Here is a 128,106-nt window from a genome sequence, read left to right on the forward strand (position 1 = left end):
AAGAATATACACTGTTTGAACGAATTATTTTTTCAAATTAGAAATCAGCTTTAACTTTTAATTAATTTATTTATTTTAAATGAAGTCATTTTTTTTTGTTTATTAATTTATTTTGGTTTTTCAATTTTATTATATTATTATTAAATATTTGCTTAAATTATAATAATACGTTAATTAATTACTTAAACTAACTACATATTTATTTAAATTAAAATAATAAATTATATTTAATTACTAATAACTAAATGCATAATTTCATAATTTACTTACTTAAACTAACTAAATATTTGTTTAAATTATAATAATAAACTATCTAAATTATATTCAATTACAAATAATTAAATATACAATTCTAAAAATAAATAACATAAAAAAGTTCGACATGTACTTGCTTCTTTAGTTTAATTTGAATACCATTATTATTATTATACATTTGGTGAGATTTTATTTTTTTTATAGACAAATTATCATTATTATTTAAATAAATATTTAGTTAATTTAAATTATTAATTTAAAAAAAAAAATAAAAATTAGAATTCGTCTTTTAGAACGTGATTTCTAACTTCGAATTTTTTTTATGAACAACTTATTTATTTTTGTAAAAATGAGAAAAAATTACCAAAATTTGTAAAATTCCCTCAAAGTTGATCGAACTGAATTCTCCGAATAGAGGTCCTAAAATGACTAAGTGAATTTGGCTTTATCTGATGGATGAAATAAATTACACTGAATTATTAACGGTATATCCTTTTCTGTATTCTATTAAAATCTTACTTCATTCCATTCTATTTTTAGAATAATTTCAAAATCTAATTTTTCAGTTTAGAACAAAAAGGGTGGTCCATGATTTTTAAAGATGCAAGAAAAAATGACTGCATGTAGGTGTTTTGATATTATCATTTCTTAAAAATTTAAATAAAAATAAAGTGGATCAATTTGGTACTCTAGGTCGCTTTTCACATTTTGACCTATCAGGATGTACAGATAACCTTTTTGATACTTCTAATGACTAAGATGAGTTTTTCTATTGGGGATTTTCCAGGTTGAATTATGCTTTCTACTTCTTAGTTGAATTGTGAACAATACTAAACCCTAAACAAATACTCATAAGCAAACTATTTAATTTAATTGTATAAAATCAATTTTTAAGGTGAAGTGTTGTATCCACCCATATATTATATAATTTTCTTTTACATAACAATCAAAATTTTAATGTGAATTAAAATATTAAAATATTTTATAGTGACTTACTTGAATATTGTAATATTATAATCTATGAGATTCAAACACGTCTTTTAAATGGTGTATCCGACACTCAGAACATTTATCCGTGTTCAATTCAAAAAATATTTGTTAAATTTCTAACAATTCAGTTCTAATATAATTTTTAAAAGGAAAAATACATTAATTTTTTAAAAATTCAAATTTATTGTATAAATTTTTATTATGATTATAAAAATAAAAAATAAATCTTTTTGAATTAGTCATAAAAAAACATTTGTTTGCTTAAAAAAATAAAACATACTTGTACACATAAATATTTATTATCAATTTATATAATTTATAATTATATAATACATAGATCTGTATTTTTGTGTGTTATATTTTAAAAATTATAAATATAAAGTATTTTAAAAATTATAAATATCTTCATAGTTTTATTTAGTATTCGATAGTTTTATTTAGTGTAAGTACTGTGAGTAAATCTCAAATTTAAACCAGAGAAAAAAAATCAATACGAAACACATATTTAACTTTTGTTATCGTGTTTAATTAAGTCCTTCCCATCATTTTGTAACTTTTAATATACTTCAACTAAGAGTAGAAAAGTGTACTAGTAACACTTTCTGAAAACAAGAACAAGTATAAGCAAAACATCATTGCATTAACATGCCTGACCTTATTACATTCGGAAGTTTTCTAATAAGAAAGCACCAAATTGCTTTCTCCTACATGAAGCAAAATTACAACATTACAGGAAGCAAGAGACTTCCACACATACAAAAACCAATTTGCACATGGACTAAGCCAATGTCGTCTCAATGTGCACCTTTCTCCACCTCTGTATAACAAGCACAACACCAATATATACACACAAATCCACAATCATCCCAAGAGGCTTTCAACCACATGGTGTGTTGTGTTCATCTGCAACTTCACCTTGGTAAAGCCAAATTAATGCCTGTGGTCATCTACACATGTAAACTTAGCTTCAATAAATCAATATGGAACCTTTATTCCACTTATTTTCAGGCCTTGAAAATGATCAGGTGCAAATGGCCTCCACTGAGAGCTTTTTCATGACACTTGGACATGGATCTCCTCCAAAAATTTCAGGAGCCACTGTCACTGTGCACCAGCTTTGCCCAACACAATTCTGCTAAAAATAAAGTCATAATCAAATAATGTAGTCAGTACCATAAACTTGAAATTGAGCACTTGGCCTGCAGGATTTAACTTAATTTACACAACAATTAGACCAAAAAATGGTGGTTTGATGTCTTTATGCATTTCAGTGTTTGATTTGTTGGTTTTTCTTGACTGTTGCCAAAGGTAGGCTTCTTTGGTTGGTTTTGTGATAAGGAATAACTGGTAGTTTTTTCTGTTAAGAGTTTAGAAAAGTTTGAGGTATGAAGTATTATCTTATCTCTCTTCTTTTTTACAAGGGTTGAGTCATTCGTAAAGTGATTCATATTTATTTATTGTTTCTTGCTGATAAAAAAAACAACTTATACCAAAAATGATGTTTCTCTGATATTTTAAAGCTTAGAAAGAAACCATCCCAGAAAAGCATTGAACAAGTACAATACAATACCTTCTGGAAAGCATCATATGACTTGTGAGCATGACAACTTCCTTCTCGGTAGCTTCCACATGATCCTACTGGAGTGCCAAAGCTAGCAAACTTGATTGATGAGATTTTTTGTCCAGGACCACATGACAAATGTGCCTTTGGTCTCACAGGACTTCTGACTTTGCCAGAAGCTTGCATCTCATAACTAACAAGATTTGGCTGCCACTCATAGATATCAGCACATACACTGTCAATATCCCTTCGAACCAAAAAGATCCCGTTCGGATCCCCGCCCAGTTCCTCGAACACAACCAATAAGTTTCCGGTTGGCTTCAGCCAAGAATGAGGAACATGGTACCTGAAATTATCAGCCGGCAGCAATTAGTATGACAATGGTTTCTAACCAACATTCAACAAAAAATTCAAGAACAAGGTAGACATTTCTCACCATCGTTGAGAAGCCTCGCCACAGTTACTTGCACATTTTTTCTCATTGTAAGTCCCTGCATAGTTACAATAACCACAGGAACCAGATGCTTTGTAAGCAGGCCAGTAGCGGCCCAGACTTTGTCCATTTATCCACACTTGACCTTTTCCCATGCTGGCCATGTCTAAAGCCAACGGTGCAACTCCAACTGGGGCATCAAAGGTGGTCTGTAAAAGAATAGAAAGGACATTACTTTTACTGCCAAAATAATGGTCCCTTTTCTTGCATTTACACTAAATTATGTTAACAATTTCCCAGTAGAATCACATCAATCATTTCTGTCTTCTAGCTCATTTTTTGTTAAATAGTCAAAAAAAGGTTCATGAAGTCCTTGGCTGACCCCAGAATCAATGGACAGATGAAAATGTTTTGCAGGGTAGTATAGAGGTATCACAATACTCACTTTGTACCATGTCAATGGCTGTCTTTTAGAAACTAAATACCCCTGAAGCCACTCAACAGAGGAACTTCCACTAAGAGAATGTAGATTCAAGGCTTCACCTTTAAGACCAACCTAAAACAAGCATTGAAATGAATCTCAATCAAACTGAAGCAATAATGAGAAAGAGAAAGCAAAGAGAACGTTTGAAAAACCTTGTATGACCACTTCTGCCAAGTTAAGTCTCTTCTCCCCTCATTGAGACCACTTAATGTTATTGGACCAAGAACACCAGCATTCCATCTTTCAAAATGTGGACCAACATTCTGCATGCCAATAACAAGGTAGCAGATAAATAAATATAGCCATGTTTGGAAGTACAGAGGTGCATCTGATCTGACAATATCATTTAGTCATGTCATGCAAGTGTGTACATGCAGTGTTCACACAAGAGAAGGACAGAGAGAACAAACCGGAAGCCCAACTGCAACACTTAAAAGGGAGATTTTGTTAACACCAGCTCTGAGCCTCACACTTTCGCTAAAGGTTAGTTTGGGGGACTCTAAGCTTCCATATGCAGTTCCTGACCACAAGAAGATAAATAGTAGGTTCAGTGTACCAAAGATGAAGCAAAATAAAATAGTGACCCATGACAGAAGAATGAAAAGATATAAGACAAATTAGTTATTGGTTACCTGAGAGCTGATTGTTGATAAAAACATGCAAAGCATGGCCAGCAGATAAAACTGTAAGAAAAGGATTCTTTCCATTCCTTAAAAATTCTTCATTGGGATTGATCACAACACTGCCAAGAAAAGGAACAGGATAAGTATTCATCGTCTAGAAACTTAAATGAGCTAATATATCAATAATTTTATAGCCATAATGGTTAAGAGAAACAAAAGTAAGAACATTGCATAGTTATAGGTCACACTCACTCTGTGGAGTACCACAAGTAGTCAGACAAATCTCTGGTTGCATTTATCTGCTCCAACAGGCCACTCACAGTGAAGGAACTATCATCAGTAGTGGTTGTCTCTTCATTAAACGCTTTCCAAGATAGTCCTCCATGAATAGGAACACGACTCATCTTCATTGTTGTGCTCTGAGAACCAACCTGAAAAGAGATTTTGAATTATCATTATTTCTGAAATCTTCAGTTGAAGAGTTATTGAAAATGAAATTTGTTTCTAACAAGAGCCAGAGAAGGTAAGTAAAAGACTCCAAAAAAGACATAATTTTTCTCTTTTGTGTGCTTACTTTCACAGAGCAAAAAGTTCAGAATAACTACAACTTATATAATTGATTATTGAAAAAAATACTCAGTCCAACTAAATAGTGTATATTTGGTCATGCTTCACAGAAATAAAATCTCCATCATAAGATCGTTTATCCCATCTCTAGTAATCTGAAATTAAAGTTGGTTTAAATTGTCTCACCCTTGCAGTGTTATAAACAGTGTGCTTGCAGTTAGGAAGAATGCTTATAGACCAAGGAGGTAAATTGTAATGCTGATTTCCAAATGCAACCGTTGCATAAGATTGCGGGTTATAGTTTGCAAGGAATGCAGCACAAGCTCCAGACTTTGATCTAAAGACATGAGCCTGTACATTGGTTATGAAAGTTGAAAGTTTAGACTAGTTACAAAGAAGATTCAAAAATAATTCTCAGAGAACTAAATAAAGTTATACCTCTTCATAGTTTCCAAGCCGTTGTACAGTAGGATCTCCTGATATCAAAGCAGGTTCACAGAGTTTTATTGCTCTGTGTAAATCTTTCAGATGACCCCACTTTGGCTGTCTAGCCAGTCCTGCATAGAACACATTAAATAACTAAAAACCATTCATGAAAAACAAAATATGTATAAGAACTCTGTTTTCCTCTTTATGCATACCATATTCATCAAGAGGTGCATCATAATCATAGCTTGTAGCAATAAAGGGACCACCAGCAGTTCGTCCAAAATTTGTTCCCCCGTGATACTGAATGAACAAAATAAAGAGGCTTAATTGACTATACAAGGGGGAATTAAATTCACACAATGAAATCAATGAAGGTTCAATTTACCATATAATAGTTGACATATGATCCTCCTTTCTGTATAAACCGTGCAATTGAAAATGCCAAGTCCTCAGCAGGTCTATGAGGAACTGCACCTCCAAACTCAGTAAACCTACAAGTTTAAAAGAGTAACACAGGAAATGAGCACCTCTAAGAAGTAGCAAGGCACAAAAATACAAGCTTCAAATTTATTATACCAGCCAGTCCAAGCTTCTGTCCACATCTTTGGTTTGTAAGCCTTATTTGGAGAGAAATAGTCACAATAGAAGCCATTGCAAGTATTAACCTGCAAAAAAGTTATACAATAATTAGGATGTGGACTTTGATCCTGATTGGAAAAATTGGATTTACATGCAAATATAATATTTATTGAGACATGAGAAATAAAACAATATATTTCTCTCTCCATCACTAATAATGAAAATTGACAAGAATGTCAGATTTCAATTTCCACCATAAGTAATAAGGGTAATTTCACTATGATTATAATGGTTAATAGCCAGCCAGGCATATGATGAGAACAGTAGTGAAAGGACTGAACAAGGACTGATCCCAACGAGGAATAATAATCACTCATTTCTTCCATTAGGCAATATGGACAAAACTTACTGTCTCTAGAATCCCCACCAAAGACAACAAGCTATAAAAATTACAGAAAATGTGTGTAAAAAGTACAAATAAGCTCAGCTTACAATAGGATCAGGAGCATCATCTTGCTTGCACATGATCCATGGAACCCCAGTGCCAAGTCCTACAGCCATATGAGCTGCCCATTGAGTGTAGGCTCTACCGGGAGCACCAACTTCATACTCCAGAGGTCCATATTCATTTTCGATCTGTGAAAAAATTTTGCAAAAGTAAAAAATGGTGAATATTCTCTCTACATATATCTCCAGTTTATTTTGAGCAACAAGGCTATAACTATTTTCAAATTAAAAAAGCTACATGAAAATGTAAACAAGTGATTAGATTGAGCAGGAGGGTAGCTGCATATGTAATCTACCTGAGATATAATTATTGGACCACCCTGTGACTCGAATAACCTTTCTGCTTTCATCATATCCACAATCTTCTTGGTAAATTTTTCCATTTCAAACTTAACCACAGCGACATTAAAAAAGAAAGAAGTATATTAGTAGACAATTCAAAACACCAAACATATGGAAAAAAAAGGAGAATTTTGTAATGATACTTTAAAGATGTTATCTTACCTTAAATGGTCCATTGTCTGTCCTGAAGTTGATACCTGGAATGTACTTGAGCCAAACAGGGAAACCTCTGAAAAATTAATAAGATTGAGCTGTTAAGAAACTCCCAGTTACTATATCAGCAAGGACTTTTGCCTATGCAAATAGGAAATTCATCTCTTTCATTACCCGAAGTTCCATTCAGCACAGACATAAGGACCAATTCTGAGGTTAACATAGAGGCCTGCTTGCTGCACCAGTTTTATGAACCTCACCAGATCATAGTTTCCCCCAAAGTAATACTACAGTACCCAAAAGAAAAGAAAAAATTGTGATTATTCCCAACAGCTAAGAAAATAATAAGAAATGCATATTTTCAAACACTGCAAGCAAACATTGCTTCTAAAGTTCTTACTTTGCCGCGTGAAGGCTCATGCCCATTCCAGAAAACATAAGTTTGAATCACATCCAAACCTCCTTCCTTTGCCTTCTGAATAAGATCTGGCCACATCTGAAAAGGAAGAAACTTTAAGGCGCCCATTTGGTAGAAAGTTAAAAAGGAAGAAACCATGAAACACATTTGAGTGAAGTACCTCAGGGGTGCTTCTGGGGTAGTGAATGGAGCCAGAAAGCAGTATCCTTCTTTGTCCATTGATGGTGATAGCTTTATGGTCATAGGACACAGAAGCTGAAGCATGACCGATCAGTGACCATGCAACCACCACCACCAAGAGTAGTGGCACATTCCACACTATGAGCTTGTTGAAGCTCATGACAGCAAAAAATTAAAAATAGTAATAAAAAAAAAAACAACAACACCCTTCTTGTGTTGTTCCTCAGCTTGGTAAAAGCAGTGACCCTTGAACACTTTATTCTATGCTTCAACGTGTGGAGAGAAGAATGCTTTTTGTTCTGTGCTCAAGCCTCCTCCTTTATGCAGAATGATTGAAGAGAAAACAGTGTGAAAGGAAGACAAAAAAAATGGTAGGTTGCAGCTTGAAAGAGTGAGCAACAGTAATATATTTTTTTGTTTTGATTTGTTTTCACCCTTTTGGGATTAAGCTACTTTATGTGAAGGTTCTGTTTTGGAGGTAAAGGGTGGTGCTTTGAAGCTGCTTTTATAAACACTCAAGAGTGAAGAGTGATGTTCTTTGAGAGAAAGTGGGACCCACTTTCATGGAGCTCTGGGACCCACACCTTCTTCTTACTCCATCCACTCATATTCTCTTTTTTTTCTCTTTAATTAAACTTTCTTTAATTGTTTTCATTTTTTTATTATTCATAAAAGTTAAATTTTTTAGATCAAACTCATAAACAAAATCCTTTCTGCAAAATTAAAAATATTTACTAATTACAATTTTAACAAAAAAAAAAATTACAGTAAAATACAAGTTCTGTTCTTGCAGGCTTCACCAACAAAACATTTTAATTGGTTTTATCTGTGTCTGCTTGATATTTTTAATATAATAAATCTTGTTAAAAAAATTATTACTGAAAAATATATCATGGCTAGGCTATATGTAATTATTGAATTTGATTTTAGATTAAATTGGTAGCATATTTCAGCAAAAAAGAGATTTTTATTCAATAATTTTTGTTTAATTAATCAAAACAGAAATAAAATAAAAAATAAAAAATTTGTTGTTTGTTTGGTGGAATCAGTGTGATTCGGAATAGAATGTGAAGAGGGTATCATTCATTACAATTCAGAGTTCTGACATATTTTGAAATCAATGACTGAAGTATTTATGTGATTTCAAATTTGCAGCAAGTTTTTGGTTGGGAGTTAAGAAAATTTTAAACTATATTAATAATTCTTATTCAAATTTGAATTTTTTTTAATGAATGCATTAAGGATCATTATTACAAGACTAAAAGCAATTCAAGTTTAGTTTTTAATTCTAAAATTATTTATATTATTGCTATTATTATCATTAGTTTTCTTTATATTAAAAAATAATATTTATCTTCACCTTTCCATTTCCTCATACAATCCACATCAGAAAAAATGGTTAAACCCTAACTCCACTGTGAATGTTCAATAGTAACACATTTCATTCATGTGTATAAATTTTCTGAATTTTTAATGTAATTAAAAAATGTTTCTTTAACAAATTTTGGTAAAGATTATTTTTACAGGACTAGTCATACTTAAAAAATAGTCTCTTATATAAATTACAAGAATGATGTGATGAAAAAATTACCTTTTTCAACCAATATTTTAATTATTTTCCCATTAAATTACACAGATAATTAAACAATAAATGAACTACACAACTAATTATCCGAGTTCTTTTATCAGTCAAATAATATTTCAATATAGATGTCATAGACATATTTCTTTAAAAAAATAAAAAATAAACTTTACTCTATTTTGAATAAACTAGGTTTGTGGAACTTATATTAAAATAATAATATATTAATAAATAATTCATATAAAAACCTCTCATTCTCTTTTTAAATAATATCACTGATACACGTGATAATATTTTCTAAACCTTATAAAAGAATCATTAAATAAAAATTATTTTTTTTTAGAGAAGTGGACTTTAAGTCTAATTCAACTTCATAAAACCGACTAAATGAGTTAAGATTTGCACCCATTTATATACTATGAAAGACTCTAATCTCTATTCGATGTGGGATCTCCAACATTTTTAGAGATAAAAAATAATTAGTTATTATATTAATTAAATTAGATACTATTTTATAAAATTTATTAATATCTAAATTAATTTCTATTGTTAACAATTTAGTTAATATAATAAATAATTATTTTTTAAATTGATTTTTATTTAATAATTTTCTAATAGTAAAAATCTTGAAAAATTAAAATTTTCAAAAACTAAAAAATAAAATAATGTATATATATATATATATATATATTTGTGACTTTTAAGAAATGCAACAACAACCTAGTCCTATTGGGAAAAGCATGAAGCAACCTTTCACTTTCTAAGTGAAAAAGGGTTTGATGGGTTTACTTGGGAGAAGGGGAAAGAGAAAAGAAACAAGAAGAGAGGCTCTTTATGAAGAACATTGATTGATTATTGAGTTTTGGTTACAACTTCCATGTCCACTTCCAAACCAAACAAATCCACAACAACATTATGCATCTTCTAATCTCCCACTCACTAACACTACCATTACCATGCATCATCATTTCCAACACCAACCATTTTTCATGTTCCTCAACAACTATAGATTCTCATTCTTAATGCCATCCATGTCTTGTATCATATGCATGTCCTTGGATTTAGACACCAATGGTGTCTTTAATTTGTTTGAATTCTCACCTTCCATTCATCATGTGTTTTTTTTTTTCTTTTTGGGGAAATTCATATACAAGAAACAAATATATTATTCCCATCTAAGATATAACCAAAACAAACATAAACTATGTTGTTTGATTGAAAAATATATGCATTTTGTAGAGGTCATTTTAATTATATATATAAAAAATATTAAATGTAAACTAATTTTATATAAAATAATAATTAATTAAACTATATATTATTTTAGAGATTAAAAATATTATTGATATTTAAAGTAGTTTTTATTATTAATAAAATCTATAAATTGTTGTAACTACTAACTTTAAAATTTAAATTAATTAGTAACTAATTAGATACTGATTTATAAAAAAATTATTAATAATAGAAATTATTTTAAATATTAATATTTTTTTAATATTTAATTTAATCAATATAATAATTAATTTTTATTTTTTTCAAATATTTTTATTTAATAATTTTTTTCTGGTACACAAGTGCTTTGTAAAAAGTTATATTATTTATGCCAAATCTCTTTGGCTGAGTATTAATATGTTTACAAAAAAGTATTTATAGTAGACAATAATAATGCTCTTACCCTAAAAAGAATATTATATTTGTACACCTTACACCAAGAAAGTGCAAGGAAACTTTTCACCCAACAAAATAAAAATTAGGATCAAAATTCTGGGAATATAATGTTGGTTGTTTGCAATAAAAGAATTAGCCAAAAACATAGCAGTGGGTAAGATTTGCTTCATTTGAAGGAATACAAAAGCTCTGTGGATTAAATCCAAAAAAAAAAGTTGATTGTTGGCAATTATTGGAATAATTTAAGATGGTTGGGAAAGTTGCATTGTTTTGAAGTAGATCAAAATGAAACATCCAAATGCTTTTGAAAATATTATAAAGAGATTAATTATGTAAAAGAATGGGTTTTGTTTTATGTAGAAAAGGTGAAGAAAGCGTGTTTCAAACAACTCCTTAAAGTGATAGAGATCTTAGGTTACATATCTTACAAGGAATTGCTTCTCCTAGTGCCCCCAACCACTCATCATAGCTTTTAGATGCACCTAAGCAAACCCTTCCATATTTACTTGGAGGAACATACACTTAAACCCTAATATCTTTCAAGTTATTTATGTCAAATTGTGTGATGAAGTAGTTATGTGTTTTCATTATGGTGTATTTTGTTACTTGTGGTGTATGTGTTATTATGATTGATAAATATCTATGAGACTCGGACACGTCTTTTAAATTGTGTGTAAGTGTCAGACACACGTATCAAACACCGACAGTCATAGGTGAAGTGTCTAATTCAAAAAATATTTATTAGATTTATGACAATTTTAGTATGATTCTAACACAATTTAAAAAAATACATTAATTTTTTAAAAACTCAAATTTATTATATAAATTTATATTATTATGATTATAAAAATAAGAAACAGATCATTTTGAATCGATCATGAGAAACATATTTCTGTTAAAAAAAATTGAAACATATTTCTACTAAAAAAAATTGAAACATACTTGTACACATAATTTTTTATTTTTTATTTATTTAATTCATAATTATATAATATATAAACATGTACATTTTAAAGATTACACATATCTCTGTGTCATATCAGTATTCATGTTAGTGTCTATGTTATATATATATATATACTTTTATTGAATCTAAATAACTCATGGTTAAAGACTTAGTTAAAACTATGAATTAAAAGAAAAGGGTTTAAGTGTTGTTTTAAGTTAAACCTATGCACACTGTCTATATGCTTTTGAACCGGGTGAAGCCGGTTCGCTTTTGAACCGGATGAATCCGGTTCGACTATGAACCCTAGATGGTAATATCCGGTTCAAAAATTAAAAAGAAGGGAGGTTCCCGCTATAACATAGGGGTGCGTGAAGAATATCACTGTTTTCTTCTTATTTTTTGGTCACAAGTCAAATTCATTTTTCAGATTTTGAACTTCGCACCGAATAACTTTTCCATTTTTTAATGCATCCAACTCTTTAAATAATAAATTTCTTTTTAATGCTTAATTAATTCATCCACACGTTTCTTAAGAATACATGTGAATAAAACTATTTTTTTTTATATCCTACTATTCAAATGTTTGTTTGAATGCAAAAAAAATTAAAGACAAATAAAATAGAAAAAATTATTATTTTGTTAAAATATAAGTCTACGTGTACAAAATTATGCCATTGGGAACAGTGTTATGATATATTTTTTCAATTAAAAATATATAATTTAATTAAATGTACTTTAAATTGTAGAAAATTTGTGTAAATATAGACAATAATATCTGACTAATAAACTAGAAACAAACCCTTTTGTTGCTTTTAGTTTGAGAAACCAAAGAAGAATCAATGTCTAATATGGGAAAACCAAATCAAAAGTTTTGTTTGGTTGTGAAAATTGTTGAGTTTTTGAGTAATTTAGAAGCCACTTTTGTGGCAAAGTGTTGTCTGAATAAAATTGGCACTAAAATACCAAAGGAGTTTCGTATACGACTAAGTATTTAATACGTGTGGGGGCAAAAATGCTGAAATTTATATGTAAAATACAAAATATGCAAATTTCAAAAGATATGGGATATTGCATGTAAAATAGAAGTATATATATATCCACTAATTTTAGTTATAATAAGACAAAAAATAAAGGTAGTTTATATAAAAATATTTGGAATTGGGATAGTTGCATGGGTGATAATTGGGTATGATACCATGTGATAACCCTAAGCATTAAAAAGAAATTGAAATTGACGAAGAAGAAGCATTAATGGTTGTGACGTGGTTGATTAATTGAAAATGATGGAATATAAGAGATGGCGTAAAGGAATTGTCACGAATAAGTGCTTCTCAATAAGTGCTTCTCAATGAGGTCGTTTTCGTTTATAAACACCTACCAGTTTTCACATGAAAAAGTCTTAATAGTAGGTTAAATATGATTTTTATTGTTATAAGATAAAATTTAGGGTTTAGGATTTAAAGTTTAGTACGTCAGATAATTTTATCTGAGTTAAGTTAAAAATTTATTGTATAGTTATACTCGTAAGTATGTCTACTGAATTTAATTAAGGTTGTCATTATGTATAAAGGTTGAACCATTCATAAACTGACTTATATTTATTTATTTTTTATTATCAATAAAAAGATAAAAATTATGGTTTAATTTTTATAAATTTTAAATATTTATAATAAAAAAATATTTTTTCATTATAAATGAATTTTTAGTGTGAACTTTATTATACTATTATAATGTTATAAGTTTGAGTCATTTAATCCATATTATCTATTATATAAAAAAAAGTAAACGATAATAACTCATTTTAATATTATTTATTATAATTGTTTGGAAAATTTAAAATTTAAATAATAAATAAAAGTCATTTTTTCATGCAGAAGACTACTACAAGTTTTAAAATAATAAATATATAAATAACAAGAATGAATTTTAAGATGGTATTACATGTTGAGGACCAAAGTAATAAAAATGCACTAAATAGATAAATTTAAGAGTGAATGTTGGAATAAAGATGATAAAACCAATTATATATTATAATATTTTACTAATTCGAAATCAATTTTATAAATTCTGACATATAATTAAGAGCTAAATTTTGAATATATTACTTCCATAGGGTCCACCCTACTACTTAGACGCTCCATTCAAAATTAAACCACACATTGAAAACCACAATTATCTACTCACATACATTAATTAATTGATAATTTATAAATTTTAAAATATGTGTTGCATGATCACTCACACTACAATATCAATCACAATATCATAACCAAACTTTTCCTTTAATTTAAACCATCCAACTATGTACAAATCTTCAATTTATTGTTTTATAGATGAGAAGGAAAGAAATCTATATCAAACAAATCAAAATTTATAGTTTTATAATTGAGTAAATTTCTATATATAATATATGCCCTAAAATAAAATTATTAAATACAAATTAATTTTAGGAGAAAAAAAAATTAGTTATTATAATGACTAAATTAAAAACTATTTTAAAAATTAAAAAAATTATTAATTTCTAAATTAGTTTCTATTATTGATAAATAGTTTATAAATTTGTATCTTATTAGCTACCGATGTTTTAACTACCAATTATTTAGATTCTAAATTTGGTAGCAAAAATTTCAGTAGCTAATTAGATACTAATTTAAAAATTATTTATCAATAATAGAAACTAATTTAGAAACTAATTTTTTTTTTCTAATTTAGTAAATATAACAACTAATTATTTTTTGTTTTTAAAATTAGTTTCTATTCAATGATTTTCTTGTAGTGATATTTTTTTATTTATTTTAAATTCAATTTTTAGACATCCCTTAAATATCTCGATAAAATTAATTTGTTATTTTTTTATTAATAAATATTAAATATTATATCATATAAACAAAATCTAACTATCTTTTGAGGTCAACAAAAGATTAACATTGCAATAAAATTATTTTTTATGAGTCATACATTAACACCAAACTCTTCATGTTTTGGTTGGATTAATATATGAAATTGAGATCATGAAATATAGATTTTTCTCGTGATACTCATTTTCACATGGGATCATGAACAATGATAAGAAAAAAAAAAGTCAAAGCAAATTGAGAAAAAAAGTGTTAGATTAGATGCTCTGTCTTCCACTTATGATTATTCTTTTGTTGGTGCATCTCTTTCATGGTATCATTATCTTGAACCGTTGAATGATTTCCCCTTCATGTTTCAATTCTAATTAACAACTTATACCTAAATCTGATTGAAAGCAAAATGAGTCTAGGGTTTTTTTTGTGGTTTCCAATTATAAGTCCTAATAGTAGATGAACCCTAACCCTAGCAATCACCATCTACATAGTTGTTCATAAGCTGTGAAAAGCTTTTTGTGGACCCTAACTTACCCTTTTGCTTCCTCATTTTCTAACCATCAATAACATTTTCTTGACCACAATATAGAGCCACCTCATTTATCTTTCATCTCAATTATACACACATATAATTTTGTAAGTTATTATTTTAACCCTAATAATTCATAAAGTTATATTGCACAAAAAATCAAAATCATTAAATAATAGTCAAATTTAGAGAAAAAAAATAATTAGTCACTATATTAACTAAATTAAATACTAATTTGGAAACTAAAAATTATAAATATATAGCATCTAATGTTTTTTTTTTATTATTAATAAAATATTATAAAATAATTTTTAAATCGGTATCTAAATTAACTATCAAAATTTAACTATTAATATTTTAGATTCTAAATTAGTCTCTAAAATTTTTGTAGAAACTAATTTAAAACATAAATAATTAGTAACTAAAATCTTGGTAACTAATAGTTAGATACCAATTTAAAAATTATTTTGTAAAATTTTATTAATAATAAAAGCTATTTTAGATACCAATAATTTATTAGTTTATATCTTTAATTTAGTCAATATAGTGACTAATTATTTTGATATCTAAAATTAGTTTTTATTTAACAATTTTTTTTAGTGTTATTAAACAAAATTTTAGAGAAAATTGTCTGATGATACTTTTTCGAGTTTTGTGGGTTTAGTTGGAGATTTTTTTTAATAGGATTGAAATTCATAAAGTATTTTATATTATTTTATTTATTTATTTATTTGATAAAAAATATTAAATACATATAATTCAATACCAAAAGAAAAATATGCATGCATTTGCCAGCTTAATTAAATAAATTAACATATATTGCAGGTAACCTAATTATTTGATGCATGGCACATTAATTGATGATGATGAACCAATTTTGTTAGCAACAATTCATACAAAGTAGGTAGCAATGTGGACATTTTTTTAAAGATTTTATGTGTTTTTTTTCTTTATATTTGCATTGTTGACTTTTGCAAATGATGGATATGTTAGTCTAAATATAAACACAGTTTGTTAAAAAAATAATTTACAAACAGATGAGTTTCCCATTTGTTTTAAAAATGAAAAGCATAGCTGGACAAAGAGAAACATAAGAAGGGATCCAAGGGTCTACATAAATGTAGTAATTAAAAGATTAAATATATGAACTAATATTATTTAATTTATAAACTTGAATTTTTTAATAAAAATATTTTTTTATTAAAAATAACCAGTTATTTTTTTAATAAAAATTAGTCATCAATAAATATTTTGTACTAATGATATACTTACTTCCATAAAAATGTAAAAAAACAATGTTTTATTAAAAATAGTCACTGTATTTTTTAACAATAGATAATTATTAAAAAATAATAAATATTTTATATGTTTTTTTAAATTGAATACTAGAATCGGAAAGTTGCAGAAAGATTAAAAGAATGGATTGAAGTAAAACATTAGATTGTTATAATTTGTTTTGTGTAAGACATAATAATTTGAGAAGGAACCTAATAAAATGTTTTTTTATTTCAGACAATATCTTTATTTTTTATCTGTCTCCTAAGAAAAAAACAATTTACTCAATATTTATTCCCATACCTTTTTTTGTCAATTTCTATCAAAAGTAATATTTGATTTTATTATAAAATAAATTTAAAAAAGGATATAACTATTTATTACTTGTTCTACTACTTTATTATTATACTCACTTTCTGCATTATCAAACAATCAAACATAAATGAAAATTGTAGATTAAATAAAATGGTTAAGGGAATTTCATATCATTTTACTTTATCCATAATTAAACTTCGTTTTGGTTTGGTTATTGCCTTGTATTCCACTTCTCTTTATTTTGTATTACAAATTATATTTAAAGTCTAACTCAACCCCATAAAATCGACTATTGGGGTGAAGTTTGCACCCACTTATCTATTATGAAAGATTCTAATAACGGTTAGATAACAAGTGGTCTGATAAGCACAACAAACATTTGTTAAGATAGATTCGAAATGATTCTGATACTATATTACGAAACGGACTTTAAGTCTAACTCAATCCCATAAAATCGACACATAGAATCCATATTAAATAAAAATAAAAAAAAACATATAATATAAGTGAATGTAAATTTTATTTATAAATGAATTTTATAAGGTTAAATTAGATTTTAAAAGTATAAATTAAAGTCATTTAGAATTTATCTTTAAAGTATTAGATAATATGATATTAAACCATCCATAAATTATTTTTATAAACTCTATGGTCACCCTTTAATATTTTATTTGTTTTGGGAATCTTTTACTTAAATGCATCACGTTAAGTGATCATTGAGGTGTGAAAGTGATTGTAAATTTGGAAATGAATTTACAAATTCTTGAATCAATGAATATATTGTTTATAATTTTATTAAATTATCCTGAAATAGAAAAAAAAAAAAAACAAGTCTTTGTACCCAATTGTCTCGTACTGCCTGAGCTTTCAAACCAAGCAAAGAATATAATTTCTGAATCACATGCAATATTGAATTAATTTCTCCATGAGAAGTAAAAAGATATAAGGGGGACAGAAAAGATGAGAATGAAAGTACGTGACTGTACTTATCAAAATCAGAAGAACATATCAAAAACCAGAAGAGAGCAACATCACAGTGAAGAAAAAAAATGGAGGGACACACCAAGATGAGAATGCCACATAAACACTTGGTAAGAGGATGAGTTTGCCACATAAACTTGGAGGCATTGTATCATAATTCTTAGCACTTTCAGCTTCCTCAGTCACCATCACAGGCCTTTGAATCTAGCAGTAGGGTCTAAACTCTAATTATCCAACACAAAATAGTGATACAAAAAAAATGTGTGGGTATAAAAGTGCATTAGTGGGTCACATACCAACACCAATTCTTATCCCTCATCAACTCAATTATTGCCTTCCTAGTACAAAGTTACAAACAATGTTTTTCACTTTTTAAACAATTGTTAATTAGTTTTTAGGATTATATTCAAGATATTATCCATTTTGAAATTAGAAGTTCCATATTTTTTTCATCTTTAAAAGATTTTTTTATCAGTAATAATGAATAAATAATTATGGATCACTTTAGGGGTAATTCAATTTTTATACAACTTACCAAAAACAGTCAGCTAACAAAAACTACCCAAACTACTCATATTGTCTTTTAAAGATGTATCAGAGAGTTAAAAGAGACAAAATATAATTAAATTGTCTTTCATCTCGACTTTTAAATAATGTAAGACTATTGAGCATACCGGAATAAACCCCATAATTAAAGTATAAGATGAATGACTGAGGACTAAGAAAAGAAAAATTCTTCCAACTATAAAGTAAGTCTGAAAGATTAAATAAGCTGACTAGGTTATATTTTTTTCCTAAAAATCCACCGAAAATGCTTGACCTGATTGTTAAAATTCTCTTTTAATTCTCATAGACAATATCGTATTCTAACCTCAAGTTAATTGAGATGATATTACTAAGAATATTAACTATAAAATTTATTTGTGTAAGATTTATTATAATAACATGAGAGATTGAGTTGTACACGGCATTTAGATATAGTAAACATGATGATGTTATGAAGATGCATCAAAGACTCGTGGTGTCGTACATATAAATTTGATGCCAATTTTTATTAACCGGAAATGTTGTTTGAATGGAAAAGGGTCAACAAGGATTTTGTTCTGTTGAAAAGTGCCTATCATGGGCTTCTCTTACTCTATAAGCTTTCTTTAAAAATGTGCATGCATGCATTTTCTTAATCTTTTTTAAAATATGGTGGAGCTTTGAATTTGTCATCATTCATTTGGTCCACATTCATTTCAAAGAAAAGAACATTTCCTTTTCTCCAAAGGGTGGAGGGTAGTTATGATGATAAGTTTAGTTAAAGCCCTAAACTATTTAGGTTTTGGATGTGCCCTTAATTAGATAAATAGCATGAACTAATTAAAGAGATAAGATCAATTAGATTTGCAATTAATATTAGCTTTTAATATGAATAGAATCATCAATTTTGGTTTGGTTTATGATGAGCATCAAGGGTCCATGCCTCATAATGTGATGTCTCACCAATTACCCTCCCTTTCCCTCATTTATGTAAGCACATAGACTTCTGCATAAATGTTGACCATAAGAAAAAGACATTCACATCAATCCTTCAAAACAAACTAAAACATTTTCTATTCAAATTCCTGTGATCATGCATTTAATGGTCATGCCATTATTTTATTGCAAGGATGCATATGCATATGTGAACTTTACCTTATCCTTATGATTATGCTTTAGTTTTTAAATCATTGTACTAATCTGGGGTTGTTAATTAATTGAACTGCACCTAACTTGTTTGTCATTTGTTCTGACAGATAATATATGTAGCAGAGAATAATGATTTTCCCCTGACTATTCTGCATCATCATTGTAAGTGGTTTCTTCAAAAACCCTTCTTCTTTAGGTTATCAAACATAGGATGAACTTGGCTTTGGCTATAGAGTCTACATGTCCACTTTTGGTTAGGGTTGTTTTAGACCAAAGAATTTTGAAAGCGGTTAGAACAAGTTGGTGTGGTGCAAAAACTTTTGGTTCAACTACCAGTTCCTTGAAACAAGCTTTCCCTCTAAGATTTGAACCTCCAAAGCCAAATTATTTGCTTATAGATAACTCAAAGTGCTTGTTTGTTTATTCCAAGGGTCTCTTTTTGCCTACTTGTCTAGAATTTGAGATGGGGTGGGGTCAGTACCATGTTCCAAATTCTTAAAATTTTTCATTATTTCCTTAAATGTCATTTCACTTTTGGCTCACAAGACAATGCCACTGAAGATCATCATGTGTCCAATGAACCAAACTAACCGAACATAAAAAATAACCTTGGCCTGAACATAATTGGATTAAAGGGCATTGTTGTTTATTGCAGCAGATTTTATGCTTCTTTTGGTGGGAAAGAGGACCTGACAATGCTATGTTATCTTAAATCATTGGACCACCTTCCCAATCCCAAATGCCACTGATCACTTTTTTTCTCATTTTTCTACTAAAATGTTTAAAAATTTCACATAGACTAAAAGACACTGAAACACAGTAAATATTAAATATAAAATTGAGTTAAACTTAAAGTTATAAAATAGATCAATTAGATTGAAGGATAAGGACCAAAGAAGCTGAATCTTATGAATACTAGGACAAGTCCCTACTTCTATTAGTGTTACTACACAAAACAGAGACAAGCTTTGCTTCTATCCATTACAGTCAGCAAAGGTATATCATTAAGTATCAGAGCATGTTTATATCATTCAATGATGTATGATAGGCCCATCAACTATATACTTAAAAATAAATTCTTTTATATTTATTTTCTCACTAAATCTTTGGTTTCTAAATGTTACTCAATGATGTTGGACAAAGATAAAGAGGGTACACACAATAATTCGACTTTATAATAATTTGCCAAATATACCAGTAAATTCTTTTTTCCTCAGTTTATGTGGTTGATATGAAAGTTCACATAAACATAATCTAGACACTTCCCATCAGTAGCAATTCTGCAAGAAACTTCACAAGCTCAACTTGTTCTCTTGCTTGCAGTTCCAATTAATTTTGAGCAGCAACCTTACCTACTTGATTAACGGTATAATTATTAAACCTTTTGGTGAAAATAGACCATGAACATGTCATTCATAAAAGAAGCTGAATAGTCACCAAATATGGTCTATTTTCCAAAATTCTAATTCTAGAGTTTTTGAGATTCAATACTACTAGAATAACAACATTTCATAATATATAAGTGAGTTCAAATCTCACTTTATAAATCGATTTTATAAACTTGAGTTAGACTTAAAATTCACTCTTTAATATGATATCATAGTTATCTAGAACTTACTTCAGGAAGAAATCCTACATAGAAAAGAACATAGCCTCACCTTATAAGCCGGTTTTATAAGGTTAGGTTAGACTTAAAAAGTTTGCTTCTTAGTATGATATCAAAGTCATTTAGAACCTATCTTAATAAGAGTTTGTTGAACTTATTTCTAGTCGATGTAAGATTACCAACACATATCCTTACATCAAGATCTGCGAACTGGTGTGTGAGACTATATTTATGAGTAGTCCGATAATCAAATATACTTATCTTTCTTCTTGAAATAATAATTGACAGCAAAGTAGTGTATTATAGAATGAAAGATTTTGTGTACTGCAAATCACTTCAGTGTATGCAAAAGTGTTTGAACAGAAAGAAGTAGACACCTTATCTGCCAAAGTGATGATAATGGCACTACTTTTATTTATTTTTTGTGCCGAAAGGAATGTGAGATATTTGGTAAGTCTAAATCTACATTGGATCATATCCATATTCCAAAAGGGTTTTTGGCAAGTTGCATCAGTCTCCTCACACACCACCATACCATACCTGATCCAAATGAGTAGCCATGCAAATTGCACTGCAATAGCAACTTCAGCAGATAAAATCAGGGTCTCTTTTTGACTCATTAATTCCTTATTATCCAATTGCCTTATCCATTATGGTGCCATCAAAGTGTATTGTCACACACAGTCTCTTCAAGACTTAAGAAATCAAACTCATTACACATGTATCAACCATGTTCACACAAACCACAATCATATTAGTTCTTACATTTTTATTCACTAAATTTTATATAACTTAATTTTTATTTTAATGTGCTAATGAATCTTTTCTTTTTCTCTCGGGTGGGGAATCCTTGTGGACTGTTTCTTCCTGCACCTCCATACCTTCTTCTCTCACCTCCATATATTTTTAAATTTCCAAAAATGCCCCTCTATACTATTCTGGATTACGTAATTCGGAAGTCATTTTTCAAATTTGTAATTAGCTTCCGGATTACATAATCCGGAAGCCTTTTTTCATATGCAGGATTAATTTTTGAATTACATAATCCGGAAGTCTTTTTTCAAATGAGTTTTCGGATTACATAATCCAAAAACTACTATATGGGGGTGACATAAGAAGGATAAAAATGTATTTTCATGTTGTGTATGGAGGTGGCAGAAGAAGATATGGAGGTGCAGGAAGAAATAGTCATCCTTGTGTTCTAAAATTCAACTTGTTTTTACAGAAAATAATTACCAGCTTGATCAGAATCGAACTCATTGAAGGCACGTGCCAAAGAAGAAAGGATTTTGCTTCCTGCACTCTCATTATTACTAACTGCACACCCACTACCAATATAAAAAGACTAACATACCCTTTCTCACTGCAGTACACCACCACTGTTGTAGAAGAAGAAAAAGGGAGGAAGAATACTACAGAAAACTCATTTTGGAAATCTCATTCTAAAAAATATTATGTACATTCTATAAAACTTGTTTTGTAATGTATTTCATAAATTTCAAATATCTAGTTCCAAAAATCTTATTTCAAAAATTATGTTTTGAAAATCTTATTTTGAAAATTCTACAAATTTCGTTAGAAAACTTGTTTCAGAAAATTTTCAAAACAAATAATTTGAAAGTCACTTTAAGAAAAGATAAAATGATCATTTTAAAAATGGTGGGAATACAACAAAAAACTGTGCAGGGTGCAGGAAGAAGAAGCCGAGAAAAGACCCTAAAACAAGTCTATAGTAAGTGACCCAACCCATTCTGTAATGGGCTGGCTTGAGCCCAAATGGTCCAAGAAAGACAATTGGACTGTTTCTTCCTGCACCTCCATATCTTCTTCTGCCACCTCCATACACAACATGAAAATACATTTTTGTCCTTCTTGTGTCACCCCCATAGAATAGTTTCTGAATTATGTAATTCGAAAACTCATTTGAAAAAAGACTTCCGGATTACATAATCTGGAAGTTAAATAAAACTTCCGAATTATGTAAGCCGGAGAATAATCATGCATATGAAAAATGGCTTCGAGATTATGTAATTCGGTAGCTAATTACAAATTTGAAAAATGACTTCTGGATTACGTAATCCAGAATATTATAAAGAGGCATTTTTGGAAATTTGAAAACTTATGGAGGTGAGAGAAGAAGGTATGGAGGTGCAGGAAGAAACAGTCAGATAATTGTTATTTGCACTTCTCAATTTTATTAATATATTTATAATTTATAATTTAAATTTTCCAGTTTCCAGATTGTTGAAATTTCAAAACATTACGAGAGCTTTCTGTAACATGTTACATTCTTAATATTTCGGAAAATACTTTTTAGAATATTGAACTTTTCAACATTTTAAAAACTCATTTCTGAAATATTTTAAAAAAATAAATATTTAATATATCCAAAAATTATTTTTCCGAATGTTCTGAAATTTAAACATTTTAAAAATGCTTCGAGATAAAAACATATAAAGTGAAGGTACATCAATAAGTAAAAATTGCCCAACAAAAGCGTGACTTGGGCCAGCAAAGAAAAGCCCAAAGCAAAGAAAAGCCCAATTACTAGTTAGAGAGAAACTGAAAAACGCTCTTTGAGGAGCCACAAGAGAGGAAGAAAGTGAAGAGTGTATTATCGAAGGACATCATGAGCCGCTACGACAGCCGCTCCGGTGACCCCACTTCCTACCGTGACCGGAGGAGGTAACCGCCGCTGCCATTTAATCTGAACCCTAATTTTCTGGAAACAGACATGTTCCTTTTCCGATCAAATTCATTTTTTTTTGTTATTTTTATCTTTTTCTAGACTCCCTAGTTTTGTAGATTTTGCTCGCCAATTTAGTCAGATTGTTAGATTTTCACACTCTTAGCACTAGTTGACGTTGACGAGCTCAGTAATATCCAAATATAATGTTCCCGTTTATTTTTTAGTTTTTTTTGTTTCTGACTCAATCTTCTTTTTTAGTTTTACTATAGTGCCGAATTTTAGGGTTTTTTTTCATGGAGGAAACATTTGGTACTGCTAGTTTAGTTCCATTGGCATTTTTACAACTGTATGAGTCCGTGGTAATAAATCCAATCCATCAATCAATTGCCTTGGTAATTTCACTTTCATGCTTGTTTTTAAAGGGTTTATTATATTATATTATATCTTATTTGGTTCCAAAGAGAGACTCTTGCTATGCCTTAAAGGGAGGTTTGAAAGAGGGGATTGGGGAGTGGGGAAGGATGGAACCTGTGAGCTCACAATTGATGTCCTGCAGCCTAGCCATTTGAGTTACTTGTGGGGACAATGGTTTTATTTGTTTATTTATTTTATTTTTTCCAATGTGTGAACCGAATTGAATGGTATTATGTGATTCTCCATGGATCCAACTTCACCTAATGAAGTTATGCATTTGTTGTTGTTGTAGTCATTGCCTGCCACCACTCGTAGTAACAATTTAATGCTCTGTAAGCTTTTACTAAAGGAGGAGTATTGGACGTGTCATAATATCATATTATTATATTCTGTTAAAAGACTACTTAGCTGAGTAGCAGGGTGAAGCAACCCTAGGTTGCTATGTGGAACTCAAATGACAAAGCAGTTTTAATAGCCGTCTCTGCAGCTGGAATGACAGCCAAAATATCTGTTTTCCTGTGCTATATAGCGATGTTATCATTACATAAGCTTCAAAAGTCCATTTTTACCTAAGAAGCAAGCTTTTTTTGGGTTTAATGCTGTGTTTTCAACCCATTTTGTAATGTGTTTATCTATTTTTGCTTTAGAAAGATAATAATCGAATTTGAAATCCTTCTTCCTTGATCATTTCACCAAACATTACCTTGTTTTGACCTTTGTTTCTTTGTACTCTCCAGGACTATTTTTTTTATATGTTCTGTTATTTCTTCTTACATTAAACTTCCCAATTCACATTCTGCTATTATTAATCTAATTTTTTGTGTGTTTTCCTATTAATTTCACCACCATCTTTCATTTTTTGACTTCATTAGAATGCTCTCTTTGCTGCTAGATTGGTGATTGTGTGAGTCTAAGCCAAGACAAGTTATTTCTGTCGCGAATCTCTTTAATTTTGTGTTCTCTTTTGTTCTTGAATACAAACACATGCAGTGTAAACTTTTTAGTTTGCATGTAATATTTAAAATAGCAGTCATCCTGTTTCCTTCTATCCTATGAAGCAGATGCTTAGTTAGACATTAGAACGGTATAGTGACACAACAATTTTTCCAAATTTAGGATACATTAACAAAATATTATTATAGAATTTATATAAATGTAGAATATTGATAGATAAAGAGACATTGATCATTTATCATTAATTCAAAACTATGATCACAATTTACAAAAAGACTTTTGTGATTATAGTAATAAAATATAGTTTTTTTCCATATCATAATCAGTCATAATTAACTATATTAATAAAAACTTCTATGTAGAACTTAAAACAAGTATTGACTCCATACAACAACTTACAATTCAGAAGCTTTGTTACATTTCTATCTAATGCTAATTGAATCATTCTCCTCTCCTCTCCTCCGATACTATCATCTAGAAAATGCATAACTTCTTAATTTAGTTAATGAAAAGAGAAATCTACCATTTAAGAAGCCTAACCTAACATCATCATCATGTAGGTATATTTCCACTAATGTTTATAACCTTGTAACCTTTTTTTATACAACAATACCCTTAATCTTTTCTAGGCAAAAGTCAAAGGTTGGTTATGAATGTACATAAACCAAATATTTAGTTGCTTTTGGATCCATTTTTTGTTCTCTAAGAATGAGCGAATAAGCATATAAGGAGATTCCTATCATAATAACACCAGGAAGAATATGGCTACTCAAGAAGCTTTAAGACAAAATTTTCGGATACTATTCAAAAGTAAATGAAGCACATCTAAGAAAAAATTTAAAAAGTCAAATGAAAAAGATGGGATCGATACGTACATGGAAGCATTCCAAAGTATCAAATGAGTATGTCATAAAAAAATTGAAAAATTAAATGAAAAAAAATAATGGATACTTTTCAGATACATATCTAGAATTATCAGTATTTAAAATGGATACTTTCCCATTTTTGAAGTATTTGGGCTTCATAGCTTCTATCCTGATATATCGTTTTCAAAGCTGGCTGGTATGTACCACTATCTGAGATTTGATAAATCCTAATTCTGACATAATATGATTAGAAGTGTAGTGGACTATCAAGTATTCGTATAATTAAGGAATAGAGCATTGTAGTTTCAAAGCATTATTACTCAACATATGTTAATAAGAAATTCTATTATTCAACCATATATTAATGTTGTATTCTTTTATTAAGATTTTATCCTTACTTCTTCATCTTTACCCTGATGTCTACAGTTTCAATGCTGGTAATCTTATATTTTTTTATTACAATGTTTTGCTGAATGACAGTTTGTTTTGTTAGTGATTCTGGCCTAGGTGCATCTACAGGGTTTGGTGGTTCTGTACAACACTCTTCATCAAACAAGAGGGATCATGATGATGGTGGGTCACCAAAGAGGAACCTCAGTTTGGATGGTTTACCTCATTTCGAGAAAAACTTCTACATTGAGTCACCGGCAGTAAGGGCAATGACAGATGCTGAGGTTAATGAGTACCGGCAGCAGAGGGAAATAACTGTTGAAGGTCGAGATATCCCCAAGCCTGTCAAAACCTTTCAAGATGCTGGTTTTCCAGGTATTTCTGTTTTTTTATTTATTTCTATTTCATCAGTTTTACTTTTCACCTTCTTCAGCTTAAAGTACATGACTCATCTTCTCATTATTGCTTTATTTTGCATAAAACTTTGACAAGAGCGGGTAGTTTGGAAGGATTATTAGTTGAATGGGAAAGATTGTCAAGCAAAATAGTCTGCTAAAAATATTTTCCTAATAGTTGAGGAATTGGTTGGCTTATTTTATTCAGAAGACAGCATGTGATTGCTGTAGATTGAAGTGGTCAAAACTTCCTGTTTGCAGAATATAAGGCAAAAGAAAAGAGAAAGACATTTTTGTTTATAATTGATTGTATCATGATTATCTTGCAAAATTTATTCAGATTATAGGATGACATATTTTAAACAGCATACTAATTTTATGGCCTTGATTTCATCCAGAATACGTGTTGCAAGAAATTACAAAAGCTGGCTTTACTGAACCTACACCCATTCAATCTCAAGGTTGGCCCATGGCTTTGAAGGGGCGTGATCTGATAGGAATAGCAGAAACAGGTTCGGGGAAGACACTTGCTTACTTGTTACCTGCCATTGTGCATGTTAATGCTCAGCCGATTCTAGGTAAGTAAATAAGGAAACAACTAAGATGATCAAATTTCATATTGAATGTAAGGGTGCCTTTTTTTTTACTTTGCTCTGTCTCTCTTTGCTGTCCATTTATTAACAATATATTTCAGATCCTGGAGATGGACCTATTGTGTTAGTATTGGCTCCAACTCGTGAACTTGCTGTTCAAATACAACAAGAGGCTACTAAATTTGGTGCATCGTCTAGGATTAAGAGTACATGTATCTATGGTGGGGTTCCGAAGGGACCTCAGGTGCGTGATCTCCAGAAAGGTATGTGTTGAAGTATACAAAGCCATGACTTTTGTTAACTTACTTACTGACTGTTCGTTGCCCCTTTGTACAATTTCTGTTCCCTCTTTTCATAATTGCAAGTGCACCAAAACATAAAGATAGCAAGAACAAGTATGAGTATCAATCCAACAGGGATTTGATTGAATGCTTTGCCATTTTCACTAATTGTACGATTAAAGTTTCTTTAGCTCAGAGCAGAATAAATAGAAATTAATTGTAAAAACAAAATCTTGAGAAAATAAATATAAAACAATTAAATTTATAAAATAATTTTTTTATCAAGCAGGTAGCGTGCAAAGCTCTTTAAATAAAGAAATTTAAGCGTAGAGTGCAGAGTGTCTTTTAAGGGAAAATCTGGGGTCACTCAAGCATATGGGTGTTGAGTGCTCTCTTTTGGGTGCTCAACGCTTGCTTGCTCTCAGCCACCTGCACGCTAAGGTCCCCGGAATGATGGCGTTCATCCTCTATGTTGGGCGCCCAATCCCCCTTCATTTTTGGCTGTAAATCTTTTTCTTTTTTGATTCTTCTTTCCTTATTTCTGCAAAATACACTAAAAGGATCATTTTCTAATTATATCCTATAAAACTAATAACTTAAATTAAAAGACTAAAATCAACAAATTATCACAAAACGAAGAGATTAAAAGAAAAATATAAAATATAAACAACTTAATTTATTTAAAGCTTCTTTACAAGCTAATAATAATCATGAATTCTTCTTTGCTTCTGTTAATTTTTCTGAACAGGTGTCGAAATTGTAATTGCCACTCCCGGAAGGTTAATTGATATGCTTGAATCAAATCATACGAACTTGCAGAGGGTCACATATCTTGTATTGGATGAAGCTGATAGGATGTTGGATATGGGGTTTGATCCTCAGCTGCGGAAGATTGTTTCTCAGGTTGCTTTATTTAATGATGTGGCCAATATTTTGAGATAGTAAAATTTCAAGAAATAGCTTAGTATTGTATTAAGTATTGTTTGTCATAGTAGCTAGCTAGTAGCTATATTGCTAGCATGGTAGTAAGAACTGGAAAATTTATTTTCTGAATCTCTAATTGAATAATGATTTTAAGCTAATCATGTTTGTAGGACTCACATTAAAATAATACTTCTATTGATAAACAGCTATTGCAAGCAAAATCCATTTGAGATGCTCTCACAATTCATGATCAATAATAAAAATACCCTGTGTGTGAATAAGACATGTAAAAGCACAATAACAACCATAACTTTAAAAACATAAATCTAGGGTAATTTTAACATAAAAAGTGTCGTATAAGCTCCAAAGTAACACTGTTACAGCATAATAATAACCTGCCTGCTACATAAATTCAGCAAACAATAGTTGTTTGCTGCTGCACAATTCAGCAACATATACTCCCACTAAAGCAGCAGCATACATTCGTATAACAGTGACTACTTGCTGCTGCACAAATCAGCAATATAGTTTCCCAAAAAAACTAGTGCTGTTACTGCCTAAAATCAGCAAACAGTGGCTGCTACTGCTGCATAAATTCAGAAATATAGCCTAAAAAAACCTTCAATCTGACATCATTCATTGTCCCCAAGATCAGCTTCGGTCATCTTCATCTTCCTACACCAGTCAATGTGTTAAAACAGAGAAAGGGACAGGTCATTCTCTTTTTGCATGAACAGATAAGAACAGAAAAAGGGAAGGAAAACTGAAGGAGACAGCAGTAGAATGGGTAAAAGTGGTGGAACAATATCAGCTACTTCCCTCCCTTTTTGTTAGGGTTTTGAAACCCGGTCACACATGACCCAACCTCCAGTTTAGGTGTGACCCTTGTTGCACCAGAACTCGGAAAATATGGCTAGAGATTGTGATTCTGGCAATATGCTCTGCGGTATGATGTGGACCGACTACACTGGTTGGTAGTGCATTGGCAAACAGGGATTTCAGCTTGTTTTCTTAAATTTGTTTTTCAATTGTAGTTTAATTTTAAAAGCTAAAAAATTTAATTTAGCCCACAAACAATAATATTTTCTTCTTTTGTCCCCTAATTATTGTACTAGCTGTACCTACCAATTAATCCTACTTGATTTAGAAAATATGTTCACTGAAGCTGCTGATTAAAAAAGTTTTTTTTTGTCTTGGTCATCTAATCACTGTTTGGTTTTTTGTTTTATTTAGATTCGGCCGGACCGTCAAACTTTGTATTGGAGTGCTACCTGGCCGAAGGAGGTCGAACAATTGGCACGGAAGTTCCTTTATAACCCATACAAAGTAAGATATTAAGATATTTTCATGTATTCTCTTTTAAATTTCATTCCTCTATCTTGAAATGGTTTTGGTCTGAAATGAATTGTTTTAAGAAAAATGTATTGTAATTTGTGAGAAGTGTGTATGCATGTATGATGTAGGTGTGTTTAAATAACAACTTCTGAAATCATTGTGCAGGTAATTATAGGGTCTGAAGATTTAAAAGCTAACCATGCAATACGTCAATATGTAGACATTGTTTCAGAAAAGCAGAAATATGATAAGTAGGATGTGTTCTGCCTTACTTTTATTCTCATTGCATTTAGGACCTTATAACATAGGGCCACCTAATGGAGTCTGCCTATTTGTCAGATTGGTGAAGTTGCTAGAGGACATCATGGATGGCAGTCGAATACTGATATTCATGGATACCAAAAAAGGATGTGATCAGATCACTAGGCAACTCCGCATGGATGGCTGGCCTGCACTTTCAATTCATGGAGACAAAAGTCAAGCAGAAAGAGATTGGGTTCTCTCAGAATTTAAATCGGGAAAAAGTCCTATTATGACTGCAACAGATGTTGCAGCCCGTGGTTTAGGTACAAAAACTTTTTGCTTTGCTTAATTACTTGGCAGATGTTCTTATAGTTATGGATATATCAGTACTTCTTACTTATTTTGGACATATTAATATTAAATTAATGTTGTCCTACCTTTCTACAATCTTGTATATTAAATTCTTTTTTACCTAATTTTTTTGTCTACTTTTTTCCAGTCTTTTATTACGTGTTTATATTATGCTTGAATTGCATGGCTTTTAGAATTGCCCATCTGCTGCTTGAGGTCAATGCCATGATTAGTCCGTCTTGGCATTTTGTTGTGACAAATGGCGAAAAGCTGCTTGTGTTTCATCATGACTTCCAGTTTTACTTAATGTATGTCTTAATTCTTCTACTATTTGATTACTGTCATCAGATGTGAAGGATGTGAAATATGTAATAAATTATGACTTCCCGGGGTCACTTGAGGACTATGTCCATCGCATTGGGCGAACTGGAAGAGCTGGTGCAAAAGGAACTGCCTACACATTCTTCACAGCTGCAAATGCTAGATTTGCAAAGGAACTTATCGCCATACTTGAGGAAGCTGGACAGAAAGTGAGTCCTGAATTAGCAGCAATGGGGCGTGGTGCACCACCTCTGCCTTCAGGTCAGTTAATCCGACCCAAGTATAACTGGACTTACAAAGTGCATCTAATTTGTTGGTCCTCTTCTCATGATGGTAATTGTTGTTTGTAGCTATTAAGTGTATGCTTGTTTGGTGTGGGACTTTGTGCATATGATTCCGATACACTCACCTAGAAGAAGTAAACAATGAATAACATTACATATCACATCACATATCGTTGTGTTTAATAGTTTTGCGTGGGGTTTGCTTTGTTACTCTGGATGGCAGTCTTCTTTTGAGCTCATTTTGGATGGTTTTCTAGCATTTTTGTGGTGTTCTGCTAACGGTCAATTAAAGGTATAGGGTTTTTGATAGATCTTCAGAGATATTGGCGTGCTGTGTTGCATGGTTCTTGATCTTTATTTATTTATTTTTCACGTTACTCTTTATTTTGATATCTGTTTTTCGCTACAGGATTTCTTATCCTCTCTACACTTGTATATCTCTCTAAATGAATTCTATTTATAAAAAAATGCTTCATCCTTCCTAAATACTGATTAACCTTTCATGTAAAACTATGGTGAATGTTTATCTTGTCATTTTTATCCAAAGGGATTTATTGTGTTATCGTTCAACAATGAATGAATCAGGTCCCCGAGGTTTCCAAGACCGTGGGAGGGGTTATGGCAGTTCTCGTCCATGGAGCTAATTGATGAAGGTGCTGACAGACCTACTTGATTGATTGATAAATCACGCCATTTGTGTTGCTGCTGACGCTTTATTGTCTTGATAATTAGTGTAAACTTGTAAGCGTAGTAATAGGAATTCAGTATTCCTGTTCTATAATTTTTGTTGAAATGTCCATAGAACATGTACCATCAGATAATTGTTCATAAATCATAGTTCATACCTCAACGATTCACTTTGCAGTAAACGAGGATAATATATATGGTATGACTTAAGCACAAGAACACAATCCAAAACACTACTCTATTTGGTGGGAGAATATCAAAGTTTTAGGTATCTCATTAAGTAGTTTATTCAATGTGATGTTCTTAACATATCTCTTTCAAAACCAATGTCTGGAACGATTTTCTCCGTTGATTTGGTGGTAGCACTTTTTTCTGTGACATGGTTTAATTATCATATTATGTTTCTAACATAGTTAATTCCTTAAAATTTAATATCCACAATTATTGTGTTCTTAATAACTTTATTGACCTATTATTCAATTTGCAGCACTTGCTTTTAAGTAATTATTTGTGGTTTTTAATAATAAATATGAAAATATCAATAGTTAGGAACTGAAACTCAAATATTCTTTAAGGTGTAAGAGTTAAAACATCTATCAGTTTTATATCAAATAGTTCATTCTATTTAATGTTTCCAAACACGAATTCTTATTGAAAGGAATATAATTAATTAAGTGTGATAGTTGTATAAACTTGTATGAGCCGCAGAGTTATCATGTATAAATTTATTATTCAATGAAATAAGTAAAGAAATATGTAATTTTAATATATTATAAAAGATAATATATTAATAACACAAATATTACGAATATTTGCTTAAATAGATTGACATATTAAATCTATATGTTTTAAATAGTATAAAGTCAAACTTTTTTTAACCAAATAAGTTTTTTAACTGCTATAATTTTTTTTAATTTGTTCTATAAAATAGTCTTAATTTGTGGGGGAAAAGAAAATCTAACCTAACTTAGTATAATAATAATTCTCTTTCAAAAAGTCTTGATTTCATTACCACTTGCGGTTGTGGGTTATAGAATCAATCAATTGATCATAATGTGTCCATGGAAGATTTTGAAATTTTGTTGCAATGACAGCTTCATTCATACATTTTCTCAAAACTCCTCAAAATCATGCCTTGAAGATATTTAATTGTATAGTTATTTTTTTAAAATAATTATTGTTTTAATATTCAAGTCTATATTTTTTCTCTCAAATGTACTCTTGTTTAGTTTTACTTCAAGGTTTTTTTATATAAGAAAGAAATGGTAGGTTTTTCTTCTTCTAATGATATACTACCATTTTTAAAATATATTAGTTACCAATTATTTTACATTATTAATTTATTATAAAGCCTAATAACAAAATACAGTTTATTTTTCTTAGAATTTGATTATTTATTAAGGTAGTATTCATTGCTTAAAGAAAAAGTTAATAACAATAAGTGTTTATGGTAGAATAGAGATATTCACAAGTGAGTTATAAGTAAATTTACATAAAAGACTAAAATACTTTTTTCAATCTAAAAGTCTTAAAATAATGATTTTGTGGTTTTTTTATATGTTTTTTTTGTTTAATATGAATCATATTTAAATTCCTAAAAATTGTGGATTAGAACTACTTTATAATCATCCCCTTGAAGATGAAATTCAAAGAGACTTAGAATACGATTTTCAGTTTAAAGTCGTTTCATTTGCGAAAGAACTACACTTCTTTCATTAAAAAACCATGATTCCCTCATGCTTTTCTATATTTTTTTTCTTTTTATAATATATTTCATATAATAATTTGGATTTTGAATAGTTGAGAGGTTATAATTCATTATAATATTTAACATAAGTTTTAAAAAAAACCACTTTATATATAAATACAAATAAACTAATTATGTTTTATTTCAAATTGAAACACTGTTAAAAAAAAAAAAATCAAATACTTGTCAATTCTTAGAATAACTTCAGCTATAAATTAGAAAAACAAATCCTTTATGTAAATTTCCCTCGATTATAAGGTAAAAAAATTCTGGTTGGCTTCTATGCATGGGAAACAGTGTGACATAACAGTGAAGAAGAAGAAGAAGATTCAAGAGTTGAAACAGTGAATGTTAAGTGAAAGAGAAGAAAAGAATGAGTGAAGAAGATGCTCCAAAGCTATATACCAACAAGCCTCGAAAAGGTTATTTTCTATCTCTCTCTTTTTTTTTTCGTTAAGAAAAAAATTGTGGAAAATCAAATCAAATATCTAATTTTGATTCAAGCTTTCTATGTCTTTGGTAACAGCGCAACTGAAGCACCTTCGAGGACAACAGAAATCGAACGATTTCTCCTCGCCGGCGGCGATGGGGACACATGGCCAGGCTGCTGCTCCACCGCCGCCGCCGCCGCCAAGGGAACCGTTTGTTCGGCGCTATAAATTTGTTTGGCCTATACTTTTGGCTGTGAATCTCGGTGTCGGAGGTAACTTTTTCTTGAACCCAATGACCAAAAGATCGTTTTTTTCGTTTGAATGTTTTGACCCTTGTTGATCATGTGGGAATTTATGAGATGGGGTTTCTTTCTTTGGATTGGATATGGCTTTTACCCTGAATGAATCATGTAAGCTTAATTTGTTTTTTCTGGTTTAATCTTTGGTTGTTACTTATTATTGATCATGGGGTGGGAGGAAAACATACTTTTTCTTTGGGGTTTGGGATTTCATGGGTTGGAATATTTGTTTTCATTTGTGGACACATGAGGGAGGCTAAATTCACACCTTGAGTTATTGCTGGATTTGGCCTACCAGTGTTTATTTTGCTCCTCTTATATGCTGAATACTCCCTGAAAATAAATTTTGATTTCGGACGAGGTGGGTTGGATGGTACTACATTAAGCTGTGTTTCACTTTGACATGTTTGTTCATGAGTTTGGTGAGTGAGAAGATCATAACATCATAAGGGTGGCGACTTCTTAGGGAGGATGGGTATAATGATCTTCGTTTTCTGCAGTACAATGTTTGCTTCTTAGGATGAGTGGGAAGCCAGTGAGATCATAAGTTAAAAAAAAGCTTGGATCTGGTCATGACCAACAAAATAAATAAAAATCAAGAAATAGCATGATTAGAATGGAAAGCTTTGACTTTATGTCTGAGGATGGTTATTTTATGAAAGGCCAAAAAAGAGGCTACCTTGTGCCTTTATTGCTACGATGCATGCTTGGTTGTTATATTCTTAATAAATGATAGTTGTGGTTGTTAAAAACATTATTTCTAAGATCAGTGTGCTAGTTTCCTATCATTGTAACTTTTATGTTGCATTTGCAACTGATGGTTTTGTGGTCTTGACAATTATTATAATTTTCTTTATATTGATTCATTGAATCAAGGTTTGACAAACAATAATAATCAAGGTGATAACGTGATCATTTTTTAGACTGTATATTGGGCAACAGCATTCTGTAATCATTTTAATTTCATAATTATGGATACATCATCCTATGTACAGTTTTGCAAAAGATCAATAGCTTTATGTTTTTTAAATTTCACTAAAATATTTGTTCAAACAAAACTATAGTATTTGCCTCGGATCTTATGGAAGATGATTGATTGGCGTGTGTTTCCAATCTAAGCTTAGTGAGAAACAAGATGTGCGAGCACTTTATCCTATGCATGATTTAGTTAATAAGATAGAGTATAAAAGGTTTAAAAATCCAAGGCATGCAAAATACACAGTTCTTCTATTGTTTTTTTCCATATACTTGCTAGCACTTCATATTCTGATAGCTTACTAGTACAAATTTCCCTTACCAACCTAAGTAGAAAAATGTGTCGATGAATCTTGTAACTAGTTTAATGATAACAATTGGATTATCAGTTAAGGATTCACATAACTGTACAGTGTACTGAAAATTTATTTTCACACTTATCTAATACATTTAACACGAGCCATTCAATATATTTTGAACGAGTAACTACTCTGCTCTGCTACCATGTTATTTTTTCAGTCTATTAATTTTGTTCATGTTTTCTTTTTTGTGATCCTAAATCTAGTATGTCTGAATGAATTTCTATTGTTTAAAACATGTCTTGTTCTCGTTGCTAGACTGATGATTGTCTAACTCTGTAGCTTACTTGTTTTTGGGGACTAAGAAGAAAGATATTGGTGAAGAGGAGGAACAAGATGTAAGTCCCGTCTCAACTAAAGATGCTACCCCTCATGGAGTCGAGATGTCCGTGTCCACGCCACCTATTACAAATCCTGTGATCAAACGAGAACCAATTCCAGAAAATCAACAACGTGAGCTCTTGAAATGGATATTGGAAGAGAAGAGGAAGATCAAGCCAAAAGATGCTGAGGAGAAACAAAAGATTGATGAAGAGAAAGCTCTGATTAAAAATCTTATTCGATCAAAATCCATCCCAAGTGTCTAATTTGTGTTCCTTTTATCTTTATCAGCAGGGAAAAAAAGTTATTGATTTGAATGTACCTGAATTGATTCATCCAATGCTTTTCTTTTGTTTACTTTGTTGATGGGTTTTAGATTATACATTTGTTGAGGCTTCCTGAAATCCTAAACTGTCATTTGTAAAATTTTGGATGTGGCTCATTGGTTCCTTTTGTTCTTTCAATAGTACAAGTTGACGGCCTTTCATGTACAATGGCAGTGTTCTTTTTACCTATGGATGTCAATTGAGTTTTCAATATATTTATTGGTTTTGTGTGTGAATAGAGCCAGATTTGAGTTAGAGCCAGCACATGGCTAGTGCAGAGGCCGGTGGGTAGTTTTGCTAAGGTAATTTAAAACATCAAGATGAGGATACTAATTAAATTTTCCAAAAAACAACGATTTTTTTTTATTGAATTTGTATTTATGTATTTAAATCTGGGCATATAAGACAGCATGGATCAGATTACTACAAAGTAGTTGTTGGAAGAAACAATTTCTATCAGAATCTTAAATCTCCACCTTATAAATAGAAAGGGTGGCATGTTTTCCAAGTAATATCTATGGTGTGCTGGTCTATAATTTCACGAGTAAAACTTTGAACTGTTGGATCTTTCTCTATCATGAATTCATCATCTCCCTATAATATATCATTGGTCATTTTCCAATTTCCAATCCAAGAATGCTTATTCTCCATGTTTGTTTTGGGGTGCTGAATTGCATATTCACCATGTTGAGGTTTGAGAATAGTGAATAGAGATTCACATGGGCTTAGTGTAAACATGCTCAATTTCCCAAAAGGATGTGGACACAGATGGCACTGTGCAGACTGGCAGGGTTCCCACAACATGCATGCAAAGCAAGCCTCCACCACGAAGCCAACCACTAAAATACTATAAGTTATGTTCTCAACTACTAGTTTTTCTTTTCTTTTGAGAAAAGAATTGCCTTTTTTGTAGTTGATGGTCCAAGCTCCTCAAACTCCAAGAGAATATACAATAGTATGTATGAATTTGATTCTGGGATTCTCACTGATTTGGTGTAATAGTTAAATAAAATTCAGAACAGCGCCGAATAACTCATTTGCCAAAATGATATTAAAGTATGAACGTTGAATTGGTTTCCCTTTAAAACCAGGCCATTGTGATTGTGATAATGATAATGATAATAATAATAATATAAAAAACAAAAAACAGCATAATTGTTGACTGCAGTCAAAGAGAGAGTTACGAAAGCTTAATCAAAGTTGGGTAGGCATGCATATGAAATAATAAACTTGGAGAAGAGGTGGTTTATCTTTAAATACAATCTTTCATGAAACTTTGCCACTCTCATTCCTGCTTGGTCAATTAAAGGAATGTACCTTCACTGGCCAATACATTTAAAAGTGACAGAAATGTGGGGATAGGACAAGTATTTTTATATGGTAGAGAAAGAAAAGGGTATGTGGCCTCTAGCATATAATAAGAGAAAGGAAGGAAATGATGATAACGTGAGAGGTTGGAGAAGAGCATGGAATGAAGAAAATGTTGAAGAGAGAGAGAGAGAGAGTAGTTTTGAGGCGAGGTGATGATGATGGAGGAATGTGGTTGGACTTATTGAGTTTCACATGAAGGCACGAGGTCATCCAACTGCTACTGCCAAAGGAAAAGGAAGGGGGGACGCCATAATCCAATGTGCTACACCAACAATCATGCCCTTCTGTGGGGACTTCTTTTATTCTATAATGTGAAACCAAATCATAAACTAAGCAAAACCAGACATGCATTATCAGTTCAAATTTCACGTTCTCAACATATAATAAAAAGTCTTATATATTCTCCAACTTTACTGTTTTTGACAATTCTTTTTGAGACTGTATTTGATATATATATTATGATAGATAGTGTGTATTTCTTGGAATTTGGGATAGATAATAAGCTACTGATTTGAGAGACATTCCAGAGCCTCATAGCAAAACTATTGACCCAGTTCAGTCCAAAGGACACAGGTAGCACTAAAATTCCTTGTGCCTTGAGAATATAATAATAATAATTCAACATTGTGCTTTTGTTAATGTATACATGAATATTTATATTCCCCTAACACAAAAAGTTAGCTAAGACTTCACAAAATCTCTCTCCTTCTCCCTCTTCTTGCACGCGTACACACACATGCACACTGAAATATTTCATAAAGAAAAACGTGGTTATGGCCGTGGCCACCATATGATTATGCATATTTAAGCCAAAGCTAGAAGTATTATAGAGTGTGTGAGAAAATAATGGACAACATTTGGATTGTTTCTGTGACAGTGTTTCTCTTATGCACTGTGATCTTCCTCTACAGGAAAAGGCTTAGCCTCATGCTCAAATCAAAATATAGAAGTAAACTTCCATTAGGGACTCTTGGATGGCCTTTTATAGGTGAAACCATTGAGTTTGTTTCTTGTGCTTACTCTGATCGCCCTGAGAGCTTCATGGACAAGCGACGCAGCATGTAAGTTCATATATGCAATCATTTTTTATGCACCACTTTATTTAAGCATGCACTTCAATTCACCTTCATTACAACTTAGCTTAGGTTCTTCCATGCCATCACATATCAAAGTTTGATACTTCTAAAGAAAGGCCATCTGGGTTGTAAAAGTCTCATCATTTCTTGGTTTTCTACACAAAGTTGAATCTATAAATTCATGTTGTTTTCAATAAGATTTGGCGTGTTGCAACTTGTAGGTATGGCAAGGTGTTTAAGTCACACATATTTGGAAGCCCCACAATTGTTTCCACGGATGCTGATGTGAATAAGTTTATACTGCAAAGTGATGCAAAAGTTTTTGTTCCTTCATATCCCAAGTCTCTTACTCAGTTGATGGGGGAGTCTTCTATTTTGCTTATCAATGGAAGCCTTCAGAGGAGAATACATGGACTTATTGGAGCTTTCTTCAAATCTCAACAGCTAAAGGCTCAGATCACCAGAGATATGCAAAAGTATGTCCAAGAATCAATGGCTAGTTGGAAAGAGGACTGCCCCATATACATACAAGACGAAACAAAAAAGGTTAGCTCTGTAGTTTCCTTCTCTTCTCTCCGACTGAAGGGGTGTATGAGTGTTCGTACGTGTGTGTTTATGCAAAACCTTGTCTTCTCTCCCCCCCCCCCCCCCCACGTGGTGTAGAGGTCAGAATCTTGCTTCAAAGTTTGCTCACGGTGACTTCTTGAGAATAGTTCCATCAGACACAAGATAAAACAAAAGATGCTGCTTCTCTTTAATCTATATTTGGCATCTTGTTACATGTTAAGTTGTTTATATCAAAGCATCCACCCCTCCAAAGTTGTATGATAAAGTCACCACACTTTCTCCTTACGTTTATGTATGAGTTACTGAAGTAATAATTGGTGATGGAGCTACTTGTGTTTCAAGATCATATAATTATAAAGCGAAAATCCTAGTTATCTTTATGGGGTTCATAATCATTTTGTACCAATCATGCTACATTGAAATTGAGATTATTATAATTTACTCTTTTCAAAGATACCAACAGGTAACAATTACTTCTTTTCTGTCCCCAGATTGCTTTTCATGTACTAGTCAAAGCATTGATTAGTTTGGATCCAGGAGAAGAAATGGATCTTCTGAAGAAACATTTTCAGGAATTTATCTCTGGCCTCATGTCTCTACCAATAAATCTACCAGGAACTAAACTTTATCAATCTTTGCAGGTAAATCCATTAGTTAGATATTTATTTCTTTTTTTACCATATATATGTCATGTCATGATCATGGGCCTGGTAATACTCACTTCACTTTTTTGGTTTTAGGCAAAAAAGAAAATGGTGAAATTAGTGCGGAGAATTATCCAAGCTAAAAGAAACAGTGGCATTTGCAGAGTTCCAAAAGATGTGGTGGATGTGCTTCTTAATGATGCAAGTGAAAAATTGACCGATGATTTAATAGCAGATAATATTATTGATATGATGATTCCTGGGGAAGACTCAGTGCCAGTTCTTATGACTCTAGCTACTAAATATCTATCAGAATGTCCTGCTGCTTTGCAGCAATTGACGGTATGCTAACTGATAAATCTCCTCTACACCAGTTATAATGAAATTCACCTACCACCAATCATAAGCACTTCTGGATTCAAAGTTATCCCATGCTGTTTTGGTCAATTAGTATTTAGTAGTTAAGCACAGGACTCCAACTCTTAGTGGCCTAGTCTAAAAGTAGGAAACCATTTTATTGTTGCTATTATGCTTCTTTCCACTATGTTACCAAAGATTTTGAATTTTTCTTGGGGACATTTGGCTAGTAATGATGGTGTGAAGTCCTTTGTACACTAGATATATATGATATGAGATCAACACATCTGCACTTAAGAAAGTCTGTGAACTAATTCCCTGATTAACTTTTGGCAAACTACTTTTATGCTCTCAGGAGGAAAATATGAAGCTTAAGAAACTTCAAGACCAGGTTGGGGAGTCCTTGTGTTGGAGCGATTACCTATCATTGCCATTTACTCAAACAGTAAGGCAACAGTGGATCCTCATCAAAAGACAAGTAAAAATATTCCATACTTTTCACTTATTGTGTTAAAATCTACTTGTGCAGGTCATCACTGAAACTCTCAGAATGGGAAATATTATAATTGGAGTAATGAGAAAGGCCTTAAGAGATGTTGAAATAAAAGGGAACTTTATACCACAAGGGTGGTGTGTGTTTGCAAATTTTAGATCAGTTCATCTAGATGAGAAGAACTATGAATGTCCATATCAATTCAATCCATGGAGGTGGCAAGTAAGAGAAATCCCCTGCTCATAATTTATTTGTTAGTTCCTTTATATTTTATTTGTATGCTATTTATTTAGCTGAAGTAATGAATTGGTGAACTTTAGGACAAAGATATGAGCAGTTGCAATTTCAGTCCTTTTGGAGGGGGACAAAGGCTTTGCCCTGGCCTTGACTTGGCCAGGCTGGAAGCTTCCATCTTCCTACACCACTTTGTCACTCAATTCAGGTAATCATTCTACACTTCACTTCTTTTCTAGTGAGTGAATAATTGTAAAAAGTCATCATGCCCAAATTTTTGACCTCTTGTTATGACATAGGAGCAAAGGCAAAATCATAACACCAGACATACAAATTTCTGTCACTCAGCGGACCAAATGGCTTTGCATGGACCCTTTTCTTTACTTTAATTTTCACTAATGATTTTCTCTTTTGAAACTAAATTTGATTGCTGAAAATTACATATTCCACATATAAATATCCTGGTGGGTCAATGTCATAAATTTCTCTTTATTGCATATGGACAAAGGAGGAATCCAACTTGTAAAGTTTACGGGGCCAGAAAGCCTTACATGCTACATCACAATTCAGAAAAGCCTCTTGATCCTAATCTTTGTTATATAATAATAATTAATGTGTTAATCAAACTTCTTATAAACCAGTGCTGACTGTGAGGGAAGCCATGGTTCTTCATGAATATATCTAAACTGTTAGTACAATGCCAGACTTGAGGATTTCAAGCATAATCATTCTGCAATTTCACACTTGCTTTAGTGACATAAAATAGACAGAAAGAATGTTATTTCATTAGATAAATACATTCAACTATTGTCTCTTGAAGTACTGTTTATTTATTTATTTTCTAGCTTGAAGCAACAATAGCTGTTATTGAGAACCAAATTATATGCATGTCTGTATTTTATATTATTCCTTAGGACTATAGGTTTTGACTTCTATTGCACCATGCTTGTATAAAGATATATATGGCCTAAAAAATGAAGATGCTAAAATGAGGAGCTATTGGTGGTCAAATCATGTTAGGTTGACAAAAGCCTTTGTTGATATTACTCAGTCAAGCAGCCTAATGATTTAGGCTTTGCTAGGTCTGCATAATGTGCAATCCAATAGTGCATTTTATGCTTTTCTTTTCTAACATTTTTGAACTCTTAAATTTTCTTTGCTTAGTTTGTTTCAAACATGTTCATGGCATGCAATGATAATTAGAGTTCCTAATATCCAATGTTTTTACATGCAGATGGCATGCTGAAGCAGATGCAATAGTGAACTTCCCCACAGTAAGAATGAAAAGGAGGATGCCTGTGATGGTAAGGAGAGTGGAATCTTAGGTTGGCCAAAAAGTGTGGAAAACCACTTCTACCAAAGGATAAAGAAGAAGCAGTGTATGAAAAATAGAAAATCTGAAAGAACAGAACAAGGGGGAGGGGGGACCAGAAAGATTGGCTAATGTGGACACACGTGTGGTGAACTGCATAAGCTTTTTTTGTCTCCTTGAATTAGTCTTCCACATAAAGACAATGGAAAGTTTCATCTTGAGGGACCCTTAAATTAGGTAGTATTTACTTTTCACCAATTTTTCTTTCTCATTTTACCTAGTGTGGTAGGAAAATAAAGGTTGATTGTAAGGGAGAGCACTTTTATCTTGTTTTTGAATCAGAGTTTCTTTTGTGTATCATTTTTCCCTTTCTCTTGCCCACTTCTTTGTTCTTTCTCCTTTTTCTTCTTTCTTGGGAAGGATTGAATAAGGTGAATAATTGACTCAAAAGATAATCCTTTGAGTTTAAGGGTCCCATAAATTAATCTTATTCTTAGAACAACTTGCTGAAGTTCCTCTTTAAAATATAGATTTATTCATACTTTAGACCGAGATGATTGAAGAGGGAAACAAAAGTGACTAATGTACACAAGATCCATCACCCTTTAGTTTGAATAATGATGTGAAGCATCTAAACAACAAAAAAAGGCACTAAAATCATTTTGGATCTAAGATTCTTGATCCTCCATCAACTCCAACTGGTTTTTGTGCAAACCTTTTTATAATATATGAAACCAACATATATTCATTGAACATTGTTTTTCCTTCGAGACAACAGTTTTATGTTATGGAATCATGTTGTTCATCTTATCTTTATCATAACTCTCACTTGCATTTCTCACTTCATATTCCTTTGGTTAGAATAACTTGATTTCGATGTCTCTTAATAAGCATAATCATGCACAATGGGGTGATATGAATACTGAAAATATAAAGTGTTATCCACAAGTACTTGTTATTTTATATAGAAGTATCTAATACCATTTACTTATTTATTACTCCCCTTATTGACTTATTATTAATAACGAAAAGTTTTCATTTTTTTTTTACTTTTTGTCCTTTAAACTGTTTTTAAAAAAATTAAAATGATTAAAAGTTATCATTTAAGTGTTTTTTTATTAAACAGGATGTATCTCCTATAGTACAATAATATTTATTTGTATGAATTTTAAGTTAATTTAAATAAATAAATGACTGTATAAGTAATGTAGAATTCAAAAGATAAGTAAATTTGAAAATTTATGTTTTAATGTTTTTGAATCTGTTATCTTTTTGGGTAATCACTTGGTTCATACTGTGAGAATAAATAATAATGTTTAAAATATAAGTTGATGTTTAAAATGAAAATAGGATTAAAAAAAAATAAAATTTATTAAAGTTGAGACTTGAGGGGAGAAAGTAGAATTCTCAATATAAAGTAAACATTCAAAACAATTAATAATTTGGATTCTCAGAAAATGTAAAAAATAATTACTAAACTGTTGTGAAACCCACCCACTATAAAAAAAAAAAAAAAGAGAATGGAATAAATGAGTGTTCTAAAAGGGTAATAGAAAAAGGTCAAGTTTAGGTGAGATAAAACTTTTTACTCATGAACTAACAAAATTAAATTATTTGTTATTTAAGTTAAGGCTTTTTTTTTATGTCCATTCATTATTATTTAAAAAATTGCTTCCAAGTATGCAAAAAAGTTATTGATGTTTAATGTCTTGAGATTATGTAGATGTTAACTTATTTAAATATTAAACTTGTTTCATCAATGTCACATGTCTATCATATAAACCACATTACTAAGATGGAATTAAAACCATTTTTTAAAAAAAAAAATACTAATACAAGAGAATGCACTTGAATTAGATTTCAAAATCCAACCAAATTTCAAGAAAAACTTTGTATTTGTTGATTTCTTATAAAAGTATGGGCTAACATTTTTTTATAGAAACTAAAACTTTACCAATAAACACACTATATTATAAGAAAATTTAATTATGTTTTTAGAAAATCATTTTAATTTTTCAAACTTTTTAAAATACTGCAATTTAAATTTCTAAATACTAAATTTAAAAGACTGAACTATTTTTTCAAAATTATTTTTAATCCCTATACAGAAAACTTGAGAGTAAAGCTTTTGTTCTCACATTTAAGAATCCAAAATGAGTTTTTTTAAAGAAAATAAATTGGAAGGGTAAAACCAAACTTACTCAAATTTCAAGAAATAAAATCATAATTAAAACCCTTTTACTTTGTATACTTCAAATGTTTTCTCTACAAATAAATTTTGTACACAGCACAAAAAGGAGGTGTAAAGGAAGCTGATCAAAGCAAACCCTAATTTGGTTCCATTTAATCGGTTTACTGGTTTGTATCAGATTTTGAACACCCTTTTGTGTTGAACCTCTTCCATGATTCTCTCTTTGGAGGTGGACTCGACATTCAGATGGTGGAATCTACTTCTCAGAACAGCAACAGCTGGTGCCACAAAACAAGCTTCCACTCCTCAATGTTTATGATTGCCATTAATTTGCCAGTGAGAATCATCAACTTCGGTGTTGAAAATGAAACTGGTAAACAGTGTGCTGATGTCCCTGGCCAGAGAACAAACAACAATGAAATCCATGAACTCAGTCCCATCCATGCAATGCAAACCTCCTAAATGATTAAAATATATATTTCTATAAATTTCAAATAAATGTAAGGGTTAACATTGACATTATAAAGCATCGATTCATCAAAATTCTCCCCTGCATTTGGTTTGTTTTTGTTTTCATTTTCAGTTTATATGTTTTTACTAATTACAAAAGTCCCAACTTATTTTCACTTTATTTCCTGGTTTGAAGAATCTGCAAAGGGAATAACGAATAGGGAAACAATTATAATGGAAAAAGATATTTGTGAAAGAGATAAAGCAAGGAAACTAATTAATTACGCCAGATGAGGAAGAGTCATGTGCTTCAAGAGTGTTGGGTGTCGAGTGACAAAGGCCTTCCATTCTTCTTTGCTTATTTTATCATCTCTATCAGCATCGGCCTCTTGAAATGTCTGACATTTTTTTAAAAGAAAAGCTACATAAAGGATCGAAACTAAAATCAACAGAGGGAAAAACACTTTCCTGCAAACAATTACCTTATCAATAATGGCATCAAGAGCTTCATCTTCCAGGTCCATCCCATATTCTGACAAAATGGCAACAACCATTTGCCTAACCTGGAAAGAGTCGTAGGTTAACAAAACATTTACAACTGTTAATAAACTAAGAACAATAGGAGGAAACGTATTACATAAAATAGCAGACATCCTGATGGTTATTTTGAGTTTTATTCATTCATCAGTGGACGTTAGATTGCCATAGACTTGACAAACAGAAACCATCACCACCACTTTTCTTTGTTGAACTTGTCAAATAAAATTGGTATTGCACCAAGGGAATTCCAGTGCAATATTATTCTATGATAACAAAAATATATTTAAGCCGATATCATATTGATAACCTGGACATGCCAAGATACTCACTTCTTCTTGCTCAATATATCCAGTCTGTCTCAAGTCATACAGTTTAAAAGAAACTACAAGCAAACCAATAAAAAAAAGTTATCATTTTTATGAATATTTACAGTATAAAATAGATAATGTAAAAACACAAATGCAAAGCTCTTGCCGAAGACTTACAGTCAATTTTCTTTTCCGGAGGAGTACAAGGATGAAAGATATTGAGAGCATGCACAAACTCCTCAAATTCTATAACACCATTTCTTTTTTCATCGAAAACATCAAACACCTAGAAAATTTTGTAATCATTAAAATGAACTCAAACACACAATTCAAAGAGGAAAAACAGCAGCAAACAACAGAACTTTCAGAAAAACAAGTAACCATGACATTTTTTTAAGGGAGTGAAATGGGGAGAACACCTGATACTATTGGCTATCTCGTATAAGGTCAACAATGTAAAATTAGATATTTAAACACCAGAAATACGGTTGTCTATCATACACCTTTCAATATCTCTATCACACACATCTACGATCTTTCAAAGAGTTTTAACCTAATGACAAGCAAAGCTAGAAAATAATATCAATTTATCATAGCAATTTAAGACTTTCGTCAGTGTTAACAATCATTTACAAAAGGAGGAAATGACTGGGAAGTAAGAAACTACAAAAGGAATGATACAAAAACACATTATAGTTGTTGATCACGCATCACATAACATAATAGACTAGAAAAAGCATCTTTAGGTCTAAAACCGTCTGTAATGTTTCACAGGGGATTATGAAGGAGACTTGGAAGGAAAATAAAGAGTAGAAAGATGGATATATGGAGCTATGAATATTGTCATTTATTTTCCAGCTGAAATTTGTATTGAGGCAGCAGCATTCTATTTGCCAGTATATATATATAAAAAAAAACACATCGAGCATCGATTAACCATGTTACTATGTTAGGGAAACAAACTGGAGCGAAGTTAGTATATAGCAACAGGCTATGAAGTTTTTTGTTCACGACTTATAAGGGATGAAAATTATTAAACTAGAAAAATACCGAGTTAGTAGTTGCGTGAACAAAAACAAAGAGGTTTATGCATTAGGAAAACATTTCCACCCTGATTTCCATATGCCACAGGAAATCAAAGGGTATGAGCTATAGTTTGGTCCCCTGAAAGCTGTTTTCTTTGCAAATCAAAGTTGGATTTTGACAAAAATTACAGCCTCTCTTCCATCAAAATCCACTGGTTCCTCACCTCCAAACCAAGTAACACTAGGTCTGAAACAAATCAAGTAAGCAGAAAAGAAAAAAAAAACAGTTGTGAAAATGCTTATACCCTGTCAAGGAAAAGATTCTCCCCAGTTGTGGTCTTCAACAGTGCCAATGTGAGTTCTTCCTTCACACAACAAACAACCAAGAGTTAAAATTAAGATAAACAAAAATGGACAAACTTAGGATCAAAGAGACATTGATCCCCAAATCCCAATCTAGCTACCTACCTACCTACCTTGTGGATGAGGCCATCGTCAATGATAGAGCTACTCAACTTCTTGAACAACTCATGCAAAGCCTCAATCTCATTAACAGTAACTGCCACACACAAATCACGAACTTCAAACCACCATTTTCTTAGCAAAACGAACAAAAACAGCAGAAAACGAAATTAAAAGAAAAAAAATACGAACACGGAGAGTCCTTGGCGAGAGCGAGAATGTCGTTGAAGGTAGCAGAAGAGGGCTTCTTGTTCTTTGCCGGAGAATGGAAATCGAAGCAACCAGTTAAGCTGAAAACCAAAGCTTCAACAATTCCGATGAGCGGAATGCACACCGCACACAGCGTCTCTCCGAACGTCAAGCCCGATCTCTGACACCAATCAATCGCAAACTCATAATTCGTTTACACGATAATCAAACACAGATCAAAATCGGTAGTTCAAAAAAATTGTGTTACCAGAGATACACGCGTCTCTTGAAACTCCATTTCATCTTCCAAAACTTTTCGCAGAATTAGAATCAGAATTCAAATATCTATGAATTATCACAGTATTTATCCGTTCAAAAATTTTTAATTGTCATAAATTTTAAATGTTTATTTATTACTATTTTTTTTAAATGACGTGTCGATATTTGATACTCATATTGTGAGACATCCATGAAGTGTCTAATTAAAAAAGTATTTGTTGAATTTTTGACAATTTTAATATGGTTCTAACACAATTTTAAAAAGAAAATATACATTAATTTTTTAAAAACTCAAACTTATTGTATAATTTTTATTATTATTATAAAAATAAGAAACAAACGAAAAACATTTTTCTGCTCCAAAAAATAATCTGAAATATACTTGTGCACATAAATCTTTATTGTCAATTTATATATTCATAATTATATAATATATAGATTTGTGTCCTTGTCTACTACATTTTATATATTATATGTATCTTCGTAGTGTCGTATATATGTGCATAGTATAAAACACCAAAATATTAATACTAATCATCATAAAACCTCAATGTTAAAATAAGACCACCAAAGGGATAATTAACTATTTATTAGTGATTAATTATGAACTATTAATTAAATTAGTGACTGGGTTTTATCCATGTGCAATAAGCACTTGACAGAAACCTAAATTGTGACGTGGGGTTGTCGTTGTCATCATGTTTGGTACAAATAGTTCTTTATTCAAAGAATAATAACAGTTCCAAAATTTTCTTATTTATTAGGGATTTTTACTAATTGGTGCAATTTTATATGAAAATTGTTTTGTCTTAATTATCTTATCTTTTGCAGATAATTTGACGTGTTAATGACTAATAATATGAATGTACATGTGGAAAGTGTAACGTTTTTTAATTATCATTAATCATACAATAAATATTGTAAAAATCATATGACTTTTTTAATAATTTTGTATACAGTAAAAAATATTTAATATTTCATTAATGTTATAAAATAGCAATCCATAGGAATTTTTTTTTCCAAAATAACAAGACTTAGTTGATGCAGATGTGAAATAAGTTATTTAAAGGTCAATGATTAGTGGAGGACCATTAATTAGTCTCTTCATTAATCATTAAGATTGTTTAAGGTTGATGCTTTCTGACTCAGCTGCAATTCTGGTTTCACACGCCAAAGCAGAAAAATATATTTTTTTTAAATGATTTATAATTCATGTTTAATACCTTCTAGCTACTATTTTCCTACTTTTTATATGGTAAAATTTGGTTTTAAAAGAAAAATTTGGTTTTCATTAATCAAAAGTATGATTACTAATAAATACACTAACTATTTTAATTGTTATCTTCCCCTAAGAGAGGTATTTTTGTTGTTGTCATTCCTAAATACACTCAAAAAATATCTAAAGTTAAAAATATGATCATCTTTTAAATTCTGAAGCAAGTAAACAAGAAACGTATACGTCTTTTAAGTCATGAAAGTAATTTGTGTACTTAATTAAGCAATAAAGAAAACACCAATAATACAATTTAGAATTTTAAGAAATAATATCCATTGAGTTATCTTTATTGCTTATATTCACACTCTACAATTTAAAATATATAGATGATTATGATAGAAAATTAGTGAAAATATTGAAAAGAAAGATTTAAACAATATTTTGAGATCAGTTGAAAAAAATCAATAGAAAAGTAGCAAAGATAAAATACAAATAGTTATATTTTTAAGGACTTAAAAAATTATATTTGGATTTTAATTTTATTTTGAAGAAAAATATATAATTAAGTGAGAAATTATTATTAACTTAATTTCAAACTCATTTTAACTTAATGGAAGTTAATCGTGTTAATCATATAGTAATGATATCTTAATACCCATTTCATCTATTTAACACTTCAAACAAATAGAAATTTTTTTGACAACTATGTGATGAATTTAAAAATAAATATATATAATAAAGGATAAATTTATAATTAAATGATATGAAAAATATTAAAATAATAGTAGTAAAAAGTTGTATTTATTATAATATAATATTTTATTATAAAAACAGCTGTAGAGTAATTGTTTTTTGGAAAATGATAGTGTGACAACTCAAAGAGTTGTATACAACCCTGATGTGATAGGTTTAGAAGTAAATATATATAGTAAAGGGTAAATTTGTAATTAAATGATATAAAAAAATATTAAAATAATAGTATTGGAAGTTGTAATATGGTTGTATAAAAAAATGTGGTTGTCATTGCTCGTTGTTTTTTATGGTTAAAAGTGTCTGGTTAAAAGTGTCTGAAGAAACTTTATTCTAATGATATATGCATCATTACTTGTACATTTTACAAACAAATGAACCTATGACAAGCATTTGTGGTTAACACCAACTCATGTACAAGGCTGAACAAGGCTTCTGTTTTTTGTTTTCATATTTATTAGAACACTAGTTTGTTTGTGTTCTCAGAACTCAAACTTACATCTAAGTGGTGAAGATAGGGGGCAATATTTTGGACCTTTTGCCTTTGACAAGAGAATTTGTATCAGGGAAATGAACTCCATCAGTGAGGTCCTTCACATACCCTTCTGGTGTTACTCTCACAGGGTAACTCACAAGGTGCACACCTTCCATGTCTCTAATTTCCTCACTGCTGTACATTTCCCACATTTCATCTCCTATTGATCTCATTCTCTCCACACATTCCAATCTCTCTGGCTCCAACAACACTTCATCAACACTCATTGTGTGCTCATACCACAGAGACATTCTATATGCTTGAATATCATCTAGGCTCATTTGGGGGTTATCATCAACTCCATCTTGAGACTGGTAGCATCCTATTGCAATCTCAGTGTCCCTTTCTCCATCCATCGATCTTTGGTTCACATTAGCTGATCCTATCAATATGTATAGGTCGTCCACTAGTGCCACATGCAATGAAACAATATCAGTAAAACTTAGATCCCAATTCAACAAACACTTCAATTACTTAGATGTTTTTCCTTTTATGTATACAATGTGCAAATGTCAATCCAAATAAGCACTTGTGCATTCTATATGTGATTGTTCATTTTAAAAAAATTTCTCTCGTCTTGGGTTACTTTCAAAGTTCTTTCTGCTGGTTTTTCCTTTTCAGATTGGTGTCTTGATCCTTTGGTTTGTATGTTTTCGATTCAAAACAAATTATTTTGTGGTAGATTGGGTTGGTGATTTCTTCTACGATTTGTGAGGGGTTGTTGTTATTGTTTGGATTGGTGTGAGCTTTCTGTTCAAGATGTATAAGGGTTAAACCACCGTGAAGTGATTCATATTTATTTATTTTTTCTTGCTGATAAAAAAATATAAACAGTGCAAATATAAAATAGTTAGATGTCTAACCAGCACGTGACTAGAAAAATTATATCAGAAGCATATGTTGAAAATGGTGTAGTAGAGATGACTTCAAAAAGTTGAGACTTACAAGTCAATTAATGACCCTTGTCTTTACATATCTAAAAGGACAAAACTTAACACAATTTCATAAATGTTTTCAGTGTTGCTCTTCTTCAATGCAGAACTAAAGTTTCTTTTGGTTAATTTATGTTGATCTTTACTGCAAATTTTAAGCATGTGGATTGTAACAGTGAAAACTCCAATCAAATATGTAAAGAAAAGACCAAAAAAATCACAAAGAAAATTATAACTGAAGAATGGTTCAATATGTTTACCTATCATGAACTTGGAGTGAACATAAACCATGAATCTCCTATTCTTTTGAGCATTCCAGTATTGTGTTTCAGGTTTGGGTGAATCTAGAGGAAGATACTCCCCTGGTCCCTTCTGCTCTCTGTTTGCAAGACAGAAGAAATTCAAGTAGTCTCTAGGGTGTCCTGGTTGTCTACTTTCTTGTAATGCTTCTCCAATCAACCTATACATCATTGCCATTGTTTCTCTAGTCCAATGCAGTATATCTTGAACAGGTTCACTTTCAGGCTCTCCTTCTGGCCACATTGGTATGACTATGTACACAGCAAATCTCTCCTTTGCCTTAATCTTGCTTACCACCTTCAGTGCAATTTCAATGGGAATCAGATTAGTGCAGCCACAGTGCCTATCTTTCTTCCACCAATGGCATCCCCCAATGAAATATTGGCTTTCAATGTATATAAACCTTTCAGCACGCCTAATTGCTTCAACATAAGCTTCATGGATGCTCCTCTCCACAGTTGACTTTGTAGACAACTCACCAACTGAGATATGGTCAATTGACCTGTATATTTGAACTTTCCAATTCCTCTCCGTAGGAGTGCTTGAGCTTGTTCTAGGCATAAGATTTGCCAAGGTGCTAGAAGGGATTAGAAAAGAAGGATCACATTGCTTTGTCCATCTTTGCTCAAAATTTGTCAACACATCCCAAGCAGCCTCACCAGTAACACAGGCATGAGCATCATGCCAAGGTGCTCTTGGTCCTCCTTTGTTGAGGCTAGCTTCTTCAATGCTTGTTTGGTAGAAGTCATAGCAATGAGATTCCCTCATGAGTGTTTGAAACAATGAATGCTGCTCTGTGTCATATCTTCCATCACACAAATCCAACCCTCCCACAAAGCTCATAAGCTCTCTGTCATCAACAGATTTTGGTGCTTTTGTGTCCACTGTTATAGTCTTCTGATGGTGAGCAAAGAGTGTGGGGAACATATGGTGTAATCTTGGACACTTTCTGCATATCACTTTTGTGTGGTTGAAAAAGGCAAAAGCTTCCTCATCTTGGTTGTTCAATTCACCTTTGTTCTTGACAAAGGGTAAAGATGTTTCATCATCCCAAAGCATAACCCTCACAGCCACTCCTTCCTCTGCCTTCTTCTTTAATAGGTCACCTAACTTAACTCCTCTGGCATGTGGGATTTCTGTGTGAGGATCTCTAACCTGCCAATGAGCATATTAGCTTCTAAAACAAAATGTATATCAATGTGAGGATCCTCTCATTTACATGATGCCATGTTCAAATTTTGTGACTCTCTCCCCATAAATACTAAATAAGGCCTTACCTATAAAAATACTCACAAATTATTTACCAACAAATTCTTAAGTCAACAATGAAATTTGAACTCACATCATCATTGGATGAGTTTTATCCTTACTAACTTGACCAACTTGCCATATAAGTTTAAAAGTCATGTAAGAGTTTAGCACAAGAAGATCCATTACACTCTAAAAGAAAAAGCATGAAAGGACATTTCATTACCAGAACCATCATGGGATTGAAGAACCAGCCTGCAATATAAACTAAGTACTTTGCACCCTCAATGGCTTTATAGACATCCTCCCATAGCTTATTTGGAGCTCCACATAGATCAAAGGGAGGTTGAAAAGCTGAAGAATGGTGAGCATCATGATAAAGTTTAACCTGACAATTGGACCTTAGTGGGAAACTAGCCTCCTTCAGCCCTTGAAATTCCCAGTCATTGCTCAACATCTTTGCCCAACTTGGTTCCAAATCTGCTGGCTTGAACCATAACATAAACTTCAATTTAAGTTTTGGGTTTGGTTTTCCATTATCCATGAGGAGAGGGAATAACCCGTTGATCAAACCTCCCTTCTTCAATAGCTGCTGAGCCTGAATATGGAACTTCCCCAATATGGAAGAACGTGATGTTTTCAGTGTAATGGTGATGCATGAATCAGCTGGATGAGCACATTGAATCTGAAAGGTTTGGTTCCACACACGGTTGCTTTCTTCACTTGTTTCTGCAAACTTCTGGTTGTCTATCTTTATAGTCACATAAGCAGGCTTTCCATTTGTACATAAGCACTGAAAACAAGAAAAACACTGAAAACAAAACAGAAAATTTATAAGAACAATGCAGAATTTTCTTAGTACCTGTATGCACACTGAACACTTATATATGTTTTTTTTATTATCAAAGAATAAATAAAATAAAATGATGTACTTCTGGATGTCCGAACCCTTATACAAATAATCCCAACACAAGTTTTTTATCCTCCAACCAGCTATGGATCCCATAAACATTACAATACATCAACCACATTAACATACCATAACAAAAGTACATTAATATACAATTACATCAACTCTATGAAAGAACAAATTCTCAAGACAAAACAAAAAGTCCAACAGCTAAACTCAGTCTTTGTCAACAAACAAAAGTAAACCAAACACTCAATATGAACACTTATATATGTACACAGCTGAAATAACATTTGTGTAAATGTATGTGTTAGTGGAACTTACTTTGAAGGGAAGTAAAGGTGAGTAAGGTGAGGCATTGAAGATGGTAGCTTCAATTGTTCCATGGAGGAGCTTAGGAGTTTCCTCCACAACTGTAATACTTAAATTATTCATAAGAAAGAAAGAGACAGAGAACTATGGAGTTTGGTTTAACATACGATGGATTTCATGCCAATTTTCAACAACTAATTGTTATGTTACATTTATATAGGTGAGTGAGTTTACTATTGCAGATGAAGAAACAAAGGGAACCTTGGAATGTAATTGAAAGTGGGAAAACTTGTCAAACTTTGCATTTATGTAGACACAATCCAAGCTTCAAGTATTTGCCATCACAAGTTTTAGCTTGAAGCTAAGTTTCTTGAACCAAAATCTAAATTTACCGTAATCAGAAAGCAGTTAAGTACACAACAAAATACAGTTATCCATTGTTCTTAGAACATTGACTGCATCATATAGTGATCAATCAACAGATATGTGATTAGGAAAATTCACATAAACATTTACACATCAAATGGATAAGTTGGTGGTGAAGGGTCTAGTGGAAGTGACACTCTGTTAACAGAATGATTCTAGAGTTCAAGGAACTTGGAGAAAAAGAAAGTGAAGTTTGTCCTTATGTCATATCACCATGCTTTGGCATATATCTACCACAGGCCAAAGAAACTGAGTTGCATGTATATTACGTATTGTCTGTGGGTTGTTAGAAGGAAACATAACATGGGTCTGTTTAGCATTACCTAACGCATAAGCTACTTCAAAATTAAAGAATTAATCACAAGTTAAAAACTATGCTCAAAAGCTGGATTCATTCCATTAGAACTCCATAAAAGTTGAATTTCTGATTTTACTCTTAATAAATAAACATGTATTATGAATTATGTATTTCAGAATGTATTTTCAGATAAAAAAATATATTCTAGAATGTACAATACAGAATACATTTCCTAATCTAGAAATCTGAAATATGCATTTCCAAATAAGAAAATACATTCTGAATATGCATTGCGAAATATATTAATACATTTTGAATTTAAATTTCAAAATATAAAAAAAAAAGTTTAAAATAAATTTTGGATCGTACTTGAAATATTTTTGGATCATCACCCCATCCAGAATTGTGTTTATAAATCTGAATTGGGGATGTTTTTAACATTTTACCATCACATGGGGTACAACTTCAAACAATGGGGGTACAGAAGGAAATGGCCTTGTTAAAGATATTAACTCTCTGTCCAAGTCCAACCTTCATAGCCATATCTACCTAAAGCCTACTATGTTTTTCTTTTTTAATTTTAGGGTGTTTCTCTATGCACCCCTAACAAATGATTTCCCTATACCAATAGTTCTTTTAGTTTATAAAACAGTCTCTAATATAATCAAATAGTAACTAATTATTTTGGTCTCTAAAATTAATTTTTATTTAATAATTTTTTTTTATAATATCTTTAATCTTCGATTTCAAAATTTCCAATCACCTATTATAAAAAATACCTATAAGTATTCGTTCTTTGTCTAGCTGTTGCCTTCATGATCTTGTAACTGATTGGTGTTAGGAAAAGCTATTATAAGTTATGCATCACTTGTTATAATGAAAAAAAATAAAGAATGAGTTTATCTTTTATCAGTATGTTGTGCTTTAACATTATGCTTGTTCCTTCACATTGAAAATGAATTAGAGATAATGATATCCTTTGAAGGTTTGTTCAAGGTTTTTTTTCTTTTATTCAAAACTAAATTTTAGGGTTTAGAGTTTAGGATTTAGAATTTATGGTTAGAAATTGAATGCAGTGTCACTTATAAGAAATGCGAAAGTTGTGAGCAAAATATTGGAGAAAAAGTCCATTTCAAATTTTGTAGCTCATTGAACTCTTGATGGAAAGCACATCCTTATGCAAGCATGTCTTTTTGTTCTCATAGCACCAATCTAAATCCAACAATAGATATTAGTAATTACTTATTCAGTTTTACTATTTATGATTGCAAAGTATCCTTATCTTGACTTGAATTATCAGAGAAGAGAAGCAGAAGCTTTCTTCCCACTTATAACAGCCACAATTTAAATACCAATCAATGGTTAATCTGAACCCTTAATTTGACCTCCCAAGAGGAACATATTAACCAATGTTGGGATGAACATAGAGACCAATAGTGTAGCAAAGAAAAGAAAACTCTAGGGTGATTAGCTGCATAATACACGTTGATCAAATGGGTCACAAGTGAACAAACTAGGATCAATGTATAGAGTTTAAATGGTATGTGAACGGGTCATGCGGAAAGTCTTTATGTCGAAAGGTCGGAAAGTCGAAAGAAGTAAAGTACAAGTGTTAGTGAAAATATTACGTGGAAGTGTCAGTGTTAATAAGAGACACGTATAAAAGATTAATTATGTTGAAAATCAATTAATAAGAGATTAAAATGATGTGACAGACTCAATAGGCCCATTAACAAATAATATAAATAGATAAAATGTTTAGTTCAGTTTTTTTTGTTTTTCTGTGGAGTAATTAACACAAATACTAACTTAAATTTCGGAGTGTTCCTGCAAGTACCACACCACATATCAAGAACTCAGAAGGTACTTCTATAAACACAAGTGACCGAGAGAAGAGGTACGAACAAAGAAAAAAAAAAAGACCGGAAAGACAAGTGAAGACGGATTCTGAAGACACTTTCCTCCATATAATTAATACTAGTACATTATGAAATATAATATGCCTATGCAACAAACTTGGAGTTTAAATTGTCTTATGATTTTGTACTATGTTCTTATGGTTTCAGACATTTTTGTTTAAAAGTTACACATTATTTTTCTTTGGGTCTGTGCAGAACAATCCCCTGTCATCTCTTTTGATGAATAACCAAGATAAAAGAAAATTGCACAAACTAATCTAAATCACGTAATTTATTAGAAATTATGCTTTGCTTTATTCAAAAGTGTAAAAGTTTTGTTGTTTTTTTTTTCAAAACTTCAAAGCAACTAACTGTTACCATCAAGAACTATATTTTAACAAAAGTGCGAAGAGATTGGTGTGAAGCTAGATGCAATAATAAATATCATAGAAAACCAAAAGAAAAGGCAAAAGATCTTGACAACTTTGTTGGAGATGAGATTCCAACATGGACACACTGGCCTGGACCTTTCTTAAGTCGTTAATAGCTTGTCGTGGCGTTCATGATTTGCCGTCCCTTTTCCCTACAGAGTGGACTGTGGTCTGAATTATTCACTCTATGCTCCAACTTATGATTATCCTTTTACATGCTTTGTTGGAAGTGTGGATCCTTCCACTCATAAAATAACCTTAATGATATTTTGAAAACTTGCTAAATATACAATCTGTGATTAATGATATGAACAGAGATTATCTTCGTTATTTCATAAACTGATGTAAGTTTTAGACAGAGAAATAAGGTTCTAGACTGATGTAAGTTGTGAATAAAATAAAAACATACCTCAATTTTTGTATCCCACTTTTAGTCTCTGTCATGTGCAATACTACAAATACAAAACAACAACAACAACTTGGTTTTACATGAAACATGGACTTCAAAAATATGATAATGTTTCTCACCTCTTTCTGTCCTCTCTTCTTTACTTCTTGTTTCAATTCAAAATTGGTATCAGAACCATGCATGTTTGATAAAACTATTCTGTGTTTTTACATTCTTCAACCACCCAACTTTCATCACACTTCACCTCTCCAAAGTTAAATATCTGCTAACAAAGTGTAACCATTGAAGTGCAAGATTAGATTTCTCACCTCACGTTACAAACAAGGAAGAAACTAACACTAACCTTCTTCCAAATAACAATGTCTTCACTCCTTTGGAACCTACACCATCCTCCACCCTTTTTGTCAATCATAAACTTGGACTCACCCACAACCAAATGCAAATCCACTAGCTCAAACCAAACTCACATCAAATGATACACCCAATCACCCCATAATAATTCACCCAATCTTAAGAAAAACATCAACAAAGTCACAAATCAGTAGGACCCAACCCCTCCTATAATTATCAAACCCCAGATACCATTTCTCAGTGTCACTCACAAAACCATATTACCCTTTTCTTCTCAAAGGTTATAAATGGTGGAAAACCCTAAGAGCTAAGAAAAGGAACAACCTTGAACTGAAACATGACAACAACCTACGGCACGATTCCGACCTCGGGGCCTCCGAACCTGGAATACATATCGCGTGCCAAGCAGCGGATCAAGGCGGGGTTGGGGACGAGGCGGCCGTGGAAGGCCATGCTGAACTTCCGGTCGCTGAAGATCCCCGGTGGCGGCGCGGCGGAGGCGCTGTCGCGCGTGGCGGTGAACGTGTCGTACTTCCGCATGAACTACGCGATGGTGGCGCTGCTGATTCTCTTCCTGAGCCTCCTCTGGCACCCCATCTCGCTCATCGTCTTCCTCCTCCTCATGGCGGCATGGCTCTTCCTCTACTTCCTCCGTGACGAGCCCCTCGTCCTGCTCGGCCACCTCGTCGACGACCGCCTCGTGCTCGTCGCCATGGCCGTCCTCACGGTGGCGCTGCTGCTGCTCACAGACGCCACCGTCAACATTCTCGGGGCCGTGGCGGTCGCCGTGGTGGCGGTGGTGGCGCACGCCGCATTCCGGAGGACGGAGGATCTGTTCTTGGGGGAAGAAGAAGAAGCTGCGGCGGCGGCCTTGGCCGGTGCTGCCTGATTCATTGTTTTCTGTATAATTTTTTTGTTGAATTTGGAGAAAGAAAATGGTTATTTGATTTGATTTGGTTCGGTTTTATCGTTTGTTGTTATATTTTTTTGGAAGATGATGCCACTTGCATCCCTTTTTTTCCCCTGTTTTCATACTCTGTTCTAACTTTGGTGTTCTGATTTTTAGCATCTAAATGGGTTTAACTGAAATATGAAATTGGTGTTTGGGAGGGAAATTAACACTTTAAATAATGTAAGTTTTAATCCTTTTTTTTCCTTAATTATTTTTTCTATTGTTTAATTTTTTTCTACAATTTTATCTTTGCATTAATAAAATATTCAATTTATTATAGAAGAATGAAACTTTGGTAACTTATTGATTGTCTACTAAGAAATAAGTTAATTGGATTTTGATGAATTTTCACTCTCTAAAATAATCATAGTTTCAAAGGTTTTAAAAATTTAAGAGAACATTTAAATATCATCAAAATAATTATGTTTTCACTTAGAATTCATTTTTCAGTATAACATCAATATAATAATCTATATTATGTCTCAACAAGTTGTTTTTCACCATTTTTATTTTGATAGCAAGTTAATTTATTAAAACTAAAGATAATTTATTATCATTAGTATATAAGATGTTACAATAAGTGATTAATCAATTATTTTAGTGGTAGATGATACAACTCACATTTAATTAATTAAGTCATCATATACTCAATTGTCATAAGTATTAATCTTTTAAATATTTTAATTTGCATGTTTACATTATTTCTGATTTATTCACACTATGAAAGTTTAGAAAAAACCAAATTGACTAAATATTTTAGACTCTTGATCATCTTTAAAAAGGGAAATTATTGATCAAATTAATTAAGATCTTGAAGAATGAAGATTATTTTCTCTAAGATATGTTTTGATGATGAATCTGCAATATTAAATGTTTATAGTTTTTGTAATGTGTGTGGATCACATGGTAAGACATTTTATCTTAGAATAAGAAGCATGATCATCATTTGTCTAAATTTCTTTAAGACTTTTTTTAAAAATATCTATTAATTGATTATCATTTAACATAATCAATTATATTAAGTAGCTTAATTTATTATCTTTAGAAATAACTTAATGTCATTTAAAAAAATATTTTCTAAACAATCAATTATCTTTTATATATCAATTGTCTCATGTCTTAGGTTCCACAATTAATCGATTAAATGAAAAGTAATTGGTTAGATTGTTCCAATGTTGTTAAACAACCTAAAACAATATAATTGATCAACTCTAAACATAATGGATTAAGTATTTTTCTAATTTTTTTTTTATAAATAATTTTCAAAATTCTCTTGAATAGTAATCAATTATTTATTGTAATATTTATTTCATAGTTCCAAAAAACAAATTAAAACCTTTCTTATTTCATATATTTTGAAAAAACTCATTAATAAAGACTAATATATGTAAATTTTATAATTTTCTCTATAATCTTAATCTTGGAATACTCATATCTATGTATAGATATGTAATATCTTTTTCATTATACTTTGTGCTTATGTTATACCTTAATGTAAAGTGTTTTTTTAGTTAGTATCCATTTAGAGTTTTTAAGAAGTTTTTTGGTATATATATTGTACCTTACATTATCAATCACTCTCTTAGCACAAAGATCAACTAGAGTTGGTATCTTTGGTGTACAAAATTCATCTTTTTTCATCATAATATCACTGTTCATCAAGAAAGCAACCAAGATGATTTAAAATATTTTTTTTCTAGTTTTAGTTTTGCACTTGGTGATTATTTACATCTTTTATTTTAGAAATCAAATTAATAACAAACTAAATCTTGATTTGATAATTAAATATGGACTAATTGAATGATATTTTGATTTTATTTGTATAATTAATTTAATTGATTAATTATTGCAACTTAAATATGAATCTTTAAATAATTGTAATATGAGTAACTTTTGTTTTTTTTTGTTTCTAATATAAGAATTCACTTTTTAATTTTCTTCATTTTTGTTTTTCAATCTATTTTTAATTCAATTTTTGTACATTTCTATTTCTACATCCCTAAACTCCATCATCCTTAATTTCAACAATTGAAAATCAATTACCAAAATTAATTTATCAATTTATTATTAAAAACTCTAATTGGATTGCTTGATTCAATTTGTAAGATACTTAAAAAAATGAGATATTTGAATTCAAGATTTTATATTTATTTTTTATTTAATATAAAATATATATTTTTTCATAATTTGTGTTATTTTATTACTAAAATCTTATATAATATTAGAAATATAAATTAATTTAGCATAATTAAAACCATGGTTGAAGTTGGTTGGATAAATATTTATCATTTTAATGAATTGTCTAGTTTAAAAACATTGAGTTCATCAATTAACCATTAATTTATGTAAAAAAAATCTGGTTAAAAAATTAGATAAAAAAAAGAAAAGAAAAGCAAAAGTAAGTAACTTTTTATCAGAGCCAAGTTTCAATCCTGGACCTGGGTTATGGGCCCACCACGCTTCCGTTGCGCCACTCTGATGGATTGATCAATTTTGTCTTTCCATATAAGTATACATTCTAAATTCAAAATTGTTTCTTAGACTTTACATTTTTCTTATAAATAATTTTATGTAATATTAACCTTTAATTGAGATTATTTCACTTTGAATATGTTAAAAAAACACTATTTATGTTGGCAAAAAATAAATACACTATTTATAAAAAAAATATAATTTTAAAAATTTGCGTAAAACTAAATTAATTTTTTATATTTTTATTTTAAAATAGTAAAACTTAAAGAGAAATTGTAGTGAAATTAAATTTCAAAAATATCTATCTATCTCTATATATAAAGAGGATTCCCCTTAGAACACATTTACATTTTCATTTTATCCTTATACTAATATTTTATTTTATTATTTTAAAAACATATAATAAGATTTTTTTTGCATTTTATTGTTATATTGGATATTTTCGTCATTTTCTTTTTTTAGTATTTATTTTTATTTTAACAACTTCTCACTTCTCTCTCTATAAAAAAAACTTATCAGTTACACTATTTAACTATCTCAAGTTTCACTCCCTCCTCTCATATTAGGAGAACTCAAAACTCCCAGCATTGCAAACCCACAAAAAAATATTTGCAATGCATGAATTCATATTGTTTGATCTTTGTCATAAGACTTTTGCCTTTTGTATTTGTGGGTGACTTCACTGGTGCAATATCCAACCAGTAAGTGTGTTTGGAAACCTAAAATTCTAGAATAAGCAAAAAATGAAACCTAAAATTCTAGAATAAGCAAAAAGTGAAACCTAAAATTCTAGAGTAAGCAAAAGTTTAGAGACTGATGGCAAAACACTTCATTCATTCTTTTTTTTTTTTACCAATCTTCAATTAATTTGTTTTTTTTATTATTAATAGTTCGACATAAAATGCATAATTGTATTGGATTAATCTAGAGGAAAATAGTTGTCATCATCAAGCACATGAAGTTTGATCCCTTAGTTGAATTTGGATGAGTGACTCTTCATCCAACAAGCTCTCTTCTCCAATTCCTCTCTCTCTTATCAAACGAGTAAGTTTTTCAATTTATTTTTCATAAGACACTACAACTTTAAATCTAACCATATTTTGTTTTATGCGTTTCAGATTTGCAACAATTTTGAAAAGAATTTAAGCTTATTTACATGTTTTATGTTTTGTTTCCAGGCTTATTGGATACGAAGGTGTAGAAGTCATTAATCTAAAGGATAAATAAGAGGTAGAGAAAGAAGCACAAAAAAGAAGATGAAAACAAAAGGTGTTTATTGTTTTATGTTTTTCCTTTGACTTTTTTATGTAAAGGAAAAAAATAGTTATTGAAAAATGATGTAATGATATATTAGTTTGAATATAACATTAATGATGATACTAACAATTATTAAAATACATAAAAATATCAAATAATTAGTGTTTAACCTTAATTTAATTACATCTCAAAACATCAAAATATTAAAGAATAAAGATAACATTTAACCTTATTTTTATCACTATAGAAGTAATTTATCAATTTTATTATAGAACTTTTTTTTTCTTTTCTATTTATTTATAATTTTTTTCCTTTTTAATTTTCTATATTAAAATTATAACACTATATAAATCTAATTATTTACTTAATTAATATCATTCATAATAAATTATTTATTTTGTAAAGATAATAAAAAACAGTACATCGATTTGGAGAAAGAGAAGAACGCAGAGCAACACACTGACACTTTTCTTTTCCCTTTCCGTTTCGTCCGTACAAAACAAGAGCTACCACCACCGGCGGTTTCCTCCGTCAACATCTTCGCAGACTTCACCGGCGTCCACCATTGCCGCCGAATACGACGGCGCGTATGGCTCAGCCGCCCTTCGATCCGTACTACATGTACCAACAAGATGATCGGAGCAACATCAACACGCTCTTCGTGTCGGGGCTCCCGGACGACGTGAAGGCGCGTGAGATTCACAACCTCTTTCGCCGCCGCCCCGGCTTCGACTCTTGCCAACTCAAGTACACCGGCCGCGCCAACCAGGTACCGCCCCTTCTCCCTTTCTTTCTCCTCAATTGTGCCTATCTACTCATAACTGATGCATTCAAAGTTGGCATTCGCGTGAATTTTTTATATGTTGTGGAATCAAAATTCGCTTTCCTTTTCAGGTCGTGGCGTTTGCCACATTTTTCAACCACCAATCGGCAATGGCAGCGCTGCACGCCTTGAATGTGAGTACATGGCTTCGAATGGCGTGATCCATGATGAACGTTAGGGCTAGGAATTTATCTCGTGTTTGGATAAACTTCTGCATGAACACCTAGGAGAGAAAGAAAAATTAAATTAACTTATCCTATCAAAGAAGTTTATGTAGAAGTTAGTTTGTAGAAGCTCGTTAGTTTAAACTATGCACAAGCTGCTTGAGAAACTTAATTTATTTTTAGTTTCCTGTAAGTTCTTATGGAAATTTTTTAATCAGCGATGATAGCTTGATTTGATGATGATAAAGTTACTTGTTTAAATTTTGTTCCTTGGAGTGAACATTTTGGTATCAGCTTCTCTATTTGGACTAAATGTAAATTGCAGTATGCTCATGCACATGCATAAATGGGAAATCCTGCAAGTTAGTTCGATTTTTTATATTGTGAAAAGAAATTGAGTATATTTTATTGTGAAGATGTTTGCAGTTAATAGAAATTGGTCTTCTATTTAAGTTCTCTTTTGGTTGATGATTCTCACCAGGGTGTGAAATTTGATCCTCAAACTGGATCTGTTTTGCATATTGAACTAGCCAGGTCAAACTCTAGGAGAAAGCGAAAACCAGGTATGTACGTGTGTATATTATGCATGCATGACTAGGGTTAAATAGAAAAGGAGGAATGGAAAAAATTAAAGTATCCACTAGCTAATATGTAGCATCTTCATCTAGACATCTACTCATTTTTTTCGCTTTCATTCTTTCTAGAAACTATTCTTCAATTTCAATTTTCCACCAATATATGTATCTTTATGTATCTCTTTTGAACTCGGGAGGAATTTTGTTTGTTTTACTTTTATGGTTTAATCTGAATGCCTTTTACTGGACTTTTACTTTTCATAGGCAGTGGAGCCTATGTGGTTATAGATAAAAGGACCAAAGGGGAGCTTGATGTTCATGGATCATCAAGTGATGATGGTAATGCTACTTTACTGAGTTCAAGGCAAAGTGTGTGTACTGTATTCTAAAATGTGATCTAGCTTGCTGTTATTGTCTTGTTTGCACCCATAGTTAAGTTTGAGTGAGATTAGAAAGGGAAAAAGGGAGAGGTGAAGCACAATGAACTTAGGTTCTGTATTCTTGCCCCTCTTGTTTCTGTGTCTCATTCTCACCTGCACATCTTTCACATTTAGGTGACAGTGACCCTGATGAGCCATCAGACAGTGACGGCAACCATGGTGATTTATCAATCATAGCAAGGTTGAGAGTACAATAAATTTGAACAACTTTTTACCTCTGTTCAAAATTTTGCAAATTATTTCTGCAAACAAAAGATGATGATAAATATACTAGTACAGTAGTACTTTGATATTGTGGTGGGACGCCAAGTCTATAATATTCTCTTTTTGTATGCAGTGATGAGACGGCTGTTGGTTCGGACAATCCTATACCCGTGGTAAGTTTAAGTGAATAACAGAAATAAGTTGGAACTCTCCTGCTTACTACATTAGTAGAAACCATCCAATATTGTTTTCTGCTTTAAATGCAGCACATAGAATTCACGTCATATTCTTCTGTCTCAACAAATAGATTAAAATTTGTGTAGTTTGTAAAAGGTGTTGCTTGCTTTTTCCCATAAAGAATTTTTGTATAATGCAATCTTTTCAAATTGGGTGTAGGAGCAACATGAAAAGGGCAGTTCCGGTGGACTGTGTTCCACTCTCTTTATCGCAAATCTTGGCCCAAACTGCACTGAAGATGAATTAAAGCAGGCTTTTGCTGCGTGAGTTGCTCCTTCTCTCTTGTTGATGAACCTGCTAAAGGCCTCTGGTGTTGTTATTTAGATTGGAGCAGTGCTGAACAAGCTGATTCTTTAGACCCTGCAATGTTTTCCATCTACTTGGTGTTCATCATTAAACTTAATGTCTTCAATCCATTTTTCCAGATATGCTGGATTCAACATGGTCAAAATGCGCTCTAGAGGAGGAATGCCAGTTGCATTTGCTGATTTTGAGGTAAGTTACGGTTCTGGCAGGAAACCACAGGTGTCATTGTTTGGGCTCTTCATTGCTTTGCCAACAGAGTATATTTGAGCATGCCATATCTGTTAGGGAATGCTAGCATCATACTATTCTTTGATTGACTAAAATTGATTGGAAATCACAAATTTGTGTGGGTTTCACTTGTTATTTAATGATTATTTCTCTTAATTTTGTAATTTTAAGTTAATCTTAACTAATAATAGTTTTGGTAGAAACGATGTGTTAAAGAGTGTCTCTCCAGCACAGTTTATCTTTGAAATAACCTTGTCCTGGATTGTTACTCATTTATTGATTATCTTGACAACCTTCCATCTTTTCACAGGAAATTGATCAAGCTGCTAAGGTCGTGGAGGAGCTTCAGGGAAGTTTGCTTTCATCATCAGATCGGGGTGGCATGCATATAGAGTATCCTCTAACCTAATGACTTCTATTAATTTTTATTCTGCTATGATTGGATGGTTCATCTTTCTAATTTACTCTTTTTTTTTTATCTGTGCTCTCTAGATACGCAAGGTCTAAAATGAGGAAGCATTAGGGAAAACAATTAGAGGTAAAACAGTTACCGTATGATTTGTTTTTTTTTTTCGATATAAAGCAGTTGCAACGTGTTAAGGGAAGATTGGGAATGAACATGTAATGGGTTGGAGTTAAAGTTTTGGCAGTTGGTATAGAAGCTTGCAAAACATATTAACCATTATGCACTTCATTTTCTGCTTAGATGCGACAAACTCGGGGTGCTCATTCATCGTATATCTGCTTCTGTCAAAGCTATGGCAACGATTGGATGGAATTACCATATTTCTTTAATTGGGTTTTCTCATTATCGTCAATTCACTGTCCAACTGAACTGAAGGGCCCTTGGTCAACGAATTTTTGTTTTTCTTAACTAAACTTGTTCTTGGTCGTTAACAAATTTGCTTATATTATCTTATCCTGAAGTGTAACCAATGCATACATACACGAGGAGAGTTTGATTACTAAAATTGGGTGTAGGTACTTTGATTTAAGTATATATTCGTAGAGAATGTAATTTATAATATGATATCTTTTATAATAAATAGTTTTTTTTTGTTTTTATTTGTCAAAATGTCATCAAGGTTCTCTTAACTTGGATCTTCAATTGCTGGAACCCTATCAATTGACAAAGTTTACATTTGTAAAATGGGAAAACAATCTTTTATCGCTGAAATTCTTTTAGAACACTAGGTTGGTTTAGGTGGTCATGTTCGGCGTCAGAACAATACAATTTTTTTAATTAATTTTTCATCTGAAGGGAATGCTAACCGTTAACGAAAAACCTTTCCAACTGGGTGATCGTACCCTGTATTTTTTTTCCAAGTGTATTGAAATTCCTATTAGAAGCGAAACCAATTTCCAGAAATACTATAACCTGTACAAGTTCTAAACACGTGTTAATTAAAAAAACACTTAATAAAAAAAGAAAAAAGAAACAAGGAATGGATGATCTCATGTTGATTTTTGACCTATTAGTCAGTAACAGGATACAGGAGAATTTAAAAAGAAAAAAGAAAGTTGGGAATAAAGAATATTAGAGTAGATCAATTTTGCCACTCTCCACAAGTGCTTTTATGGATTTGTAACATATGAAATGGAGGACACCTGGCTCCATCTCAAACAGCTTCGACCTGTCATCAGCAGGTCCATCTTCCAGTTGAATGCCCGTCAGATACTCTTTACTTCTACATAAAACAAATGTGTCTAGTTCTGGTTCTGGGACTGAAATATACAAACAAAATATTTCTCACCACACAACCTTCAAGGAAATAATATATGGTAAACTAAAAGCACTAAAAGACTTCAGTTAGCAGAATAGAAAACATTATGACTGAGAAACCCCTTTAAATCTAACATGGTTGGTTCTTCACGGAAAAGAATCCCCAATTACCCATGCACACAGAGGGATAGAAAATTAAAGCGTAACCCAATGAACCAGGCTCCTACCAAGTGGATTTGTACATGTGACTTGACTTCCAAGTCACAAGCTTGCTGGTCATCAACCTTACCTTAGCACCACCCAATATGATGCTAAATCATGTGTGCGATTTTTGCACAGAGAAAAAAATACAACAGTTATAATAAGATGGCTAATTAAACAAAATGATCAAAGTGTAACTGAGAGAATAATAATCTTATCAAAAAAATCCCCCCCTCCCGATAGTTGACAATAATATTTACCAAAAATAAAAACAGCAAGGTTAAGCTACCATCAGTTATTCAATATAAGAGAATATGTGAAATCAAGGGCTGTTATAAGATAGTGAAGTTTTACTTGGCTATAAAGAATATCATTATAGCCACCGGTACAGTGTTACTGCACAATTATTTATGGTCATTTAATTAAATTGTTGAAATTACGGTTTCTAGATATAGAGGAAGGAAAAGAGAAAAAAGAATGAAACAGCTGGTTAATATTAGCCAAGATATGTACAATCTGTTGATAAAACCTATATCACTGACCCTTATTATACTACTCATAATCTTAACTAATTACGGAAAGTCAGAAACAACCTGAGAATCTAATATTAGTAAGGTTGGGAACTATAGCAATCAATCCTAAGAGAAAATGGGGAATCACGGAATTAATCCTGAAAGATAGATCTAAGATATGATAAGCATTTTTAGATATTTCATGTACTCCAACACCAATAATGGAAGGGTGCACTATACAAGGGTTTGAAGAACTTCGAAACTAACTTTTGGTCAAATATGCGAAGATTATTGCCTAAAATCTTATTTTAGAAAGCTGGATACTACAAGAAAAACTACAAGCAAGAAGGCCAAATTAATCAGAAAACTACTACAGAACTCATCGTCAGATTTTTCAATCAAGAAATGTAAATTATTTCATGCTACTAACAAGGTATGAAACCTGACCTCATAAAAGACTGGTGAGTTTTAGGCAGAAACAATTTGATTACTCAAACAGACACACAATGGTCGGAAAGAAGTAATGAAACAAAATAACCTAAATTGTCTTCTATCTTCTAAGGATGATAAATTACCCATGTCGTCCTCTTCACTTATTACAGATTGCTTTAGAACAGACTGGTAATTTTCTGGCAGCTTCGACAGAACAGTCTCCTCTAGATGTCGGTTTAGGTCACCTGTACACCTGCAACAAGAAAATCATATTCAATAACCGCAAGAAGAATGCTTTAATGCTGTCAGCTAAAACACATTGCTAGTCAGAAAACAAATTATCAAAAGAAATGTAAAGGATAGCCTTACGTTCTGGCGAAATCTTTCTCGTCTTTAGATAGCCTGTTCCAAAGTTCTTCAGTTTTTAAGATGTGGAACATGTACTTTTCAATCTACAATAGAAACATGGTTGTAAAAATAAAATAAATCAATGATCAGAGAAATTGGTGAAGTCAATTCCCAGCTTGACTAGTATTCAAATAGTTCAGCAACTAACGCATACCCTAATTGTTTTAACCTATTATACAGGTACGCAGGTAGTAAAAAGGAAAGCCGCAAAACTATTATTAGGCAAAAAATATCCGGCAAAAGTGAGTAGGCGTAAAAAATTCAATTTACCTCTGGATTATGTTCGGGTTAACTTTACATATATACTTTTAAGAGAAGAAAAAAGTGAAACAAGTTTTTTCATAAGCTAAAACGAACTTTAAAATAAGTTACAAATCTAATTTTAGAGAACTTGATGTGAAAGAATTTCTATAAATTAACTTGATTTTAATTTATAGAGAAATTCAATACATTTTTTCTTCTAAAAGTGTTCAGAAAAAGTCCATTCAAAGATGTCTTTGCTGAAATATTCATGCTGCCATTGCTAATACTTAAGGTTAATTAAGATTGTCCACTCCCTCGTAGTTTTTCACCGTTTCAAAAAAAACTGCAAATTCTTTGGCCACGACCACATTTCGACCCAGACGCATGAGTCGAATTCAAGGTCTTAAACTGCTGACTGACAGTTGCAGTTGCAATTTCGTTGCCTTGACATTAGCAAAATCGCAAACAAAATATGATAAATGCTGTCGCAATTAGCATCACAACCAAAATTATGGCCATAATTAAAAGCCTTTTGACGAATTCGTCCATAATTTTCCACAATGTGAAGGAATTAAGAGTTAGCAGTCATAATAACGGAACCGGTTGGGTGTTACCTTCTGGATGCGGATGCGGAGATAGGATCTCAACAGAAAGAGGGTTCTGTCCAAGTCCATCTGATAGAGAGACACCGAGAGAGGATTATTACCGCCACTGGATTTCTCCTCAACGGTTTCCTCCTGCAGAAACAGAAACAAAGAAATGAATGAAAATTGGTTAGGGTTGGAGGTGTGAGAAGTTGCGTACCATGAGTTGAATCTGTTCCTTGACGCGGGAAATCAAATGAAATTCGAAGCGGAGAATCTCCGGCGCCGCCTTCTCGTTGCGCCACGCTCGCTTGAGAAGCTCGACATCGGTGGTTGCAATCAGGGAATCGTAATCGTCGAGTGACGCTCCCTCTGCACCAGAGCTTGAAGCCATTGATTGGATTCAAGGGTTTCGTTTTCTTTTGCTTTAGCCTTCCAACAATAAATTGGCGCCAAACGCCAAATGATGTTTTCACATTTGGATTACTTTTTCCATTTAAAATAAAAGTATTAATTATAATAGAATATTTTAGTTAATTAGAAATATATTTTTTTAAGTTGCTTCTGAAATTTATAAATTTGGGCAACCGAAAATATATTTCGTGTAATCTTAAATATTTTTAAGTGAAGGTCTTAGGGTGAGATAAAATAGAAGAAGAAAGAAAATAAAAAGGTATGTGAAATTTTAAAGTTTAATTTATTTTTTATTAAAGAATAAAAAAATATTTTCACATTTAGTACGGGGTGTCACAAGAATTATGGAGGTGTGGGAAAAAGAAGTTTGTTTGGGGTGATATTTGGGCCTAATGAACTATCGGATAGGGGTGTTTCTTCTTGCATTCTTGCACCCTTGACTGTTTCTTCCTGCACCACCATATGTTTTTTTCCCACCTCCATAAATTTTCGTATTTCTAAAAATATCTCAATGTAATATTCTGGATTACGTAATCGAAAAGTCATTTTTCAAATTCATAATTAGCTTCTGGATTACATAATCTGGAAGTTTTTTTTTTCAAATGCATAATTAGTTTCTAGATTACATAATTCAAAAGTTACTATCAAATTCAAACTTCTGGAACATATAATCAAAAATACCATTCTGGATTATGTAACCCAAAGCATGAAGGTGGTACAAGAAGAATAAAAAAATATTTTCATGTTTTGTAAGGGGTGTTAAAAGAACATATGGAGGGGCAGGAAGATTACCTTTATATTCTTCGAAATACCTGAGTGATTTCAGATTAAGAATTATGTAAAGAAAAAGATGTTTCTAAAATAGTGGTTATGTAATTTAAGAAATCATTATGAAATATCTTTTCCGAACATATTTTTTTATTTTCGGATTGATAAATTCACAATTCATATATTTACTAAACTGATTATCTACAATGAAAATTTACCAAAATGAAAATCATATATTTTGTTGCTACTCATAGTTTACATGATTTTTGTGTATAAATTGTGGAAGAATCAAAGCTGTGGGTTCTGTAAAGTTTTTGGTGATATTGATGTATATGGACAAGACTCAGACAAAGTCGTCCTCGGGATAAGGTCTGGAGTCCCTTTGTTTGTAACTTATCATTACAAAACCAGAAAACAGGACACTTGACATGTCTCCTCATCCTATTATGTCTCACCCTCACAGCATTGTCCCCATCACCCAACCAATATATTTTGCTTTAGATGTTACAAAACTCAAGAGTTCAAGAAAAAGGTAAAAATAACATTGTCATAATCAACCAACCAAGGTGTTTGATTCTTTGTTGAACATTGGAAAAAAAATTATCACAATTCCCATTTCACCCTTCTGTAAGGCTTAAAAGTTAACTGATGTGGCTCTCATTGTCATGATTGCTAGTTCACATGACAATCTCAGACCAAGTTTGTTTATTTCTATGTGCATGCAAGTCCATGCACAAACAAACATTGGAACAAGAGAGAAAGAAACAACACATTCATTAGTTCTAACCAATTTACATTCACATAATCAAGATTTTTAATTTGCAGTTTTTGAATCATATAATATAATAGATGATAGATCAAAGAGAGAGATTTCAAGAGTGAAGATAGTAGACAGCACAGCAGCACTGATTCTATCAAGGTCATTGAGACACTAACAGGATTTCCTGAAAATTCTTCAAAAGCTTCTATATTTACCTATCCTACTTTCACTCTGCTATACAAATGCAATATTAGATCCATTGCACACAAAAAAAGGATTAAAAAAACAGACAAAATAGGTGTGGAACAAGCATACTTTGTATTTAACATAACAAGAACCCAATCTTTATGATCAATCAATTCAAATGTCATCTTCACATGAGGCCCTCCTAGCCTTGTCCCTATCACCCCAATAGGAAGGCCTGTACTTGTCAAGGGATAGCTTCCCACTGAAGGACTCTACAGACTCTTCTAACAGGGGACCACTATAATGGTGCTGCCTTTGTAATGGCTCTGACCACAATCTACCACTTCGGTTTCCTGCATCATAGCCTGGAGTTGAGATGTAATTTGTGTCCATCACCATGTCACCCTCTAGTATTCGGAGGACCTTCAATAAACAACCACAAGTATGAAAGTGGCACCAATGAGCATATTATTATATAACTAAAAAAATTGTAACTCGAAGGCTTGCCTAAGACTAGCCATTAAACCTGTTTTTTATTAGTAAATAGCAACAAATTATTAGATTTCACACAATACCAAAGTGACGAATGTATCAATCTTAGGAGAAGTGCATTGCATGCATGTGAGGAATTAACATACAAGCCTTCTGATATTTTGGAAAACATATTTCTAATCCTTTTGAACAGCAGCTAGCCGCTTCCTACAGAATTCTGTTTAACTTGATAAAGTTCTAAGAACTATATGTAAGTGTGAGTTCTTTGCATCAAGCAAAGTTTGGCAAAAAATAAAACGGCTCAAAACTTCCTTTACCTGTGACATGCGTGGTCTACATTGAGGATCTCGCTGTATGCATAATGAGGCAGCATGCAGCATGCAATAGACCTCATTTTCAGAATAGTGGTTATCAAGTCTTGGATCAATCAGTTCCTCAGTTGCATATTCTTCTAAGAGAGGTCGTGCCTGTTTAATATCCAAAAGTTTACAAACTTAGGCAAAGGCTAGCATAAACAACAAAAGAAGTTCAAACTTTTCTATTTGAGAATTGGAGTGTGATATTACTCATGAATGTTACTATTTACTCTCTTGAAATGGTGCCAACATCCAACAATCGAAAAGTTACTGAAGTTAGATATTCTCATACTCTAAACTTACCCACTCGGTAAGGCACTGCTGTCCCTTTGGCCTAGTGAGATCCACAGCTTTTCTCCCTGTAACAAGCTCAACTAATACCACCCCAAAGGAATAAACATCAGCTTTTTCAGTGATTTGACCACTTTGAGCATATTCAGGAGCCAAATACCTACACAGAAACGGCATGGTCAGTTGCAATCCCATACACATACAAATTTAATCATGAAACTAAGTCAAGATCAATACAAACACTTACCCAAATGTTCCAATCACTCTAGTTTCCACACCTGTGTCTCCATCAGGCTGCCACCTTGCCAGTCCAAAATCACCAACCTTTCATAACATAATTCAGCCCAATTAATACTCTTAGAAAATGAAGGATACATACATTTTATGCACCTCAACACACACTGATATGTAGGAAACTGAAATATTTTTTAAGCAGTTCACTATTATTTTAATGAACTGAAGGGAGAGAAAAAAAAACTGTAGAGAGATGACTATTCAATAATGAAGTACTGGTGTCTTTCAATATGTAAACTATGACACGGCATTGTACAGAGGAAGCAAACAGTACCATACCAGAGGTTCAAAATCGTGAGTTATGAGAATGTTGTTTGGCCTCATGTCACGGTGGATAATACAACCCACTCTGCATTCTTCATGTAGATATCGTAATCCACGGGCTGCTCCCACAGCAATTTTTTGCCGTGCTGACCACTCTAATGGATCCTTTTGTCGCCCTGAAATATTCTTAAGCATTACTAAATCAATTTATAATTAAGTCACCATGTTCATATCACTGAATGTAACATGAAAATATCATGATGGTAACATTCTACGCATAAATGTAGCCCTTTTAAAGACAAAAATATTATGATAGTTATGATAGTTGGCGTATCCATTTATAAACCAAAAATATGATTTTATATTAGTTAATACCATTTTAAAATTGTTTGACAGTTTATGGACAAAACTGCATGCAGAATGTTTTCTTGCCAAGTTCAAGCCAATTCAAAAAATATTTCTATCATGAGAAAATTTGGTATGGGAGCAAGAGAAATCACCATATAAATGCGAATCCAATGATCCATTGCATATGTACTCATAAACCAGTAGCCTTCTCTTATCCTCTATACAGAAGCCAATGAGCATAACAACATTCCGGTGTTGAGCACAGCTCAGGACTTCCACCTCTGAACAAAATTCAAGATCACCTTGAGAGCTAGCTAATTTATGTTGCTTCACAGCAATGACTTGTCCTTCAGGTAGAACCCCTCTGTGAACAGATCCAAACCCTCCTTCAGCCAGGAAGTTGGCCTGCGAAAAACCACCTGTAGCAAGTTCTAACTCAGCGTAGCTGAACCATCTTGGAGGTTTTCCAAAAACAGGTGCCTTGTGTTGACATATTGAACACAGTGGAGGGGGACCAGGTGGGGCATTTCCAGATAATGCTATTGCTTCTCTTAAATTTCCACTGAAATCCAAGTCATTCCTATAGCTTGAGATTTCAAATCCAGCTCCTCTATCAAGCCTAGAATACTTATCTAGGAAAGCTCTGGTTGTAGATGCTTGAGGCATACCATGAGATATCTCTGTTCTCTCTTCATTGCGTTGTGATGATTGTTGATGTAAAAGCAATTCTGTGATCCATGGTTGGTATCTCATGCTTGCTGAAGATGTGGACAGACTTTCACTTTCTGTGTCTGAATTAGTATCACCAAGCTCATGACTTTCCTGGATAGTTTCCTCTTTTTTGGACTCACCATTCATCTCTGAGATGAAGAATGGTGAAGTTCCCGGATCAGAGCTTGAAACCGATGAAGTACCAGCTTCAGTTGCAGTGAATGGTGTCCCTAGCTCGGGGCTGCTGGATGGAGTTACAGCTGGTCCTTTGATGGAATTTAAGGAATCAAGCTTTATTTTGCTTCGCTTTTCAGGCATGTCATCTTGCTCAGGAGGTGACGGACCTGCTTCTTCAACATCCTTCTTTTGAGGTCCAATCAAGTTCAACCGCAGTACTTTTGGTTGAGAACGCTTCATAACCACAATGTTACACTGTAGTTCTTCCATGCATCGCTTTTCTTCATGTTTGAGCTGTCTGCAAAGAAGGAAACACCACAAACCAACAACACAAACTCAATTACAATCATCAAATAAACAATAAACCATAAATGTATATATCATCAGGTTTAGTGGTAACAATAGCATGTTTCTCAACGAGGAAAAGATAAGAGAGAGTACTTGTCTAATACGACCCAATTGGCTTGTGCTTTCTTGGCTTCTGCTGCCACTGCTCCACAAGGTGATCCAGAAACAATTTTAATCCTGACATTGATCTGTAGGGAAAAGACTGGAATAAGAATATGACCTCAACATTCAATTTGCATGAACCTTGCATACACCAAGGCTACTACTGACCTTGTTTGGATCATAGACGTTATGGAGTTGAAGGATCATCTGGGAGCAAGAATCAGTGATATCACTTTTCTGCTCAGATATTGTTCCTGGAGGGTACTTCTTAATACCACTGGCACAGTCACCAGCAAATCTAGGAAAACCCCATAATCTTCTGCCTGCATATGAGTAGAACAACAGTCATTTATAACATAATAGCATGGTCAAGGTTCAAATTCCCACAAAAAAACACCAACATAGTTCAAGAATGCACTCATTATTTCCTGTCACACTGCCGTGACATAATTACAAAATGCAAAACCATATAAACCACTGACCATGTCACATACTCACATCTGAATCAATGGAATCAAATCCCCCTTTTTTCCAATTTGCCAGAAAAACAATATTCAGTGAGAAAAAGAAAAACAAAAGTAGATCAAATTCAGGCGAAAAAAGAATCACAATCACCTGAACCTTGTGAAGGCACAACCACTAGCAGTGTAATGCAATCCCCAGGTTGAACAACATGAGTCAGGGACCAAACAAGAGCAGTCTTTGGAATTTCTTTTGATGCCTTAACGGCAACAATGACCTTCTCAGCACCATCAGAACCTTTCTCTTGCTTCCCCCGCTTCTGTTGCTCTCGACTCATTAGCACCAACAATAATGCCTCAAGAACTTCCTTGCTCAAAAGATTCAACTCTCAACAACCATCCAAAGCATATGTGTTGGCAATTTCTATATAGGAGAAAGTGAAACACGAGAAGACGTTCAGTATCATATATATCAATCATTAGTCTGCCCCACCACAACTATTATAATTTATCTTATCACCAACAAGCTTGTACATTCCACCGGGCAATAAAAGAGACAAATTCTTATAACCAAATTCAAATCATTTGTATTTTTGTATCAGTATCACACACTAAAAAGTAAAAACCTCCCTCAACGTTCACAGAATCTTTTTTTTTTACAAGTACGTTCCCAAAGTAGTATAAAATCCGGAAAGAATCAGATACCCTTTTGTGGATCAGAAAGCAAGAAGCAAGAGGTTGATGATGCAGCAGCCTCCAGTTCAAAATGCAAAATGCACTTCAAGCTTTCTGAACTCCAACAAGATTCAAAGCAGTGAAAGGTAACACACTGCTTTGCTTGCTGCTTGATTACAGATTTGAAAGGAGGCCCTTCACTCCACTAGCTGTTGTGCTTTTTGTACCTTCAAATAACCTACCAAGTCAAAATAGTCGAAAAGAAGCTGCTTCAGAAAAGGTAAAGGGGTGTGTGATTTGGATCCAACTATTTGGCTCTACTATCGAAAACATTTAGAAGGAAGCCTCCACAAAAGATTCCTCTGCATAAATAGTATTGTCCTTCCTTCTTCAACAGAAAACAAAACAATCCAATCCAATCTTCCCTGAACCTTAGAGACACATAAAAATGACTGGAGATATAGGTCTTTCAGCTCTCTTCCTCCCTCAAAGTTCACCCTCAGTTTTCACCCTGCATAGTCCTAAGATTCAATGTACATCAGAAAATAATAATAATGCAGAGTTAGGTGAGTGAAGAAGAGGTGCAAATAAATAAATAAATAAATAACTACGTGTATGTACAAAAATATGATATGATTTACTAATAACTTGCAACTGCCATTTTGTTGGTTTAGAAGGTCAAAAGCATCATTGGAGACAAGAAAAAGGGAAAGCCGGAATAAGATCCAGTCCAAAACTTCATTTTCTTTAATACAATTATTTATATTATATCTGTCCATCAAACAATCCTTATGGACAAATGAACATCCAGCGAAAAAACAAGAAAAGGGAATATCACCCTTCTTTTGAAAAAAAAAAACTATTTTTTTTGCTTACAATTATTGTCTTCAGATTCTATTGAAATTGATTTCCAGCGAAAACACTAGTCTGAACAACCATCTCCATTCAAAATTACTCTTCTCTATTGAAATATGAAAATGAGTCACTCACAGAGAAACACCAAAATGAATCAAAGTTGGAGGCTTTATCAACATATAAGCCAACCCACAGAGAGAAACCGGTGTTGGTTGAGACTTGAGAGGAAGAATGAGTAATTAGCAGCACAAAATGGCTTCTGGGTAAGAACAAAAAAAAGATATCAGCTTTGTTGGGAGTGACCAATGGAATTCTGAAAAAAAAAATAGGATATTAACATCATAAAGGTTATTTATTGTAATTGTTTTACTCACTGTAATACTTTTCTTTAAGTTTTTTTAACAGCTCCTGATTTGAAGTTTTAGTCTTTAAAAAAATGAAAAAAAAAATCATGTCATAGTAATTTTACTGTACCTCTAAATAAACAGTAGCATTTTTATCATAACAAATAATCATCAGAACTTAATTTCCTTGACTAAAATTTATAATTATTGTTGCAAAATTTAAACTGAGAATAATTTACATTACACATGCACTCATCTTCACTGTTATAATCACACATTTTCATGCATAGAACTTTTTGTTAACCATTTTGGGAGTTTGAAATGTAATGGTGTTCCTCTTTGGTTTGTTGTACACCTTACACCTGGCAACTCATCTTCTATCAGTTTTGATTTTTGCAGTAAAATCAGCTTCGATGGGTGGTCTGGTTTGGACATAAAAATGCCTCCTTTTTTGCTCTTAATTTCGGACATACCCTTCAGTTTTGTTGACAGCAGCATTGAGTGAATGTGAATGTGGGAAGTTCAATTTTAAATGTTGATTCATGCGCGGGATCTTATAGAAAACTGCATGAAAATCCATAAGGGGGTGCTCTGCTCTGAGTGCTGCAGCATTGATGTTTTCATGACTTATATGTCATTAATAAAGGGACAGTGTCGTGTTATGGTTGTGGTTATAATGACAAAATCACTGACTTTGGTCACTGACAAATGAAGCAATTTGTTACTTGGAGCAATGGGAAGATAGCATAGAGAAGAGTGTGTGGAGGGACCTACATGATCTCATCTAGTAGTAATAGCATTTGTTTTTTGTCATCCTAAATTTCAAATTAAAGGGTGCTTGTTTTGTTTTGGGTTGTGCTGATTCTAATGTGCTAAAGTTTGCCTCCTTCCTCCTAAAGTTGTGTGCCATTTCAGACCAAAACATTTTGGGAGGGAAACCTAGTTAACATCACTCAACTAAAATGGAGAATTATGTATGCATACTTTTTGAGGTTGTTATGGTCTCATCTCATCATCATTATCTAAACTCCAAAGTTGCTCCTTTACAAGATTTTGCTTCATGATTTTGCTTATGATTGGTTTAGTGTTTTAGCAGCTGCAAAGTTTGTAGAAACAGTGAATGAATGATGCAAGAGAAAAGAGAATTAGACAATGGAAAATGGGTAACAAAAGATTGTGCATTAATTGAGAAGGGTGTGGGAGCAGAAACAGAGGAGAGTGGCATGAAGGTAAATAGAAGAAAGTTGTTGTCTTTTTCTCTGACTGCATTGAATGTGTTTTGGATTTGGCCATAAATGGTGCAGCGGTTAAACTTTCAAAACGCACCGTCACGTCACCGTTACATTTCATGAATCAATTCTATTTAGGTCATGCTATCCACTCACATTCTTCATCAATTCTTATATTTTATAATTTATTTAAATATTAAGATATTATTAGGAATGAAATTAAATTATAAAATATATACATTTAAATGACAGAACACATTGTTTATTAAAATGATTTAAAAAATGCAAAAATATTTAGTTTAAATAAGTTAAAATATACTAGATATTTTTTTTATTAGCTAATGTTTTAAGTTTTAAGAGCTTTATAAGGTTTAGAATTTATAATTTAATAATATAACTTGGGAATTATTTTCTTGAAAATGAATTTTTTTTTGTTTGTGTGTTTGAAAACTTCCACACATGTATAAATTATATGGAATTTAGTTGATTAGATGTAAATAGTGACTAGATGAATGAAAATAACTAATATTTAAATACTTAAAAAAATTATAAAAAGGGACAAAATAAATTAAAAGCCAAAAAAATAGTGAATTTATTAATAGAAAAAAATAATAATAATAAAGGTGAAAATTTAGATTATGAAGAAGTATTTTTTTTTAAGGTGGCTTAACCGTAATTTGTGTTGACTAATTGGTAATTTTGTAGGGTGCCGATAGTGACTCAACGACGTCGTTTTGTGTTTTTGATTTCGACACCACGTATTACGGATCGTGTCTCGTAGCTTTGGAACCTGCTAAACATTTTTTTATTAAGTTTTGATTAAAATAAAAAAATAATTAGGGTCTGCATTTTATATCATTGGAGCTTTAGAAATTTGAAGTTTGAATGGTGCATAATATAAGACAAAAATGGACTTGCAGATTCAACGGGCTTAAAATCATGCAAGAATCTGTTTATGTGTTATTCAAGATATTTATGCTATTTACAAAACCTTACCATTCTTACATTAATATAAATTAGCCATTTCACTACATTTAATACTAGTATTTTTCTTCATGATTTATTGTGAAATTTTTTATCAACTTAACTATTTTTTTTTAGTTGATATAACTTCTTTCCTTCATTTCTTATATTCGATTACTTTTTCTTCTACCTTCTTTCCTTCATTTCTTATATTCGATTACTTTTTCTTCTTCAACTTTTGTTTCTTATCGAGTTAAGTTTTCTTTTTTCTTGTTTATTTTTTATCAGGAGAACAACTCCAAAAGGTGCTTGGACGTTTAAATAAATATTCGATATTTAATGCATAAATGTTTATTAAGGATGTACATTTTTCTTATAAGGTGTGCTTATTTATATGTTTATAATGAATTATGTTATTGTTAAATCGAGACTAACTTACGGATCGTGATTAAAGATGTATTACCTAATTCTTTGTACAGCTTAATTTTTAATCATCTTCTGATTTTAGTGCATTTTGAATCTATCGGTTGATTAGTATCGAATATCGAGACTTATAAAACTTGTCCAGTTCCAATCATACAACTGGTATTTAACACATGATATTTTCATCATGATCCGTTATTATTTTTTTATTTTTATGGAAACCGTAAGGTAATTATTTGTATGGATCCGTACATATTAATTAATTATTTTTTAACAGAAAATAATGATTAATTATAAGTTCAGAAAATTGGGATTAATTTTACTAATTTCAAATATGTTCTATCCAAAAAAGATTGAGCTAAAAACTAACATTTAATCAACAAGAGGTAATCTTTAATCTAGATTACTCTCACTCTTTTAGGTGATTAATTGCATTCCACCCATACTTTTAATTTAATCACCTTTATAAAAACTGTTTTCTTCAATCTATCATTTTCGTGTGTTCTTAACGAAGTTTCATAAAAAGTTATATTTTTACATTTCATTAATAATTTATCTATTAATAGTTTACTTATAAATAAAATATTTAACAAAATTACTACTGTGAAACTTAATCTAATTAATGATTAGATTTGCATAATTTCACTCAAAGTTCTAATTCTGTGATTGATAATTAAAAGTGCTAAAAAATTAGTTAAACTTATTTGTTGTTTAGTGCAACATATAAGCACTCACAACTTATCTCAATTAGACAAATCAATGAATAATTGAAAAAAAAAAAAACATGATTTGCTCTTGTTTTTGTCTTTTGCTTTTACTAGGAAACAGAAAACGATGTAATTGTATACTCTTTTTGGTTTATAATAGAAGCGGGTTCCAGACTCAATTGCACCATCATGATTCAAAAATTAAAATATAATAAGGTTAATTTATCTTACTCGAGCACCCCACTATACACTATACACTATACTATTAAAATAAAATAATGTTGCACACAACCCTAAAGTGATATTATATATAACATCTCTAGAATATTGCATCACACTCATCAATTTTTAAATAATGAAAGGTTAATTAAACAAACACACATTTAAAACAGACCAAAAACAAAGATTACTCAATTTCATAAATGTCATTTTATAAATTAAGTTAGTAAGTAAATGTGCTTCTCCTGCTCTTAATCTTTATACTATTCACTTAAAAACAGTTGTCATTATTTGAAAATATTTTATTTTTTCTATATAATTATTCCAAATAAAAAAATAAATTCAATATTATGGTTCGAAATCTTCTATATAATTATCCAAAAAATAATTACAGTATTATGGTTGTTGAAAATTATTTGTATATGTTCTAAGTGAACTTGAGCTCACTCCCGCTTGGTGGATGTATCTGCAAAGTACTATGATGATAAAGTCATAGTTAATTTGATTAAGTTCTAATTTCATAAAAAACTTTGTGCTTGTTAATCAATAACAAATCATCTTATAGTGTTTATTATTGAACTTTATTAGACTTTTATTTTTTACACCTTACAATTACATAATGTATTTTTAATACTTTAAATTTATTCATTGAGCCTTATACAATGTTTAAATTATTTTATTATTTCTTTATCTTTTTCTGATTTACTGATATTTAATATGATATTTTCAGTCCTGTATTTTCTTTAGTCAATAAAAAACCATTATTCAATTAGACAAAATTAAAATATAATATATAAGTTGATACAAATTTAATGTGATTTTGTAAAATTATTTTTATGAGATTGAGTTAAATTTAAAATTTATTTTTAAAAAAATATCAGAATTTATTAATATTTTATCATAATGAAATGAATTTGAGTTATCTTCTTACTTCCATCTATTTTCACACTCAATGCTTTTAAGGTTGATTTTGTAAAAAAATTAGTCTTTTTATTTACTTTTGAGTTTTTTAATCTATGTTAAAAAGAATTTGAGGACAACACATGTTATGGAACACAAATCATGAATTTTTCCCTTGTTTTTAGATAATTTTTTTACAATTTTTTGTGATCATGTAGTTTTTCCTGTTTTTTATTTTTGTTTTCATATTTAATCTCCTTGGATAATATTGATATTTGATTTAGTACTTATAATTAGGGACCACATAGAAAAATCATCATGAAAAAAATATCAGAGGGTCAGAGAAAAAAATCAGGATGTTTAAAGAAGCCAAATAAGAAACAAAAAAATGATAGATGAAAAAATTGGTAAAAAAAAATGTTGTTAGTAACTAGTTTGATAAGAATATAAAATAAAGACTGAATTTTTTTCTAGGAATAATAAAACTAAATTAAACCTTTGAGTAATTTGCATGCTATGTGAACTAATTGATCCTTTTTATATATAGTGAAAAATAATCCACTTAAAAAAATAAAATATTTAGGATTTCTTTTAACCTACTTAAGAAAAACCACTGCAAGAATTTGATTACACTGCATGTGGCCAACAAAAAAGTACAGGTGTGTTTGGAGGAAATTATAGAAAATTTATTTTGGGTTATGAGAGTGACTTATAACAATTTTATGAAAGCTGCTTCACTTAAATGTGCTAAAATATCCAATACACACTCACTATCATAGAATGGTGGATTAGTAATCAAACTTCAAACCTTATTGTTATTGTTACATTGGAGTTCAAAACTCACCCCTACAAACAAATATTAACTACAAATTCATTATGTTTCAAAAAAATTTATACCTATCTTGTAAAACCATCAGGGTTTAGGGTTATCAAATGATGTTGAAGATTCTACATCGATTAAATATTAAGACATTTCATAATATATAAATTTGTATAAATCTCATCTTATAAGTCAGTTTTATGAAGTTGAGTTATACTTAAAGTCTACTACTTAATATAATGTCAAAGTCATTTCGAGTCTATCTCAGTAATTATTGGTTGAGCTTATCATGGTATAGAGTCATTTTGAATCTATCTTAACAATTGTTGATTGAGTTTATCAAATAAGTCGTTATCAAACTGTTATCGAACCAGTTATAATATAAAATCTCGTATCCAATTGAAGGAGGATAAAATTAAAACATCAAAAGTGTGTATCTCACAATCAATAATGCAAGCCCTCATGGGTGGGCCAGTTATGCCACATGAAATTTCTCCCAAGTAGGGTGGACATGTTACATCCCCATATGTTCCACCTTCTGTCTGTCAAATTATGAGACCAATGGGTCACTCCCTCAAACCCTTCCCCACCAAAGGACCTTTATTGTTACCTAAACTGCACATAACTACTTTCTTTGTGTCTCAATTCTGAATCTGCTTTTAAAAGAAATGTTTTATCACTATGATTTTCACACCAATCTTAGCCTTGTTTGGTTGATACAAATGCTATAGTTTGGTTAAAATTTTCCCTATTCTTCTCTTTTTTTGATGGATTTGATATTTTGGCCATCATTTCCACTGTTATCTACTGATACTGTTGCTGCAGACTCTGCTAGTGAGACAAATTCAGCTCCATCAGTAAAGGGACAAAAACATCAAATATGCAGAACCATGGCCATTGTCTCTTAACCAAATTATTGCTTCTCTTAACCAAGAACAATGTCACCATGTTTTTGGTGTCATTTTTTTTTTTACATTTGAGAGACACTCTTTTTCATAAAGCACTTAGTTTTCTGGTTCAACTTTTAACATTCTTCAGTATGATTCAGCAAAATTAAAGGAGCAAATATTTTCAAATTTGCAGACACTTTTGACTATTTGTCTGATAGGTATGCATAAATGTTTAGGTGAGTTAAGTCTTAAGAATTCATCAGAAACTGAAAAATTCCATGACTTAAAAATACTTACAGAGACTATTTACCTATGAAATTCTTGCATTAATAGCAAGATTTGAACATATGTACATCTTTTATATAGAATATACATCTAAATTTTACCAATTAGACCAATCTTAATTGATTTGATTGTGTTGCATTTTATTGGAAGCAAAAAAGCACAATGAAAATTTCAAGAAGTTAGTTTTTCATGTCTTTGGAAGGTTTGCTAAAGAAAAATCATTAAATTTTTGTTTGTGAAGCAAAAATTTGAATTGAATTTGTTTAGAATTTATGACTGCCATTATGGTATTGGGACAATAGAAGTAAAAATGGTGTAATCTTTCAACTCAAAAAGTTAAAGTAGCTAAAAATAGTGTATACAATGTTTTAATATGCCAATTACATTGATGAGGAGATATTCATTTTCCCTATATATCTCTTTGTATTTTTTTTAATTCCAATCCTACTATTTTAAATATATGTTAAATTTTTTTTTTTTTATGTATATACCATCTATAACACCTATTTTGTATTGTATAATCCAGAAGGTAATTCCATATTCAAAAATATCTTTTGGACGGTACAATTTGAAATATACATTTTGAATTATACTATCTATAATACATATTATAATACATGGTGTTATAGATTGTACAATCCAGAAGCTATTAATGGATCTAGAAATATCTTTCAGATTCTACAATCAGAAATACATTTTTCAAGGTTTAGGATATTCCTGGATCTGGAAATACCTTTTGGATTGTAGAATCCAGAAAATGTAAATAGATAAAATAATATTTTTGAATTATATTAAGCATACAATAATTTTTTTATCTGACCTGAGACGGTATCCGGAGAAGCTGTAAAGGTGCAGAAAGAAACATCCTACCAATAACAGTAGCATATCAATCCAACATTTCAGACCCAATAACAAAAATGGAACTTGCAAATAATTGGGTCCAACTTTAACTGTAATGGACTCTAAGAATGCATTTTCTAACACATGAATACTTGAAAATCACAATTTAGTGAGTTTCTCATTCTACTTGATGAAACTCTGATTTGATATTTAACCTGAAAATAATAATGTGATTTATTTTCGTACATCAATATAGTCTCACATCGTTCAGGAGTTTAAAAAAAAACAATTTATATACTCATCATCCATTGATTCACTGAAACGACTTTTAAGGACAAAATGATATGAAATGTCAACTGAAGTGATAATCATTCAAAGACAATAAGATAGAAACAGTCATTGGTTGACATAGTTCCTCCTAATGTTAGGCAATTGTTTCCTGCACCATATCACTGCACCCGATTTCAGCGGAAAAGACGAAACTGTCCTTAATTTTTTTTTTCGAAATATGTGTTCTGGATTTTTTTTTCTAGAACGAAATTTTATATTAAGGATTTTTTTATCCAGAATGGGTTTTTCATTTTTGTTTCCAGATTTTCATTTCCGAAACACAATAATCTCTTTTCCAGATTTTTTTTTTCTGTAATGTATTATTTTCATTTCTGGATTTTTTTGTCCGAAATAGAATTTTAATTTTTTTTTCGGATTTTTATTTCCAAAACTCAATAACCACTTCCAGATTTATTTTTCCAGAATACATTATTTTTAATTCTAGATTTTTATTTCCGGAATTAAGGGCATTTTTGGAAATTAAAAAAATATGTTGGGTGCAAGTTAAAAAGGATAGGGTGTAGGAAGCATTTGCCCTAATGTTAATACACCCTTTTGTGTTTTTTTGAAAATAGTTTTCACATCAGATTATTTTTATAGTTTTTAAAAAAAATAAAATTAAACAAACATCTAAAATAATAAACATTTTTTTCTGTTAAATTATAAAAAAACTCAAAAATTAAAAATGCTTGTGTTTATCTTTATGATCCAAGTTTTCTAACAAATTCACATCCAAAATTAAAAAAAAAGACACATAAACAAGTTTAATCATAAAAATATGTAAATATAAAATACTCTCTTTAATGAAAAGATGTCTCTCTGAAAATTTATCCCTTTTTTCAAAACATATATGTCCTTTTTCAAAAGTATCTAACCAACAAAGGATAAACGATGTTTAACCTAATATACATGAACAAATATATACATAGATAGTTATTTCAGAAAGAATTTGTGTATATTGTTATATTAATAACATATTTTATTTTTAATATAAAGGAATAATTTTAATATAAAAATTTCAATTTCATTAATTTTGTTTGAATTTGAATAAAAGATGAGGTGAATTAAATATATGATTAGTCTTTAATCTTTAATGATTTTAAAGTATATTTATTAAAGAATGAAGTTAATATTAATATATCATTAATTTTGAAGAAATTTTGAAGAAATTATGAAAAATTATAAATTTATATTTTTTATTATAAATTAAAAAATAATTACAAAGTATTAAATATGTATTTAATTATTTTAACTATTAATGAATTTAACAAGACTAACAAATTTTAAAAAATATATTAATTTTTTATTATATAAAAATAATTCTGAAAATTGAATCAATTATTTATCTTAATATATATAATATTAAAAATTAAATAGATATTCAATTATTTGAACTATTAATAAAATTAAAACAAATTTAGCATAATTAAAATAGTAATTAACATTTTTTCGATTAAATATATTCATTATTATTCTTATTATGCAAACTTCTGACATATTCTAATAATTGTTTCTACTCTATTAGCGTGAAAGGACCACCAACCAACTCATCATCATCTTCCTTTCATCCATTTATTTACTTATAATACTTCATTTAAAGAGACAATTTTATAAATAATTAATCATTTATGTTCTGTCCAGAGAAATAAGTTAAATAAAAATTAAAAATTAGTAAAAATGGACAAGAAAACTGTTGAATTGAATTAGAACATCCGTTAATTTTTCACTTATTTGTAATTTATATTAAGATACACCATTACTTTTAATTATTTCCAAATTATTTTACAAGCAATTGAAATTTAACTTAGTACCAAATTTTTTTTGTATATGAAACTAGTGCAGACATAGCTGAATGAGACAGTCACATTATTCAACTATTGTGTTCTTGGACATACTTTCACTCACAAGGGATTGATTGCATGATGATATTTTTTTTTTAATTTTGCTTTTGGAATGTTGCTTAAATGGAATCTCTAAGAGAGTTTTTATCATTTAAAAATTTGCTTGGTTGAATATGAACAATCATGTGATGTAGATGAAATGAATGGTGCATCAAAAGTTGTAATATATCTTTTTGATTTTTGAGTTGTAGTGCACTTTCATCACATACTTTTGTATAAACAAATGAAAGGATAAAACTTCTTAAATAATTGGTAGTTAAAATCTTAGTTGTTAATTAGATACTAATTTAGAAACTATTTAACAATAATATAAAGTAATTTAGAAATCAATTTTTTTTGTTTAGTTTCTAAAATGATTTCTATTTTAGTTTTTATTGTAACTAATTATTTTGGTCTATAAAAATTAGTTTTTATTTCATGATTTTCTTGTAGTGTACCTATACAGAATGATCATCAACTCATTGAAAATGAACATCAACTCATTTATAATATTTTTCTTCTTTCTATAAATCAAATGTTATTCTACTTTTGTAAAAAAACTATTTTATTATCTAAACCCAATTAAATAATTTAATAAATCAAATAATAATTGTATTTTATTACTTTTAGTTTTAAAAGTATTTTACATGTTAGGTGAGGAACACAATAGAGAATAGGTTATTGAAAGAAAGTTCCCATTCATGAGGTATATTATCAATAGAATGTGAGAATGACTACATATTGTGTGGTATGGATCACTTGCTGCTGCTAAAAAAAATACTTAAAAAAGTAACTTTAGATTTTTCATTAATATCTATTATTTACAGCATCTTGAAGAAAGAATGAATTCTTCTGTGATGAATCCACAAAGATATAACAGAGAAGGGGATTATTATTATTGTGAAAGATAAAAATAAGTTACATTAGAATCTACCAACAAAATGTGAATGAAATTTTGAAGGATTTTGAATGGAGTATGTAACTTAAATAAAGAGTGAATGCAAAGACAATAATAAAAACACATATTTCTACTCTACTACTTGGGTTATGTTTACTCTTCTTAAGCAACTTGTTTAAGAGTTTTTACTATTCAAAACACTTGACTACAAAGAGTATATCATACTACAAGTTTTTACATTTTTTCAGGAACAACGAGTATTTTCACATTTGTAAGTATATCAAGTACACACAATTTAGGTACAACGAGTATTTGTGTCTCTCTAAGTACACTAATCTTAATCTCTCTAAGATTAAGGTCTCTTTTACTTTGAAAACTTTCCATACTTGTATATATTCAAAAAAAACTTGAATCTACTATACTCAAATTTTGCACATATTTCATATTTTTCCATTAGATGCTTCAGTTTTGATATCTTCTGCGCATTATAGTTATTTATGAAAATAATTTAAATGTAATTCACAATAATAATCAACATTAAAACAATTGGATTTAAGTTCAGAATCTTCATTTAAAAACCTTCTATACCTGAAACCTACTATTAACATATTTCAAAAAAATTTCCTTCTCGGTATAAATTAAACATTATCTTAAATAACGTCAATAGGATATATCTCTTTTAGAAGACGTATTTTCATTGAAATACAGTAAAGAAATGCAAAGATATAAGTTTTCGAAATTCTCTATTTTAGTTATGAATTTTGAAATTTTTTCCATTTTGAAATTTTTTCCAGAAAAGCTTAATCACATAGTGTCATTAAAACTTTGATTTATATGTATTAAAACTATCAGAACAAGTTTTAAAAACATTCGAGGTTCATTAGAAATCAATTTAAGAGCATAGAGATTGAGTTTACAAACTCCCCTGATACTTCATATTGACTATCACAAAAATAAAGACTGAACCATATAACACGAAGACAGATCATCTAACAAGTTGTAATATATCAAGAACATCTAACAAATATAATCATAAAAAGACTATCTAACATGTTTAACACAACGAGATCGTCTAACATGTTTTTGTATTGTGAAACCGTCCAGCAAAAGTTTTAGCATGTTAAAACTGCAGACTTTTAATAATTAAGTTTTGATATCTACATATCATAACTAGAATATTTAGTGTCTTAACCATATGTGAAATGAAGGACCACAGAAAAAAGTAAAAATGCTCTTACCATTCAAATCAAATGTGAGGGCAACAGTTTGTATATTATGCTCCTACCATTCAAATGAAATATGAATGATCTGTCTTTTTCTTTGAGAGGGTGTGTAGAAGAAGGTGGATGCACTAATTTTGTAAGTTATGCCTTTTAGGGTAACATGTAAGCAACCATTTCTAGCTTTTCTGCCCCATTCATGTCACACAACACTTCTTCTCCTTTAATATGCATTTTTTAGGAGATTTTTGAAGATCCCTTTTCATGCAAAAGTCTAGTTCTTTCAGTTTGTTGATTTTCATGAACAGCTTCTTATTAAGTTTTCCTACTACAAGTTGCTGCCTGTAAAAGTGTTGATCAAACTTTTGATGATGACGATGATCTTTAATGGATACGCAGATGATTTCTCATGGATTTGTCTGAAGGATTTTGAGTTCACTTCTTTCTGTTCCCAAAGAACCACAATAGACACTATAAATCTAATTTTCGTCTGTGTTTTCTACGCTTCTACGATTGTCAGTTTAATCAGAAGAAATGTTATCATTGGAAGTCATAGCAGAAACAAGTTTTTCCTTATTGTCTCTATCTGTTGTGCTATCACTAGCATCGTGTTTTACAGTATTGGCTTGTGGAGTCTCATTGCCAAAACCGGTAACTCCATGCCTAACTTAGCATGCATCGTAAGAGGATTTGTTTGGACTTCTTTGGCAGTTTCTTTGCTTGTTCAGAGACACAAATGGATCAAAATTCTAAACTTTCTCTGGTGGGCATGTTCCTGTGCTCTAGTTTCAGCTCTCAACATTGAAATTCTGTTCAGAAAGCATGCAATAGAATTTTTCGATGTCCTACTATGGCTCTTGCACACACTTCTTCTCTTCTGTGCCTTCCAAAATCTTGGTTACTTTGTCACTCAAAGTGTGTCAAAAAGTTTGTCGGAGCCATTGTTATCTCAGGAAGTTCACACAGAAGAAACAGGACTAGGCCATGCTTCCTTTCTGAGCAAGTTGACCTTCTCTTGGGTTAACTCCTTACTCAGTCTGGGTTACTCAAAGCCACTATCTCTTGAAGACATCCCTTCCCTTCTTTCTGAAGATAAAGCAGACTTGTCCCACCAAAACTTCATGCATGCATGGGAATCCCTTGTGTGTGAGAGAAGCAAGAACAATACAAAGAACTTGGTGCTTTGGTCCATTGTTAGAACTCACTTAAAAGAGAACGTATTAATAGCTTTTTATGCATTACTCAGAACCATTGCTGTGGTTGTTTCTCCTTTAATACTCTATGCTTTTGTCAACTTTTCAAATGGTGGGGATAGTGAGGATACAGATCTCAAAGAAGGTCTCATCATAGTGGGTTTTCTTATTCTCTCCAGAGTGGTTGATTCTGTGTCCCAGAGACATTGGTTTTTTCATTCCAGGAGATCAGGATTGAAGATGAGATCAGCTCTGATGGTGGCAGTGTATAAAAAACAACTAAAGCTTTCAAGCTCAGCAAGGATAAGACACTCGGCAGGTGAAATTGTGAATTACATTGCAGTTGATGCATATCGCATGGGAGAATTTCCATGGTGGTTTCATATAACATGGGCATGCGCATTGCAAATTCTCCTATCTATAGGTATCCTTTATGGAGTTGTGGGAGTTGGTGCTCTTCCTGGTTTAGTCCCTCTTCTTATATGTGGACTTCTCAATGTACCATTTGCCAAGATCCTACAAAAATGCATGGCACAGTTCATGATTTCACAGGATGAGCGTCTAAGAGCAACTTCAGAAATTCTAAACAGCATGAAAATCATTAAGTTACAGTCCTGGGAAGACAAATTCAAGAGTTTGGTTGAGAACCTACGTGCGAAAGAGTTCATTTGGCTATCTAAGGCACAGATCATGAAAGCTTATGGCTCATTTTTGTATTGGATGTCTCCTACCATCGTTTCTGCTGTTGTTTTCCTTGGTTGTGCTGCTTTCAATAGTGCTCCATTGAATGCTGGGACCATTTTTACAGTTCTTGCAACGTTGAGGAACCTGGGAGAACCTGTTCGAATGATTCCGGAGGCTCTATCTATTATGATCCAAGTTCAGGTATCTTTTGATCGTCTCAATACCTTTTTGCTTGATGAGGAACTAGATACCAGTGATGATAACAAAAGACATATAAACCGAAGTTCAATTAATGCGGTAGAAATCCAAGGTGGAAACTTCATTTGGGACCATGAATCAGTGTCTCCAACTTTAAGAGATGTGAATTTAGAAATCAAATGGGGACAGAAAGTTGCAGTTTGTGGGCCAGTTGGAGCTGGAAAATCATCTCTTTTGTATGCAGTACTGGGAGAGATTCCCAAGATCTCAGGAACTGTGAGTTAAACAAACAAGTTCAGCTTTATGACATGACAAATTCATGCTGATATTCTTTGTATTTAATGTTGTTTTTCTCTGAAAATTCTGAATAATGGAAAACAGGTTAATGTGTCCAGAAACATAGCATATGTTTCTCAAACCTCTTGGATACAAAGTGGGACGGTTCAAGATAATATACTGTTTGGCAAGCCGATGGAAAAAACAAGATATGAGAGTGCCATTAAAGTTTGTGCTTTGGATAAAGATATCAATGATTTCAGCCACGGTGATCTTACAGAAATAGGGCAGCGAGGGATTAACCTGAGTGGAGGACAAAAGCAAAGGATTCAACTGGCTCGTGCTGTTTACAATGATGCTGACATTTACCTCCTCGATGACCCTTTCAGTGCAGTTGATGCTCACACTGCTGCTATCCTTTTCAAAGTAAGAAGTTATCACTATAAGATTCTTAACTTTTGTGGAACTGTTATCTTCACTTCAGTGAACCAAACCACTTGCATTTATATGGTTACAGGACTGCGTAATGACGGCTCTAAGAGAGAAAACTGTCATTCTAGTGACACATCAAGTGGAGTTTCTCTCAGAAGTTGATGCAATCCTGGTAAAGTATCTCATTTGGATGCATGTTACATTACATTCGTATATGATTAACATGAATATTATGACTCAAATTTTAGGTGATGGAAGGTGGAAAAGTTACTCAATCAGGTAACTATGAGAATCTCTTAACAGCTGGGACTGCCTTTGAACAACTTGTGAGCGCGCATAAGGAAGCAATTATAGAGTTGGATCAGAATAATGAGAACAAAACTCAGAGAGAAGAGTCTGAAGGTGTTTATCTAACTAAAAATCAGAGTGAGGGGGAGATTTCTACCGAGGGTCAACTTGGGATACAACTTACACAAGAAGAAGAAAAAGAGATTGGTGATGTTGGCTTGAAGACATTATGGGATTATATTTCATTTTCCAGGGGTTCATTGATGCTGTCATGGATACTTTTGGCACAATTTGCTTTTATTGCTTTTCAAACTGCATCAATGGTTTGGCTTGCTTTAGCCATTGAAATTCCAAAAATAACTAGTGTCACCTTGATTGGGGTGTACTCTATAATCTCATTTGTTAGTGCTGCGTTTATATATGTAAGGTCTCTCTTGACCTCTTACCTCGGATTAAAAGCTTCTAAGGCTTTCTTCACAAGTTTCAATACTGCTATCTTCAATGCTCCTATGCTGTTCTTTGATTCAACCCCTGTAGGAAGGATTTTAACGAGAGTAAGATTTCATTTCCAATGGAAAAAAAATCTAAATAATTTTCCTGTATTTGATATTTTTTTTTTATAAAAACTTCCATGCATTATTATTATTATGCAACTTCACACCTCAACCTCAAATAATAACAATCATCAGTCATCACATGAAAAAAGTCTCTGCAAAATTTGATACACATTTTCTCTTTTGCAGGCTTCATCAGATTTAAGTGTTTTGGACTTTGATATACCTCATTCGATCACCTTTGTAGCAGCTGTAGCAATTGAAATTTTGGTGACGATTTGTGTAATGGTTTTTGTAACATGGCCAGTTCTCATTGTTGCCATTCCTGCAATAGTCGCATCAAAATATGTTCAGGTTTACTCAATTTCAAAGTTTTTTAGTTTTCTATTTCTGGTCCCTGCTTAACTCACAAAGCTAATCTTTTCTAAATCTTTTTTCCTCGCAAAAGGGGTATTATCAAGCCTCGTCAAGGGAGTTGATGAGGATCAATGGAACCACAAAAGCTCCTGTGATGAATTTTGCAGCTGAGACATCACTTGGTGTTGTTACTGTAAGAGCATTTAATATGGTAGAAAGATTTTTTAGGACTTACTTAAAGCTTGTGGACACAGACGCAACACTGTTCTTTCATTCTAATGTGGCCATGGAATGGTTACTTTTAAGGATTGAAGCACTTCAAAATTTGACAGTCATCACTTCAGCTTTGCTACTTATTCTATTTCCTCAGGGATACGTGTCCACGGGTAATATTCCTTCAGAGATCAATTAGCAAAATAAGGCTTCATTCATGTTATTAACAAGCTTTTAATTGTTCATAATTCTCTTGCATTGTGCAGGCCTTGTGGGACTATCTCTCTCTTATGCTTTAACCTTCACAGCAGCCTACACATTTTGGACTCGATGGTATTGCAATTTATTAAACTATGTTATATCTGTTGAAAGAATCAAGCAATTCATTCACCTACCATCAGAGCCTCCTGCCATTGTGAAGGACCACCGACCTCCATCTTCATGGCCTTCCAAAGGCAGGATTGAGCTTCAAGCCTTAGAGGTAAAGTTTCATCCTTGTCTTCTCAATTGGATAAACCTTCTTGTGTCTGAGTCTGATGGCTATTTTTCTTTGGTCTCAGATTAGATATCGTCCTAATGCTCCATTAGTACTTAAGGGTATCACTTGTATGTTTAGAGAAGGGAGTAGAGTGGGAGTTGTGGGAAGAACCGGAAGTGGAAAAAGTACACTCATAAGTGCTTTGTTTCGCTTAGTTGAACCAGCAAGGGGTGATATTCTTATAGATGGGATTAGCATATGCTCAATGGGGTTGAAGGATTTGAGAATGAAACTAAGCATCATCCCTCAAGAACCAACTCTTTTCAAGGGCAGCATTAGAACCAACTTGGACCCTTTAGGCCTGTACTCAGATGATGAGATATGGAAGGTAAATGGACTAGCTCCTGTTAAAAATACCTTCATGTTTTGCTTGAGCTTATCATAAGCACATGTTTGATTATGTTTAATTATGTTTAATTTTGTATATAGGCTTTGGAGAAATGCCAGCTTAAGGAAACTATCAGCCATCTACCAAATCTCTTAGACTCTCTGGGTGAGTAAACTTCACATACTTACAACCACAAATCTGATATTGGTATTTTCTGGCAATTTCTCTCAGCAGACTTGGGCAACAATCTATTCTAGCTTTACCTTTTCAGCTTTAAAATTAAGAGGGATGCACATAATATTTGAACTTGCAATTTGTACTTCTAATATGAAGTATTTAACTCCCAAATTAAGATTTTGTAACTTTTAGAATCCTACATAACTAGAGATAAAAATATTTTGTATATAAATAAATGCAAACCTCAAACTTCACCTTATAAGTTGATTTTATAAGATTCAGTTAGACTTAAACAAATTAGCTGTTGAAGTCTGATTGAGAATAGTTGTACAGTGAGTGATGAAGGTGGAAATTGGAGCTTGGGACAACGACAACTGTTTTGTCTAGGAAGAGTACTGCTTAAGAGGAACAGAATTCTTGTTCTGGATGAAGCTACTGCCTCCATTGACTCTGCCACTGATGCAATTCTACAAAGAATTATCAGACAAGAGTTTGCAGAATGCACAGTTATAACAGTGGCTCACAGGGTTCCAACTGTAACAGACAGTGACATGGTTATGGTCCTCTCCTATGGTATGTTCTTTCATTCTTTTTTCCTCCTTTTGATATACACTGTTTATTCAGTTAGTTAGCTAATACATTTTTGGTGGTTACTTAGGGAAAGTGGTGGAATATGATGAACCTTCAAGATTAATGAACACCAACTCTTCATTCTCTAAGCTGGTAGCTGAATATTGGGCCAGCTGCAGCAAGAATTCCTCCTCAAATGTTAGTTTGCAGCAACATTGAACAATAAGACTATGGATCATAAAAGGAAGAACAAATAAATGGAAAGAAAGTTAAATAATTATAATTATATGTTTACAAGGTGATGGACGCTTTCAACATCTTGTATTGGGACAATAGAAGTAAAAATGGTGTAATCTTTCAACTCAAAAAGTTAAAGTAGCTAAACTGCATATACACTGTTTTAATATGCCAATTACACTGATATGGAGAGATTCTTCATGGACTCTTCTAAACATATCCTCCAACAAGACATTAGTTAATAAGGAAAATTCTCCCAACACCCTTCCATATTTTTTTTAATTGCAACCCTACCTTTTGAATATATTTTAGAATTTTTTGTTTGTATATTTTTTCATTTTTTTTATATTGTAAAATCCGTAACATCCCTTATTATAATATATATTTTGGATTTGTACAATTTAAAAGATAATTCTAGATCCACAAATACCTTATATTCTTGAATTTTATAATGTAGAATACATTTTTAAATTACATTTCAGATCTTACAATTAAAAAATATTCTTGAATTTGAAAATACCTTTTGAATTGTACAATCCAAAATACATATTATAGTTAGAGTGTATTACAAATTGTATAATTCAAAACCTATTAACGAAGTTGAAAATACCTTCTAAATTTTATAATTTGGAATAATTTAAAAAAAAAATTCTAGATTCTAGTATCTGTTTGTAGAATCTGGAATATATAAATAGAAAAAATTATATTTTCGGATTATAAAATCCATAAGTACTTCTTATGAACAAAAGTGGTCTTTTTGCCTGATTTATGGAGTGGGAGAAACTATTGATGTGCAAACACTAGCATACCAATATCAATCCAACATTTTAGAAACAATAACAAAAAGGCAAATGCTCCTGCACCCAACACTTTTGAACCTGCACCCAACGTAATTTAACAAATATCCTTTATTTCGGAAATAAAAACCCAGAGTTGAAAATAATGTATTCCAGAAAAATAAATTCGGAAGAGATTTTTGTGTTTTGGATACAGAAATCCAGAAAAAAATCAAAATCTTATTCGATAAAAAAAATCCAGAACTGAAAATAATACATTCCAAATCCGGAAGAGATTATTGTGTTCTGAAAAAAGGGGTCCGGAATGTAATTTTATATGTACCCTATTTTTTTAAGGGTATTTTCGGGTTTTCCACTGTGATTGGGTGCAGTGATATGGTGCAGGAAGCAATTGCCTAACAAAAATGGAACTTGCAAATAATTGGGCCCAACTTTAAGTGTAATGGGCTCTAAGAATATTTTCTAACACATGAATACTTGAAGGCAGTTTCTTCCTGCACCCCTACATTTTTCTTCCTGCACCCTCACAATGTTATGTAAAGACCAAACTGTTCCTATTGTTTTTTAAAAACACTAAAATGTACTTGAACTGTATTTATTTATTTTCATTCTGGATTATGAAATCTGAGAAAATTCGGATTGGCACTTCCAGTAAAATTTCGGATCTACAAATCCATAATTTTTTCTTTTACTAAAACTCTCTTAATCACTTAACAAAATTTATAGCCAATAAGAAATCTTATATATTAGTTACATAATTAAAAAATAACAACACACATTAATTAAGTAATTAAGTAAAAAAATAAGATATTTTTGAATAGTTTGTTTGAGTTTTTTTTTTTTAAATTAACAGAAAAAATGTTTATTATATTTTTTAGATGTTTGTTTATTTTTAAAAAAGAAAACTAAATATTGGATATCACACATCGACTAGAGATTAGAATATTTCATAGTTTATAAGCGGATGCAAACCTCACCTTATAAGCCGATTTTATAAGGTTGAGTTAGACCTAAAGTTGACTTCTTAACATTATATCATAGTCATTTAAAGTGTATCTTAGCGAGAACTGGATGGACTTATCAGGTCACCCATTATTAGACGGCTATCAGACTAACAATATATAGTCTCATGTACGAGTTGACACTCTGAACTTCTTGCAGGAAGTATTTTATTTTTAAACTTAAAACAACTCACTCATGAGTCTTAATGACCTAAAAGAATAATTTAAGAAACATGTTGTTGTAAATTGTTAAGAAGTGTGTGAGTTTCTCTCATAATGAATTTAACAGACAAACAAAATTTAAAAAAATATTATTATATTTTATAATAAAAAATAATAATAACACTAAAAAATTTATTAAATAAAAACTAATTTTAGAGATAAAAAATAATTAGTTGTTATAGTGACTAAATTAGAGACTACAAAATTTTTTGGTTTTATTACAGTAAATGAAGATGAATATTCCTTGCCTGATGTGATGCTTTAATGTAGCGTACGTAATCGCACGTAATCGTAATGGAGAAAATATAAAGGTTTTGATAAACCCTAATTGTAGAGAAAACTAAATATAAAATAAACTTTTATTCACTTGTATATTAAAGAGTAAAATACATGGTGTATATATAAGAGAAAGATTAAGACCTAACTGAAACAGAAAAGGAAAGTTGGGTCAAACAAACAAAGCCCAATAATTTAAAATGGAAAATTAAATATGTTAACACTCCCTCAAACTGGGGAGTAGATATTTGTCAGGCCCAACTTGGATTTGAGAGTAGAGAACTGTGCGGAAGCAAGGAGCTTGGTGAATATGTCAGCAACTTGCATTGCAGAAGTAATGGGTAGCCGTTTGAGGAGACCAAAGTTAAGTTTTTCACGAATTAGGTGACAATCAATTTCGATGTACTTGGTTCGTTCATGAAAAACTTGATTGGAAGCTATTTGAAGGGCAGATTTGTTGTCACAATACAGGTTTGCAGGTTGGGAGAGAGGAAGATGTAAATCCTGAAGGAGGTAAGACAACCATTGTAGCTCACATGTGGTGGTGGCAAGTGCTCTATACTCGGCTTCAGAGGAGTTGCGGGAGATAGTTGACTGCTTTTTTTTATTTCCATGATATTAGGGAGATAGAAAGGCATTATTGACATCAAGTTGTTTTAAAACCCAATTTTTGGTAGTGGCAACAACAAGGAGAAGGCGGACGGTAGTGAGTTTAGCAACAGGTGCAAAAGTGTCTAAGAAATCAAGTCCTTCAAGTTGGAGATCCCACATCGACTAGAGATTAGAGCCTTTCATAGTATATAAGTGGGTGCAAACCTCACCCCATTGAGCCGGCGGTTTTATGGGGTTGAGTTAGGCTTAAAGTCCACTTCGTAATATGGTATCGAAGAGCTCTGTTGCGCTTCTCTCTGATTTTTATTTCCCTCTTTGTTGTTCTTGGTTTAGGGTTTATCTCGCATAACAACATATGATTTAAAAGTTAGATATTCACAAGGGGATTTATCTCGCATTTCTGATTTGCAATTTGAGGCTATTTCTTTAAACCAGGGGATTAGAGAATTTTAGACCTAATCCTATGTGCACATGCCCAGTAAAATGTTCTTGTTATGTCATTTATATTATAAATCAAAGAAAGTGTGAGGATCGTGCTATGCAATTTTTAAGAGGATTAAATGATCAGTATAAAAATATCTGTTCTCATGTTTTGCTCATGGATCCCATTTCTGCCATATCCAAAAAAATTTCCTTGGTTGTTCAACAAGAGAGACAATTATCCACTGTTGTTCCTCCTGCCCCTAGTCTTCATAGTCTTAACAGTAGTCGCACTACTACATGCAATTTTTGTGGTAAATACGGTCATACTGAAGTTGTTTGTTTTTGAAAAGTGGGTTTTCCTTCTGGTGATGTTAAAATCTCAAAGTTTTCTTCTACTAGAAAAATTTGCACTTTTTGTAATCGTCTTGGCCACACTGTCGACACCTGTTATAAAAAACATGGGTTTCCTCCTGGCTACAAATCCATCAATAGGACATCCCAAGCCAACAATATGTTTACTACTAACCCTTCTTCTGAGTCTTTTTCTAAAGAACAGGATGTAAAGGGGATTCAACTTACATCACAGCAGTGTCAATTCCTGACCAACATTTTGCGTCAGCAAAACCTTGAGGATCCTGCCCCTCACGCTCAAATTAATCAAGTCGGAACCTTCTCGGTGGATAAAATCACCAATACCGAGCAATCTTCAACGGGTAAGTTTTTCTCTTCACTATCTGCTAGAAAAGAATCTTGGCTTGTTGATTCTGGTGCCACTGATAATGTTTGCCACAATCTGAGCGCTTTTACTACTTGGACTAAAATCAAACCTGTCTTAATTAGTCTCCCAAATGGTCAAACTGTTTATGCCACATATTCTGGTTTAGTACACTTTTCGGCCAAGTTTTATTTGTCTGATGTGTTATATGTGCCTCATTTTCAATTAAACTTAATATCTGTTTCTAAACTCACGCACCAACTTAAATGCACTTTAACTTTCACTTTAACTCACTGCATTATACAGGACAATCTCACCCAAGAGAGGATTGGTATAGTTGAAGCCATTGGTGGCTTGTACCCTGTCACTACCTTGCCTGCTTCTAGTCGCTCTAAACCACATAATTTTGCTCCTCTTATTAATTGTTATATCACGGACAAAACACTGTGGCACTATAGACTGGGGCACCCTTCACATGAAAGATTACATGTCTTACGCAAACAATACCCTTTTATTACTATTGATACTCATCATGTATGTGACACTTGTAGTCGTGCAAAACAGAAAAAACTTCCTTTCACTTTAAGTACTACTGCTACCTTTGCTATTTTTTATCTTGTACACTTTGATATTTGGGGACCCTGTTCCATAACTTCTATGCAAGGTTTTCGTTATTTCTTAACTATTGTTGATGATTACTCGCGCTATACTTGGATTATTTTGTTGCATAATAAATCTGAAGTGCGTCCGCACATCATTAACTTCACTGTTTTTGTTCAAAATCATTTTCAAACTAATATCAAAACGATTCGTACTGACAATGGTGTTGAATTTGCTATGTCAAGTTTTTATGCTTCAAAGGGAATTATACATCAAACATCTTGTGTTGAAACACCACAACAAAATGACATTGTGGAACGTAAACATTAACACATACTAAATGTAACCAGGGCCTTACTTTTTCAAGCAAATCTTCCTCCTATCTTTTGGGAATTTGCTGTAAATCATGTTGTTTTCTTAATAAATTCTATTCATACTCCATTACTTAATAACATCACTCCTCATGAACAATTGTTTAGTTTCATCGCATAGAGATATCAAGACATGTAATCTTTCATGAAACCCATTTTCCATATAAATTGGATAGTGGCTTGCCTGAGGACCCCAACACTTTATCTCTCCCTATTTCTAACGCATATAATTCTGCTCTTGATTTTTTTTTCTGATACTGCACCTCCTGCCGAGCCGTGTGCCTCTACTCTTGCACCCACTTATATACTATGAAAGGCTCTAATCTCTAGTCGATGTGGGATCTCCAACACACCCCCTCATGCCGAGACTGCCAACTCGTGCGTGAGACTATATATTATGGGTAGTCCGATAGCGGCCCGATAGCGGGTGACACGATAGGTCCAACACAAACACTCGCTAGGATAGGCTCGAAATGACTCTGATACCATATTACAGTAAATGAAGATGAATATTCCTTGCCTGATGTGATGCTTTAATGTAGCGTACGTAATTGCACGTAATCGTAATGGAGAAAATAATGGTTTTGATAAACCCTAATTGTAGAGAAAACTAAATATAAAATAAACTTTTATTCACTTGTATGTTAAAGAGTAAAATACATGGTGCATATATAAGAGAAAGATTAAGACCTAGCTGAAACAGAAAAGGAAAGTTGGGTCAAACAAACAAAACCCAATAATTTAAAATGGAAAATTAAATATGTTAACAGGTTTCTAAATTAGTTTCTATTATTGTTAAATAGTTTTTAAATTTGTATCTAATTAGTCATCAAAAATTTTGCTACCAAATTTAGAATCTAAATAATTGATAGTTAAAACTTTGGTAGTTAATTAAATACCAATTTAAAAACTATTTAATAATAATAATAGAAATTAATTTAGAAAACAAAAAATATTTTAATTTCTAAAATGATTTCTAATCTAGTCATTATAGTAACTAATTATTTTTATCTTTAAAATTGATTTTTATTTGATGTGTAATACTTCCAATTGAATCAATTATTTATCTTAAAATATATATAAAATATTAAGAATTAAATAGATATTCAATTATTTCAACTATTAATAAAATGAAAACAAATATAGCCTAATTAGAATGTTTATAGTAATATCATTATCTTTTTTCACATTACTAAAAAGAAATATAGTAGTTACTATTTTTTCTATTAAATATACTCAACATTATTCTTATGATATGCAAATTTATCCAGATTTCTGACATATTCTCATTATTGTTTCTACTCTATTCACTTGAAAGACCAGGGAAGCATTGACCACCAGACCAGACAAGTTCTTTGGTCATATTATCATTTTTATTATACTTATATATATTAATATAATTTATACATATTAATATAATTAATAATAATAATAATAATAATAATAATAAAATAAATTATATTTATATTATTAATATTTATTAATATTATTCATATTATTAATATTTATTAATGTTATAATTAATATTATTATTAACATTATATTCATATTATTAATATTTATTAATATTATTATTAATATTATTCATATTATTAATATTTATTAATGTTGTAATTAATATTATTATTAACATTATATTCATATTATTAATATTTATTAATATTATTATTAACATTATTATTAATATTATTATTAACATTATTATTAATATTATTATTAATATTATTAGTATTAATATTCAAATTATTATTAATATTTATTAATATTATTAGTATTAGTATTAATATTCATATTATTAATATTATATTCATATTATCAATATTATATTCATATTATTAATATTAATTTTGATATAAATATACATTTAGATATTTATTGTGTGTGTATAGTAGTTTTATTTGACTTGAGTAATATTACTTTTATCCGGATATAGATAGATAGAGAGAAAAAGGAAGAAATTATATAATATTAATATAACTTTAATACTATAAATACATATATATTGATTAATATATTTCTTTATTTAATCATTAATTTTTTAAAACTCATGGTTAAATTTAAATTTACTTTCATATTATATATATATATATATATATATATATATTAATATAAAATTATTTGATATCTTATTTTCAAATATAGGTTATTATAGGTAGTTGTGAAGTTTTTGTTAGATGGCTATATAGGTGCTTGTATCTTACACTTCTTTTCTGATTTGAGATTCTTGTATAAGGATTGAAATATCCTTAAAATGTTTTGTTTAATTTTTTTTATTCTTTGTCGATAAAAAAAATCTTATTTTCAAATATTTACTTACATAGATTAAAATTGATATAATGTATAATTTTTAAAATATTTTAAATTATAAATTATTTAATCACTTTGTCATTATGATTTATATTATATATTAGTAGAAAGGGTTATTTAGTAACAACCTTTTACATAGATTTATGGAATAATTAATATAGTTTAAACTATAATGATATGCTAACTAGTAATCTGTATTAGAGATTTAATTAATAGTTAATGTAAAAGTCATCATTTTATGTTAAAAGATAATATTGTTTGTTGACAATATTCTTTACTATAACACACAAGTAAAACCAACTACCTATAATGAACTTAATTAAGTCAATATGATCGTAAAATAATAATTAATATGATAGTTGATTTTAATGTAATAGGTAATATGATGACTATGAGTATGACATATATTAAATTTGATTCATACTAATAGATAATATAATAAATTATGTTTAGATTCAAGTAGATTATAGATAAATTAAATGTGATTCATATGTTAATATTGTTAGTATCATTAATATTGTTAGTATTATTATTATTGTTAGTATTATTAATATTGTTAGTATTATTAATATTGTTAGTATTGTTAGTATTATTAATATTGTTAGTATTATTAATATTATTAATATTGTTAGTATTATTAATATTGTCAGTATTATTAATATTGTCAGTATTATTAATATTGTTAGTATTGTTAGTATTATTAATATTGTTAGTATTGTTAGTATTATTAGTATTGTTAGTATTACTAATATTGTTAGTATTGTTAGTATTATTAATATTGTTAGTATTATTAATATTATTAATATTGTTAGTATTATTAATATTATTAATATTGTTAGTATTATTAATAATAATAAGTATAATAAAATTCATAATAAAACTAAAGAATTTGCTTGGTGTAGTGGTTAAATTTTACTTGGTTGCTGAAGGATTGCTGAAGGAACCTGGCTTCAAATCCCATGAATATTTACATACGGAAAAAATCCGTATGTAAACCTATTACATACGGATTTTGATTCCCGCTCCATGGCGCCAAAAATTACATACGGATTCCGTATGTAATACCTGTTTACATACGGAATTTAATCCGTATGTAAAAATCCGCGTTTTTCTTGTAGTGTAAATAAAAATTTAAAATAGTAAAAATGGACAAGAAAATTGTTGGATTGGATTAGAACATTGGTGAATTTTTCACTAATTTTTGTTTGTTTGCAGTGATTGTTGGCACAAAAGCTAAAGCAATTTTGTAATTTATACTAAGATACACCATTGCTTTTAATTATTTCCAAATTATTTTACAAGCAATTGAAATTTAACTTAGTACTAAAAAAGTTTCAAAATATCTTATATATGAAACTAGTGGAGACATAGATGAATGAGACAAGAAATTAGGGTGAATGAAACTATTGTGTTTTTGGACATACTTTTTCACCTTTTTAGTCTCATCTACTTTCACTATTAAATTTTGCTTTTGGAATGTTGCTTAAATGGGTCTCTGAGAAAGTTTTTACCATTTAAAAATTTGCTTGGTTGAATATGAACAATCATGTGATGTAGATGAAATGAATGGTGCATCAAAAGTTGTAATATATCTTTTTGATTTTTGAGTTGTAGTGCACTTTCATCACATACTTTTGTATAAACAAATGAAAGATAAAACTTCTTCCAACTTTCTCTAAATTGTTTATTTATTGAAATTTATTTAAAATACTATGTTTGCATGTCTTACATTATACTTGATAAAGTTGACCTATTTTTTTTATATTTTTTAATAAATTGACATGTAACTACAATTTATTTATTTATATCACAATTATACATTTTTTTTATTGAGATATTATCTGATACCCCATTCCATAATTATTTTAATAGCTCACAGAAGATCTTAAATTAATAATTACACTTTATCTCAGTCTCTACTTCTACAAAATGATCATCAACTCATGAAAATGAACATAAACTCATTTATAATATTTTTCTTCTTTCTATAAATCAAATGTTATTCTACTTTTGTAAAAAAACTATTTTATTATCTAAACCCAATTAAATAATTTAATAAATCAAATAAATAATTGTATTTTATTACTTTTAGTTTTAAAAGTATTTTACATGTTAGGAGAGGAACATAATAGAGAATATGTTATTGAAAGAAAGTTCCCTTTCATGAGGTATATTATCAATAGAATGTGAGAATGACTACATACTGTGTGGTATGGATCACTTGCTGTTGCTAAAAAAAGTACTTAAAAGTAACTTTAGATTTTTCATTAATATCTATTATTTACAGCATCTTGGAGAAAGAATGAATTCTTTTGTGATGAATCCACCAAGATATGACAGTGAAGAGGAATATTATTATTGTGAAAGATAAAAAAAAATTACATTAGATCTACCAACTAAATGTGAATGAAATTTTGAAGGGTTCTGAATGGAGTATGTAACTTAAATAAATAGTGAATGCAAAGAGAATAATAAAATAAACACATATTTTTACTCTACTACTTTGTAGGTATCAGAGCCATCTCGAGCCTATCCTAGCGAGTATTTGTGTTGGGCTTATATAATCCCACATGACATGTTTTGTATTGTATTATGAAACTCTCTACCATGTTAGAACTGTAAGACTTTTAATAATTAAGTCTTGATATCTACATATCATAACTAGAATATTAACCATATGTGAAATGAAGGACCACAGAAAAAAGTAAAAATGCTCTTACCATTCAAATCAACTGTGAGGGCAACAGTTTGTATATTATGCTCCTACCATTCAAATGAAATATGAATGATCTGTCTTTTTCTTTGAGAGGGTGTGTAGAAGAAGGTGGATGCACTAATTTTGTAAGTTATGCCTTTTAGGGTAACATGTAAGCAACCATTTCTAGCTTTTCTGCCCCATTCATGTCACACAACACTTCTTCTCCTTTAATATGCATTTTTTAGGAGATTTTTGAAGATCCCTTTTCATGCAAAAGTCTAGTTCTTTCAGTTTGTTGATTTTCATGAACAGCTTCTTATTAAGTTTTCCTACTACAAGTTGCTGCCTGTAAAAGTGTTGATCAAACTTTGACGATGACGATGATCACACTTCTTCTTGCAGATGATTTCTCATGGATTTGTCTGAAGGATTTTGAGTTCACTTCTTTCTGTTCCCAAAGAACCACAATAGACACAATAAATCTAATTTTCGTCTGTGTTTTCTACGCTTCTACGATTGTCAGTTTAATCAGAAGAAATGTTATCATTGGAAGTCATAGCAGAAACAAGTTTTTCCCTATTGTCTCTATCTGTTGTGCTATCACTAGCATCGTGTTTTACAGTATTGGCTTGTGGAATCTCATTGCCAAAACCGGTAACTCCATGGCTAACTTAGCATGCATCGTAAGAGGATTTGTTTGGACTTCTTTGGCAGTTTCTTTGCTTGTTCAGAGACACAAATGGATCAAAATTCTAAACTTTCTCTGGTGGGCATGTTCCTGTGCTCTAGTTTCAGCTCTCAACATTGAAATTCTGTTCAGAAAGCATGCAATAGAAATTTTCGATGTCCTACTATGGCTCTTGCACACACTTCTTCTCTTCTGTGCCTTCCAAAATCTTGGTTACTTTGTCACTCAAAGTGTGTCAAAAAGTTTATCCGAGCCATTGTTATCTCAGGAAGTTCACACAGAAGAAACAGGACTAGGCCATGCTTCCTTTCTGAGCAAGTTGACCTTCTCTTGGGTTAACTCCTTACTCAGATTGGGTTACTCAAAGCCACTATCTCTTGAAGACATCCCTTCCCTTCTTTCTGAAGATAAAGCAGACTTGTCCCACCAAAACTTCATGCATGCATGGGAATCCCTTGTGTGTGAGAGAAGCAAGAACAATACCAAGAACTTGGTGCTTTGGTCCATTGTTAGAACTCACTTAAAAGAGAACGTATTAATAGCTTTTTATGCATTACTCAGAACCATTGCTGTGGCTGTTTCTCCTTTAATACTCTATGCTTTTGTCAACTTTTCAAATGGTAGGGATAGTGAGGATACAGATCTCAAACAAGGTCTTACAATAGTGGGTTTTCTTATTCTCTCCAGAGTGGTTGATTCTGTGTCCCAGAGACATTGGTTTTTTCATTCCAGGAGATCAGGATTGAAGATGAGATCAGCTCTGATGGTGGCAGTGTATAAAAAACAACTAAAGCTTTCAAGCTCAGCAAGGATAAGACACTCGGCAGGTGAAATTGTGAATTACATTGCAGTTGATGCATATCGCATGGGAGAATTTCCATGGTGGTTTCATATAACATGGGCATGCGCATTGCAAATTCTCCTATCTATAGGTATCCTTTATGGAGTTGTGGGAGTTGGTGCTCTTCCTGGTTTAGTCCCTCTTCTTATATGTGGACTTCTCAATGTACCATTTGCCAAGATCCTACAAAAATGCATGGCACAGTTCATGATTTCACAGGATGAGCGTCTAAGAGCAACTTCAGAAATTCTAAACAGCATGAAAATCATTAAGTTACAGTCCTGGGAAGACAAATTCAAGAGTTTGATTGAGAACCTACGTGCGAAAGAGTTCATTTGGCTATCTAAGGCACAGATCATGAAAACATATGGCACACTTTTGTATTGGATGTCTCCTACCATCGTTTCTGCTGTTGTTTTCCTTGGTTGTGCTGCTTTCAATAGTGCTCCATTGAATGCTGGGACCATTTTTACAGTTCTTGCAACGTTGAGGAACCTGGCAGAACCTGTTCGAATGATTCCGGAGGCTCTATCTATTTTGATCCAAGTTCAGGTATCTTTTGATCGTCTCAATACCTTTTTGCTTGATGAGGAACTAGATACCAGTGATGATAACAAAAGACATATAAACCGAAGTTCAATTAATGCGGTAGAAATCCAAGGTGGCAACTTCATTTGGGACCATGAATCAGTGACTCCAACGTTAAGAGATGTGAATTTAGAAATCAAATGGGGACAGAAAGTTGCAGTTTGTGGGCCAGTTGGAGCTGGAAAATCATCTCTTTTGTATGCAGTACTGGGAGAGATTCCCAAGATCTCAGGAACTGTGAGTTAAACAAACAAGTTCAGCTTTATGACATGACAAATTCATGCTGATATTCTTTGTATTCAATGTTTTTTATCTCTGAAAATTCTGAATAATGGAAAACAGGTTAATGTGTCCAGCAACATAGCATATGTTTCTCAAACCTCTTGGATACAAAGTGGGACGGTTCAAGATAATATACTGTTTGGCAAGCCGATGGAAAAAACAAGATATGAGAGTGCCATTAAAGTTTGTGCTTTGGATAAAGATATCAATGATTTCAGCCACGGTGATCTTACAGAAATAGGGCAGCGAGGGATTAACCTGAGTGGAGGACAAAAGCAAAGGATTCAACTGGCTCGTGCTGTTTACAATGATGCTGACATTTACCTCCTCGATGACCCTTTCAGTGCAGTTGATGCTCACACTGCTGCTATCCTTTTCAAAGTAAGAAGTTATCACTATAAGATTCTTAACTTTTGTGGAACTGTTATCTTCACTTCAGTGAACCAAACCACTTGCATTTATATGCTTACAGGACTGCGTAATGACGGCTCTAAGAGAGAAAACTGTCATTCTAGTGACACATCAAGTGGAGTTTCTCTCAGAAGTTGATGCAATCCTGGTAAAGTATCTCATTTGGATGCATGTTACATTAATTTCGTATATGATTAACATGAATCATTTGGTGTTTCGTATATGATTAACATGAATCATTTGGTATCTCATTTGGATGCATGTTACATTACTTTCGTATATGATTAACATGAATCATTTGGTGTTTCGTATATGATTAACATGAATCATTTGGTGTATAGATCCCAGGTATGTATGTTTTCAATGTGATTTGTTTTAGGTTGATCCGGTGTTTTTTTTTTTGTTTGTGAAGGGATGTCGGTTTTGTTAGGTTGAATTGATTGTTAGGTGTTCAGATGTATAAGAGTTAAGGGTTAGACTATTCCTGAAGTACCCGTATTTATTTATTTTTTCTTGTCGATAGAAAAAAATATTAACATGAATATTATGACTCAAATTCTAGGTGATGGAAGGTGGAAAAGTTACTCAATCAGGTAACTATGAGAATCTCTTAACAGCTGGGACTGCCTTTGAACAACTTGTGAGCGCGCATAAGGAAGCAATTACAGAGTTGGATCAGAATAGTGAGAACAAAACTCAGAGAGAAGATTCTGAAGGTGTTTATCTACCTAAAAATCAAAGTGAGGGGGAGATTTCTACCGAGGGTCAACTTGGGATACAACTTACACAAGAAGAAGAAAAAGAGATTGGTGATGTTGGCTTGAAGACATTATGGGATTATATTTCATTTTCCAGGGGTTCATTGATGCTGTCATGGATACTTTTGGCACAATTTGCTTTTATTGCTTTTCAAACTGCATCAATGGTTTGGCTTGCTTTAGCCATTGAAATTCCAAAAATAACTAGTGCCACCTTGATTGGGGTGTACTCTATAATCTCATTTGCTAGTCCTGCTTTTATATATGTAAGGTCTCTCTTGACCTCTTACCTCGGATTAAAAGCTTCTAAGGCTTTCTTCACAAGTTTCAATACTGCTATCTTCAATGCTCCTATGCTGTTCTTTGACTCAACTCCTGTAGGAAGGATTTTAACGAGAGTAAGATTTCATTTCCAATGGAAAAAAAATCTAAATAATTTCCCTGTGTTTGATCATTTACCATTTAATCATATTGAAAATTTTGATACACTTTTTCTCTCTTGCAGGCTTCATCAGATTTAAGTGTTTTGGACTTTGATATACCTTATTCGATCACCTTTGTAGCATCTGTAGCAATTGAAATTTTGGCGATGATTTGTGTAATGGTTTTAGTAACATGGCCAGTTTTCATTGTTGCCATTCCTGCAATAATTGCATCAAAATATGTTCAGGTTTACACACTTTCAAATTTTTTTAGTTTTCTATTTCTGGTCCCTGCTTCACAAAGCTAATCTTTTCTAAATCTTTTTTTCCCGCAATAGGGGTATTATCAAGCCTCGTCAAGGGAGTTGATGAGGATCAATGGAACCACAAAAGCTCCTGTGATGAATTTTGCAGCTGAGACATCACTTGGTGTGGTTACTGTGAGAGCATTTAATATGGTAGAAAGATTTTTTAAGACTTACTTAAAGCTTGTGGACACAGACGCAACACTGTTTTTTCATTCTAATGTGGCCATGGAATGGTTACTTTTAAGGATTGAAGCACTTCAAAATTTGACAGTCATCACTTCAGCTTTGCTACTTATTCTATTTCCTCAGGGATACGTGTCCACGGGTAATATTCCTTCAGAGATCAATTAGCAAAATATGGCTTCATTCATGTTATTAACAAGCTTTTAATTGTTCATAATTCTCTTGCATTGTGCAGGCCTTGTGGGACTATCTCTCTCTTATGCTTTAACCTTCACAGCATCCTACACGTTTTGGACTCGATGGTATTGCAATTTATTAAACTATGTTATATCTGTTGAAAGAATGAAGCAATTCATTCACCTACCATCAGAGCCTCCTGCCATTGTGAAGGACCACCGACCTCCATCTTCATGGCCTTCCAAAGGCAGGATTGAGCTTCAAGCCTTAGAGGTAAAGTTTCATTCTTGTTGTTGGAAATCACACATCGACTAGAGATGAAGACATTTCATTGTATATAACTGGATGCAAACCTCACCTCGTAAGCGGTTTTATGAGGTCGAGTTAAACTTAAAGTCAATTTCTTAATACTTGTCTTGTCTTAAAGTCTGATGGCTATTTTTCTTTGATCTCAGATTAGATATCGTCCTAATGCTCCATTAGTACTGAAGGGTATCACTTGTATGTTTAGAGAAGGGAGTAGAGTGGGAGTTGTGGGAAGAACCGGAAGTGGAAAAAGTACACTCATAAGTGCTTTGTTTCGCTTAGTTGAGCCAACAAGGGGTGATATTCTTATAGATGGGATTAGCATATGCTCCATGGGGTTGAAGGATTTGAGAATGAAACTAAGCATCATCCCTCAAGAACCAACTCTTTTCAAAGGCAGCATTAGAACCAACTTGGACCCTTTAGGCCTGTACTCAGATGATGAGATATGGAAGGTAAATGGACTAGCTCTGCTGTTAAAATATGTTCTTTTAATACCTTCATGTTTTGCTTGAGCTTATCATAAGCACATGTTTGATTATGTTTAATTTTGTGCATAGGCTTTGGAGAAATGCCAGCTTAAGGAAACTATCAACCATCTACCAAATCTCTTAGACTCTTTGGGTGAGTAAACTTCACATACTTACAGCCACAAATCTGATATTGGTATTTTCTGGCAATTTCTCTCAGCAGCCTTGGGCAACAATCTATTCTAGCTTTACCTTTTCAGCTTTAAAATTAGGAGGGATGCACATACTATTTGAACTTGCAATTTGTACTTCTAATATGAAGTATTTAACTCCCAAATTAAGATTTTGTAACGTTTAGAATCCTACATCAACTAAAGATAAAGACATTTTGTATCTCATAAAGACATTTTGTATATAAGTAGATGCAAATCTCATCTTATAAGTTTATTTTATAAAATTGAGTTAGGCTTAAAATGCATTTCTTAATAGTAACAAATTAGGGGTTGAAGTCTGATTGAGAATAGTTGTACAGTGAGTGATGAAGGTGGAAATTGGAGCTTGGGACAACGGCAACTGTTTTGTTTAGGAAGAGTACTGCTTAAGAGGAACAGAATTCTTGTTCTGGATGAAGCTACTGCCTCCATTGACTCTGCCACTGATGCAATTCTACAAAGAATTATCAGACAGGAGTTTGCAGAATGCACAGTTATAACAGTGGCTCACAGGGTTCCAACTGTAACAGACAGTGACATGGTTATGGTCCTCTCCTATGGTATGTTCTTTCATTCTTTTTTCCTCCTTTTGGTATACACTGTTTATTCAGTTAGTTAGCTAATATATAATATGTTTTTGGTGGTTACTTAGGGAAAGTGGTGGAATATGATGAACCTTCAAGATTAATGAACACCAACTCTTCATTCTCTAAGCTGGTAGCTGAATATTGGGCCAGCTGCAGCAAGAATTCCTCCTAAAATGTTAGTTTGCAGCAACATTGAATAATAAGAGTGTGGATCAGAAAAGGAAGAACAAATAAATGGAAAAGAAAGTTAAATAATTGTTATTATATGTTTACAATGGTGTGGATGCTTTCAACATCTTGAAAATTCTATGTTTAATGTTTATTAAATGTGACTATTTGAAAATTATTTTAAGTTTTTATTATATTGTATTTACAATATATTTATAACCATCAAGATATGATAATAAATAAATTTCTATCATAAATAAAGGAAAATCTTAAAATAAATAAATTGTGAAGACAAAAACATGAATTTGATGAGAAATTATCACTACCATTCTTATATTGGGATAATGGAACTAAAAATGGTGTAATCTTTCAACTCAAAAAGCTAAAGTAGCTCAACTGCATACTGAATAGTGATGTGGAGAGATTCTTCATGGACTCTTCTAAACATATCCTCCAACAAGACATTAGTTAATAAGGAAAATTCTCCCTACACCCTTCCATATTTTTTTTAATTACAATCCTACCCTTTTGAATATATTTTAGAATTTTTCATTTGTATATTTTTTTTATTTTTTTTATATTGTAAAATTCGTAACACTCCTTATTATAATATATATTTTGGATTTGTACAATCCAAAAGGTAATTCTAAATCCATAAATACCTTATGAATTTTATAATGCAGAATACATTTTAAAATTACATTCCAGATTCTACAATTCAAAAGATATTCTTGAATTTGGAAATACCTTTCGAATTGTACAAATCCAAAATACATATTATAGTAAGAGTGTATTACAAATTTTACAATTCAAAAGCTATTAACGAAATTGAAAATACCTTCTAAATTTTATAATTTGGAATAATTTGTTTAAAGAAAAATATACTCTAGACTCTAGTATCTGTTTGTTTGTAGAATCCGGAAAATATAAATAGAAAAAATTATATTTTTGGATTATAAAATTCATAAGTATTTCTTATGGAAAAAAAATGGTCTTTTTGTCTGATTTATGGAGTAGGAGAAACTATTGAGGTGCAAACACTAGCATACCAATATCAATCCAACATTTTAGACCCAATAACAAAAATGGAACTTGCAAATAATTGGGGACGGGTTCTTCCTGCACCTCCATAGGTTCTTCTGGCACCCCCATACACAACATGAAAATACTTTTTTAACCTTCTTGTACCACCCCAATAAAATAGCTTTCGGATTATGTAATCCATACTTGCATTTAAAAGAAACTTTCGGATTATGTAATCTGGAAGCTAAAAAAGACTTCCAGATTACATACTTTGGAAACTAATCATGCATCTGAAAAAAACTTCTGGATTATGTAATCTGGAAATTAATTATGAATTTAAAAAAGACTTTCGGATTATGTAATCCAAAATATTACGAAGGGGTATTTTTGGAAATATGAAAATATGTGGAGGTGGGAGAAGAATATATGGAGGTGCAGGAAGAAACAACCATAATTGGGACCAACTTTAAGTGTAATGGGCTCTAAGAATACATTTTCTAACACATGAATACTTGAAGATAGTTTCTTCCTGCACCCTACATTTTTCTTCCTGCACCCTCACAATGTTATGCAAAAACCAAACTGTCTCTATTAATTTTTAAAAACATTAAAATGCACTTGAACTGTATTTATTTATTTTCATTATGGATTATGGAATCCAGAAAAATTTGGATTGACACTTCAGGTAAAATTTTGGATCCACCAATCCGTAATTCAAAATATGCATTTCACATTCAAAAATCCATCTATAAAAAAAGCATTCTGGATCCACCAATCCGTAACAGAATTAGGCTTCCAGATTTAGCAATCCAGAAATCAATAATTCATGCAAAATTTGCTTTCGAAACACCCCTTCATCCAGAAAAAAAAAATGAATCAGTTCCAGATTGATGAATCCGTAGCATACTCCCAGATCCCGATTTCTGATAACCACGGTGCCTTTTTCAAATAAAAGGTCAAGACTAGTTTCGGGATTTAGAAAATTGTAGGGATGCAGGAAGAAAAACATAGGCGTGCAGGAAGAAGAAGTCATACTTGAAAATCACAATTTTGTTAAATGGAATCACTGATCTAAATAAAGTGAGAATCATTGAACAATTCTGTGCCTATCTCATTGGTTGGCATAAATTCTGACAAATAGGGTTAATTAAAGATAAGTGAAGTATGGTAGCCTCCAATCTCTTATCTTCTTTCTCTATTATTAAAAAAAACACAAGAATGGCAACAAAAGCAAGAACATTACAAAATGTTTCAAACAAATCCATGTGAGTCTGTCTCTATATATAATTTTTTTTAAGAGTTTTTTCAATTTGTCTGTTATGTTAATTTTTTTTTTACTAAAACTCTCTTAATCACTTAACAAAATTTTATAGCCAATAAGAAATCCTATATATTAATTACATAATTAAAAAATAAACAACACACATTAATTAAGTAACTAAGTAAAAAAATAAGATATTTTGAATATTTTGTTTGAGCTTTTTTTAAATTAACAGAAAAAATGTTTATTATATTTTTTAGATGTTTGTTTAATTTTAAAAAAGAAAACTAAATATTGGATATCACACATCGACTAGAGATTATGATATTTAATAGTATATAAGCGGATGCAAACCTGACTTTGTAAGCCGCTTTTATAAGGTTGAGTTAGACTTAAAGTTGACTTCTTAACATTATATCATAGTCATTTAAAGTGTATCTTAGCGACAACTTGTTGGACTTATCAGGTCACTCATTATTAGACTGCTATCAGACTATTAATAAATATATAGTCTCACGCACGAGTTGACATTCTAGACTTGCAGGAAGTATTTTATTTATAAACTTCAAACAACTCACTCATGAGTCTTAATGACTCTAAAAGAGTAATTTAAGAAACATGGTGTTGCAAATTGTTAAGAAGTGTGTGTGAGTTTCTCTCATAATGAATTTAACAGACAAACAAAATTTAAAAAAATATTATTATTTTTTATAATAAAAAATAATAATAACACTAAAAAATTTATTAAATAAAAACTAATTTTAGAGATAAAAAATAATTAGTTGCTATAGTGACTAAATTAGAGACTAAAAAAACTTTTGGTTTCTAAATTAATTTATATTATTCATAAATAGTTTTTAAATTTGTATCTAATTAGTTACAAAAAATTTTGCTACCAAATTTAGAATCTAAATAATTGGTAGTTAAAACTTTGGTAGCTAATTAATACCAATTTAAAAACTATTTAATAATAATAATAAAAACTAATTTAAAAACAAAAAACTATTTTAGTTTCTAAAATGATTTCTAATCTAGTCATTATAGTAACTAATTATTTTTATCTCTAAAATTTATTTTTATTTGATATTTTCTTCTAGTGTAATACTTTAAATTGAATCGATTATTTATCTTAAAATGTATATATAAAATATTAAAAATTAAATAGTTATTTAATTACTTCAACTATTAATAAAATGAAAACAAATATAGCCTAATTATAATGTTTATAGTAAAATCATTATCCTTTCTCACATTACTAAAAAAGAAATATAGTAATTACTATTTTTTCTATTAAATATACTCAACATTATTCTTATGATATGCAAATTTATCCAGATTTCTGACATATTCTCATAATTGTTTCTACTCTATTCACTTGAAAGACCACCAACTCATCATTTCCTTCATTCATTATAATTCTTAATTTATCATTTATCTTCTATCAAGAGAAATAAAATTTAAAAATAGTAAAAATGGACAAGAAAATTGTTGGATTGGATTAGAACATTGGTGAATTTTTCACTAATTTTTGTTTGTTTGCAGTGATTGTTTTCACAAAAGCTAAAGCAATTTTTATAATTTATATTAAGATACACCATTACTTTTAATTATTTCCAAATTATTTTACAAGCAATTGAAATTTAACTTATTACTAAAAAGGTTTCAAAATATCTTATCTTTTCTATATATATATATATATATATATATATATATATATATATATATATATGAAACTAGTGCAGACATAGCTGAATGAGACAAAAAAATTAGTGCAGAAATGGGTGAATGAGACAATGAAGCACATTCTTCAACTACTGTGTTTTTGGACATACTTTTTCACCTTTTTAGTCTCATCTACTTTCACTCTTAAATTTTGCTTTTGGAATGTAGCTTAAATGGATCTCTGAGAAAGATTTTGCCATTTAAAAATTTGCTTGGTTGAATATGAACAATCATGTGATGTAGATGAAATGAATGGTGCATCAAAAGTTGTAATATATCTTTTTGATTTTTGAGTTGTAGTGCACTTTCAATCATATACTTTTGTATAAACAAATGAAAGGATATAACTTGTTCCAACTTTCTCTTATCTGCAAACAACTTTTTCTAAATTGTTTATTTAGTGAAATTTTATTTAAAATATCTATGTTTGCATGTCTTACATTATACTTGATGTAAAGTTTACCTATTCTTTTATATTTTTTTAATAAATTGACATGCAATTACAATTTTTTTTTGTCTATATCATAATTATATATTTTTTTATAGAGATATTATCTGATACCCCATCTACCATAATTATATTAATAGCTCACAGAAGATCTTAAATTAATAATTACACTTTATCTCAGCCTCTACTTATATAGAATGATCCAAGGTTAAACTCATCAACTCATTTATAATATTTTTCTTCTTTCTATAAATCAAATGTTATTCTACTTTTGTAAAAAAAAACTATTTTATCATCTAAACCCAATTAAATAATTTAATAAATCAAATAAATAATTGTATTCTATTACTTTTAGTTTTAAAAGTATTCTACATGTTAGAGGAAGGAACATAATAGAGAATTGGTTATTGATAGTTCCCTCTCATGAATGAAATTTTGAGAAACCTTAAACCGTGTGTAACATATACTTTCTGATTGAGTTTGAATAGCTGATTGAGTTTGAATAGAGTATCTAAATTGAAAAATAATATAAAAATAGTTTAACAAGTAAAAGAGAGAAAAAAAAGTAAACACATTTTTATTTTACCACTTGAGTTAGGTTGAGTCTCTTTAGACAACATGTTTAAGAGCTTTAACTAACTAAAACATTTGGTTACAATGATTACACAAATCTTTTTTTAATATAATTGAGTTTTCACATTTTTCTAGGAACAATGAGTATTCTCACCTCTGCATGTGCAATGAATACATACTTTAGATACAACGAGTATTCAAATATTTCTAGTTACACCAGTCTTAATCTCTCTGAGGCTAATACCTCTCAAGATATGACAAAAATACTCATGTGAATCCTGTATTATGTACAAAAATGATTTTCTTTGAATTGTGGTTGTTATATCATCTTGTTCTTCAACTTCAAGCTCTTTATATAGTTTCAGAAAAAAAGCCTGTAAACTGAACTTAATCATTTTGACATTAGATGCTAAAAAATAAAACTTTTGTACATATTTCATATTATAGCACATCTTTTTTCATTAGATGCTCCATAAGGAAACTTGTTTTGATATCTTCTGTGTGTTATAGTTATTTTTGAAAATAATTGAATGTGATTCACAGTAATAATAATCACCTTTAAACCAATTTAAAACAATTCAATCTAATCATAATGATATAGATTTAAGTTCAAAATCTTCATTTGAAAGCCTTCTATACATGAAACCCACTGATAATATATTTCAATGTAAAAATACTAAGTTTTCAAAAGCCTTTGCTTTAGTAATGAATATCAAAAACTTTTCAAACAAGCTTAATCAGATAGTCTCACTAAAACTTTGATTTTATATGCATTGAAACTATTAAAACAAGTTTCCAAAACATTCAAGGACAATTTGAAATCAATTTAAGAACATGGAAATTGAATTTAGAAACTCCTGATACGTCAGATAAAATTGTAGACTTTTAATAATTAAGTCTGCAACTATTTAGTGTCTTAACATATGTGAGATGAAGGACCATAGAAAAAAGTAAAAATGCTCTTACCACTCAAATCAAATGTGAATGATCTGTCTTTTTGTGAGGGTGTGTCAAAGAAGGTAGGTGCACTAATTATGTGAGTTATGCCTTTTGGGGGTAACATGTAACCAATCATTTATTGCTTTTCTGCGACATTCTGGTCACACCAGACTCCTTCTTTAATATTCATTATGGAGATTTTTGAAGCTCCCTTTTCATGCAAAAGTCTAGTTCTTTCAGTTTGTTGATTTTCATGAACAGCTTCTTATTAAGTTTTCCAACTATGAGTTACTGCCTGTAAAAGTGTTGATCAAACTTTGATGATGATGATGATCTTTAATGGATACACAGATGATTTCTCATGGATTTGTATGAAGGATTTTGAGTTCACTTCTTTCTGTTCCCAAAGAACCACAATAGACACAGTAAATCTACTTTTCGTCTGTGTTTTCTACGCTTCTACGATTGTCAGTTTAATCAGAAGAAATGTTATAAATGGAAGTCATAGTAGAAGCAAGTTTTTCCTTATTGTCTCTATCTGTTGTGCTATCACTAGCATCGTGTTTTACAGTATTGGCTTGTGGAATCTCATTGCCAAAACCGGTAACTCCATGGCTAACTTAGCATGCATCGTCAGAGGATTTGTTTGGACTTCTTTGGCAGTTTCTTTGCTTGTTCAGAGACACAAATGGATCAAAATTCTAAACTTTGTCTGGTGGGCATGTTCCTGTGCTCTAGTTTCAGCTCTCAACATCGAAATTCTGTTCAGAAAGCATGCAATAGAATTTTTCGATGTCCTACTATGGCTCTTGCACACACTTCTTCTCTTCTGTGCCTTCCAAAATCTTGGTTACTTTGTCACTCAAAGTGTGTCCAAAAGTTTATCCGAGCCATTGTTATCTCAGGAAGTTCACACAGAAGAAACAGGACTAGGCCATGCTTCCTTTCTGAGCAAGTTGACCTTCTCTTGGGTTAACTCCTTACTCAGATTGGGTTACTCAAAGCCACTATCTCTTGAAGACATACCTTCCCTTCTCTCTGAAGATAAAGCAGAATTGTCCCACCAAAACTTCATGCATTCATGGGAATCCCTTGTGAGCGAGAGAAGCAAGAACAATACCAAGAACTTGGTGCTTTGGTCAATTGTTAGAACTCACTTAAAAGAGAACGTATTAATAGCTTTTTATGCATTACTCAGAACCATTGCTGTGGTTGTTTCTCCTTTAATACTCTATGCTTTTGTCAACTTTTCAAATGGTGGGGATAGTGAGGATTCAGATCTCAAAGAAGGTCTCACCATAGTGGGGTTTCTTTTTCTCTCCAGAGTGGTTGATTCTGTGTCCCAGAGACATTGGTTTTTTCATTCCAGGAGATCAGGATTGAAGATGAGATCAGCTCTGATGGTGGCAGTGTATGAAAAACAACTAAAGCTTTCAAGCTCAGCAAGGACAAGACACTCCACTGGTGAAATTGTGAATTACATTGCGGTTGATGCATATCGCATGGGAGAATTTCCATGGTGGTTTCATATAACATGGGCATGTGCATTGCAAATTCTCCTATCTATAGGTATCCTTTATGGAGTTGTGGGAGTTGGTGCTCTTCCTGGTTTAGTCCCTCTTCTTATATGTGGACTTCTCAATGTACCATTTGCCAAGATCCTACAAAAATGCATGGCAGAGTTCATGGTTTCACAGGATGAGCGTCTAAGAGCAACTTCAGAAATTCTAAACAGCATGAAAATCATTAAGTTACAGTCCTGGGAAGACAATTTCAAGAGTTTGGTTGAGAACCTACGTGGGAAAGAGTTCATTTGGCTATCTAAGGCACAGATCATGAAAGCTAATGGCTCATTTTTGTATTGGATGTCTCCTACCATCGTTTCTGCTGTTGTTTTCCTTGGTTGTGCTGCTTTCAATAGTGCTCCATTGAATGCTGGGACCATTTTTACAGTTCTTGCAACGTTGAGGAACCTGGCAGAACCTGTTCGAATGATTCCGGAGGCTCTATCTATTATGATCCAAGTTAAGGTATCTTTTGATCGTCTCAACACCTTTTTGCTTGATGAGGAACTAGATACCAGTGATGATAACAAAAGACATATAAACCGAAGTTCAATTAATGCGGTAGAAATCCAAGGTGGCAACTTCATTTGGGACCATGAATCAGTGTCTCCAACGTTAAGAGATGTGAATTTAGAAATCAAATGGGGACACAAAGTTGCAATTTGTGGGCCAGTTGGAGCTGGAAAATCATCTCTTTTGTATGCAGTACTGGGAGAGATTCCCAAGATCTCAGGAACTGTGAGTTAAACAAACAAGTTCAGCTTTATGACATGACAAATTCATGCTGATATTCTTTGTATTCAATGTTTTTTATCTCTGAAAATTCTGAATAATGGAAAACAGGTTAATGTGTCCAGAAACATAGCATATGTTTCTCAAACCTCTTGGATACAAAGTGGGACGGTTCAAGATAATATACTCTTTGGCAAGCCGATGGAAAAAACAAGATATGAGAGTGCCATTAAAGTTTGTGCTTTGGATAAAGATATCAATGATTTCAGCCACGGTGATCTTACAGAAATAGGGCAGCGAGGGATTAACCTGAGTGGAGGACAAAAGCAAAGGATTCAACTGGCTCGTGCTGTTTACAATGATGCTGACATTTACCTCCTCGATGACCCTTTCAGTGCAGTTGATGCTCACACTGCTGCTATCCTTTTCAAAGTAAGAAGTTATCACTATAAGATTCTTAACTTTAGTGCAACTGTTATCTTCACTTCAGTGAACCAAACAACTTGCATTTATATGCTTACAGGACTGCGTAATGACGGCTCTAAGAGAGAAAACTGTCATTCTAGTGACACATCAAGTGGAGTTTCTCTCAGAAGTTGATGCAATCCTGGTAAAGTATATCATTTGGATGCATGTTACATTACATTCGTATATGATTAACATGAATATTATGACTCAAATTTTAGGTGATGGAAGGTGGAAAAGTTACTCAATCAGGTAACTATGAGAATCTCTTAACAGCTGGGACTGCCTTTGAACAACTTGTGAGCGCGCATAAGGAAGCAATTACAGAGTTGGATCAGAATAATGAGAACAAAACTCAGAGAGAAGATTCTGAAGGTGTTTATCTAACTAAAAATCAGAGTGAGGGGGAGATTTCTACTGAGGGTCAACTTGGGATACAACTTACACAAGAAGAAGAAAAAGAGATTGGTGATGTTGGCTTGAAGACATTATGGGATTATATTTCATTTTCCAGGGGTTCATTGATGCTGTCATGGATACTTTTGGCACAATTTGCTTTTATTGCTTTTCAAACTGCATCAATGGTTTGGCTTGCTTTAGCCATTGAAATTCCAAAAATGACCAGTGCCACCTTGATTGGGGTGTACTCTATAATCTCATTTGCTAGTGCTGCGTTTATATATGTAAGGTCTCTCTTGACCTCTTACCTCGGATTAAAAGCTTCTAAAGCTTTCTTCACAAGTTTCAATACTGCTATCTTCAATGCTCCTATGCTGTTCTTTGACTCAACCCCTGTAGGAAGGATTTTAACGAGAGTAAGATTTCATTTCCAATGGAAAAAAAAAATCTTCACAAGTTTTTTTCTATAAAAGCTTTCATGATAGTCATTATTATGTAACTTGACTTCTCAGTGACATTTCAAGTAATAACAATAATCTGTTATCACAAGAGAAAAAGTCATGCAAAATTTTGATACCATTTTTCTCTCTTGCAGGCTTCATCAGATTTAAGTGTTTTGGACTTTGATATACCTCATTCGATCACCTTTGTAGCAGCTGTAGCAATTGAAATTTTGGTGACGATTTGTGTAATGGTTTTAGTAACATGGCCAGTTCTCATTGTTGCCATTCCTGCAATAGTCGCATCAAAATATGTTCAGGTTTACTCAATTTCAAAAAAATTTAGTTTTCTATTTCTGGTCCCTGCTAAACTCACAAAGCTAATCTTTTCTAAATCTTTTTTTCCCCGCAAAAGGGATATTATCAAGCCTCGTCAAGGGAGTTGATGAGGATCAATGGAACCACAAAAGCTCCTGTGATGAATTTTGCAGCTGAGACATCACTTGGTGTGGTTACTGTGAGAGCATTTAATATGGTAGAAAGATTTTTTAAGACTTACTTAAAGCTTGTGGACACAGACGCAACACTTTTTTTTCATTCTAATGTGGCCATGGAATGGTTACTTTTAAGGATTGAAGCACTTCAAAATTTGACAGTCATCACTTCAGCTTTGCTACTTATTCTATTTCCTCAGGGATACGTGTCCACGGGTAACATTCCTTCAGAGATCAATTAGCAAAATAAGACTTCATTCATGTTATTAACAAGCTTTTAATTGTTCATAATTCTCTTGGATTGTGCAGGCCTTGTGGGACTATCTCTCTCTTATGCTTTAACCTTCACAGCAGCCTACACATTTTGGACTCGATGGTATTGCAATTTATTAAACTATGTTATATCTGTTGAAAGAATCAAGCAATTCATTCACCTACCATCAGAGCCTCCTGCCATTGTGAAGGACCACCGACCTCCATCTTCATGGCCTTCCAAAGGCAGGATTGAGCTTCAAGCCTTGGAGGTAAAGTTTCATCCTTGTCTTCTCAATTGGATAAACCTTCTTGTGTCTGAGTCTGATGGCTATTTTTCTTTGGTCTCAGATTAGATATCGTCCTAATTCTCCATTAGTACTTAAGGGTATCACTTGTATGTTTAGAGAAGGGAGTAGAGTGGGAGTTGTGGGAAGAACGGGAAGTGGAAAAAGTACACTCATAAGTGGTTTGTTTCGCTTAGTTGAGCCAGCAAGGGGTGATATTCTTATAGATGGGATTAGCATAAGCTCAATGGGGTTGAAGGATTTGAGAATGAAACTAAGCATCATCCCTCAAGAACCAACTCTTTTCAAGGGCAGCATTAGAACCAACTTGGACCCTTTAGGCCTGTACTCAGATGATGAGATATGGAAGGTAAATGGACTAGCTCTGCTGTTAAAAAATGTTGTTTTGATACCTTCATGTTTTGCTTGAGCTTATCATGAGCACCTGTTTGATTATGTTTAATTTTATACATAGGCTTTGGAGAAATGCCAGCTTAAGGAAACTATCAGCCATCTACCAAATCTCTTAGACTCTTTGGGTGAGTAAACTTCACATACTTACAGCCACAAATCTGATATTGGTATTTTCTGGCAAATTCTCTCAGCAGCCTTAGGCAACAATCTTTCTAGCTTTAGCGTTACAGCTTTAAAATTAGGAGGGAAGCTCATAATATTTGAACTTACTATTTGTACTTCAAATATGAAGTATTTAACTCCCAAATTAAGATTTTGTAACTTTTAAGAATCCTACATTAAGATAAAGACATTTCGTATATAAGTAGATGCAAACCTCACCTTAAGTTGATTTTATAAGATTGAGTTAGGCTTAAAGTGCACTTCTTAATAGTAACAATCTTAATAGTAACAAATTAGCTGTTGAAGTCTGATTGAGAATAGTTGTACAGTGAGTGATGAAGGTGGAAATTGGAGCTTGGGACAAAGACAACTGTTTTGTCTAGGAAGAGTACTGCTTAAGAGGAATAGAATTCTTGTTCTGGATGAAGCTACTGCCTCCATTGACTCTGCCACTGATGCAATTCTACAAAGAATTATCAGACAGGAGTTTGCAGAATGCACAGTTATAACAGTGGCTCACAGGGTTCCAACTGTAACAGACAGTGACATGGTTATGGTCCTCTCCTATGGTATGTTCTTTCATTTTTTTTTCCTCCTTTTGGGATACACTGTTTATTCAGTTAGTTAGATAATATATTTTTGGTGGTTACTTAGGGAAAGTGGTGGAATATGATGAACCTTCAAGATTAATGAACACCAACTCTTCATTCTCTAAGCTGGTAGCTGAATATTGGGCCAGCTGCAGCAAGAATTCCTCCTCAAATGTTAGTTTGCAGCAACATTGAATAATAAGAGTGTGGATCAGAAAAGGAAGAACAAATAAATGGAAAAGAAAGTTAAATAATTGTTATTATATGTTTACAATGGTGTGGATTCTTTTATTGGGTGATCCCTCCTGCACTCTGTTTTATATGTTTAGAAGGGTGTGGATGCTTTCAACATCTTGAAAATTGTATGTTTGAAGTTTATTAAATGTGACTATTGAAAATTATTGACAATTTTACCTTTTTTTTTTATCAAACTTATAATAAACTGAAATTTAAGTTGGTTGAATTTTTTTATTAAACTAAAACAAAACAAAAATATCTAATTGATTTGGAGATATTCTTTGAAATACTGAACTTATCCTTTTTCAGTTTTTTTTATTTTTTATTTTGGAATAGGAGTTTAGTAAGTAAATATTGTTTTTAGAATAGGAAATTCAAAAGATAAAAAATCATTTTAAAATATTCTTTCTATAACATATTTTATTTTATTTCTGTATTGGTAAATTCAGAATTAATAAAATATGTTCCGAAAAATATGTTGCAAAAATATTCTAGAAAGAACAATTTGAAAGTAATTTTTAAAAGGGATAAAATAGTCTTCTTAAAAAAATGATGGGGTGTAGGAAGATATTTGTTAGGTGCAGGAAAAACCAACCTTGATTTGGTTTGGTTGAAATAGTATAATAAGTTAAAATTAAACAAAAAAAATATGAATTTTGCTTTCCGCATCCCTTTAATTACTAACTGCATTCCATAAGAATATAAAATGACTAAAATACCTCGTGTGCATTTGAGTTTATCTAGAAAGCTTGGTTTGAAAGTTTGTTCCAAAAATTGTTATGTAAACCTTGTTGTTCTAGAATGTCTTTCATATGTTTTAGAAAACGCGTTCAAAAAACTTATTTCAAAAGATATATATTTTCGAAAAGTTCGTTATAGAATATATTTCTTGTGTTCTGAAAAAAAGCTTTTTGTGAAAATCTTATTATGAAAATTTTGTTCTAAGAATTCTATTAAAGAAATCACGTTCTGAAAATTTTGAAAAGCTTATTTTGAATGATTTTCAGAACATATAATCAAAAAGTCTCTTTTGTGAGAGATAAAATTCTCATTTTAAAAATTATGGGGTGCAATTAGGGATTATGAGACTGCGTAAAGAAAAACTCAGAAATATTTATGTTTGTGGGCCCAACAAAAGAGAGTCCGGCCCACCCACTTTTAAACTACTCATTCTTCTTCTACTCTCAATAACGAAACCCCGTAACAATCGAAAGAGAGAGCCGCCGCACGCCCTCCGCCACAGCCTCCTCCGTGACGCGACGAGCCCCTCCGCGCCGCAACATCCTCCGATACTACGAGCCTCCTCCGCCCCGCGACGGCGTCGAAGGTATATTATTTTCGTTAGGGTGTGATTGAGTTGTGGTTCTGTAACCAATTAGGTCTAATGTTGGGGATATAATTATGCAATTCGTCTTAATCTAGGAATGACGGAGAGAAAAGAAGTGGTTGGGTTATCGTGGCAGCCACAGTTGTGTATTCCATCATCATCAAAAGTCAGTGATGGTTCTCGTACCAAACCTCAAACGGAGGCATCAAACAACACTCTTTGGAAATCCAGTTCAGAGCTGATTGATGGCCTTTTCGTCCCTCCGAACAATCCCAGAAAATTAAACAAGTTACTGAAAAAGCAAGCTAAAGATACTGCAGGGAAAAGTTGGTATGCGATGTAGCATTAGATTATTCTCTCTAGCAAGTTTGTATCTATGTGCTCATGTTTATTCATTGGAGATTTGTCTTTTCAATTTGGACACCTTAGTTCAATGTAGTTGTAGTAACCTTTTTTTAATAACAATAGACTTGTACTCATTTTTTCCAGTTATCTTATAGTTTCTTCTTTAGTTGGAGTGTGAAAGGGAATGATCTTGTAGTTAAATCTCTGGCAGGTTCGATATGCCGGCCCAAACCATCACCCCTGAGCTGCAAAAAGATTTGAAATTGTTGAAGGTGATTTTGTTTTTTAACATCTTTACCTTTTTATTGCTTTTCTTTCTGTAGTGTTGTTTCGAATATGGTCATGTGTGATGTATTGGAAAATTAGCTTGGATTGAGCTAATAATTATATACACGAGTAATATCTAATATATATGGTGATTTATGTGATATTATTCAAAATAATGAAGTTACTTATATGTAATGATGTTCATAGTTGCCATTCTAATTTCTTCCATAATTGAAGCAGAAACAGTTAAAGTAGATGATTTTTTTTTTTTCAGTTAAAAGCTTTCTCATTGTAATATGGAATTTAGGTGGGATAGATGAAAGAAACAGAAAGAGGTAGAAAGACAGAGAAAGAAGAGGGGAAGAGGAAGCAAAATAGAATGGGGAGGTTTAAGAGAAAGAGGAGATAACTGTGAGGTCAAAGAATGTGTGCATTGCACTTCTGTCATTAGAATTCAATCTAGATTCATCTGCCTGGAATAGAACAGCCTACCTTGTTTATGGGCAGCCACCAAACAGTTATGAATTAACAATAGCTGAATAAATAACTTAGGAACATCCTTGTATTATTTATATTTACATTTGATATCGTGCAATGAAAATTTTGGGTCTTCTTTTGTTGGACTTTTACTTTACAAGAACCCTTCTCATAGTTTGGGACTCTAGGTTACTTGCTTGCTAATATTGTATGTTTCTATGATTTGTATTATTTGCTGCTTACTTTGGACCTTTACCATTTAAGACCAAGAAATCATTGTGACTCTGATAGGCCGAACCCCGATGGCCTTGCTGAGGGAGATAGCCCAAGGCCATTGAAGGTTTATCAAAAAAAAAATAACAGACAGAGTTGGTCTATTTGTATTGCAGCATAGACAGTAATAAATTATAAATATCGCACACTTATATTTTGTATTGCAGTGATGTAAATTATTGTATAAACATGTCAAGTTTCACGCTATGGATATGCAATTTCGAGGAATGACAAATGTTTAGTGATATTAAAAGCATCTGGAAAAAATCAGTCAGACACAGATTATTATGTATCTCTCATTTTTGTGTTAAGCTATCTAGTTTTATTTTGTGAACCAGTTCTTATCCTTAGACTTTAATAATAAACATGTATGTTGGTGGTTACAGTTGAGGGCTGCTCTTGATCCAAAGCGTCATTACAAGAAAGGTGATTCCAAATCAAAGACACTTCCCAAATATTTCCAGGCAAGCAAGTTTTGGTTTACATAGATAGAAGCTTTGAGTATTATTACTTTCATCAAAATATGAATTTCTATTAGACATCTTTTAGATAATTTGTAATTTTGAATAATCAGGTTGGGACAGTTGTGGATTCTCCATTGGATTACTTCTCAGGAAGATTAACAAAGAAGGAAAGGAAAGCAACGCTTGCAGATGAGCTGCTTTCTGATCAAAAGCTTGCAGCCTATAGGTAAACATGCCTTGAACTGTATATCTGCCTGGTTAGAGAGTGTTTATGCTGTTCCAATGCTCTTCTGGTTACTCACTCGTTTTCATTAAATAATTTTTCTTAGGAAACGGAAGGTTCAAGAAATTGAAGAACATAATCGACCTGGTGGGAATGAAAGGTGGAAGATTAAAGGTAGTAATTCCCGGAAGCGGGCTAAGGAAAGGAGGATTTACTGAATTATTCTTCCAATTCTGTCTTAGGCAGAGTTTATAATAGACAAATTTTGTTATAGGAAGAACCTCCTGAAATTATCCTCTGGAATTTTAACTTCAAAAACTTTACTTCAATTAACATCTCTATATAATTAATTATGTTATCTAGATCATCTGTTGTTTTTACTTCAAAGTATTAATTATGTTTGTTTAAATTATAAATAATTGTTTTTAAAATAAGCATTTGCAATAACAGCTATAATCGTTGGAATGTGTAAAATGACAATTCATTGTGCAAACATTTTCTGAAAGTGACTTTTTAATGAAAATATTTTTAGTAATACTTTAATTTTTATTTCTTTCAAATATATGTTTTTTATTTTAATATTAAATTAAAGATAATTTTATCTAAAAGTAACCCAAAAATTCGTTTTCCCCCAAACCACTCTCTTATCTTTATTGGTACAATAGATTCTTTTTTAAACTCTTTATTTCTAATTTGAATTTCAATGATTTAAAAAAAATAGCAATAATTAAACGTAGTTTTGTATTTGAATAGAAATTATTACATATCTGAAATGTAATTATATATGTATAAAATATTATTTATAATGATTTCTAATTATTATACATTAAAATATATTATTTAATATAAATTTAAATATGTAGAAACAAATACTTATTTATAAATTACACATAGTTAAGTTGTAAAAAAATGTAACACTAGTAAAAACGTAAACATGACTTTAAAAATAAAAATAGGGAAAAAAATCAAATGATACCATGAGTCAAATTAAATTTAAAAGTTTTCATGTATTTTTATTTAATTAAAAAACTAATATATCATTTTCAACTCTCTTTATCTTAATGTATGGTTATATCATCATCAAAGCCATTTCTCCATTATCATTATTCCACTTCACATTACCATTCTACTATCATCACTATTATTATTATGCTATTAACAACTATATATTACTATCCAATAAAAGATATTAATGAAAATTATGATGATAATACGTAATAATGATAGTGATAATTAACTTGAATTAAATAAAGATATATGCATAAGATTTAGTGTTAAAGTTCAATTTAAAATATATAAAAAAATATTTTTTCTTTTCTTTTCAGGTTCTTCACTTATAAACAGCATGCATGTGTTTCAGCATAGATATGGATTCGTGTATAAATAGAAGCCTCTTGTTT

At 31.5% G+C, this 128,106-nt stretch overlaps 14 protein-coding genes across 29 annotated transcripts; 9 read left to right on the plus strand and 5 right to left on the minus strand.

The window, feature by feature from the left end:
- Positions 1-1,866: 1,866 nt before the first annotated feature.
- Positions 1,867-7,995, minus strand: BGAL1 (beta galactosidase 1). The gene is made up of 19 exons (XM_068623603.2): positions 7,502-7,995; positions 7,324-7,419; positions 7,098-7,210; positions 6,933-6,999; positions 6,725-6,817; positions 6,414-6,557; positions 5,919-6,007; positions 5,728-5,833; positions 5,555-5,642; positions 5,352-5,470; positions 5,100-5,264; positions 4,599-4,777; positions 4,356-4,465; positions 4,134-4,243; positions 3,876-3,986; positions 3,685-3,795; positions 3,243-3,448; positions 2,816-3,152; positions 1,867-2,377 (listed from the first exon to the last, which is right to left on the minus strand). Exons 1-19 carry the CDS (start codon positions 7,679-7,681, stop codon positions 2,267-2,269), a joined length of 2,535 nt encoding a protein of 844 aa, XP_068479704.2. The 5' UTR covers positions 7,682-7,995; the 3' UTR covers positions 1,867-2,266.
- Positions 7,996-23,476: 15,481 nt separating this feature from the next.
- Positions 23,477-31,930, plus strand: RH20 (DEA(D/H)-box RNA helicase family protein). The gene is made up of 10 exons (XM_068621401.2): positions 23,477-23,634; positions 26,366-26,637; positions 27,056-27,235; positions 27,352-27,513; positions 28,280-28,434; positions 29,689-29,781; positions 29,956-30,041; positions 30,130-30,356; positions 30,733-30,966; positions 31,575-31,930. Exons 1-10 carry the CDS (start codon positions 23,579-23,581, stop codon positions 31,631-31,633), a joined length of 1,524 nt encoding a protein of 507 aa, XP_068477502.2. The 5' UTR covers positions 23,477-23,578; the 3' UTR covers positions 31,634-31,930.
- Positions 31,931-33,463: 1,533 nt separating this feature from the next.
- Positions 33,464-36,302, plus strand: LOC137818695 (WAS/WASL-interacting family protein). Its single transcript, XM_068622259.2, has 3 exons — positions 33,464-33,845; positions 33,950-34,126; positions 35,770-36,302. The coding sequence occupies exons 1-3, from the start codon at positions 33,797-33,799 to the stop codon at positions 36,072-36,074; spliced, it is 531 nt and encodes a 176-aa protein (XP_068478360.2). The 5' UTR covers positions 33,464-33,796; the 3' UTR covers positions 36,075-36,302.
- A 1,845-nt stretch (positions 36,303-38,147) lies between these two features.
- On the plus strand, positions 38,148-42,545 carry CYP90D1 (cytochrome P450, family 90, subfamily D, polypeptide 1). Its single transcript, XM_068621622.2, has 8 exons — positions 38,148-38,566; positions 38,803-39,127; positions 39,640-39,789; positions 39,889-40,134; positions 40,505-40,594; positions 40,679-40,864; positions 40,963-41,084; positions 42,111-42,545. The coding sequence occupies exons 1-8, from the start codon at positions 38,352-38,354 to the stop codon at positions 42,199-42,201; spliced, it is 1,425 nt and encodes a 474-aa protein (XP_068477723.2). The 5' UTR covers positions 38,148-38,351; the 3' UTR covers positions 42,202-42,545.
- Positions 42,546-44,394: 1,849 nt separating this feature from the next.
- Positions 44,395-47,780, minus strand: LOC137818296 (calcineurin B-like protein 10). 10 transcript variants are annotated; one of them, XR_016516226.1, is made up of 9 exons: positions 47,622-47,762; positions 47,357-47,534; positions 47,179-47,261; positions 47,008-47,067; positions 45,855-45,963; positions 45,699-45,751; positions 45,312-45,387; positions 45,115-45,227; positions 44,395-44,773 (listed from the first exon to the last, which is right to left on the minus strand). XR_016516226.1 is itself a non-coding variant. In XM_068621623.2 (9 exons), exons 1-9 carry the CDS (start codon positions 47,649-47,651, stop codon positions 44,686-44,688), a joined length of 795 nt encoding a protein of 264 aa, XP_068477724.2. In that variant the 5' UTR covers positions 47,652-47,780; the 3' UTR covers positions 44,395-44,685. The 10 variants fall into 10 exon arrangements, 5 of the variants coding, with proteins under 5 accessions (XP_068477724.2, XP_068477725.2, XP_090152441.1 ...); XR_011082053.2 differs by having other exon boundaries at positions 45,677-45,751; XR_016516228.1 differs by having other exon boundaries at positions 45,312-45,392; positions 45,677-45,751.
- A 2,122-nt stretch (positions 47,781-49,902) lies between these two features.
- Positions 49,903-54,024, minus strand: LOC137818294 (phospholipase D alpha 4). Of its 2 annotated transcripts, none has more exons than XM_068621620.2 (4): positions 53,848-54,024; positions 52,840-53,406; positions 51,326-52,520; positions 49,903-50,539 (listed from the first exon to the last, which is right to left on the minus strand). In XM_068621620.2, the coding sequence occupies exons 1-4, from the start codon at positions 53,956-53,958 to the stop codon at positions 50,100-50,102; spliced, it is 2,313 nt and encodes a 770-aa protein (XP_068477721.2). In that variant the 5' UTR covers positions 53,959-54,024; the 3' UTR covers positions 49,903-50,099. The 2 variants fall into 2 exon arrangements, with proteins under 2 accessions (XP_068477721.2, XP_068477720.2); XM_068621619.2 differs by having other exon boundaries at positions 52,840-53,424.
- Positions 54,025-57,348: 3,324 nt separating this feature from the next.
- On the plus strand, positions 57,349-58,613 carry LOC137818297 (PRA1 family protein F2). The gene has a single exon (XM_068621627.2). It carries the CDS (start codon positions 57,986-57,988, stop codon positions 58,535-58,537), a length of 552 nt encoding a protein of 183 aa, XP_068477728.1. The 5' UTR covers positions 57,349-57,985; the 3' UTR covers positions 58,538-58,613.
- Positions 58,614-62,741: 4,128 nt separating this feature from the next.
- On the plus strand, positions 62,742-66,381 carry LOC137818816 (RNA-binding (RRM/RBD/RNP motifs) family protein). Of its 3 annotated transcripts, XM_068622432.2 has the most exons (11): positions 62,742-63,098; positions 63,224-63,286; positions 63,798-63,879; positions 64,156-64,230; positions 64,446-64,512; positions 64,669-64,708; positions 64,932-65,035; positions 65,198-65,267; positions 65,617-65,699; positions 65,799-65,844; positions 66,013-66,381. In XM_068622432.2, exons 1-10 carry the CDS (start codon positions 62,919-62,921, stop codon positions 65,827-65,829), a joined length of 795 nt encoding a protein of 264 aa, XP_068478533.1. In that variant the 5' UTR covers positions 62,742-62,918; the 3' UTR covers positions 65,830-65,844; positions 66,013-66,381. The 3 variants fall into 3 exon arrangements, 2 of the variants coding, with proteins under 2 accessions (XP_068478533.1, XP_068478535.1); XR_016516312.1 differs by lacking the exon at positions 64,446-64,512 and having other exon boundaries at positions 62,748-63,098; XM_068622434.2 differs by lacking the exon at positions 64,156-64,230 and having other exon boundaries at positions 62,748-63,098.
- Positions 66,382-66,743: 362 nt separating this feature from the next.
- Positions 66,744-69,882, minus strand: SLD5 (DNA replication protein-like protein). Its single transcript, XM_068622435.2, has 5 exons — positions 69,630-69,882; positions 69,440-69,562; positions 68,544-68,626; positions 68,318-68,427; positions 66,744-67,031 (listed from the first exon to the last, which is right to left on the minus strand). Exons 1-5 carry the CDS (start codon positions 69,801-69,803, stop codon positions 66,844-66,846), a joined length of 678 nt encoding a protein of 225 aa, XP_068478536.1. The 5' UTR covers positions 69,804-69,882; the 3' UTR covers positions 66,744-66,843.
- Positions 69,883-71,446: 1,564 nt separating this feature from the next.
- Positions 71,447-77,238, minus strand: LOC137819398 (inactive protein kinase SELMODRAFT_444075). Of its 4 annotated transcripts, none has more exons than XM_068623233.2 (11): positions 77,047-77,238; positions 76,087-76,577; positions 75,536-75,805; positions 75,089-75,243; positions 74,912-75,006; positions 73,735-74,768; positions 73,250-73,410; positions 72,924-73,000; positions 72,689-72,836; positions 72,347-72,496; positions 71,447-71,960 (listed from the first exon to the last, which is right to left on the minus strand). In XM_068623233.2, the coding sequence occupies exons 3-11, from the start codon at positions 75,717-75,719 to the stop codon at positions 71,712-71,714; spliced, it is 2,253 nt and encodes a 750-aa protein (XP_068479334.1). In that variant the 5' UTR covers positions 75,720-75,805; positions 76,087-76,577; positions 77,047-77,238; the 3' UTR covers positions 71,447-71,711. The 4 variants fall into 4 exon arrangements, with proteins under 4 accessions (XP_068479334.1, XP_068479335.1, XP_090152450.1 ...); XM_068623234.2 differs by having other exon boundaries at positions 76,933-77,238; XM_090296324.1 differs by lacking the exon at positions 77,047-77,238 and adding an exon at positions 76,705-76,794.
- Positions 77,239-89,005: 11,767 nt separating this feature from the next.
- On the plus strand, positions 89,006-94,964 carry LOC150024839 (ABC transporter C family member 8-like). Its single transcript, XM_090296758.1, has 11 exons — positions 89,006-91,210; positions 91,316-91,636; positions 91,728-91,814; positions 91,891-92,484; positions 92,674-92,838; positions 92,933-93,227; positions 93,321-93,535; positions 93,615-93,920; positions 94,022-94,085; positions 94,431-94,670; positions 94,756-94,964. Exons 1-11 carry the CDS (start codon positions 89,228-89,230, stop codon positions 94,884-94,886), a joined length of 4,401 nt encoding a protein of 1,466 aa, XP_090152884.1. The 5' UTR covers positions 89,006-89,227; the 3' UTR covers positions 94,887-94,964.
- Positions 94,965-104,995: 10,031 nt separating this feature from the next.
- LOC137819400 (ABC transporter C family member 8) lies at positions 104,996-111,511 on the plus strand. The gene is given in 13 exon segments (XM_090296766.1): positions 104,996-105,095; positions 105,329-107,280; positions 107,386-107,706; positions 107,798-107,884; positions 108,299-108,892; positions 109,000-109,164; positions 109,255-109,549; positions 109,643-109,857; positions 110,040-110,345; positions 110,451-110,514; positions 110,893-111,132; positions 111,225-111,325; positions 111,327-111,511. Coding segments are annotated over 13 exon segments (4,392 nt in total). The 5' UTR covers positions 104,996-105,076; the 3' UTR covers positions 111,360-111,511.
- A 5,823-nt stretch (positions 111,512-117,334) lies between these two features.
- LOC137819399 (ABC transporter C family member 8) lies at positions 117,335-123,501 on the plus strand. Its single transcript, XM_068623236.2, has 11 exons — positions 117,335-119,596; positions 119,702-120,022; positions 120,114-120,200; positions 120,277-120,870; positions 121,050-121,214; positions 121,310-121,604; positions 121,698-121,912; positions 121,992-122,297; positions 122,403-122,466; positions 122,833-123,072; positions 123,158-123,501. The coding sequence occupies exons 1-11, from the start codon at positions 117,614-117,616 to the stop codon at positions 123,286-123,288; spliced, it is 4,401 nt and encodes a 1,466-aa protein (XP_068479337.2). The 5' UTR covers positions 117,335-117,613; the 3' UTR covers positions 123,289-123,501.
- Positions 123,502-124,476: 975 nt separating this feature from the next.
- Positions 124,477-127,063, plus strand: LOC137818841 (rRNA-processing protein fcf2). Its single transcript, XM_068622468.2, has 6 exons — positions 124,477-124,657; positions 124,753-124,987; positions 125,214-125,274; positions 126,406-126,483; positions 126,594-126,709; positions 126,813-127,063. The coding sequence occupies exons 2-6, from the start codon at positions 124,755-124,757 to the stop codon at positions 126,922-126,924; spliced, it is 600 nt and encodes a 199-aa protein (XP_068478569.2). The 5' UTR covers positions 124,477-124,657; positions 124,753-124,754; the 3' UTR covers positions 126,925-127,063.
- The last annotated feature ends 1,043 nt before the right edge of the window (positions 127,064-128,106 follow it).

Source organism: Phaseolus vulgaris, chromosome 10 (genome assembly GCF_051622355.1).
Source record: "Phaseolus vulgaris cultivar YP4 chromosome 10, ASM5162235v1, whole genome shotgun sequence".
In the NCBI taxonomy this organism is placed as follows: Eukaryota; Viridiplantae; Streptophyta; class Magnoliopsida; order Fabales; family Fabaceae; genus Phaseolus; species Phaseolus vulgaris.

Bases quoted from the DNA above. Each gene is read 5' to 3' on its own strand.
- LOC137819398 (XM_068623233.2), bottom strand. From the start codon at position 75,719: ATGAGTCGAGAGCAACAGAAGCGGGGGAAGCAAGAGAAAGGTTCTGAT. The intron at 75,007-75,088 runs GTCAGTAGTAGC...TTTTCCCTACAG, and splicing joins ACGTCTATGATCCAAACAAG to ATCAATGTCAGGATTAAAAT. The intron at 74,769-74,911 runs GTACTCTCTCTT...CCTTCTTTGCAG, and splicing joins AATTGGGTCGTATTAGACAA to ACAGCTCAAACATGAAGAAA.
- LOC150024839 (XM_090296758.1), top strand. From the start codon at position 89,228: ATGATGACGATGATCTTTAATGGATACGCAGATGATTTCTCATGGATT. The intron at 93,228-93,320 runs GTAATATTCCTT...TGCATTGTGCAG, and splicing joins TCAGGGATACGTGTCCACGG to GCCTTGTGGGACTATCTCTC. The intron at 93,536-93,614 runs GTAAAGTTTCAT...CTTTGGTCTCAG, and splicing joins TTGAGCTTCAAGCCTTAGAG to ATTAGATATCGTCCTAATGC.
- LOC137818695 (XM_068622259.2), top strand. From the start codon at position 33,797: ATGAGTGAAGAAGATGCTCCAAAGCTATATACCAACAAGCCTCGAAAA. The intron at 33,846-33,949 runs GTTATTTTCTAT...CTTTGGTAACAG, and splicing joins TACCAACAAGCCTCGAAAAG to CGCAACTGAAGCACCTTCGA. The intron at 34,127-35,769 runs GTAACTTTTTCT...CTAACTCTGTAG, and splicing joins TGTGAATCTCGGTGTCGGAG to CTTACTTGTTTTTGGGGACT.
- LOC137818841 (XM_068622468.2), top strand. From the start codon at position 124,755: ATGACGGAGAGAAAAGAAGTGGTTGGGTTATCGTGGCAGCCACAGTTG. The intron at 126,484-126,593 runs GCAAGCAAGTTT...TTGAATAATCAG, and splicing joins CACTTCCCAAATATTTCCAG to GTTGGGACAGTTGTGGATTC. The intron at 126,710-126,812 runs GTAAACATGCCT...AATTTTTCTTAG, and splicing joins CAAAAGCTTGCAGCCTATAG to GAAACGGAAGGTTCAAGAAA.
- SLD5 (XM_068622435.2), bottom strand. From the start codon at position 69,803: ATGGCTTCAAGCTCTGGTGCAGAGGGAGCGTCACTCGACGATTACGAT. The intron at 68,428-68,543 runs GTAAGGCTATCC...TTCTTGTTGCAG, and splicing joins GAGAAAGATTTCGCCAGAAC to GTGTACAGGTGACCTAAACC. The intron at 67,032-68,317 runs GTAATTTATCAT...TGTATATTTCAG, and splicing joins AAGTGAAGAGGACGACATGG to TCCCAGAACCAGAACTAGAC.
- CYP90D1 (XM_068621622.2), top strand. From the start codon at position 38,352: ATGGACAACATTTGGATTGTTTCTGTGACAGTGTTTCTCTTATGCACT. The intron at 39,790-39,888 runs GTAAATCCATTA...TTTTGGTTTTAG, and splicing joins AACTTTATCAATCTTTGCAG to GCAAAAAAGAAAATGGTGAA. The intron at 40,865-40,962 runs GTAAGAGAAATC...GGTGAACTTTAG, and splicing joins TCAATCCATGGAGGTGGCAA to GACAAAGATATGAGCAGTTG.
- LOC137818297 (XM_068621627.2), top strand. From the start codon at position 57,986: ATGACAACAACCTACGGCACGATTCCGACCTCGGGGCCTCCGAACCTG.
- LOC137818816 (XM_068622432.2), top strand. From the start codon at position 62,919: ATGGCTCAGCCGCCCTTCGATCCGTACTACATGTACCAACAAGATGAT. The intron at 63,099-63,223 runs GTACCGCCCCTT...TTTCCTTTTCAG, and splicing joins ACACCGGCCGCGCCAACCAG to GTCGTGGCGTTTGCCACATT. The intron at 65,700-65,798 runs GTATCCTCTAAC...TGTGCTCTCTAG, and splicing joins CGGGGTGGCATGCATATAGA to ATACGCAAGGTCTAAAATGA.
- BGAL1 (XM_068623603.2), bottom strand. From the start codon at position 7,681: ATGAGCTTCAACAAGCTCATAGTGTGGAATGTGCCACTACTCTTGGTG. The intron at 6,818-6,932 runs GTAAGATAACAT...GCTGTGGTTAAG, and splicing joins CAGACAATGGACCATTTAAG to TTTGAAATGGAAAAATTTAC. The intron at 5,834-5,918 runs GTATAATAAATT...TTAAACTTGTAG, and splicing joins ACAGAAGCTTGGACTGGCTG to GTTTACTGAGTTTGGAGGTG.
- LOC137819399 (XM_068623236.2), top strand. From the start codon at position 117,614: ATGATGATGATGATCTTTAATGGATACACAGATGATTTCTCATGGATT. The intron at 120,201-120,276 runs GTAAAGTATATC...CTCAAATTTTAG, and splicing joins CAGAAGTTGATGCAATCCTG to GTGATGGAAGGTGGAAAAGT. The intron at 123,073-123,157 runs GTATGTTCTTTC...GTGGTTACTTAG, and splicing joins GGTTATGGTCCTCTCCTATG to GGAAAGTGGTGGAATATGAT.
- RH20 (XM_068621401.2), top strand. From the start codon at position 23,579: ATGAGCCGCTACGACAGCCGCTCCGGTGACCCCACTTCCTACCGTGAC. The intron at 27,236-27,351 runs GTAAGTAAATAA...AATATATTTCAG, and splicing joins TAATGCTCAGCCGATTCTAG to ATCCTGGAGATGGACCTATT. The intron at 30,967-31,574 runs GTCAGTTAATCC...TGAATGAATCAG, and splicing joins TGCACCACCTCTGCCTTCAG to GTCCCCGAGGTTTCCAAGAC.
- LOC137818296 (XM_068621623.2), bottom strand. From the start codon at position 47,651: ATGGAGTTTCAAGAGACGCGTGTATCTCTG. The intron at 47,068-47,178 runs GTAGGTAGGTAG...TGTTGTGTGAAG, and splicing joins ACGATGGCCTCATCCACAAG to GAAGAACTCACATTGGCACT. The intron at 44,774-45,114 runs GTAATTAATTAG...TTCTCTGGCCAG, and splicing joins ATGACTCTTCCTCATCTGGC to GGACATCAGCACACTGTTTA.
- LOC137818294 (XM_068621619.2), bottom strand. From the start codon at position 53,958: ATGAATAATTTAAGTATTACAGTTGTGGAGGAAACTCCTAAGCTCCTC. The intron at 52,521-52,839 runs GTAATGAAATGT...GCTCATTGGCAG, and splicing joins TCAATCCCATGATGGTTCTG to GTTAGAGATCCTCACACAGA. The intron at 50,540-51,325 runs GTAAACATATTG...ATGTGGCACTAG, and splicing joins TCACTCCAAGTTCATGATAG to TGGACGACCTATACATATTG.